The sequence below is a fragment of the Spea bombifrons genome, chromosome 2 (genome assembly GCF_027358695.1).
Source record: "Spea bombifrons isolate aSpeBom1 chromosome 2, aSpeBom1.2.pri, whole genome shotgun sequence".
NCBI classification, from domain to species: domain Eukaryota; kingdom Metazoa; phylum Chordata; class Amphibia; order Anura; family Pelobatidae; genus Spea; species Spea bombifrons.
In genome coordinates this window covers 94982483-95111633 of record NC_071088.1, presented here as the reverse complement: position 1 = coordinate 95111633, position 129151 = coordinate 94982483, and the positions used below count along the sequence as shown (strand labels likewise).

Sequence of the window (129151 nt, the reverse complement as noted above, 5' to 3'; positions counted from 1 at the left end):
ATTTATTTTACAATACGGAAATGAATACACATTCCAGGAGAAATATATTCTTTGTGCCTATTATTCTAAATCTCAGGGGCAGTTGATCCAAAAAATAATTTAATAACGCCTCATTGGGTCCCATCCCTGGAGGGCCATTTGGCCACACACCTTGAGCTCAGAGGATAAATGGAAATGGATATTCCCCCATGCCCTATGTTAGTAAGTCTATCATAATGGAATGAGGCTTAGCTGTCATCAATGAGTAGAAGGGTAGTTGGTGTTGCAGCATGGGGGTAATATTCTCTCTGGTTTTGTCCCGGATCTGTCTAGACCCCACAATAAACAGCTATTATCACAACTGCAAACCTAGATAAACACTACATCTTTACCATAATATTATTAATATACCCCCCAAAACCGAAGCACCACTGGTATTCCTATCCATACAATTACTTGGAAATGTACCTAAGCAAATCTCAGTACATCTCTTTGTTTTTAAAATACTTATGAGGCATACCCAATGGTAGAAATCACTGATGTGTATTGTTTGTGCTATTTCAAATGAAAATGTAATTAAGACATAAAATGCAAAAGGTATAATTCTCCTGAATATACACACGGTATACTATACTGTAATCCTGTTCAACCATACATTTTTGTTTTGTTTTCAAAACATTGACAGAACCCTGCTATTTCTAAATCGCTAATATGCTAACAAAATAATACATAGTTGAAACGGGAGGAATTTGAAGGAATAAATATCAGACCCAATCATGCAGAAACTGGCATCTGAGCAGTCATACAGAAAACCAGTACGATATAAATAATCCGTGTGCCGGTCACTATAGCGTGCATGGGTGGTATTTTGCTGGTTCGGTATATTGGTATTTTTATTGGTATATGTGTATATATATATATATATATATATATATATATATATATATATAGCAACTGTACTAATGTTAATCACTATTCAGTTGCATCTGACAGGGTGTCTTGATTCATCCAAATGCATGCAAAATAATTTGCATAATATTGGATATTTCTTGAAATAATGCCCAATACTATCGTCTCTTCCAAAGAAAAAAAAATGTTTGATGTGGTGTGAAAAAAAAGCAGACATCTGTTCCCCATACACTGGTGTGTGAGCAGCACCGCTTGGATAATATTACCATGCTACCTCAGTTGCCATAGCAATAACAAACCAATGAATGAACCACATCAGATAGGAGTGAGGTGAGTGTGAAATTGATTCAGTTGTACACGGGAATATGAGGGAGTGAATTTTGTCAGGATGCAATTTCTGGTAGGAAATACCATTTCTGTTAATCTTATCCGTATTGTGCATGCTTATTTTCATAAATGCTCACAACATATTCATCCATTTTTATGTGTTTTATCAAACCTTTGCTTGCATTTTAATTGGAATACAAAACTGCAAATCCCTTTTCCGCATCATCAATCCAGATTAGGTTTCTGTTTATCCTACGTGTAAAAATGATGCCAGATTTCTCTGTGTGCAGCCAACATAACAATTTGCACAGATATATAAATCCAACATTTTAAATGTTCTGTTAAATTGATGAGCATGCTATGTATTGTTATATATGTGTTGTAAGCTATTATTGCATTATCTTTTATGTGTTTTAAATTTAAAAATAGAATCATTTTATTTGGTTTTGTGGTTTATTTATGCAGCTTTAACTCCCAAACTCACATTCTGTATTAAATATCGTAGAATTGCTTGTTCTATGGATGGTTGACATATTGTTACACAGAGCAAAGATTCCATTTACTGGTGTGTGCCTTACTATGGTTTTAATTGTATATTTAACCGGGCATATTAATCAGACAATTGGCTTATTTCTTTTTGCAACTCAGTAGCTCAACTCACATGGCAGTTAAGTATAAAACCAATATGCTAGATGATAGTATTGAGTTTTCTGTTGGTTTTCATTTTGTGTGGCTTTGTTAATACATATGTTTATGTTCTTCTCTCGAGGTACAGTATGTGAATGTCAGTAGTCACCTACTGACCACCATGTAAATTCTGGCCACTATTTAATGTCTGATGCAGGCTCTTGATTTGTTTTGTAGTTTGTAGCCGGTATTGAATAGAAACTTGTTCTCATACAGGGAGTCATTCACAAAAAAGCCTGTTTTTTTTTTTGTAAGATATGTGTGTTTGGTTCCCTAGAGTCTTCAAATGCCTTAGGGAAATTATGTTAATATGTAATAAATCATTAGGATTTTTGTATGAAAATATAAGCCCTTAAAAAAATATTATATTGCTTTATACGCCTGGAAAAATAGCTGTTTAATCACATGGGCCTTAAGTGACTAAAATAAAGAAAAAGAGAATGCCTACATTTAAATGGTAAGAGAGCTGTACACTGTGCAATTGGGGAGATGCAGAAGCATTTCACAGAGGATAAAAAGAGTGCAACTGTTACATTGTATTTGTGTTTCAACATACACATCAAAAAAGATTACTAAAACAAAGTGTTCAAATATTTTATTGAAGAAGAGGAGAGGCTTTATAAGAAATATGGATAGTATGACAAGTTTATTCTGTTACCCAAGTTGCCACAGAATATGTGGCTTTGTTATAAATAGTAATAAATAAGATAGATTTCACAAACGTATAAGTCCGTGCCTACAAGGCCCGAACTGGCCATCTGGTACTCCGGACAAATGCCCAGTGGGCTGTTGGTCGACGGTGCTTCATATTCACCTGATCTGCAGCTCCAGTGGCAGATATGGTACAGAAATTTGCTTCCCCCAGCTGGAAATGCCAGGCTGCATGCTATGTGAGCATAAAAACGTCACGTGGCATATTCTGTGTTAATTGTACTGTTAGACCATACTGTTATAAATGCCATAGTGTTCAATGACCTGATAATATCCCTGGGATTATATTTTATTTCTCTGGCTAGTCACGAAAAATTGACAGGCCAACTTAATTCTTCTTGCAGGGGAAGCTCACCTTGCTACACTAAACCCTGTGAGTTCCAAAGAAAAGTAATACATCTTCCTTGATATGCTCATCTCTCAGGACGCTCACAGCAACCTGACAGCTCAGAGCTGGGTCATTTCACATAGCAGTGTCCTTGTGGCCTCTAGAAAAATGTTTCAGGTCAACCAAGTTGAACGCACCCTAAGTTTAAGGTTTTCTGAATACATCGAAATATTTTTTATATATAGATCGATCGATCTGCCTATCTATCTATTCTGTTTTCCATTTTATATTATGGTTTAAGGCATGAGCAGTGTTTCCAAGAAATGCTTAATCTTGGGAATGCACTACTCCTCAGTTGGTGTTCAGACATGTTTGTGTCTTATTGAATGTCCTTAGATGCATGCACACACCATTAAGTGTTGATTGGACTATTATCAGCACCATTAGCTTAATGGCACAGTTTGTAAGTTGCACATATAATACATGCAAAGCCTATTTAAAATTATCCTTCTTAATAGCTGAGTATCTGAAAATAAGGGCTTATGTTCTCAGTATATCTTATGTAACATTTGGGCCATTGATAGTAAAGAGTACAGGTATTAAATGAATGCTAATGGATTTTACTGAATGTAAATACATGCAGGTATTTCGTATTTCAATGGGAGGTAGCAAATGAGACTTTAGTCCTCTTTTCTCCACCTCTGACTGTTTTATATGAAAGTAATTGATTCCAATGTGCTTTAAAATTATATATACATATTGTGATCATGCACCCACACAGGGTACCAAACAGCACGGTCCTCTAGGGTATTAACGCCACATTTCAGTTAGGTAATCAACCACGATTTATTTGTAGTCCACGTATGCAGCTATATACAGAATTTCATAGCACACAAAATTCCCTACAAACAAAAGCCTAGCTCGTCCGAGCGCTTACTAACATATAACTCCCCTCACTACTCAGAGTCTAAAACTAAACAAAATGTAATCCCACTAACCTTTTTGATGGTCTCTCTTGTGCAAAGCAAGCCCTGCTGCTTCCAAACAAACTCTCTCTCTTCCTCTGTCCAACAGGTCAGGTTATATTGCAGCCATTGCAGCTAATTACCTGCAGCTGAACAGTGCATTGGAGTCAGCTTAAACTCCTGGCCTGGATCCTGTGTCAGTCCAGGTGCATGTAAACTGCGGGGCGGAGCACCAGCCTGCCCTATATGTCATATAAAACCCTGCAAAATCGAGGGGGAATGTATACCCCTTCCACAACAACACCCCGCACCTTGTTACAATATATACCGTATTGGCCCGAATATAGGCCGCACTTTTTTCCCCCACTTTAAGACTTTAAAGTGGGGGTGCGGCCTATATTCGGGGTCTAGCGCCCGACGCCCGGGACATGCAGTCCCGGGCGCCGGGCAGGCAGCGGGGTCAGGATACAGATCCCCCGCAGCGGTGCAGGGGACCTGTATCCTACTGTCTGATACGCTCAGACAGCCTCCCCTGCCGGCACTTTCCACGGGGGGAGTACCGGCACGGGAGGTTGTCTAAGCGCATCGCGTGGACGTTCACCGGCAGAGGCGATGCGCCGCTGCCGGTGAACGTCCGCACTATGCATTTTACATCCCCCCCCCCCGACTTACCAGAGCAGACTCCCGGTGTCTTGCAGGGCCGGCGGAAGACATCAATGCACATCGCGTATACAACTTCCGGTGCCGGCACTTCCGCTGAGGGAGTTGTATACACGATGTGCATAGATGTCCCCCTCCAGCCCCGCAAGACACCCGGGAGTCTGCTCTGGTAAGTCGGGGGGGGGGGGACAGAGTGGCAGCATATCTCGGGGGGGGACAGAGTGGCAGCATAGGTTGGGGGGGGACAGAGTGCCAGCATATCTCGGGGGGGGGACAGAGTGGCAGCATATCTCGGGGGGGGGACAGAGTGCCAGCATATCTCGGGGGGGGAGGGACAGAGTGGCAGCATATCTCGGGGGGGACACAGAGTGGCAGCATATCTCGGGGGGAGAGGACAGAGTGGCAGGATGTTTTTTTCTTTAAAAAAGCACCAAACTTTTAGGGTGCGGCCTATATACGGGGGCGGCCTATATCCGAGCCAATACGGTATATATATATATATATATATTTAATTAGTTTGGATTGAAATGTCCCTTTAATGGTTAACATCTAGATTTCATGATGGCAGAGAGTGTAGCACCACACACACACACACACATATATATATATATATATATATATATATATATATATATATACATACATACACACTATATAAACAAACATATTGGGATACCTGACCATTATACCAACAGGGACTTTTATGACATCACATTCTAAATACATAGATATTAGTAGACTTGGGCGCCGGCCAACTCCTCGTGTTCGCGTTCATCTTCACGGGGAAAAAAATCTTCGTGTTCGTTTTTTGCCGTTTTGTTAGAAGGGGTTAATACGGGGTTAACGCGGTACACACTACACAGCAGCTTTGGTGCCAGGATTTTAAATGTCTGTACTTGATTGGTTGATGGCATCCCCTATATCATATGAGTTAATCATGACACCCCTCACACAGAGACTCTAGGTAAAAGTCAGCAAGTTTCTATGTATCTACGTAACTAAAACTTACAAAGGCTATATTCAAGAGAAGAACTAATAATGCTGAAATAACTGCAAGTCAAAGCCTCAGTTTCCCTAGGCCACTGACGTGAGATTCAAAGACTACCAGGGCTTTAGAACTTCTACTGCATGAATTACGAAGCTATGTGTGACTGCTTCCACCCTCAGACAGATTAGGTGAAAATACCATAATGGCAACCGATAACAAATTTAACTTGCGTTTTTCCCAAACTATTATCATTCTGAAGAGGACACTATCTAGTTGCTTGCAATACTAGTAGTCACCAAGTAGGTAGTTAATGCTGAGTAACAGTTATGGATGTGTAGAAGTTTGGTGTTTAGATTACAGAAATGACCCTCTCATTAATATATATATAGTATTTATCCTACCTAAGATACTATATTTATTATCTTACTTACTAAACATTTTTACTAGACAAAGTAAATACAAGTATACAGTATAGATGGAAACTATGTAGATCATCCATTCTTTTTGAAATGCAATTCTCATAGTACACATCAACCAAAAAATAGCTCAGGATAGGGTTGTAAAGCTGGAGATGTAGCATTTGCCTGCTGGAAAAGAGGGCTAATACCATTTAGCCTGAGGTGGGGTCCATCTGAGTGGACCAATAATAAAGCAGCTTAAAAAATATTTTGCAGAAAACGTGTTTAATGTGTGCTATTCTCTTCTATCCCAAACGCATTTACAGAATGTATGGAAGTTCATAGTAGGAGCACACAAAGCATACACTGAGTGAGTAAACGCTGCATAAAGTCCATGTTACTGGTTTATAATCTGTATAGGGAATTGCAAATAAAAAACACCACAAGAGCAGTCAAGGGAGCAATACACACTTTTTTAGCTATCCTCTGCTCTCTTGCCATCTGTACAGTAAAGTCTGGTATTATACATGTTTTATTGAAATTTTATGTGCTAGAGGCTTTATAGGTGATGCCCCAGCGATTCCCAGTGTCGACTGATTGAATGGTCAGCAAGACACCGATTGTCTAATCATGCACAACAATTGCTAATTCCTTAGTGATGGATACAATTCTATATTTGCTCTATATGGGTGTTTTTTTAAAAATAAAATAATATAATATAAAATATATAAAATATAATATAATTTTATTTTGATAGGAGTATTTCGTCTGACCAGCTGAATCACATTATTTCTATCTGTTTACTGTGTTTTGTTATTGAAGCTTATAATTCAAATTTGTTTTGTCTTTATAATAAAGTCATTAAGTGCCCAATTATTTAGCATTTGCCAATACCCAATGAAACAGTTATTTTATGTAGGCTAGAATGAAAGATTAAGTCATGGAATTCATTTTCAAGCAGTGAAATTAATTGTCTGCAGAGACAAGAGTACATGCCCCTTGTTGTGAAGATAACAGAAAGACATTAAAAATGTGTCATTCCACTTTCATAACTTGAGAATTAAATTGATAAAGTGGGATAAGATCCAAATTGAATCATGACTTACATGTCTGTGTTTGACAGATTATCCTTTTCCACATTTACCAGTCTCTTCAATTCCCAAATACATATTTGGATCACTGCTTTCTAATAGAACTTAGTGGAACCTGTTTAAAATGTGATGTCAAATACTCTTTGTTCTGGAACTCAATAGTTTGTATAATTCTTGATATCTTCATTCTGACCACCAAATACATCTTTCACTTACAGATTATATGATGGATGTTTGCATGGATGGGTAGATAGATGTAAGTTTTTGTACTTTGAAACATTGATCATTTGCTTTTTAGCCATCTATCTGTATACAATGTAGCAAAAGTTAAGCAGATGCTGTTTACCTCAACCCAAGGTCATTGGTTATTTCAGTGAATTGAACAGAATCAAGACTTCATATGGTAAGCAGATGACTGTCCACAAAAAGGTTCAGCTGTAAAATGGCAGAATAAGCAGTGGATATTAGGAATGACTGGGAAGACAACTGAAAATTTAGGATGTATCTTCATGAAATAATAAGTAAAAGTCATTATTAATCGACATCATTTAAAAAATACAGTTATAGCTATAGTATGATGCATGGAACACCATAAGTGGTATTACATGGATGAATACATAACATTGAAAAAGAAAATAAGTTTTAAGTCCACTATACATTAATCACTATAAGCATATCTTTATTGTGGAATGAAGATAGCTGCAAAATCATGAATGTTTATGAATGAATGTCCAGTGACTGACTCTTCCACACAGATGTTCAGATGTTCAGATGTTCAGATGTTCAGCTGCGGCAAGAATGTGCTTCCAGCACAGACAGTATTAAGACCGCTGATAAGTATGTGTTGCCACAAGAAGGAGACACAATCTCATAGTTTATGTTAATTTGTTAACACCTTCACATATGTTTAATTAGTGAACTGTAACATGTTTTATTTGGTGAAAGTGACAGATCAGCTTTAATTAAATCAAATTGTAGTTAATCCTGGGGTTTAATTTTAGGGTTTAGGTGATATATGCCAAATATGTTTTTGTGCTGGGGAAACCTAAAATGACAAGATGAAAACTAAGTTGTTACACTGATTTACTGTTCACCGTGTACTTGGGAGTGGGGACGGGTGCATAAAACAGCCGCACTAAGTCAAACTGCATCAAAAAAATGACCACTGCAAAACTCCAACAGGATAAGCAGGTTTTAAAGTTATAGAAATTTAGGCTTGCAACTCCATTATACTCCAACTCCATTATAAATCTCCCAGTTGTATTGCCTAGTCTTTTTGCATGCCAATCTAGGATACTTATATTCTATATTTTAGACCCACCATTGAAGTGCTTTACAATTGTGCTTTAAAAAGGATGCATTTTAGTTTGTTTAGTTTGCTGTGTAAAAGGTGCCGGATTGCTGGCCGCTTTAAAATCATTAAGCAGCCGGTGGAGGGGGACTTAAAACTTGCTGTGCCGGTTTCCTGGTGGGCCAGTCCAGTCCTGCAGTGACACAAAGAAAGGTCCTTAAAGATATGGTTTGACTTGTTTAGTATGGAAGAACTTGCGAGGCCTCTACACAGCCCTGACCTTAACCTAATTGAACACCTTTGGGATAGTGCCTGATCAGTGCCTGGTGTCACAAATGCTACTTTGGCTGAATGGGCACAAATTCCCACAGACACACTCCAAAATCATGTTTAAAGCCTTCCCTGAAGGGTGGAAGCTTTCATAGCCACAAAGTAGGGGCCAACTCCATACTAATACCTATGGTTTTAGAAAGGGATGTCCAACAAACTCATATAAGTGTGATGGTCAGGTGTCATATAGTGTACATTTATATACAAAAGCACATGTGAGGTGTATGTTACAAAGTAGGTTCTTAGACTTCTGTATGTACAACACAAATGAAACCCATAAAAAAACACTTAGCAAAATATTAACAAAAGTCCAATGTTTCTACTTTTTTTCTGGTTTGAGCAAGAGATTTTCACACAGATGCAAGAATGAGAGAGAGGCCCCAATATAAGGTTTCTATTCAAACTGGCCTTATTATCCCATAAAATGGAATTTTCTATTGAAAAGCAAAATAAAAAACTTTCCTTGTATGTCAGAATAGACAATTGTAAATAGGGAAACTTTAGTTATTTAAATATTTAAGCATTCTACCAACTGACCATACCTCTCATCACATTAAGAAATACCCCTCAAGAATAAGCATGAGAGGGGGAGGGGGTATTTGGAAATATTCCACCTAGGAATAAAGATTCCCCTTATTGAGATAGATATAAAATCTCCACAGCCTGTGGAATCAGTATGATGGTGTCAGCCTTTGTCAAGAGAGGAAACATAGGCCACATGCACTCATAGGCCAGGGACAGGGAGGTAAGGAAACAAAAATATAAATCGAGGAATGCTGGGGGAGAGTATGAGTATGAGAGTATGATGTTGGATATAGAGATGGAGAGGGATGATTTTAGTGTAATACAGGGTGTTAATGAAAGGGGATGAAAATCATTGTGGGGAACCGTATGATGATGGTAATGGTGGTGGTGGGAATTATGAACATGGTCGTTGGTGGATCTTGCTTATATGAATTATGATGTGTGATGATGATCAGGGGCAGTTCTACCCAGAATGCAGGGTTTGCAAGTTATGCAGTTGATCCCTGTTTCCATGTGGTTTTCTCATTTGATCTATACCAGCAATGTAGAGTTTGCATGTGTTATTCAGTTGATCTATGTTTCCATATAGTTCATATTTGATCTATACCCACAATGCAGGGTTTTCATGTGTTATTTAGTTGATCTCTGTTTCCATTTGAACTATGCCCGCAATACAGGGGTTGCACATGTTATTCAGTTGATCTCTGTTACCATGTATTTCTCATTTTGACAGCAGCAGCATGTGAGCTAGCGCTGCCCTGCTACTGTGGGGTGCAGGGCACCTTCCTTGATGCTCTCCTGCCAATGCCCATACCTGGGAACTCTCAAGGTTTGACCCTGAGTCTCAAGGTTTTGCCTCCAATCTTAGCAAAGGTGAAGGGGCAAAATCACAGTCAGGAGCTCATACTCTACATTGATCTGATAAAATCTAATACTCCTAATTAGTATTTTTGCTACCAATGAACCCATCTGTACCCATGGTAAGGCTGACCCTACTTCTGAGCCATTTGCTCTGCTTGCCTGCCGGACTCAGAGCAGCTAGCACGCCCTTACTCTCCCTTACATATACACTTATACATACATATTGTACATATTGATGAAATCTGGAGCGGTATACCCCACATTGAATAACAAGATCAGAGCAGCATCCAACTGGTAAGTCAGTACTGCAATGCAAATCAACAGACTGAGGCTCAGCACTTCAAGTTGTGAGGTGTTTTAATGTCCACATGCAAACAGTGGCAACGTTTCAACCCCTGAAACGTTGACACTGTTTGCATATGGACATTAAAACACCTCTCAACTTGAAGTGCTGAGCCTCTGTCTGTTTATTTGTTAAAGGGTCCTGTTGGAGCCTGGCTCGTGCACCTGTTGGTTTTTTGATGCTGCTAACCACTTCTATTATGTCAGTACTGCAATGCAGACCACCCCGTTAAAAAGTTTGACCAATCATGTGTTTTGGTCTGTATAAACCAAATATTTAAAAGTTGTACTGGCCCTTGCTTATCCCCCAGCAATTGATCCTTGCCTCTATTACTGACCTTATCCCAGGTCCCTGCCATGGCACTTGCTGACAAATTTGCATATTTTGACTTAGAAATATTTTTGGACTTTTTACAATGCGGTCTAGAAAAATATTTTAAACATTAAAAGGCTATCAGGACTGTTATAAAATTAATTATTGATTAACAAATGTTTTGCACATGTTAACCTCTTTAGAAAATCTGTTCAGCAAATCACTGTACATTTTTAGCTATTTTTTTTAGGAGAACTACAAGTATATTTGCCTGTTTATTTGCCACAGTGATAGTACATCTTAGATATGATTAATTTGTTCTTCAAATATACTTTAACAACTCATGGTTTGTCCATATTCTGAACAAAAAGAAATGTGGGTTGGGATCACTCGCACATATGCCAAAGAATATGGGGTAGTATTCAGTTATTTCCAGGGCTGGTTTTTATTCCCAGTCGGGCCCTGTAGCTGGTTGTTAGAGGAGGGGGTTATCCAGGTCATTGTTGAATGAGGATGCTGTTAATGGGCCACTCAGATTATTTGGGCCCTTGGTAGCGTCCCCTACTAGGCTTGTTGTACTGACAACCTAGAGCATTACTATAGGGGTTGTTGGGGTTAGTTAACCATGCTTTGACCCGTAACAGAAACTGGTTAATCTGCAACCCCCAGTCCCTGGTGTGTACCTTAAGCCAAAGATCTGTCACTCCAAGGCGCAGATCCTTCTTCTTTGCTCCCATGTGGGAAACTTTTCAGCGATTGACAACATATCCTGGTACTGAGAATGAGTGACCTACCTCAGACTCACATATTCAAACAATATGTTCTATTTAAATTTAAATGTTTTAATATGTTTCCTAAGTATCGGACGTATCATACAAATTTAACAAAAGTATTGAAACGTAACGACACATTCTTTGCTATCCTCTTTGGAATACATATTGCAGGAGATTCCAATTGGAAGCATTAAATCATCAAATATCTGGAACTTACAAATGGTCTGTCGAGCAGCTGATATGCATACCATTGTCACACAACAACTGGTTGTGCCTAAAATAATCCTTAATAACCGCAGCTAGGAATCTAGACACATTTGGTTGAGGGAAGCGATCACTTGTAAAACGTAACACCCCTTTTTATCTGCAACTTCATAGAATCAAGCAACCAATCTTACTTTGCTGCCTTGTGAGCACCATTGGAAAGCTATTAACAAGCAAGACTGTGAGAACCGCAGTGCTGCAGAAGCACCAGCAACAGCAGCAGCATCCAAACACCTCTGATCTGAATGAATCAGGCTGCACGCTATAGTTAAATTTTCCTACCCACAATGATGTAGGATTAAAAGCTCTGCATATAAAATATGCTTCACCAGCACGTGCAGCGGCTATGGTTGAAGACACACAGAGGTCTAGCTGTAACTTCAGCAGGCAGGTGAAAATGAATAGAAAAGCTGTTTGGTATCTTTCTTGGAATATAAGCTTCAATAAATAATGCATTCAGGGGTGAACTGGATACCTGATTGTAGGAGCTAAATAATGCACATCTATACACAAGAGTTCTAACAGCAAAGAATGCAGACAACTGTTCCAAGGCTATTGCAGCAGATTAAAGAATGTCTCACTATCATTTCATCAAATGTTGTAAGTACCAATCCACATTTGTTAGTGCTGTTTTTTTTTATTCAAGGGTTTTTTGGGGGGATAGATGTTCTGTGTTAAAGAGGCTGGCACAGCATGATTGCTGACATGGTCTGTGCAGTATACAACTGGCAACATCATACGGTACATGTCATATACTGTGTGTTCTAATGAATGTAGTGAAACATACACAACGTGCCTTGTGCAACGTGCACAACGTGCCTGGCTATAAGGACACACGTATAAATCAGAATTTATTTAATCAGGCTTGTTGTTCAATAAACTAATCTTCCATGTGATTGCAGGGTACGGTTCTGAATTTTAAAATTATAGTGCATGCCAAATATATGTGTGTGTGTGTATATATATATATATATGTATATATATATATATATATATATATATATATATATATATACACATTTCACTAAATCATTCATGTGTATTGAAAAATGAATAAGAGTTAATGAAAATTAATTGCTCGTGTCCATTGAAAATTTGTGAATAATGTGTGGTCTCTTTTGTCTTGAATATTTGGTTTCAAGGTCATTTATTGCATACTGCAATTCGTACATTTTTTTTATAGCAAATACATCTTGATGATTCAAGACTTGTGTTATGTGGCTTTGGGGATCCATAGGTAGAGTTCATTGATCTTCCAGCTAAAACAGTTCTTCCATAATCCTATTATTATGTCAGCTTTCATGTTATTGAGTGTCTTTCAGGCTTAGTTACATAATTTAAATGCATTTTAATCCTGGGTTAAAATAAGACTCATATTTCTCCTTAAATTATACTACTGAACTGTGAATCTGCTAATAAACCATGTCATTACATATGGTTAAATGTTAAATATTGTGAGCTATGCTAGTGTAGAATGGGATTATGTGAATCTGCTTCATTATTTTATATAGATCGTTTTTTTTTTTTGTATTTCATATTTTTGCAGTCGGAAAATAGAAAAAACACAATATTAGCAGATAAGGACCAAACATGTCTGTGCTGCTCATTTTATCGACCAGAGAACATCTTTCCAATTTATGTTTTGGGCTTTCTAAAAAAAAATAGTTCATCTGAGCCACTTCCACTGAAAGACAATGCCATCTAGTTAGCACTCTATAGAAAAGTAATTTGGAGAATGGCATATTGGCTACATTTCACAAGCTCAAATAAAAAGTATGCTATTAAGTATTTAGAATTAGCCTAAATGGTGTAAGAGTATTTATTCGTTATTTATATATCAACCATTTAGTATAACCCTTACAATGATGAAAACTTACCTTTATTGAACTTACCTGGAGAGTTTTTTTTCCAGTAGAGAGATGAGGCTCATTAAAAATCATGTTTATCACTGTTAGCTGAAAATCTTTTTTTCAACCTGTAATACAAGATCATTTTTTAGAAAACATTTAGGAATTTACTAATCATTGACTATGCGTGTGCCTTCTGGTCCTGGGACAAGCAAAGCTAAGTGGCATCTCTGGCCCACCCATTACTAATAAACATACTCACTCTAAACACACGCACTATATTACATGCACACACTTACATTTTCTGGAGCCTATCATCGTCGTTGCTTGCACACTGTGTGCCATTAGCCCTTGTTCTCCTGTCTCTGCAAGTGAACCCAACCAAATTTGGACATGAGATGCATTTTACTGATGTACCTTTCATCTCACTCACCTGCTTTACGTTGAAATCACATGAATAATAAGAATACTTCTTATGGGCACAAGTGGATATGGCAGACTGGATGCGCCTCCATTGATGTCCCACTCTGATCTCACCTACATAAAATCAAAAATGTCACCACCCCTGTGAGGCTGTCAAGGAGCTGTCTGTAGTATTTGTGTTCAGATGTGCCCACAAAGTATTTGTGTGATATTTGTGTTCAAATATACCCACAAGGAGTTTCCTATAGTGTTTATATTTATAGGTGCCTTGGATATAAGTCTGATCCATCTGGGTCCTTATGGGCTTTCATACATCAGTATGTTAAAGCCCCAAACCATTGTTTCTTTTGTGCATCAGTGTATTTAATAAATCCTTTCACCCTAGAACATTCTGGCCTAGGATTACTAGTGTGTCAAATTACTGATCACCACTGCTCAGTGGACCAATTTTGAGGTCTTAAGTTTCCTTTCTGACCGGCACATTTACACATTGGTAGTCTTTGCTTAGCTGGCACAACCTCTGTAGTGTTCCTTGCCCTGTGTTATGTGTTCTACTGCGTGGAACATCGTATAGTCAGTACAGAAGACTCCGCAAGTGGAGGTCTTGTCTAAGGTAGGTGATTGGACCCTTCCCTAGGTGAGGCCTAGGGAAGCGCCTCACATAACTATACCACTGCTTGGAGATATGCCACACCAATCATACATTACATTTAAAGAATGCCAGTAGATTCTGTAGCACTATTACAACAAGTGAAGAGTAAATATTAACAATAACATAAAAACTGACAATATTTAATATAACATTAAGACCCAACTGGTGCAGAAGAAAGAGAGTTTCTATTTTGTTACAATAATAATGGGCTGTGACCTCGAAAGCATTGTTTTGTCACACTTTGCTTTGAAGATACACTTCCTTTACTTCTAATAACTTGTGTTCTGGTTTAGTGAATAACAGATTACCTTTTCTGGTGGAGCTTTACCCAATGCGTTATTATCCCAACTAACTCATATTCAACAAAGACAAAAATACTGAAAAGGCTTTTTGACAGAATTGACAAAAAAGTGAATTATACATGAATGAGTCATCGTCAATCAAGCATGTTTCTGAGCATTCATTGAAATTTGGTAAATCATCATTATTGTAGGACATTCTGAATATGCAATCAAGTGTTAAGAAAAAAAATATATATTTAGAATTTTGTTGATTCGAGCACGCATTTGGCAAAATCTATTTTTTTTTTGGTAATAAAGCCCCTGAGAATACTTTTCAGGGTTATCTGAAGAGTGATGTTTTATTGTAGAGGAGAGCAATTATATTTCATGATTTATATTCAAGTCATGACAAAACACTTCTGAACAGAAGTGCTGAGCACTGGTTTTATCACACATCTGTCTCTTGTCATGAGCTAGAATCGTGCTGTCATTTTTTTTTAATTTACAAGTGTTGACAAATCTTGTAATAATCTTGTCGTGCATGATTTACATAGTTATATTTTGATAGAAAGTGGTGTTATCAGCAGGTAAAAATGGCACTTTATTTTATCGAAATGTACATAATTTCACAAATGTAAAACAGAATTGCTATGATACTATTACATAACAAGAACCGATTGGGTATTTTTTAAATTGCAACAAAATCCCTCTTGATTAGGGTATAGCATAATACACATAGAATATTCTGTCCCCAGTGATAAATATAATGCACATTTAATTTAACTTTCCCCCGACGATTTGGTGTTTGACTATTATGGCAATTATAAACACACAAGTGTTATATTAGTATAATGCATTTTTTTAATGACAAGACTCCTAATTGAAAGTTGCTAGCTAGAGATCATAAACATGAAAGAATGGTCATATCATTAGAAAATGTCAAGAACCCCTCAAAATAATGTTCCCTGTTAACAAGTCTTCTACATTATCCACTGATAAAGTTAAGGTTAACTGTAAAAGTAGAGAAAGAGGTTCTTTACAGTAAGAGCAATACAAATTTCTAATTTACTACCCACAGACATTTTTATTTTTATCAAAAAGTATTGTGACAGTGTAAACCCCAGGGAGATGCTTATTTTGGCATTTGGGTACAGGTGCTATCCAGAATGTAAATATGGGTCCCTGAGGTGGAGCAATTAGAGAGCAGGGTGGGCCAATGCTCCGTTCCCCCATTCTGTGGAAGTTCCATGCCGGGTTTTCCAGGAGGCTAGAAGTCTGCAGGATCCGGTCCGGGATTCCTATGGGGGCCAGCATCAGGCACAGGTGCTGGGGATTAAAAACCCCTGGTGCCTGATACTCAAGAGAGACTGTTGGGGGAAGAGGAAGTTCCCCTGTGCTCCCAGGGCAAGGAGAGACCCCGAAGAAGACAATCCCTGAGCCAAGTGAGGCAATACCTGCCTGGACCTGTGTGTGCTGTCTGGGGGAGGTTTTCCAGAGCCTGGCGTAGTTGGGTCTGGCTGGGAGGTTGAGGTAGTGGGTGATTAGGCTGGTCAGTCTGGGCCAGCATCGTACAGTTAGAGAGGGCTCCAATTGGGAGCTAGTTTTCTTTTTATGATTTGGGTTTTGGGGTATAAGCAATTAAAAATAAAGCGCTGTTTTGTTACAAGCTGGTGTTCCCGACTCTGATTGCCCTAGAGGACTGTGCTTAGAACCCCTAAATGAGGCATGTATGGCCCTTGTACTACAGGGTTTGTCACAGTATATCCAAGGATATAGGTAATTAGTTAGAAGACTGTTATTAGTTATAGCTTGTTTATCCAGTGAGCAGACTGCTTTTTTGAAGTCAAGAATTATGTTTCCCCTTATTTGGGGCACAATTAGAAGTTATTTGATGTGAATTTTTGAGAGCTTGCAGTCAAGTTGTGTTTCAGTCCCTTGACTTCTATATACACATGAAAAATCTGTAAAGTAATCTGTAAAGTAACAAAACACATGGATTACCTATTAAATTATTTGATCTGACTGCCAAATGGGAGAAAAGGGTTCAATGAGAACATTCCACTGGTTAGTGAATTATCTATAGGTGTCAAAATAGGTGCAAACAAGTGGAAAAATTCACCCTTAAGGCTAATTTTATTTTCTCACACATTAACACACAGTTAAGTCAAATCATCAGATGAAAATGTGAACTCAAAATGCAGAAGCATTTTTGTGTTCTTTAGAATTACAGTATTATATATAGCAATATAGTTTAGCAAACATTGAATACATTTCCTTCCAATAAACCTCTTTTATCTAAAGACCTGGAGGCTGCCATTGTATCAAGTCATGTGATCTTTTGGGTAACTGCTCCAAAAGATCATACTGAGCTGACTGTTCATGACAATGCTGAGGATGTTCTTAGATAACATTATTAGTCAGTGGGTTTTTCTGGGGTCAGCTAGAACAGACACATGACTGGTATGAGGCTCATTAAAAGGTCTTTGTATACCGATTTGTACGAATTTTAAAGACATTTGCCTTCATTAATATGTATGAATGTCCAGAAAAAAAGGAGGGATCCCAATGAAACAAATAAAAACAAAGCACAGTGCTCTGAATTTTGCATTTTGCTGCTTTTTTGCTCCATAAGAACAGCCTCTCCACTATTCCCCCAAGAGGGAGAGAGGGTGTGCATGTAGGCTCCGCACTTTTGGAAGTGCTCCAGGAGTCCTGGTTAACGGAGCTGATACCAGGGAGAAGTGGAAGAAGAAAGACAGAAAAGCAAGAATAGGCAAGAAGAGAAGCAGAACTTCAGAAAAGGAGATGGGGACACGGAAGCAGTCGGTGGAGAAGGTTGGGAGACCGTGAGAGAGAGAGAGTGTGGGACAGTAAATGAGGATGAGTGATAATAAAGTTTGTTTCCAAATGGAAAAAGCCCACTGAATTGCATCCAAACCACAAGGGCAGAAAATGAAACTTAGATTGTCCAAAAATAAATAGACCAAAAACGTAAGAAAAATTAATCTGAATCATTTTAGTCCATTTCCACAAGTCTACTTTAAAAACAAATTATCCACAAACTAGGGTAGTTTCCAAACAGACAAATATGCTTTTGAAAACACATTTTATTGTGTCAAAAACAAATTAGTGGGAGTTTTTTATTAACTCCTTCAGACCTGGGGGACCAAAGCATATTTTGTCATTTTCACCATATGTTGGTTAAACCATGGTTCCCCTTTTCCATATTTGATGAACCTGCACAAATTATACATTATTATAAATTATAAGTAGGGCCTTATGTCGATAAACAGCCTGATATAGCAGCAGAGGGATTCCTAATCTGTACATTCCTAATGGGCTTCTTGTCACAAGTTTTATGGATATACAGGTATAGGGGACTCAACGGGTTAATTAAGAACTTAACACTTTCTTTTATTGAACTGTATAAACGCAAATATGAATATATATATATATATATATATATATATTTATAATCGAGCGTATAATATGTATGTTTATATAACTTTGGCAATCTTTTCAGATTAAATTATATATAAGAAAATAATGTATACTGACACGTAATACTGGTACAAAATCATCATTACTGAGCTGAAATAATTGGCAACTTTTCTTGAAAGCCCTATTTTGCATAATTACTTTGCCACATTTAAAAAGCAATTACTCTCTTTAAAAGCATATGTACAGTAAAAAAAAAAAAAAAAAAGGACAAGTGCCCTTTGGTTTCTGAGCTAAAAGGCTGCACTTAATGTTTGTCAGTAATATACCACAAAGACATCTTCTAATACTGTTAACTATTTTTTTCCTTTTTAAAGAGGCCACAGATCATGGCATTATTCATGCTATCTGCCAAAAAAACTCAATGAAGTTACAACTCAATGCTAGTTGCATTTAGTTGACCATTATATTAAATAAATGTGCCTTAGAAATTAATGTTTGCCTGTCTAGAAGAAGATGTATGGCTTCTACTGCTTCCATAGTCAGCATGACACTTTGGCCTCAATTCAATGACACGTCCAATCCTTAATTGATGTTAATGGTACAGTAAAATGCATGGTTTACAATTCAACTCTTCTACTAAACCCCGAATAGTGATCATGGATTTTAGACTGACCACAATACAAGCTACATACAAATATAAAAACAGGTTCTTCTAAGCGTTTAGATGGGATGCTTATCTAACCTGTGCACATTTTGCACATTTTCCCATGTAAATTTTAGACCATGAAAAACTTAAGACACATCTAAAGAAATTTAACATATTGCATAAAGCTGAAATACCATTCATAGAGAAGGAAAACCACAGTATCCCAGGAACATACGGTATATTTAATTTTATGCAAGGCCTTGTAGTTGAATTAAAGCTCACGTGCCCTCCACCGGAGCAAAATTTAGTAGAAACATTAACCCTCTAGCTATAAATAATTAACAAACAAATAAATAAAAGAACAGGGGTCCCTGAGACGGGGGGGGGTTAAAATGTGTAAAATTACCCTAAGCCTTATTTCATTCCCTTCCTGGTGTGATGGGTGATTCAAAAAAAAAAATGTAATGCCCTTTGGGAAGATCTGTGCCATTCCTGATCACTGGGGTATCTTTCTTGGTAGCAGCAAAGAAAGTGTGATTTAGAGAGTTGTGAATGGAGCTAAAGGATTTAGTTTAAGTGTGACTGGTATGGTTAAAAAAAGAGTTCATCTGACATTCAGTTAACTGCTTCGTTTCTGAAATGTTTCAATAGAAATTTTCTTTGATGCTGAGAGTTAGCATACTATGGGCCACTGTCTGCAGCAACGTATTTACCTTGGGTGCTGCCCTAGACCTGAACCAAGGAAACACAACCAGCCACACACTTTTTTCTGATGCAAGACTTATGTCTTAATCAGTCCTTGATCTTATCTTAGCTTTATGCCTATGAGGTCTTACCTTGGCACTCCATCTGTTAAATCTTGCAGTACCTTGTGCTGCGTCCTATGGATGCTGGACCAAGTGGGAAGATCAGAGATCTCCTTTGTAATCAACTCATTGAGCAGTGCCAAAGTGATGGGGCAGCTCACCCAATAGTTTTTTTTCCTTGTGGTAACAACCTACTCTGTTGTTGATTATTATTTGATCTTATTAGACACACAGTAGTCTAGATTTTATATTAGCTGATTGTCTCTCCATTTTAGCAGTTAGCAATATTTTTGAATTTGTGCCCTGGATGTTGAATTGGTAATTTTTAAGAATTTTTTTAGCAAAAGTATGTATTTTAGACATGTCATTGAATCAAGCGCTTTATTTGTACTGGTCAGTTGACAGATTAGATACTGTTAAATATAATAAAGAATAGGTTGGATTCAGTGTTGGGGATAAATCTATCACAAGTAATTAAGTTTCATCATTTGGCTCAGAATCTGAGAAAACAAAGACAAAGCAGGCGATAAAAGGCCGCAGAGTTGATTGAACACAATGCCAATGTATTTTAAGGGAAACCAACTGCAAAAAAAAATGAAACAGCTTACCGAAATTGTTAGCTTAAACTTGTCTTCTTCTGAGATCTTGATGACTGGATGGAGTGCCTGAGAGTACCAGTAGGAGTAGCACCTTGTTGTGGTCATGGCCTGTTTTATGCAACATTATGCTAACATTTAACCCCTTAAGGACCAATGACGTGCCAGGCACATCACAGAAGAACCGTCACTTAACGACCAATGGCATTAAACAAGCTTAAAAAGCGGTGTTGCTGTAATGCCGATGATGCTGAGTGACAAAATATGACATCATATCCTAGCCGTGAGACAGAGGCTTCACATTCCCAACACAGGACTTTGAGATTAAGAAATGGGGAGGTAGATAGTGAGAAAGGAGAGAGTCCTTCGGATGCAATCTGGATGCCTGGGGTGTGAATCTATGAGATCTATGCCTGTTATGTGGGTCAGTTAATACTGTGCATTTTGCACTTGATCACACTTTGTTTATACCACAACAATTTAATTTATTGATCTGTGATGAATCAGTGTTCATTTTCTTAATTATGCATTGTGATAGGCCATCCTTTTGTAGTTTCTTCTGCATTCAAGGTGTAGTTGGTTCTTTCATATATTTAAATTGGACTTTCATAATGTATAATTATGGAACCTACAACTACTTGGTGTAAAAATTAGGGAAGCTTGTACAATGCCCCAGCTCATATAATTAAAAAGTGATATTAATATAATGATGAGATATTGGGAGTTACATTGTACCACTGTCAATATCTGGCTCAGTATATATTGATGGGAGTTATTCTGTACCACCCTCAGTGTCAAAATGTGAATAAGTCACTGGGTTTAGGGAAATGTGTTTTATTATTATTTTTGTAACTCTCTGCATTTCTATCATCATGAACTCCCTTGTTATTTATCTATTTTCTTCAAAATCCTGTAAAAATATACTGGGGGTCACAATTTTTGTTCTTGCAAATGGAGCTAGCTAAGGCTTTGCCCCTCTGTCTGTGACTTCTTTTAAGTCTGACCACCGGATGTTACTGACACATACTAATGATATTCCATACTCGGTCAAGCAGCCCTTTTCAGTAATGCTGAATCATAGGTTGCTACTAAAACCCTAGAGTCCAAACATTCTTACTCTGAACCTATGATTATACAGTATATTTTAATACCGTATTTTCCGGCGTATAATACGACTGGGCGTATAAGACAACCCCCAACTTTCCCAGTTAAAATATAGAGTTTGGGCTGTACTCACCGTATACCCCTCTACCCAGTATACAACAACCAGCCAATCACGGCAAGCAATGTACCTTACCGGTCATTGGCTGGTTGTTGTATACAAAGCCTGTTTGGATTGGGTGGGTCAGCTCTCCCTAACATATGCCTGTCCACACACACATGTATAGACATACACTGCCCTCACACACCCTTTCCTTTACACACATATACACGTACACACCAGCTTACAAATACACATATACACATACACTTCCCTTACACACACCTGTCCAGGCCCGGACTGGCCATCGGGCGGCCCAGGGCTGGATTGACGTAGGGGCTGATGGAGGTGCAGCTCCAGGCCTTTACCTTAAAATAGGCTCAGTCAGGACCGGACTGACTGGGCCTATGCGGCCGCATTAACGCAGGGCATAAGGGGCACCTGCCCCTTAAGCCCGCAGCAACTGCGACCGGGTCCACCACTCTAGGGGGCCGGGCAGCCCTCACCAGGGCCAGCCTTAGGGGTGTGCGGCCGCACAAGGCTTAAGTTAAAACATCGGGGTATGGCAGTATTTTAAAATAATTGTATTCCTATGACTGTCATGAATCCCTAAGAAGAAGTTCTACATTTGTAGTTTGATTAATGTGTTCCAAAGCTTCAACCGGCAATTTTATGTACTCAAGCAAAATTGGTTTCCTGAATGTTTTGTTGGCTGGGAAGATGAGATATGTTATAGTTAATGAAACTTTGATAAATACCTATACCAATCTTAAATTTTATACTATACAAATGTGTGGCCTCCAATAAAATATTTATTTTGTTCCTAAAATGAATCAGTAATAAATGCAGTGACTTATGACCTAGATAGAGAACTGGTTAATGTCTTGTAGCTTCCATGGGCATTAGAATTTAGGGAACCATTTCATATAATATCTATCTGTCCTATTCAAAAAGTTTTTGTTCTATGTACAGTATCTTTAATACATTTCCTCTACCACTATTAAAATTCTATAACATATGTGACTTGGGCCCGCTGCGAGCCATGTGTATTAAAATAATATGAGGAGGGCTAAAACCAGTACTGCTGAGACACAGCTGGAATTTAATGAAGGATACTGGGGCCACACCACTTTTAGTGCCACACTACTATACTTCCTACATCATTACTTTACGTACTATTTTAAAGCTAATGACTTGTCCCGTGGGGCAGGAATATTGTTTCTTTCACACACACTTTGGGGAATTGACATCATAGGCAATGCCAAGGTGAAGGCCAGAGCCCTATGTTGGCTTTAAAATTTTCAGCAAAAATGTTTCCTATTTTGTTCTTAAGAGAGGAAGGAGACAGAAAAAAGACATGAAAGACAAGTGAAAGGAGAGATGAAACAATATAAAATAAGAGATAAAAAGTGAAAGAAGATGAAAGAGAAAGACGAGAAGAGAGAAAGAAAAGGAGTGAAAAAGAGAAGAGGAGATAAGAGAAGAGATGGAAGAGAGGCAGAAAAGAGGCTAGAGAAGATACAGTATATATATATATATATATATATATATATATATATATACATATATTCAAAATATATACACATACAGGTACATGTGAAAGATCCAGAAGGGCATAGCGGATGACAACAAAGGTTCCAGTGCAGTTCCACCTTTGGTGTGGCCCAGTAGTTACTTTGTTCCTGATCTAACTTATAGGACATTCACAAGTTTATATTTATTTCAAATACACAAACTGTGAGATTTTACCTCTTAGAGATTACTAGAGAGTCATACTGTTACATATATAAGAAATTGTGTCATAGCAAAGTAACTGGTCGAGGTGTGAAAACACAGAGTGATGTACACTAAAACATTTAATTGTCTTTATTATAATTATTACTACAATGCAACTTACACTATGAATAATTTAGGATAATTAATTATATTCCGTATATGCAGGACTGTGAATCGGTTAAGCAAAGAAATATTCTAATAGATTTAATAGACTTTGTGTTTTCTAGATTTGTGGTTTAATTTATTGCTTGGACCATAAGCAAGTTCCTAATGTTTCTATCAAGGGCAAGGACCATTTTTTTGAGATATGTGGATGTGAATTTGCAAATAAATCAAATGATAGCATTTATACCCAACAGTGACACTAATAAATTCTAATTTGGTGACAAATCTTTGACGTATTTATGTCATTTTGTAGTCCTCAGAATACTTTATTTCTAAATACTGTATAATCCTGACACGGAGCAAATCCATCACTGATAAACAGTAGTTGGCAAATTGTTATCTACATTAAATCTCTCCCCCAGCAGGGGCATTTTTCTTTATCTGCTTTTCTGTGTTATTTCTTAAAAGCTCAGATGTCCCTACTTATACAAATTTCATTACAGCAATAAAAGGTAAATAAGCATAATAAAATAGCATGCATGTAATCACGTACATATATCACAATATAATAACAGATCCTTCTATGAAGCTGTAGGACTGTAATGTTGGCATTGCGACAGAATGCTTTTATTACAGCAGAGGGAATCTGCACATTTGGAGGTAAATTATATGGTGATTGGATAGTAGATTTTGTTCATGCAATGTTAATTTATTGAAAGTACATGTTATTTGCAGTAGCAAGTCCTCTATATCATAAATACAACTTGCTGCTTTTATCTTCTCACATAGGGCACGACTGTGTCTTTTATATATTGTTTAAGCATCATAATTTTACACCGATAAATTCTCTTTTAAAAGGTACATAGCCAGCAATTAAAAAGTTTCGGTTGTGAATCAGGCATTTACAAACTGTTTTATGCTGGTTGATTCCCAGTATAAAGCAGAATGACCCATCTCAATGCATTCACCTTGAACGTGATCCTGAAAGTATTATCTTATAATGATATATTATGTTTTAAACTTACACCTTGTAACTAGGTTCTCACTTTAATAATGGTTTTCACGTTTTAAGGCACCTGTTTGTTAAGGATTTCATTCTAAAACACTATTATTTTCTTTTTCATGGCGGATACAATAATAATATACAGAAGCAACATTTTTCAAACTTATTTAAAAAATGAAAAATAAAAAACTTTGTTGTTCTTCTCCCTCTCTCGTTTAAGGCTGTTTCCAGCTTTGTAATGTTTTTCGATCACATGACATGGAAATTGACCAGTGTTTGCTGGAGTCCCTTCCTTTGGGCCAACGCCAGCGACTGGTGAAGCGTATGCGCTGCGATCAGATCAAGGCATACTACGATCGCGAGAAAGCTTTGCAGAAGCAGGATGCATACAAAAAAAGGAGCAGGCAAAGAAAACACCATAAAGTCAATTTTCAGCTTTCCGACAGGATACAAGATGCAATCATCCACCATGATGACAAAGAAGGTAAGACTCTTTATCTGAATGTAGGGTGCAGCTAGGTAAATCTGAGTGAATGATGGATGTACATTAATTGAGTTAATTACCTCTGAAAGCTGGCTAACTTAGATTGATTATTGTCCTACTAAACACATTTTCTGACGTAATTATTTTTGAAATTTTGATATTTATTGAAAACCATTTTGGCAATTATAATGAAAACAGAAAACAAAGCCCCTTTTTTTGCTTCGTTGTCAGGTGAATGTATAATATTGTATAACATTGCAATATGTCGTGTTTACTTTCCAAGGGGAAGTCCCATAGAAACATTCATATTTTTCTCCGGGCCTTAAATACGGTATAGAAAAAAGTAGGTTAGTATTGACAAAAGCCAGGCTTATCTAATTATTTCTTCCAAACAGGCACATCAAAAAATAAAATCCAAAGCCAAACAAAATTGTTGCTCTTCTGAGCACTAACCATGGAGAAATCCTAATCCTTACTGTAGTTGGAGGGCTTGTCTGTCGATATTGGCAAAGTATTCAGGCACAGCTCGGAACAGAGACAATTTTGACAGCTCTTCCCTGTATGTTTCTGACAAAGGGGTCCCCGAACTAGGTCTTGCACCTTTGAACTTTGTCCTCTCGGACAGCCTGCAGCAGACCTGTGTGATTTCTTCTGCCTCGTTCAAGAGCATAAATAACTGTCCTCCCCTATTAATTAGTAGGTGCTGGAGAGCAGTGATATATCCTGACCTGGGCCAACTTGGGCTGCATGTCCAGTAGGGGAGTAAATTATCTGCTGTAAAATCAGGGGGCAGATTTCCTCAGTGTATTGCTGCCCAATGGGCCTTTTTCAGAGGAGATCTCTGATCTCTCCATCTGGCACATTTAAACTATAGAGGCTGTGCCGAGTCGGTGAGTAAAATTAGAGCGTGTTGGAACTCCTGGACTCACTGCTGCTGGTAAGCAAAATTAGTGTTTGTTGGAAAGATAACTTGAAAGCATTTTCCTGGTATTAGAATGTATTATTAATTAGGGTAGCCTGCAGGATGTCTGATAACATTTCACAGATGTTGTTTGGCCCCCATCCAATCCTTATGTTTGCCTTTATTTCTTTCCTTTGCATACATTTCATTGCCATCCTTAAAATCGTCAGAGAGCAAAGAACTAGCTTGGGGTGGATAGACTATCCCAAGATTGGGGAGAAGGGTGCAGGAAGGCATTATCCACCACATTGAAGTAGCATAGTAAATCATATCATGCATAAATTATCAGTATATTAACAAATGTTAGGTTATTGTCATAATATTAACAAGTTATTAAACAACAGGGATGATATTCATTTAAGGCACTTTTAAGATGTGTTGGCATTAGGGCTTTTAAAATATACTGTAGTGGTCGAAAGAGACCCCATACCCTTTGGTTTCAGTATATACCTTGTGGCACATTCTGACTTGGCAGAGCGATCATAGCTGGAAGGGGTAGATGTACATCTCTGTGCTGCCTGTATGATGGGAAGCCAGTAGCATTATATGGTAATAAAATTCGTCTACTCCTGGTTTTCACATAACAGATACAAAAAATAAAATCAGATTTATTAATTTCTAAGACGTATGTATAAACTGATTACAATTCTTATAAATACTGCGTACCGTAATTCTGCATATAGGTATATTTGGAGAGAAGAATTGTGTGGATCATTATACTTGTGGAGAAAGATTATTGCTTACCTGTCAGCGTAAATCTTATGAATGATCATTCAGGTGATGCTATTTAGTGTGATCATATACACACTGTATTGCAGATTATATTTGTCAATTGTAGCCTTGAATTTCCCTTGGAAGCTATATTTTTGATTTATAGTTCATACATTTGTTTCCAGGACATTTGGAGAGGTGGCACAGATGAAATGTGATGAAACATAGAGTATAAACTGGAAACAACCAAGAAGATCTAAGTTGTGTTCTTGCAGAAGAAAACACAGCGTTGGCATAGATGTGGCAAATGTTTAGAATATTTGGCCAGGATGCTTCAAATAAACTATTATTTAGTGACTGAATTTGTTAATGCCAATTTTCTTCATGGGGTGGGGGTTTAGTCAGAGCTGATCTAGCTAAATTATAACAACGCAAAAGCATTAGGAATTATAGCATGTTCAGCATCTATTGTGAAACATTTTTTTGAAATGTTACATACATATCAAGGTTAAACATAGCCATGCAAGGTTAGAATCTTTGTTAATTGTTCAGTGGAGGATAATTTATAATGAGCAGGTAACCAGGGTGAGTAGCTTGTGATTTGCTTGGGGTTACTGATAGGGCTTTGCCAGTTGTTTCAATTATTGTGCACAAAATAAAAATAAAAAAACTGGTACTAAACATTATATGTCTCCATATAGGAACTGTGTATGCCAAAACCTAAAATTTTTGATACTTTTTGGAAATAAAAATATTATTAGTTGTCGATTATTGATATGATCACTTAATGGTACAAAGCACAGGTCTTGATTGTACGTATTTTGACTTTGTTATGTGAAGCATGAAGTTTAAAGTGCAGAGTGTATCATAATAATACACACCAACGAAGTAACCCTTGTTTTTGTTGATTTGTAGTATTACAGTTACTTAAAGATGGAGTTGATCCTCATACACTTGTGAATTCTGGGGGCTGCCTGCTACATCTGGTAGGTACTCTCCAGAGCAAATACTGCTTTAATGCAATTGAATGAATTTGTGCCCTTTTCTTTAAACAATGAACTAGTGTTATACTTTCCTGGTCATTGTCTTAAAGAAATGGCCTTAAAGCTGCCTGATCTAAATACCGTCATAAGGGATATAGAGAGTTATATAGGAGTTTGGACTGTCATTTTTTAGAACGGTATCTCACGCTTAAGATAACATCATAATACTGATTTGAACAGAATGACAAAATGGTTTGGATTTTGTTTTTAGCTGAGCAGACATTGCCTGATCCAAAATGTTGTTCAGGAAATAGAGATTAATATTTGATTTAGCAGACTTAATTACAAAAGTGTTTTCTAATGATCAATTAGTCTTTTAAACTCAAAGTTTTATTATCGAATACAATGTGCCATTGAAATGCAGGAGTGATGGTTGCTCATAAAAGACCTTGGGGCAGATCACTCTATTCAGCCACTCTAAGAGTGAATGTACACAGCTCTAAAAGTCACTATTTAGATAATGCAGATAGGTAAAGCCAAAGTCTTCTTGCCTTGAGGATCATCTAACCAAGGATCAGCCCTAGACCAATCTATGTTAGTTTAGTGGACTGCAGTGAGAAAATAACTTTTAAATCAGTTACACAGATATTCTTTATCCTTGACCATTCCCTGCATCTTTTTCAGTGTGCACGATACGACAATGTTTTTGCTGCGGAAATATTAATTGACAGAGGAGTAAATGTAAACCACCAAGATGAAGAACATTGGACACCAATGCATGTAGCTTGTGCTTGTGACAATCCAGATATTGTCCTTCTCCTTCTTCTCGTAAGTATCAAATTATTTGTTACAAAATCAAATTGAAAATATTTCTCAATGTTATAATGAAGACATGGATACATCTGTTTTCAGAAATAGACTATGGCTGAGAGATGCAGATACATGAAGTAGATACATATACAGTATTTTGATGTGTAAGAGGTGCCAGGAACATATAGGGAAAAGAAAAAGTGTTGGTGCGCTAAGCTAGTCTCAGGCTCAAATAATACAAATGTGTAATAAGAGGCCTACCAAACAGGTGTAAGCATGCTGCAAGAAACAGTGTATTGGCTGTACAATGTATACAAGAAACAAAAACTGTCTGCGCTTCTCACCCTAATAAAGTTGGCAACAAATATATAAACAATATAAATGAGAGGTTTTGGTTATATGAATTGGCCAAAGCATAATTAAGCTCACCCGCCACGTCAAGGCACACTCTCAATAGGGTGAGATCCTACTCTCACCTCCTACATAGTGGGCACACAAAGCAGTTTATACTGCTACCAAAACCTTATTAATGTGTTGGGGAGGTGCAATTAAACCTCCTCCCCATTAACCCCCATTAACCCCTGGACAGCAAGCCTGAGACTAGCTTAGCGCACCGACACTTTTTCTTTTCCCTGTTTGCACATATTTGAGGTTGTTGGCTCCTCATCAGTCTGGTTGCAGCTTGCTGTCCAGGGGTTAATAGGGAGGAGGTTTAATTGCACCTCCCCCAACACATTAATAAGGTTTTGGTAGCAGTATAAACTGCTTTGTGTGCCCACTATGTAGGAGGTGAGAGTAGGTTCTCACCCTATTGAGAGTGTGCCTTGACGTGGCGGGTGAGCTTAATTATGCTTTGGCCAATTCATATAACCAAAACCTCTCATTTATATTATGTTTATATATTTGTTGCCAACTTTATTAGGGTAAGAAGCGCAGAAAGTTTTTGTTTCTTGTGCCAGGAACATATGTTTCTAACTATGAGACCGAACTCTTAGATGGTGTTTCTGGAATGCTACTATGTTAAACAAATGATCCAATAAGAGTAAAAGTATTCAAATATTGCCCATGTATCAAAGGTGCTCTTATTAGACAGAGTATGTCACTGTAAGATATCAGGGTGTGCATGTGTTAGTGTATGGTGTATATGAAAGAGTACATGGTGTTAGCAGGTGTATGTGTGCATTGTAAAGAATAGATAGATGAGGACCCCTTGGGGCAGAATAGGATGATGGCTGCAAGTAGCTGTCAAAGCCAAAATGCTGGAGATAGAGAGCATAGTCAAACATAGCCAGGTCAGAACCAGTAGTACATGACCAAGGCAAATCAGCAGACAGGAGATGGGATCAAGGCAAGCGAGGTCAAAACTGTACCGTATTTGCTCGATTATAAGACGAGGTTTTTTCCAGAGCAAATGCTCTGAAAAATACCCCTCGTCTTATAATCGGGGTCGTCTTCTAATCAGACCCCAAAAAAATGGCTGGGGCCATGCTGCTTACCGGTCGCGAGCAGCGTCTCTTCCGTTAGAAGCAGGAGGACAGGAAGCTTGTAGCTTCCTCACAGAACTCTATCTCCCCCTCCCTCCTCTGGGGGCGGGGCCAGAGAAGTTGCTGGTACAGCCGGTCCCCTGCAGAAGTCTTCGAGTGAGAGATCTGCAGTTCAGGTAAGGGGGTGGGGGAGGGTTTTTGGGTAAGTATGTGTGATTAATGTGTGAAGTATGTGTGATTAATGGAATGAATGAGTATTTAAATGTTTGTGAATGTGTGTTTGTGTGTGATAGCATGGATGTGTAAGGGGGGTGGGGGTTGTAGCATGGCATAGGGAGGCTGTAATCCCACTACTATCATCCCCAGGTTCCAGCATGTACTGGCTGCCTTGGCTTGATAGGAGTGTGATTGCTGTTAGCAGCAATCAAACTCCTATCAAGCCAAGGCAGCCAGTACATGCTGGGTTAAAAGGCATATCATGGGGCTGAGTGGCATATAGGGGGTTAAAATGCATTTCTGGACCTCCAGAAATGCATTTTAACCCCCTATATGCCACTCAGCCCCATGATATGCATATATACCTCCAGAAATGCATTTTAACCCCCTATATGCCACTCAGCCCCATGATATGCCTTTTAACCCCCTATATGCCAGAGTGGCATATAGGGGTATAAGGCATATCATGGGGCAGAGTGGCAAATAGGGGGGGTATAAAGCATTTCTGGGGGCAGAGTGGCATAACTGGGGGGGGCAGGTTGGCAAATAAAAGGAAATTTAAAAAATATATTTACATGAATTAATATTTACTGGTAAAACTTTTTTTCCTATAGGGTCGTCTTATATTCAGGCTTTTTGTTTTTTTCCTAAATTAATATTTTGATTTTGGGGGGTCGTCTTATAATCGGGGTCGTCTTATAATCGAGCAAATACGGTAATTAAAATTACCAAAATAACACAGGGATGCTATAGCAATGTTGCACCAACCAAGGGTGACGTACAAACGCAGGTCCTTGGTTAATATAGTCCATAAAGGCTGAAATTAAGGGGTCATTCTAGAGCATATGACGTCATATGCATGCACCTGGTTTGTCTCGTGGGTGTACGAGCAGACGTGCAGTGTGCATTACAGGGGGTGGAGAAGAAATACTGCACCTATGTGCCACCAACTCAAGGCTCCCCCTGCCATGTAGTAAAAGTACCCTAACTGATATTGTTAAAATGAAAAAGCACGCATGGTTAGTATGGTTAACTTTCTCCTCTATCTTTCCAAGAACCTAGAATCCACAGTAGCCAAATTCTGTTGTCTTGTTAATATCATCTGTCATCAATTGGTTCTGTGTGCTTTGTACAACAAGTGAGTCTATTTAAAATGCATAAAAGCTGTGATTCCTGAAATATGTAATATTTTAGTAATTAGTACATTAAAATGCAGGAAATAAATTCCAAAAATAGTAGAAGTGAGGGTTTTTTCAGGTACACAATATCATCAAAGTTGTTTTTTTTGGTCTTACATTTGATTTGCTTGTGGGGCAGGTCAGTTTGGGATTTATTCATTATGAAGTTCAGGTAGCAGTTCAGGTAGCAGAGAAAATAGGATGAATATTTTTTAAGAAAGCAAACACAAAAACCTTTCTTGTACCAATAAATCTTTCTGTTTAGAAAATTGCTCCTTTTCCCGCATGGTTGTTCTTTCTTCCTATTGTTCCTACGTTTAATTATGTTAATCAATTTCCCAATTATAATTTGTTTGCCGACTGATTCACAGACTAAATTGCTAGAGGTCTGCAAGCTTCTTGTTTGACATACAATGTTAGTAACAATATTGTACATCGGCGCAGGATAGAAAAATACAAATCCTGAAGAATTGTGGCACAATTAAAATGTATTTGAAAACAAATATTGAATCAAAATTGGATTCTGGTGTGGAGTTTGTTTAACGGATGTCTTTGAGTTTGTGTGCTAGCAAACGTGTGTGAGTACGAATGTGTATGTGTAAGTGGTATGAGATGACGTGTGTGTTAGTAAATTCGTACAAGTATGTGTAAGCATGTGTATGTGTTAGCCCCAGTCTGTACATATATGTGCCAATGTGTATGTTGGGGGGGGCAAGAGGCTGATGGGGCCACTTGGCTTTACTTACTCCGGGCCAGAAGGTGTCAGCCCTCCCCTGCCCCCAAATGCATTTCAAATACTTTCAAATATTGGCTATAAAACAACACACTGTAGATGTCAAGTTGCATTTTTTTAGGAAAATGGTCTATGTATTACTTATTTAGGATGAAAGGATTAAAACATGAAGTGATTATTTAATTCTGCAGTAGCGGCGTACCAGACTGCGACATGACTTGAGAGATATCTTTATCATTGTCAAGCCTCTGTGGAATGTGTTTATGTGTTTGGAATTGGTTCTCTCCTCTCTTAACCCAAAGCATTTTTCCCAGTGAGTGCACATCTGATATCAGTAATTGCATAGCCCCAAGGCCACGCTTCTTCATACAGTGTAGCTAATGGGTAGCATTGGATGCCGAATGTTAATGTGGGCTGCTGGCAATGTTTGCTGTAAACTTTTGTAAAAGTTGAAATAGAAACAAAAGGCAAGTCATCCTGAAAGTCATTGACTTGTGAAGTTATTACCAGCTCTAAATTGTATAAAATTATATAATAAAAGCTGCCACTCTTTCATGGGCATAATTTACAGAATTTAAAATAAACAGTAATGTAATGGCAATCTGATCTGTTCATTTGTAAGGTCAAGAATGTGCAATCTAACCTGTAAAGTAACAATTAATATTTCTCTCTCTTTGTATATTTTAATGCAATTTGTAATTTATTCAAATTAGTAGAAACGGAAAAAAAATCAATGACGTATTAAGACGTTGATAAGAACATTGTTACAGGGCCCTTCAATACAGAATTTATATGCTTTTCGGTTTTATTATTATTTACTTCAACATTCAAGGTGGGAAATTGAACCTTTTTATACAAAATTAACATTGGCACTTCAGCAGATCTGATCCCTGCCTATATTACAGGCATTGATCACTGGAACCATGAGATCAGCTGCTAGTTTAGTTAGTTAGTTAAAGAAAAAATGTCGGTGCGCTAAGCTAGTCACAGGCTCAAATAATACAAATGTGTAATACGAGGCCTACCAAACAGGTGTAAGCATGCTGCAAGAAACAGAGGTTGTTGGCTCCTCATCAGTCTGGTTGCAGCTTGCTGTCCAGGGGTTAATAGGGAGGAGGTTTAATTGCACCTCCCCCAACACATTAATAAGGTTTTGGTAGCAGTATAAACTGCTTTGTGTGCCCACTATGTAGGAGGTGAGAGTAGGTTCTCGCCCTATTGAGAGTGTGCCTTGACGTGGCGGGTGAGCTTAATTATGCTTTGGCCAATTCATATAACCAAAACCTCTCATTTATATTATGTTTATATATTTGTTGCCAACTTTATTAGGGTAAGAAGCGCAGACAGTTTTTGTTTTTAGTTAGTTAGTTAGCCAACAAGAGCCATTGTCTGATTGTTTCCAGCATGCAGAAATCGAACATTGTAATGTAACTGTATTTGTAATTGTATAAAAATCTCCTTATATAAATAGTCTAATTAAACCAAATAGGAACCAAATCATCTTTCAGGAGGACATTGTTACATACTATCACATGGTTGTTCTAAACTTCTATCAAACTAAAATCTTTAGTAAACTAACGAATTGGTAGTGCAAATTAAGTTTGGTAACCATGGATTGAGACATTTATTGAGAAATAACCATTTTGATCCGAAACAGCATACGCGGTACATCTAGCATTATTGCAAGTACGTAAAAGACCAATCATTCTTAATAATGCTTTGCCATCGGCAGCAAATTACTTTTTAATCCATTGTAAATATATCTTTGGATAACCAAGATTGTATGTCATTTAATTCACATTACTTAAAAAAAATGCATCTAAAGTGCATATTCTGTAGACATAAAATACAGAAGCTATACAGTCCATCATCATACATTTTCATAACATGCCACATTTTATAACAAGTTTGATTTGGCCTCTTTTGTTAAACAATGCATTGTGCTCACAAATCAGAAAATATAGAAATTTGCATGATTTCAGTGTAGTTAAGCCACTCAAAGAATATATTTTCTGCGCAGAAAGAATTATAATCAGGATCGCAGCCACTTTTGTCCATAGAAAGCACTCTGATGCTAAAAGCCATTTTAAAAGCTGTTGGTCCTCTAAAAATATTTTAGCATGTTAATCAAATAAACCTCGGTAGGTTTTACTTGATTAAAGTCTTAAATTCAGCAAAGCATATAAGACAGCACCCCAGTTCTACTTCCATGTTCAAGTCCACTGCATTTCATTTGTATGCACATTTATGCTATCTGAATGCTGGTGTCCTCACACGCAATCACACATGCAGGGTAATGAATCCCCAAGCTGCTTGCTTTTTTCTATTTGCATCTGCCCAGTTTGCCCACAGTGAAGTGATGTTTTTGCTTGTGCTAGTGTGAAGTCTTAATCTGTGAATGCAAGCTTGCTGCTTACCAGTTTGTACATTATGCAGTGCAGGTCTGGGCACCTTTTTAAAAAAAAAAAAAAAAAAAAATACACTAGAAAGGGCAGAGGCAGGTTGTACAAGTAATAAAGAGAATATAAGAAAGGCTATAGAAGGTGCATTTTATTTACAGTAGAAAAAAGGGGTCATAGCGATAACATTATAGCATACAAGCAAACAAGCATGGTACAATACAAGCAAACTCCCTTTAAACACCTACTCCCTCTACCACCATACTCATACATTCATTCTCCTGCTCCTCCTCTCCCTCTCGCAGGCTCCACTAACCCTATGCTCATTCCTGAAACTCCAACACCATACACTGACACACAAACTCACAATAACAATGACACCCTGACACACATGCTTACATCAAATAATAACACACTCTCTAACACTGCTAACTCTATTCATTTACACAATCTAACACCATACCATAGCAGACACACACATGTTCACAAACATTAGCACTGTGGAGCAACACTTGCTAACACCATACACTCATGCACACGTATGCTAACTCATACACCAATACACACACTCTAACACTACATGTGGATATATACACTCATGCTAATGCCATACAGTAACACACACAAACTGATTCTTAACATATATATAATTATATATAAATATATATATATTGTGTTATGTGTGTGTGTATATATAGTGTTAGAGTCAGTGTGTATATTATATTTAAAATATACACTTAATATACATACTGACTCTAACACATACTTACACACAGACATACTAACATACACACAATAACATACCTACACCGGCAGTAACAAATTTACACACACTACTGTACTTCACACGTATACTTACATAGGCCTGCAGCACCAGCCTATCGGTATGTCTGGAGGGGAGTGTTGGTGGAGCCTCTGAAGGCCTCCTTTACGCCCTGCGGCCAAACAAGGGGGCCTGGCCTCTTGAAGGCGCACCCCTAATGGCGGCCCTAATCCATTAAGACTTTAGAAATGATATTTTCACCCAAAGTAGTGAAAAGGGTTCTGTACAGTAAGAGGCACAATTACACATTGTTTCAATGTACTGTTATTGCCTTCCTCTAGATCAGCAGCAAGGTTGAACTTAATGGACTTGCATCTATGTCACTATGTATTATGAGTCCCCGAATCATAGCTTGCTCAGCTGAAGTTCAAGGTCGATTAGCAAGTCTGAATAAAGAGCAGTGTAGTCTTCAGGGAATGGATCAGTATAGCTGCATTACGTTACATAGCCCAACCAATCTACATGATGGCAAATAAAATAGTTCTGACGATTTTTAAAATATCTTATTTGATAATTATGGGCATTATGGTTACTATATGTTCATTTTTCATACAGGACAGATGGTTTGCTATAAAATGGAGATATTGTTTAAAGAATACAGGTGTTCTTTCTGGGGAGCTTTTTTGTGCTGTGGCACTTGCTAGTTCCTTTTCATCAGATGTAAGGCAGGTGGAAATAGAAATAATTTGACTATCCTTTTGATGTGTGTTTTTAAAATTAGCTATTAATAAGATCACATTGTCCATCCCAAACTAATATCACAGAAATGATTTATGTACCAATCACGGGGAGAACAAAAAAAAGATTTGGGAAACTTTGAAGAATATTTAAGTGAAAGGAAAGTAATCTCCCGGGAACCATAAATTTACTTAAGGTGATGCAATGTCTTCATCCCCCTGCCTTTACATTGTGGGTTACCTACAAGCTGAGAAGGCCAGTTGCCCCAGGAGCTGCACGACGAGGGGCATGCTTCAGCCACCAGGTGGCAGTGCCCTTGTGTCACCTTCTGCTATAAGAAATGGGTATGACATCAGAACAGATTTTAAAGTAAAATTTAAAATAACTATTAAAATACTTTCTATACAATATTTTTTTTTTTTTTTTTTTGCTTTTAGTCAGGGGCCAATGTTCTGCTGCAAGATGTGAATGGAAACATAGCCCTTGACTATGCCACAGAAGGAACAGAATCCAGCTGTATACTTTTAACCTATCTAGAAGAAAATGGTATGTAACGACAATGTATAGTTTTACCTTTTTGCATTGGTTAACTTGACATAAACAAGGATTTGTTAGCATAACATATCCAAGAATCTCCAGTGCACATGTCCTCATTAATGGCTTGTTATAAATTATGTTTGCATCTACTCATTGCTGACATATACATAGAGTCTACACAAGATTATCATGAACCAATTTAATAAATGGCTTCCAAGCCATTACAATTTTAAGGAAAAGGTCATATGCGGAGCTTCATTAATTTAATAATTTAGAACCTACTAATGCCTACCTTTAGACTTGTAGCATTTAGGTTAGTAATTGTATTAACTCACAGTTCGCATTATTCCAGTAGTTTACTTATATTTAACTTTTCTAAATTTAAAGCTTAATACTTTTTGAAACACATTTTAAATTATTCCTTAATCCTTCAGTTTTTTCTTTACAATTTTTTTTCCTAGGAATCGATCTGCCCTCTTTACAGCAGATGAGGACGCAGAGAGCAAAGGTCATGTTATCTGATGTTAAACAGCTGATAGCTTCCAATGGAAGCGTTAATGAAAGAAATGACGAAGGAGTCACTCTTGTGAGTTTTTTAAATTCAATAATATTATTAACATTTATTTTTTGATCTTTCTTACCCATTGAATTATTTTACCACCTGTTTCTTTGCACAGTTCCAACAGCTGCTTTTATATTACTCTTGGCAGTTGTTGGGTGTTACATGACAGTGACAAGTCTCTAACATTATTGTTGTGTTGGATATACAGCTACACATAGCATGTGCGTGTGGCTACAAAGATGTGGTCTATGAACTCTTAGAACACGGTGCTGACCCAGATTCTATTGACAATCTCTACTGGACCCCGCTTCATTTAGCTGCAAAATATGGACAGGTAAACTACTGACTTTTTTCCTTAATTTATTATTTACATATTTTACTTGCTTTGAGCCCATAATATTGAAATACTGAAATGATTACACATATTGCGAGAAAAAAAATTGTTCTTAATTTTTAGATATGAGTAAAGTAGATAAATTAAGCCTACCAAAGACTAGCAAAGTGAAACAGATACTAGTTATCAAACAGCTTTTGTAGTAAAAGGTCTGTGACAGACGGTTCAAACAAATGTATCCTGCCACTTTGCAAATGCTTCTGTAGATTAATTATTTTTCTTCTGTGGAAAATGACAGCAGAGCGTGAGTGTAAAAAGAAAATGTAGGCATCCATTTGTGCAGACCCATTAGGGAATTGTGATAATAGGTAATAATATATTGCTAATGTACCAAATAGCAAAGGTTCAAACTTTTCTAAATTTTCACTGCCTTTTACATGACATTCTTTTTGTATTGCTATTTTATCTTGTAATGACAGTTTGTATATTGTCTCATTTTGATTAGATTGAAATATATAATTTAGCAGAAAGACCTGATTGTCTAGTATTTTTTTTATATTTCGAAGGTTAAAGGTACAATTTAATGTTCATTACAGCCCAAGCAACAAAGAAGGCTACAGACGAAGTATTACTAAGCATTCTATAACAAAAAAAACCTTACCTTCTTAAAACCTTACAGCTCCAGCGCTGTAGAGTACCATCCACGCTGATGTCTGTGATTTGCACCAGTTTTGGCTGGTTGATGACAATCACTGGCAGGGAAATTAAAAATCAATGGGGTACTTTCTGCACACGCAATGTTTCATCACCTTGAAACCTTTGAGTGAGCCTGAGCTGGCTGATGGCAAGTATACTGCGCAAGCACAATGGCAAGCAGTACATGCCTTTGGCCAAACACATCTTCTGCAAGCCAAGGAGCTGGGAAGCAGGCGACTGCATAGGGGGACTTCAGATGAATTTATCTATTCATTATTATACATCTGTAAATAGTATGAATTGTGTGATAATTTTATGTACATTTACAAATGTTTACCTTTTCTATTTCTAAAAGACAAACCTGGTGAAAATGCTCTTGCTTCATCAAGCAAACCCCAACATTCTAAACTGCAATGAGGATAAACCCTCAGGTTGGTAGGATTACATTAATTCCAGTGTCTACGCAGCGTTTTCTTTTTTCTTTTTAACTCCCCACAATGTCCACCTTATCATTCCTTATTGCATTTATCTACATGAAGGAGGGAATTGACAGCTTTAGAAACAACCTCTGTCTACTATAAATTTCTAACACTAAGCTAAGCAATTCATGATACTATTAGCTTATTGAGAAGGGCCCCAGGTTTTGTTCTTGATATTATGTTAGTAAAAGATTAACAAAGACAGCATAGTGATAAATGCCCCATCCCCCTGGCTGCCCTGATTTTAAGATTTTGCAGGGCCACCAGAATTGTTTTTGTTTTGTTTATATGTATTCACTTTCAGTTCTACCATAGCCACCATGCTCTCTAAGAGACAAGGATTTTGTCTACTAGTTTTACTAATGGTTAAACTATGAATGGATACTTTTTCCGGTCACTCATATGTGTGTCTTGGACAGGGCTACATATGGAGGATGTTGTAGGCTGCCTGTGCACAAATAATAATTCTCGAATTCCATTCCACCAAGGGAAACCTTGCCACTTTTTAATAACAAGTTAAGTTTATGTTTATGTGCTTTTAGCTGTTTCAATTTCCCATCTAGTAGAGTGGGAATTTAATGTTTATTTCAGTTAAGGTATTATAAAAGGTAATGTTGGGTATGTCAAGATTTAGGAGATAGCTTTTCCAACTTCTGTTGTTCCCATACGATTCCAAGTTCAACCTTCTTAAGAGTTATAAATGGCTTAGTAAATGAAAGGATACATGGAAATTACTCTAATACATAAACGAAAAGATCTCTTTCTATTTAGAATATTTATCTGTTCACCTTTTATTATAGATATTGCTGCAACAGAAACTATTCAAGACATTTTACTAAAAGCTGAAGCTCTGTCAGAGGAAAGAAAGAAAAGTCTTACATCTTTATCTACTGTGCTCCAAGTGGAACCATATGAAGAGATCTTGCAAGATATTCCACTAGTTGCTAATAAGCTGTAAGTGATCATGTATTACTAAGCAGAATATAATGTATTTATAGTGCATTATATTGCATTTATTTATATAGAACCAGCCGATTCCCTAGCACTGTTACAACAGCGGCAGTAGAATATTTTAAAATCACAAACAATAACAAACTGGTACAGAAAAGAGGGCTCTGCTCTTGCAAGCTTACAGTGTAGTCAGTGGTTGAGGGGGAAGTGAAACAGTAGGAGAGGGCTGCTTGGATGAGGGTGAGTTGGTAGAGTCATGATGATCTGTAGAGGTTGTGGGTCATTCAGATGGCTTGATTATAATGCTGGCTGAAAGTATTAGGAACCAGGCCATCACCATTGTGCACCCTTCCAGAGACAGATTATGATATCCACCTCTAGAGGAGCCGGCTCGGTTGGGAGGATGAAAGATCTCCCTCTAACCGACTTAAATTCAGTCAAGTCTTTTAATGCAAACCTCCGATCCTGCTCCCTTACAATGCATGCCGGCAACTGATGCTGTGCGTCGAGATTTGACATCGTATCCCGGCGCACAACACTAAAGCCGCGCCCACCGCACTGGAAGGACACAGAATAAGAAGAGCCAAAAGGAAGAACGAAGAGGAGTAGGTGGATGAGAAAAAGTGACAGTGATGGAGGAAAGGTAGGGAGACATTCAGAGAAAAAGAGAGAGAGGGAGGGAGAGAGAAAGCATTAGTAATTGTGTGAGAGTGATGGGAGTTATACTGTACTATTGTCAATGTCTTGTTCAGTGTATAGTGGTGGAAATTATGCTGTACTACCATCAGTGCCTGGTGAATATGTGGTGATCATAACTCCCATCACTTTATACTGACCCAGAGATTACATTATATGAATGTATACAGCACCAGCAGATTCCGTAGCCCTGTTACATTTAGCCAGTAAAATAAAAAATCACATAACAAGCCAACACAAAAGGGCTCTTGCGGGCTTACAATCTAGTTGACAGTGGTACAGCATAATGATAGCAGTTAGGAAGAAAGGTTGTATGCTTCCTGAAAAAAGTTAATTAATTAATATGGGCATATCCTTTGTGATACATAAAGGATCACATTGGTCTAAACAGTCTCACTTGCAAACAATAGATTGTACATTAGATGTAAGCTATGAGTGCAGTATGTATATGACATAAAATATTATATATATATATACCCAGACACCGGAGAATCCTCTTGGGAAAAATGGAAGAATTGGGAGGCATGTATATATATATACCGTATTTGCTCGATTATAAGACGAGGTTTTTTCCAGAGCAAATGCTCTGAAAAATACCCCTCGTCTTATAATCGGGGTCGTCTTCTCAGACCCCCCAAAAAATGTCTGCTGGGGCCATGCTGCTTACCGGTCGCGAGCAGCGTCTCTTCTGTTAGAAGCAGGAGGACAGGAAGCTTGCAGCGTCCTCACAGAGCTCTATCTCCCCCTCCCTCCTCTGGGGGCGGGGCCAGAGAAGTTGCTCTACAGCCGGTCCCCTTCAGAAGTCTTCGAGTGAGAGATCTGCAGTTCAGGTAAGGGGGTGGGGGAGGGTTTTTGGGTAAGTATGTGTGATTAATGTGTGTTTAATGTGTGAAGTATGTGTGATTAATGGAATGAATGAGTATTTAAATGTGTTTGTGTGTGATAGCATGGATGTGTAAGGGGGGTGGGGGTTGTAGCATGGCATAGGGAGGCTGTAATCCCACTACTATCATCCCCAGGTTCCAGCATGTACTGGCTGCCTTGGCTTGATAGGAGTGTGATTGCTGTTAGCAGTTTGATATATATATCAAACTGCTAACAGCAATCACACTCCTATCAAGCCAAGGCAGCCAGTACATGCTGGGTTAAAAGGCATATCATGGGGCTGAGTGGCATATAGGGGGTTAAAATGCATTTCTGGACCTCCAGAAATGCATTTTAACCCCCTATATGCCACTCAGCCCCATGATATGCCTATATACCTCCAGAAATGCATTTTAACCCCCTATATGCCACTCAGCCCCATGATATGCCTTTTAACCCCCTATATGCCAGAGTGGCATATAGGGGTATAAGGCATATCATGGGGCAGAGTGGCAAATAGGGGGGTATAAAGCATTTCTGGGGGCAGAGTGGCATAACTGGGGGGGGCAGGTTGGCAAATAAAAGGAAATTTAAAAAATATATTTTTCTCAATCATAGCTTTTATTAAACATGAAAAAATAATTTACATGAATTAATATTTACTGGTAAAACTTTTTTCCTATAGGGTCGTCTTATATTCAGGCTTTTTGTTTTTTTCCTAAATTAATATTTTGATTTTGGGGGGTCGTCTTATAATCGGGGTCGTCTTATAATCGAGCAAATACGGTATATATATATATATATATATATATATATATATATACACACACAAATCCACAAGGCTTGCACTCACTTTTCTGCATCAATTAATTTCACCTGCCCGGGTGCGATGCCTGGCGGCAACATATGTATTCACATTGACAAAACCCTGAAACTAAGTGCCACTTCCACACATCTTAGATATGGTACTATGGTACTATGGTAATAAGGCTTAAGAGCACTGATTTATTTACATATGAAAAACCCCAAAACTAAATCATAAAAATAAGGATCCCACTAGAGCCGTCTCTGTCTATACTTTACTGACTCAAGCTGACCAAGCCTAAAGACTCACTAACCTGAACTTTCCTGCCAGACCCAGGTAAGCCAGCTTATCCTCCCCCAGATACAACACATAGGTCTAGGCAGTAATGCCACACTTGGCTTAGGTCCTCTCCTTATCTTGAGAACACAGGGGGACTTTCTCTCCACTTAATAATCTCCCTGATTGTGAGGCTTCAAGGTTTTAAATATCCATGTCCTGTACTAGTTGGAGGCGTCATGAAAATCCCAGACTTTTCACTCTGAAGAATGGAACATTAGCCCACCATGCACAAAATCATCCACAAGATCAACACAAAATATCTCCCCCTTCACGGAAGCACTGCAATTTTGGTGAACTTCCTCCAAAATCCCAGCAATTTCTGTGACCTCCTCTCCCCCAATTGAATGATCAGGGGAGAGAACATCAGCGGAAGCACCACCATTTTGGAGGAAGTTCGCCCCAGGTTATGTCCACAGAGATGCTGACGAACATAGAAGAGAGAAGATAAAAGAGAGAAAATGAAGAATAAGAAGATGCAGAAGTTGAAGCAGATGCGAAAGTGGTCAGCAGAGAAGGTAGGGATACACGTAGACCAGGGGTATCCTGGGCCACTTCATCAGAATTGTATACGTGTGAGGGCCGCACTCATTTTTCACTGTAATTTTTAGCCTTTATTAAGATATGCTATGTTTCCATACATTATTATTGTATACCTGCAAATACGGGATTTGTATGTCTGATTCTATGCCTCCAGAGTTCACATGTGAACAATAATAATAACAATATATATATATATATATATATATATATATATATATATATATATATCTATATATATATATATATATATATATATATATATATATATATATATATATATAGATATATATATATATATATATATATATATATATATATATATGATCGCTAACAGCAATCACACTCCTATCATGCCAAGTCAGCTAGTACATGCTGGAATCTGGGTATGCCTGGGCATGATAGGAGTGTGATTTCTGTTAACAATCATATATATATATATATATATATATATATATAATATATTAATATTGTTATTGAATTTTTTTGTCCTATTTTGCTGTGTTACTTACTTTAAATAAAAGTGTGAGATTTTTTTATGGTGGGGGGTCATATTTGGTTTCGAACAGGTAAATGCTGGATTTTTAGTCCAGAATTTTCGTTTCTGTGCATCCCTAAGCCAGACAATGAAGTGTACCCCCATCAATGTCTGCCTCAGTATATAGTGATAGGTGTAATGCTGTACCACCGTCAATGTCTGCCTCAGTATATAATGATAACAGTAATGCTGTAGCACCTTCAATGTCTGCGCTAGTATATAACGATAGAAGCTATGCAGTTTTAAAGTGTGTGTGGGGGGGTGCCACATACAGGATCCGCCCCAGGTGCCAAATACTCTAGGTACGCCCCTGCATATATCAATCATTTTAAAATATCCCATTATACCATTATATCAGTAAAAAATATATTTCTGTCTTATATGAATCTAAATAGTAAGGCCTGACTGAGACACCTGACAAGAGATGGATCACTGACTCACCTAGAGGCACTTTAACAAGTGGTTGCGTGCTCCTTTCCTACTTAAATATCATCAAATATGACATCTAATTTCTCACAAGTTTCTCACAATGCCATTCAGGACTGATGAATTTTAAGAACCTGAGACTTAGAGAGAGGAAAGAGGTGGCAGAGAGAGTGAAGGGGGGGGATGTCCAAGACAGGTAAATACATTAGTGCAAAATACTATATATTATTCAGCTATCATTCTTTGGTGGAATCTGACAGATTGTGGCAAGCTTTATGAGGGAAGAAGGAGATGAGGATATTTCAGCATCCTTTTGTAAAATAGATGCTTACTTTTAAACAATACAGTCATGGAAATTGAATCAAATGAGTTAATCAATAGAGTCAGCATCAATTAAAACTGTCTTTAAAATGGAAGATATTCTGTGTGACAGGTAACGTATTTATTTGTGTTGTAGTTCAACACCCTGTGTATATTTTATTTAACTTTAAAACTTCTTGCAACAGAACTTTAAATTAAGTATTGATTTACCTTTCTTGTAAAATCTACTCTCATGAATATTCCGTTTATGTCTGCTTTGCAGGAAGTGGACTGAATTACAATAACTTTTCATTTAAAAAAAGTTAAATCCATCTTCACTAATAATTGCCTCTCTTTCACAGAAACTTTGATTGCTTTCCTCTTCCATTTTGATGTATTTATTCGTATATCTTGTTTTACAGACGTCCTCTGGCTTTACCGATATCAAAGCAGGATAGTTTACTGGAGAAAGACACAATGTTCAAAGATTCAGGAAAAATGTTACACAAGTACTATTCCCAAGAAAATGGATCTGAAAAATTAATTGTTAGTAGCACAACCAAATTAGAACAGGTAATGGAAAGAACATTTTGATGTTACTGAGAACATAATGCTGTTATCTCTGAAGACTATTCCCAGAGTGGCCCTTTCTAGTTTATAAACCACCTCTGTCAACTTCAAATTGACAATATTGAGTCTGACAATATTACATTATTAACTCTTGTAGCTCAATACTGAATATACGTACTAACAGTAGGGATTGTGCTATGTTTTTAGAGTGCCCTAAATGAAAATATCTATGGGCCTATCTCTAACCTAAGTGATGGAATTGAATTAATATTTTTGTGTGTATGCATACAAATACACTATAGTGATTTCAAAAGTAATGTTATAAAAATCTTGCTTACCTCTAATCCATAAACAGATCTTGCTCCCAATGGTAGCCTTAGGTAACTGCTTAAGCTGGCCATAGATTTGTGCCACCTACGAGTAATAGCTTAAATAGATATAATGCCAAAAAAAGTCAAACCATGGCTACTTCTTTGTTCCTTTTGTCATCTTTTAGTGTAAGGATCTGTGCTTCCTTATGTAATCCTATGCATGAATAACATCATGCACAACCATTTTACGTAAACGTCTGAGTGCCAAAGAAAAAGTAACTTGTATTACTAAAAAATCAATACACTTTAGTAAATAATACAATTACCATATCCACTGTCTCATAATTGACGAATGGTGGACTGCTTATTATTTTTTCCCAAATACTTATAGAATGTACAAGGAAGAGCTTGTTTGTGCACCCAGTAATAATTAAACAACTGGTATTTATGCCTTTATAATCATTTAGTAAATATTTTATAGGAGATTAGAACTTTAACTGTAAAATAAATTATAGTATTTTTTAGCTCATTGTAGAACTGAAGCAAGGTTGTTGCTGTCTTGTATTTGCTGACTTGAAAGCACACCCCATCTATTATATTCCCTTTAATGCATATAATAGCTGAGTAGACCCTTTAAATTTCCATGTCATCCCCATATGTATTCTCTCTGTGGGAAATTTTGGTCACCACATTCGGAGAATCGCACTGCAATCCCGAATCTGCAGCTTCTCCTAAGAACAAGTGCTATCATTTTATTTTTTTAACAAGTTAGTAAATACATATTTAAGTAATTACAATGTACTTTAATATGCATTCCTTGTTGGAAGACATGTACTGTTTCTTTAACAGTTAATAACTTAACGACAACAAAACGGTAACAGGGAGTTAAACGATCATTAAACATACAAATCAAAGCTGAAACTATGTGAACTTGATAGAGGTCTCTAACAAATCCTAGTTAAAGCTTTTCTGTAATTAGAGTTTTAAAAACATGTAGTTAGAACAACTGACAAAAGAAATGAGTTTTTCTTAGTGAGACTCCATTAATCAAAAGGCTCCTGCTGCGTAAGAGATTTCAGGCTGTAATTTTGCAGCACTTGGTTGTATTGTCAATCATCTTTCAGTTTGCCCGTGTTTCAGTGAATATTTTCTTCAAAATAATGCAAATACGAATCTCATAATAAAAGCAATTTGGCACTTTTTTTTTCTTATAGCACATAAAATAAAATATGGATGTTCTTTCATTTTCTTTATTTTTTTCCCCTCCAGATCAAATTAATGCCTGCAGCTGCAAATGATGACTTGGCCACACTGAGCGAGCTCACAGACAGCAGCCTGTTGTATGAGATCCAAAAACGTTTTAATAATAATCAAATATACGTAAGTCAATTATATATATTGAAGTGGTCAAAATTAAGGAACCTGTTACTGTCTGAAAATCAGCTTTGGTGTTATGAAAAAAAAAAAGATTAAATGTACCTCTGCCCTATTTATCCTTCCAAATATGCAGATTAAATACTTACCTTTTATACACGGATAAGTACCTAAATATGAATAACTGGCGATAGAGGTTATATTACTAAAACCTGGTGTGGTAGCTATAAACAAGAGAAATTAGAATAGAAATAGGATAGGGTACTTGCTTTCTTTTGTGTATTGCTAAATACTTACCTTCTTACAATTATTTCTATGTAAGCCAATATAAAGTTCCAGTCACAATCCCTGAGTTTGTACCATAGACAGAAAATTAGTTGAAAGTGAGAGAAGGTGAGATAATTAACAAAAATAATAGGACACATCATGAAGATAGTAGTAGGGGACTTAGGGGTACCTTAATAAAATAGTGTTTTTACATGAAGGCCGATAGATTCATGGAGCAGCCAGGTGCTGGAAGGTAATACTGAAGAGGAGAAGTTATCATTAACAAACACACAGCTACTCTGAATAAGGAATAGGAACAAGAATGGTATGCTTTTCAGAAGGTGGATTCGAAGATAAAATGGACCAGTCCTCTGCTGTCAAAATCCAATGTTTCTGTGCTTGTGCATGGTGGTGATAGCGTTTACATGCAATTTGCTTTTATCAAACTTATTATATATATATATATATATATATATATATATAATCCCTTTTTACAGATATGGATTTACGTGTACATTGTGCTACTCAAGTTTTATGGTCAATATTATTGGCACCCTTGAATATTTAGTACATAATGTACAACATCCTCTGAACAAAATGTGCAGTGAAACAGCTTTGGTCTATTTTAATACAGAATTGCATAGGATAACACAATAAAGAACAAAGAAATTGGAGGAAAAGGAATAACAATGAACACATTGCTATGGCATGATTACTTGCATGCCTTTGAAGAACTCAAGTTGGTTTGAAAAGAAGAACTAGAATGTCATTGCTGTGAAATTAGACTTATCAATGCTCGAGGCTTGAAATGAATCAATGATAGTTTAATGCTGAAAAAGACCACTTTTATTTCCTGCTCCCTTTTCGCAATAGTGACGGTAAGAGAGCTGTCGGAGACCACCAGAAACAATATCACTAAACATAAGAATATTAAAGGGTACAAGGTCATCTCTAAAGACTTTGGCATCCCAACAGTTCGCTATGTTATAAAGTAGGTAGCTGGTTATGAGACTTCGTGGGACATAATTGAGGAAAATTGATCAAAAGGTGTCTTCAAAGGGAATCATGAAATTGGAGAATTACCAAGTTATTTTGGAACAAAATGCATTGCCCAGTCTCATATAACTAGGTATGAGTCAAAGATCATGGGTCATCCAGCAGGACAGTGATTCAAAGCACACAATGAGTCCTCACCTCAAACTTACCGAAAACCTTTGGGGGAAAAACTACAATCTTTCACCGGGAAAAGGAATACTGCAATATTCCTAAATAAAATGCAAATGAGGAGTAGAAGAAACTGCCAGCCGACAGGTACAACCTTAAAGACGCCTACAAGAAACATTTTGGAGCTGCCATTATTGCAGCAAATATCAGGGAAGGGTGCCATTAATGCGTTCCAGGTCATATTTTATGTTTTCCAGGTCATATTTTATGTTTCTTCTGTGAAATACATTTGGATCCAATACCTTTGGACATCTCATTAATATATTCTGATGATACATTATTTCTGAAGATATTGGACATGATGCATTAAATATTTGTGGGTCCCAATAACATTGACCATAAATGTATATTTTTATCCAGCTAGATATGCATTAGATTACCTCTGCAAAGGTACGACTCATTTCAGCAGGAAATGGAACGTGTCCTGTAAAAACTGTATAAACAATAAGCATACTATAATATTAGATACAGGATGTAAAGACAAATGAGAAAAACTAATTTAGAACTTTGTAGATAAGGATTGGACAGAGTACAAAGTAATCTATGGAATGTCAGTGTTGAAGCTGTGTTGCCAGCCCCTGAATGTAGACTGTCTGGCTACGCTTCTCGTTTCTCATTCTGTACCGTGCCTCTGGACCTGGCTCTGTACCTACTCCCACTTCTTGTGTGATTTGTGGCTTGTAAGATTGTGTTGTGGAAGGGTGTGTGTTCCCTCCAACTGGACTCCACCATTAGACTGTGTCCTTGTCTGGGAACCTAATAGGTAGTTCAAATTAGCATTTATATTTGTGACTGCATATGTTGATAAATGCCATGTATCAATTTGCACATGTATGTGTCTGCATGTAAGTGTGTAAGAGAACACACAAATGTAATTGTATGCTGAGTGTCAGTTTTCATAATTGTGTCAGTATATGTGTAAGTTTTAGTATGTGTTGAGTGTTTAAATGAATGTAAATGTAAGTAAGCGTAGCCATGCGTACATCTGGCTTTCTTGGGGCAGTCATAGAAAAAGAGAATTTGACAGCAGATAAAAACCATTTGGTCCATCTAGTCTGCCACATGTAGTCATGTCTGATTTTTAAGGCATTGTCCCGCTGTCCTGGGTAGCCATGGGGATTACGGCCCGGATGGAGAGATCCTCTTATCTCTCGCAACCACGGCCAGGGAGGAGAAAAAGGAATGGAGGTCTGTGCTACTCCCAGACAGACCACCATTGAAGCTTCCACTTTGCCTTCTTGCAAAATATGGAATCTTGTTCCTGAAACCCAATAAATATCTGTATTTTGTGTTTTTGAATTATATTATCTTGCTCAGCCTCCTACTTAGTGATTGATGTGCCTGTCAGTTACAATAAAGAAAACAGAACAATAAAGTACGGAATCATTCTGGTTTCATTTCTCCCAGTTGCTAATAAAATCATGCCAGTAACTGTATGAATTTCTTCATTTCTCAAACACAAAAGAACTTGACAGGAAATTAAGAAACATAACACAACTTATGTTGATAAATTTAATTTATAAAGTAACGTAATTATTATACTGGTAATATTTTTTTTGTTAAGATCCGCTCAACATAATTCCCACTATTTAAATATATATGTTTTTAAAGCATTTGGTTGGCTCTGTTAAAATAAACAGAAAGACGGGGCTAGTTGACAACCTTTCTTTACTTAAAGACGAAAACATTTCAGTGAACACAGTAGCGTGCACTCATAGCCCAAAGCAAATCAAAGAACACTGAATATAATCGTATAACACTGGACAAGAGCAAAAGTCACAGAAGAAAAGCAGAGATTTTTACATTTTTGTTATAGTACATTGCCTGAGTGCATTTTATCCAAAGAGCCTCATGAGGCCATTCACAGAACGTCAAGTAAATAACATGGAGGAAACAACACAGAAGCTATTATTGTATCATATTCTTCATACTGATGAGATCATGGCCACATAAGTATTTTTATTAATATTAAATTAGATGCCATACATTTGTACATTTAAAGTTAAGCAAAACCTGGTAAACATTTTGACTAATTAAGTCACATAAGTGTTCTAAAGGTATTCTAAAGTATTAAAAACACTTTTAATCACAAAGCTGTGATTAAAACCCAAGGTCTCTTCTAGTAATGAGTTTCAGAATAATGATTTATTCATGTAATAGTAATAGTAAATGGATATTCATTTTTATTTTAGACTTATATTGGTAACATTTTGCTGCTTGTCAACCCATACAAGGAACTTCCAATCTACTCTTCACTGGTAAGTTTGCCATTTGATACACATGCTAATGTAATGTATTTTGGTGCTTATTGTCATTTTTGTCATTAACAATAACAATTAACTGTAATAAATATATAATTCGTAAGAAGTGCATTTTAAGTGTATTATTGCTTTTCATAGATTGTTTTTAATCTACCCCAATAGTTATGTACTACATTTTGGGTAAGAATGCTTGGTGACTTCATAATCTTTATGCAAGTAGAACAATTCATGGAAATAAACAAAACAAAAATATTGCATGCTATTTTAGATCCGGGTATGTTTCTCCTTTAGAATGGCTGAGTTGGCCATTCAAACTCCTTAGTGAAAAGTACAACATGAGAAAAGTCATCTAAAGCTTATTTATGACTCAGTGTTAATTAGACTTGGGTGCTGACGAGGTCTTTGTTTTTGGGAAAAACAAAATCTTTGTATTCTACAAATATTCGTCCATTCCTGTGTTTGTTTCGGGCGAATATTCGTATACGTTCTTCATATTCATTTTTCTCTTCGTTTCGGTTTTCTAGCCTATCTTAACTCTTCTGTAATATAGTAGGGATTAATACAGGAATCCTCAAGTGAGAAAAAAGCTAGTAGTGTGAGAAAAACAGATCTCTAGTACTCTAACCCGAATTGGCGTCTGAATTTAGAGGGCCATTAGAGCGAGTCTATTGGTCGCCAGTCACGCTGTCTGGTTCATACTCTCTCTCAATGTCTCCCTACCTTCTGAGGGTGGAGCCTCAGCGCACAACACAGGGACAGCCTCTCCCCCATTCCTCCAAATTGGGGTAGAGGGTGTGCGTCGTGGCTCCTCTTTGTTGCGGAACTGCTACACCAGGCCAGGACAATGCTGTAGAGAGCCAGGACAAGCAGGTCAATGGAGAAGACATAAGAAAAAGAGAACAAGAAGTGGAGTGAAGGTGTGAGAGACAGCATGTGAGAGGATAAGAGTGAAAAGCAACCCAATAATATGCAGACAAAGATTCTGAGCTCTCTCTGTTTATTTTTTGTTGGAGCCCCTCCTCATTTTCGGACATTTGAAATCTGAATGCATAAGTCTACTGTAGACAATCCGCCTCAAACTTAATTTCCTATAAGATTGATACATTTTATTTTGCTAACATAGAAAATGATATAAGATCACCTAAGTCAATGTTGTGCTTATTCCATACATATCATAGACATACCTAATTTATCTTTTTTTTATCAATATTAGAGGGTTCAAACGTTAGCATTACCCAAATGAAAGGGTAAATCCAACTGGTGAAACTGGACATAGCTAGCATATACTAAAAATCTGTGAGCTGCAGTTACGTTCATGGATACTGGGAGCTTAGTTTAACTTGATTTTGCATGCCCTCGGTTATAACTAACATTTAGGTACACATAATACATTAAAACACATTGTAATCTTGCTTGTGGTTTTTCCAGGTCACTCAATTATATCAAAACCTCTCTGGACGCCTGTGCTCTTCACTTCCCCCACACATTTTCGCTTGCGCTGAGAGAGCTTACCATATGGTTTTTCGAGAGAAACTACCTCAGTGCTTTATCTTAAGGTACAGATTCTTGGCTATTAACATATTTCATTTCCCTCTGCTCCAGACAAAATTGTCTCCAGAATTACCAGTCAAAATAATGAACTAATTTTAAAAGTTATTAGATAAGAAAGGATTAACAATGAATAATGTTCTGTTTGTAGACGTTTTTTTTTTTTTACATGTGATACGAATAATTCATCTGAGAGACCATTGCACTTACATATTAAATAACGCTAACCCATTTCTATAACGTCACAATGGTTGTTTGCTAAGCGCATCAAAAGACTCACTAACATTGAACCCATTAGTATGGTGGCGAGGAGATCATGTACTATATTATGAATTTCAGTATGTATAGAGTAAAAAAAAGGTTTACAGTTTTGAAGCTGTTACCAGCTGAATCGTTAGTCTCGAAACTGTTCTCCTCATCTCTCTACTGATGATTTATATTTCACTGTTTTAAGAATTTAATAGGAATGGATAAACTACTTCAGAAGGTTCCATGTCATCAGCATTAGCCTAAACCTTTTATTGAATGGCCGGTTAAATAACCATAGCAATTTATATTTCGACATTTTTGTGTGTCACAATGTACACAATGTATTCATCATAAACCCGATATGGCACATCACAATCATTTGCATGATGAATGTATTCACAATGGAGGGACTTCTTTAATGTTTCCAGATATAAATGCTTCCAGCTTCCACATGGAAATCCTATGTAGTGCTTGGATTTATTACTCATATCCTTCATAGAAACTAGCAAAAATAAAGGTCACATTGATAATTCCATGAGCATGTAGAATTCATTAGCTGCACTATGATCCATTAAAAAACTAATTGAGACATTTAATCACAAACCACAGTGCAATTATCGCCTTATAGTTTCTTTTAAAGAGAGATAAAACTCGGCTTCATATTTTTTGGTTGAAAAAAAAATTATATTTGTATGAAGAGATAATATGAAACCGAGAGTGAAAACTAAAAAAAAATATGGTATATATTTTATTAGTTTTCACTCTCGGTTTCATATTAACTCTTCACAGAAATGTGATTTTTCTTTTAGAGAAGTTTTGTTTGCTTGATATACAGTGCTTTGAAGTTCATGGTATCCAACAAACTTTTCAGACATTGATATATAACTGTAGAACCTGCAGGCATATTGTAACAATATTGTAACAATGATATGTTGGTTTATTGAACCAAATTTGTTTTTATTATTATTATTTACTGATTTTTTTAACACCATCATATTCTGCAGCACGGCAGAACAAATAGTGCAAAACATAACAATTTGGTGGGGAGTTCACAAAAATCTACAACCTTAGCCCTATGTGAATTTTTTATACTAAAGAAGCATCAGAAATACATTTATTGCATATATAAGGGGAGAAAACACTTTATCAATTGTGATGACAGATAGTATGGGTGTCATGAAGAAGCAAAGAACATTGACAATTGCTATGTATCGCCACCTAGTGTTCAATGTTCAACATGCAGTTATGATACAAAACAATAATAAAAAAAACTATTATTTATTGTTTTATATAGTGCCATCATATTCTGTAGCAATGTACAATGGGTAAACAGGACATCATATTTGTTAAGCTGTTATAATGTCTTAGCTTGCTTTGTTCCCTTTTAAATTAACTAGCACCTTTATTTGACTGCTGTTTTACTTTACTTAAGATGTGTATTTCATCTTAATACCATAACTTTAAACCTATTTTTCTCTAGTGGTGAAAGTGGCTCTGGAAAGACTGAAGCCTGCAAGCATATAATTAAACATTTGGCCTTAAGATGTGCATCCAGTAAAATCTCACTTTATTCAAAGATTAAACATGTAAGTTCAACTACTCTGAAAAAAGGTCAGTAGGATTAGTGAAGGACTGAACTTGGCGATTTCACAAATGACATATTACTGTTATTATGTGGGAGTGGTGTAATGATAAAACAGCATCATTGAGTAACATAATAATAAAAATAATAAAATGTTTCTTTTCCTCAGAAGCCAAAAAGACATGATCTGCTGTTTCTATTACCAGTATTACTTGCATTGACAATTTTTAGTGTATTCCTAGAATCAAGTTACATTTGTTTGGTTTAAATATGTACAATTGGCACTTTTGATGTAATAGCTAAACTAACTTGCAATATTTTTTTCACCTCCGTTATGTTACAGGTAACCAACATTTTAGAAGCTTTCGGGCATGCCAAAACAACACTTAATCATTCCTCTAGTCGATTCATACAGTTTCTTGAGCTGCAGTTTTGTGAAAGAAAAGCATCTTTATCAGGAGGTAGGAACTTGAATGGCCATAATATATATATATATATATATATATATATATATATATATAAATGTATTATAAAGAGGGATAGGCAATTTCCAAAATGATGCAGGAGATATCCAGAAAGAAATCAGAGCAAGTATGAATACATGGTCAAATGGATTAATGTCCATCAGTCACCCTGCGGTCAAATGCTATTTTCTATCGGTCGCTTTTCCTTGCTCACAAGAGAACTTGTCTTGCCTGTCAAGACTGACAACGTAAGCTGCCTGTAAAGTATGATATAATAATGTATACATTCCAGCCTGACATTTTTCATATGGACAGCCATCCTTTACAAAGGTTTGATAGAAAGACTTAAAGCAAAATGTATTAACCCTTTCCTGTAAGCTATGTAGTATGCACCTGATTTATAAGTTTCATCATGCTAATATAACTTCTCATATGTAGCTCTAGGAATATAATAACAATTGGTTCATAATTATGTCACTGAAATTAAATTCAAGTATGAATGGTCTTAATATGCAGATGCCCTCTGGGGTGCATTACTACACCATTCAATGTAATATCCATTAGCAAACAATGATTTATGAATCCCCTTGGTGTTTGAAGGGTTAATGAATAAATGGAGACTGACACAGAAATCTAGAAAACAAATGACATGTCTAATCAGTGCATGGTGTTGTGCCACTGGCAGCTCTTTATTTCTAGTACACCACCAAGGCAGGTTTGTTTCATATAGAGACTTGTATAAACTACAAGAAATAATTCATGATGAGCTTCCTTGGAGTTGAATACCCTCTGTTTGCCACTTGAGGGCAGAGTAACACAAATAAAGGTGGATAGCATTTTTTTTAAATTCTACAACCTTAAAATACATGTTTAATATATCCAAACCAAGTATATGCCTCAAAATACAAATATATATGTATATTTGTAAAATAATTGTCAGTAGAATATTTGAAATTCTAAATGCCTAAAAAATGGTTTATTTGCATTCAAAAACTATAAAACATTTTTACACTTATTTCCTATTATTATTGTCTTGTGGTACTTGCTTGATCATTTAAGAAGTACAACAAGAAATGTTAATATTTTGAGCACAATGAATATATCCTTTATAAGAAATGAGAAAATATGGAATAGTATGGAATATGGAAGTTATGGAATAATAAAAAAAGGGTATATAGTATGCACTAGACTTGTGCATTTGTATTTGTATGAATTGCAAAGTTAATGACATTTATACGAATCTCCAAAACGAGGCTAGACCCCCACAAAACGGATGAAAACGAAGCAAAAAAAGTGTATTTTCATCTAATTCGCAGACTTACTATCAAACTCTCTGAACGTATCACTACTTTCTCTGCTGATCACTTCCTCTTCCGTGTCTCGCAGCTTTGCTTCTGTGTCTTGCATCTTGTTCATCATCTTGTTCTTCTCTCTCCTTTTTCTGGCCACGTCTCTGCGGACATAACCTCCCAGCGAACTTCCACCAAAATTAGAGGACCGAGGTAGAGGACGTAGCCAGAAGCTTCGCCATTTGGCCCTAAGATACCCCTGTGTAAACGTCCGCCAAAATAGAGGAGCTTCTGGTGACATCCCCTCCCCGGATTGGAGAATCGGGGGAGAGAACATCACCGGATGCACTGCCATTTTGCGCTACGATAACCTTGTGTGAACTTCTGACAAAATGCTGGAGCTTTTGATGATGTCCTTTCTCCTGATTAGAGAATCGGAGAGAGGACATCACAGGAAGCACTGCCATTTTGCGCTACGATAATCTTGTGTGAACTTCCTCCAAAATGGCAGAGCATCTGGTGACTTCTCGACTGATAGGAGGATTGGGGTGAGGACATCACCGGATGCACTGCCATTTTGCGCTACGATAACCTTGTGTGAACTTCCACCAAAATGCTGGAGCTTCTGATGACGTCCTCTCTCCTGATTGGAGAATTGGGAGATGCTGTCACAGGAAGCTCTGTCATTTTGCGCTACGATAATCTTGTGTGAACTTCCTCCAAAATGGCAGAGCATCTGGTGACTTCTCGACTGATAGGAGGATTGGAGAGGAGAGGAGAGAACAGAAAGTGACCAAAATGCAGATGGTTACTCACTGTTCCTTCAGTGATCTTTATTTTATCCTATATTATCAGAAGGGGTCCTCTTCTGATATGCCTGAAAAAGCATCTCTCACTGCATTGCTATCTATGCGCATCTGCCTGTGATCCGCATTTGGTAGCAACAGACAATGTGGGGAATCTCAAAAATCTACATTATGAGGCAAACGTAATGTAAATAATAATGGTTCTTTAATATACAACAATGTCCTTCCTTAACTACTACCTACCTGCTATTGTCTGGACAGTGTCAACATATGTGTATGCAAATAAAAAACTTTATAATTATATTGGTTTGGCAAAATGGAAAATATTTTAAAGTTAATATAGGGCGGAGGGAATGGATCCATTTCATAAGGTATGATTTTCAGGAACAAAAAAAAACCAATATATTCATACCAGGGAGTCCTAACCCTTTAATAGTCCATCAAAAAGATTCTATGTAGTGGCTTGCAAGTGATGATAACTAAATCGTTCTAATAATGGACCTTATGAAACCATAACCATATAGATTTTTTTAATAAATGTATTCCTTTCATGTACAATTAACTTGCAAATAAGAATATTTGGGTTTTTAATGGCTCCTAATTTTTAAATTGTCTTCAAATGAAAAAAGGAACAAATACTAAATATCTATTTCCATTTCAGCCAGATTTTATACCTATATGCTGGAAAAATCCCGTCTCCTTAGTCACGCTCCAGGACAGAGCAACTTCCTTGTGTTTTACTACATGATGGATGGTCTATCTTCAGAAGAAAAGTATAACTTATTCCTCAGGACCACTTCTCAACACAGGTAAAACAGATAATTACATTATACTACCTGCCTTCCAATAAATATGTAAACATATTAAATTATTTTAATGCATGTTTCCCCTTTTTTGTTTATTAAGAAAGGTTTGAAAATAAATTAAAACATTAAAATAACAGAATACTGAAAATCTCATACATTTTGATGGTGTCTGCATTATTACCTACATACAGAGGGTCCTAATATTTCTTCACGGTATTACATATATATACAACATACCCTTACATAAGATGTTATTGTTCTTTTAACTTTCATTGAAAATTTACATAAAGGGAAGAAAAACAAAAAAATTATGTATTACAAGTCAGTTATATCCTCGGAAGCTTTTATCTTTATCAGGGGTGTCCAAGTTTTTTCTGCAGTGGGCCACTTCATCAGAAATGTATGTGTTCGTGGGCCGCACTCATTTTTCACTGAGAGAAAATATGGCCTTTAAGCTTTATAATGCATATTAATACAGAGTTAATTTGGCGATAATGAAAAAAGCGGTGGAAAAGTTTTTTGATCGAGTTTTATATGTCATTCTATCAATACTAAATTACTTAAACAGTAACACAAAGTCTATAAACCATTTAAAACAAGTTTAGCCAAATAAAACTGCACAAGGCTGGAGGACACTGTGGGTACAAGATGGATTTAAGATGGCTGACGCACACTGGAGGCAGGGCTGGATTAAGAGCATCATGGGCCTGGAGTTGTTGATTTTGGTGGCCATTTTATGGTAATAAATATAATAGACAGAATCTTAACTCCTCGACATCAGTGTGTACTGGATAAAGATGACATCAGTGCTCGGCAGATATAATCTTTGTGATGGGATTGGGAGTAATCAGTACACTTAAAAAAAGTAATCATACACGGGACACCTGAAGTCGCAATTTAGTACCACTGATCCTTTTTGACAAAATATGCAGATTGAAATAGAGTAAATAACACAAAACCTTTACTTTTCAATTTATTCCTACAGTAAGTAAAGTGCCAGGAAATAGACAACCAAATACACACACACCATTTTTTCCCGAAGTTCAAAGCAGCCGTCGTACAGCTGTAAGACCGCCTCCGGCCGCTTTGAATGTGGTCTGCCAGCCCACAGACTGGCTCACACGGGCCACACCTCGAAGTCCAGAGGGCTGTATTTGGCCCGCGGGCCGCGCGTTGGACGCCCCTGATCTATATCATAATGGAGTAGGTTCTTTTAACTGGAATTGCACTCCCTTTGATATGTAAAATTTTAATTTTAAGTAATAAAAACTCCTACATTATACTTCATCACATATTCATTAACTTTTTAGTAAGCATTTTGTGATTTTCAGGTTCTTTTTCAAAATACTGGAAAAATAACTTACATTTCATTTTATGGGCCATCATTTTATAGCAGAGATTTTTCATTTCCCAGTAGCTCAAGCCCTAGAATTACTTTGCTGTGCCAAATCGATTGAGTATAATATGACACAATACTATTTTATCATAAGTGAGTTTCCGGTGAGTTCTAGTGAAGTAGAATATTTCATCAATGAATTAGCTTTACACTATAGGACCCATTCCAGAGAATTTATTTAAAAAAATGGGCCATGTGACCCTTTCATGATGCATAGGTATCAGCAACAAGAAGAAATTCAGTCCATCTCATCTCATTTATTAAATGAGTAAAGCTATATGTGACCGTATTCTGGCATAACAGATGCAACAAATATTTCTCAGAAATAATGATTTATTCATGTGACACCAAAGCAGACATTGACAGACAGGGTAGTACTGGGTATGGCTAGGAGGCAAGGGCATTTTAAGGCCATTGGCCACCAATGTGTTTTATACTTGTGCCGCTTGCAGCCACAAATACCCAGACAGATGGCTGGACTATGTATTCTTCAACCAACCAAACAGTGGCATAAAAATGCTTCTGACTTACATACATATTTGTTAAATAATGCATTTGCAATGCTGTTTGGCAAGCTCGCTTTCGGACTGATTAGTAACATTATTTTGAGATACAATTGAATACTACAAGTTAATACTATAAAATGACCTGTAATGTAAATGAAACTATTTTATTTCTGATGAAAGATGAAAAATGATACATTCGTCTGTGAACTTTGTGCTTATATTAACGACAAGTGGTTTGTTTTGTCTGTGCCCAGTTTCTGTTTTCATATCAAACATTTCTAGCTACAAGGTAATGCAAGGTAATACTGTAATACTAAGTATATTGTTCATCTGACCTTGCAATTGTTCCACCGTAAAAAAATGACAAATGTTGTTGCTAGAACGCTGTGTTTTTTTATTATTATTTTTTAACCAAGTAACAAGCAAATTGATCTAAATCCGCTGTACTCACTGGCTGATGGGATTTATGCTCAGATAAGCATAAACAATACATGTCACATGGACAGCTCTGCGTTTAGTGAACAATCCCTTATATCTCTGCAGAAAGAATAAGTCATATCATAATAACAATAATCTAATAACAAAACATGGTGTTCCTTTATCATATATATGTATAAGCAATAATTAAAATGCTGATTACCAAAATGAAGCCTCACCAGCATTAAACAAGCGGGGTTGACCATCACTCAATGACCATCACTAATGAAAGAATATTGGATATAGAACTTGGGGACATATTGAATGCCTGAATGGAGAATGTTCAAACTTCCGTTCAGGCATTCTCTGACAGTATTATGAGTGCTGGCGATGTCAGAAACAACAGTCTTAGTAAAATAGTTCCTAAAATGTCTATCCAGACCCTGTTGGCTCCTGATGAGCCTCCCCACTGCAGGCTGATGTAGTACTGTGATCAGTGTAATATTTGCATATGGATGTTGGCATATACCATATCTGTTTTAGTTGAAGCAGTTGGAGTTTGGTAGTCTCTATGTGAGCATTAGTTACTTACACATCTTTGTTTTGTTGTTTTTTTAAAAAAATGTATAAATGATTAAACAGACCCCAGTGATGCTGTCTTGTTCAAAGAGAATTCCCTCAGGTCCATAAGGAATCTAAAGGGATCTACTGTATTCGATTCTAAGACGACCCTGATTATAAGACGACCCCCCAAATCTGAATATTAATTTAGGAAAAAAGAAAAAGCCTGAATATAAGACGACCCTATAGGAAAAAAGTTTTACCAGTAAATGTTAATTCATGTAAACTATTTTTTTTTAATAAAAGCTATGATTGAGAAAAATATTTTGGTTTTATTTCCTTCTATTTTCCAACCTGCCCCCCCAGTTACGCACATCTGCCCCAGAAATGCCTTATACCCCCTATATGCCACTGTGCCCCATGATATGCCTTTTGACCCCCTATGTGCCACTCTTTCCCATCAGTAGCATCTCTTGCAAGAAGTCCTAAGTAAAATTACACCAAAAAAATATCTAAACCTTTTTTGACATAGTATTCAATTCATACTATCTGTCCTTGAAATTAATAATGTTAGTTGTGTGGTACAATAATAAAAAAGGGGAATTGTGATTAAACAAATGTATAGTAAACATGTGTATCATGTCATATATACAGTAAACGCCAGGCATTCTATATGGTATTATTTTTATACACAGGCAAGCTATATGCTGTAATGTCATATTTCATATTTGTTAAAGCTTACTATTAGTAGATCTGTTATGTCATGTTTGTTTTTGCAAATTGCCATTACTGTCTCTATGACTAGTAAAACATTGACTGTTCATATTTCATCCACAATATTCACTTCTATGACAGGCCGTTAAACAGCTAGTGTGTGCATTCTTTTAAAAAATTGCTGTTTAGATTTTTGAGATTTCGCCTTGTATCTTTTTTGTAACAATATGTTGGCAGCTGCTTTGTTAACGTATTTCTAAGAAATAATGTGAGTAATGTATTCTCCCGAAAAAGCCAGTAAGCTGTTTACTGTGTGCTGTTAAAACCATAAAGAGCATTACTCCTTTGTTTACTGTACTACACCTTAGTCTAGAACAAATGTTGACATTATAACATTTGGGCAGATGGTCACAAATTTAGTGGAAAATAGTTAATAATTAGTACCACAATGACTGGGGAATCCAAGAGAATAAACTGATATTGCCAAGTGCAAATTAAACATTTTTCATTCATTAGTATCGCTGCAAAATTCCAGCATTTAGGTGTGTGGTTTTGCCAGAATAAATGAGACTGAACATTAATTTCATTATTTCCCTTCTAGGTCACAAAAATACAAAATATTATATATGTTTTATAGTATAGTAAATAGGTCTACTGTATATGGACCTGAGGGTCATAGCATGTTGACCAAACAGTTCTTTTTAGGGACAGAATGACAAAAGATTCAAAATGCTTGTATTCAGGGAGTTTTGGTGTGTTATGCTGATTTTGGATTAAGTAGGTTTTTAGGTTAAAATGCACAATATGACCAAAAGTATATGGACACCTGACTATCACACCTATGTGAGCTTGTTGGGCATCCCAATCCAAAACTATGAGCATTAATATAGCTTTGACATCCTTTGTGCAGCTATAACAGCCTCCAGTAAGGCTGTCCACAAGATTTTAAACAACATCCCAAAGGTGTTCAGTGTGGGGTTAAGGTCAGGGCTCTGTGCAGGCCACTGGAGTCTCTCCACACTAAATTTATCAAACCATGTCTTTACAGCACACAGTGATGCTGGAACAGAAAAGGACCTTCCTCAAACTGGGGTCACAAAGTTGGAAGCACACAATTGTGTAAAATGCTTTGTATGCTGTAGCATTAACATTATCCTTCACTAGAACTAAGAGGCCTAGCCCAAATCCTCAAAAAAAACGTAGATTATTGTCCCTCCTCCTCCAAACCTTACAGTAGTATTCTGATGAGTAGCATTCTCCTGGCATCCACCAAACCCAGATTTGTCCACCAGATAGCAAAGCGTGACACATCAATCCAGAGAACATGTTCTAGTGGTGATGTGCTATACACAACTTCAACTGATTCTTAGCATTGCACGTAGTGACATCTGGCTTGTGTGGCTTAGGGTGACAAGAATGCATTGCAGGACTTAAAGTTCCCTTGCGGGACTGTCCCGGGCAATCCAGGACATGTGGTCACCCTAGTGCCTAGTGCAGCTGCTCAGCCATGGAAGCCCATTTCATGAAGTTCCCAATGAATGACGTTTGTTCTGATGTTGCTTCCAGATGCAGTTTAGAACGTCGTTGTGAGTGATGCTACAGAGGACAGGAGCTTTTTACACACTACATTATTCAGCAGTTCTAGACCCACTCTGTGAGTGTGCGTGGTCTATCGATTCATGGCTGAGCTGCTTTTTGTTATTTGCTTTTCACTGGCCTTGTTTACTTGTTGCTCCTACCTCCCTTTGAAGGCTTTATTTGTTCCCATTTGTTTAGAGGATCAAGATGAATGGGAAGGGCGTGGCCACATATTCCTTGGGGGAGTGTGGAGTGTGGTCCCAGAAAAAGAAGGTTAAGGATCTGGTGATCTATTGTGGCTTTTCTTGAGTTTTCACTTTGGTTTATCGTACTCTGTGGGTATAACATTTTAAAAATGTACTTTACTGATGTAGAATAAGCAGCCTTGTAGTCATGGGCGTAGGAACCCCTAAAAATCTGGGGGGACAGCATTTTCCCCTATCTGATCCCCACTTTCTCCCCATCTCTCATACTATCTAAGCCCTCTCACACTATCTACCCCCTCTCCCCCTTCTCACACTTTCTTACTATCTACCCCCTTCTCACACTTTCTTACTATCTACCCCTTCTCACACTATCTACCCCCTCCCTACCCTCCCTTCTAACACTATCGACCCTCTCCCTTAAGGATCTGGTGATCTATTGTGGCTTTTCTTGAGTTTTCACTTTGGTTTATCGTACTCTGTGGGTATAACATTTTAAAAATGTACTTTACTGATGTAGAATAAGCAGCCTTGTAGTCATGGGCGTAGGAACCCCTAAAAATCTGGGGGGGACAGCATTTTCCCCTATCTGATCCCCACTTTCTCCCCATCTCTCACACTATCTAAGCCCTCTCACACTATCTACCCCCTCTCCCCCTTCTCACACTTTCTTACTATCTACCCCTTCTCACACTTTCTTACTATCTACCCCTTCTCACACTATCTACCCCCTCCCTTCTCACACTATCTACCCCCTCCCTACCCTCCCTTCTAACACTATCGACCCTCTCCCTTAAGGATCTGGTGATCTATTGTGGCTTTTCTTGAGTTTTCACTTTGGTTTATCGTACTCTGTGGGTATAACATTTTAAAAATGTACTTTACTGATGTAGAATAAGCAGCCTTGTAGTCATGGGCGTAGGAACCCCTAAAAATCTGGGGGGACAGCATTTTCCCCTATCTGATCCCCACTTTCTCCCCATCTCTCACACTATCTAAGCCCTCTCACACTATCTACCCCCTCTCCCCTTCTCACACTTTCTTACTATCTACCCCCTTCTCACACTTTCTTACTATCTACCCCTTCTCACACTATCTACCCCCTCCCTTCTCACACTATCTACCCCCTCCCTACCCTCCCTTCTAACACTATCGACCCTCTCCCTTAAGGATCTGGTGATCTATTGTGGCTTTTCTTGAGTTTTCACTTTGATTTATCGTACTCTGTGGGTATAACATTTTAAAAATGTACTTTACTGATGTAGAATAAGCAGCCTTGTAGTCATGGGCGTAGGAACCCCTAAAAATCTGGGGGGACAGCATTTTCCCCTATCTGATCCCCACTTTCTCCATCATCTCTCACACTATCTAAGCCCTCTCACACTATCTACCCCCTCTCCCCTTCTCACACTTTCTTACTATCTACCCCTTCTCACACTTTCTTACTATCTACCCCTTCTCACACTATCTACCCCCTCCCTTCTCACACTATCTACCCCCTCCCTACCCTCCCTTCTAACACTATCGACCCTCTCCCTACTCCCCTTCTCACTAGCTACCCTCTCCCTACGGCCCCTTCTCACTAGCTACCCTCTCCCTACCCCCCTTCTCACTAGCTACCCTCCCCCTACCACCCCTTATAGTTCACTTACCCTACAGTCCTGTGGTGGGAGCACGAGGCCTCTGCCTCACTGCTCTGCCGCGACACACGCGGCTTCACTGCTGATCGCCGGCATATGACATCATATGCCGCCTCACGCTCCCACCACTGTAGTCAGGGCAGCGTTGAGGCAAGGGGCGGCGACGATGACAGAGGAGACAGAAGGACGCCGAGCAGTGGCTGAAAACGACCGCTCGGCACCCCTCTCTCTCCTACTGTGGCGTTTCTGTGGTCCCCCCTGCATGAGTTACTGGGGGGATCTGTCCCCCCGTCCCCCCCGGTTCCTACGCCCATGCTTGTAGCTGCCCTCCTGACAATTTAGTCATTCTTTTTAATAATAAACTTCTCTGTTTTATTTGAACTCTTGTTTCAAAATAGGTTTACTATGTATGTGTAGTATATACTTAGGCCTGTCTCTATATTAGAAATTAATCAGTTTCCAGAGTATTACTGTCAACATAATGCAACAGCCTACTGTATATCCCCATGACAGCTTGGCATGCATCCCTAAATTCCCTAATGCTTTGTAATATTGGCCTGATTGGGAACATTACTAACCACCCAAACCCCTTTATTGTTATTGATCTATTGACATTCTCTTCTCTTCTGTCATTTCTAATATATAATACAATTGCATTCTACCTGCAAAGATGCTGTCAAAAACACAAAGGATTTTCAATTAAAACACATAAACACATTGACATTCAAAAGCATGAAGAGTCTACCATATAAATATGTATTATACCAGCTATGTTGCTCATATTTTTAAGTTAGATAACAGGATTTATTTGAGAAGAACAAAAATTTTGAAGAATAGTAAGGAATACTATACTTTATATTTCAGTATGAGATCAGGTTCCAGTATAGATTAGTGCAGCGAAAAAATATGACCTTAAAGGTGAATGAAAAATAATTACTTGTTTAAATAGGACATTCTCTCTTTGGGACCCACAGCTTTCTGTCCCTCTTTCCTCAGATGATGTCCATATTTCTAGGAGCTCAGAATGTATGGAGGTTAAGAATGCATCACAGTGTTGTGCAGCACCGAAAAAGTCTTTGAAATCATTTTTATTAATAGGGTCAAGCAAGGAACATCTGGTTCAGAAAGTGCAAAGGAAAATTGCTTTTCCAGCACTTAGGTCAACTTTCAAGCATTTGTTGTAAGTTATGTACAAAAGAAGCTAAAGCTTCTTCATCATATCACTACAATACCATCGGACAAATCAATATGAACCCTCTGAATTTTAGCTATAAATAAAATATTATTGGCTCCTCCATTTTTTTTTACATTCAGCGCAGTAGAGACTAATGCATATTGCACTCTCTAAGTGCTAATGTTCTAACAATTCCGAAGGAACAATGTGTTCATATTTTAATGCCTTTTACTTTAGGTTATGAGACCACATGTGACTACAAAATCTTGATAATATGCCAGGTTTTAATAGCTATTTGCGTTTCTGTTTATACAGGTACCTGAACCAGACTATACCAGAGGAGACATCTATAACGCCGAGTACACAGAACAGAGAGAAGTTAGCTAACCTGAAACAAGCCCTAAGTGCACTGGGATTTAACAACCAAGTGAGTTATGTAAACACAGAACACAAAGGAAACAACAGTCTTTTAATATGTAACTTAAATTAGAGACATCAAGTCAAGTTTTTGACAGTAATGTACTCAGTGGAGACCTGCAATGTTCTTAAATAGGCTCTTATAAATACCTAAATTAGGAATAACTTGATGTAATAGAGAAACCAAAGCCCATAAATGATCGTTTAGGTGTAATAACTTATAGTATGTCTGTCCGAAGGCTGCATTTCTGAATTTTCAATAGATTTGTACATTTCATATGAAGGAAAAAAAAACTGTTATTCAACCACATGGCAATTATAGCGAAAACAATTACCAGCAGATGTCTTAGGTTTTCATTATTTTAAACCGTGTACCAAGATTAATTTTAATTTCTTGAACAAGACCTGTGACTGAAATGCAATAATCACTAATAAAACTGTCTATTGGTTGTGTGTGTTACCATATTTTTGACATTCCATATTACATTTTTGAAAACTCTCTTTTGTTTTGGACATTTGGGGCATTTATTGAAGTCATCAGTCAGCCAGGAGAGGGAGTACAATTTCCCATTGGGATAGGCCATCAAAATGGGACGAAGTAAATCTAAGTGCAAATCACTTTTCTTAATAAATACAGGTTGTTCTGAATAGCCTAATTAAAAAATTATTTGAGGTGATAGGTCCACTTTAAGATTTTGAAGCAAGAGCTTGTGTTAATAAATCATGAGACATACACCCAGTTGTTATACATAACAGAAGGTTCACTTTGATGAGATTGAGCACTCATATCTTGGTTAATGTTTTATAACCAAAACATGTCAGTGCATTGTTTCAGTTGATTTCTCAAAAAAAGTAGTTTGCGCAGCCAGGATGGCTCCAGTTATGATAGATTTGACAAATAAGGCTCTTAGGAACACCTAAGACATGAAATAAAAGTCAACAGACTGCACAGAAATCAAAGCAAAGCATGATGGTTCTTTGAAACTTAGCACTGATTTGTAAACTGAACCTAGACAGCAAACTGGAGTTTATGATATACAGATAACCAATGCCAAATGACATTGAACGTGATTAAGGCAGAACAAATAAGTATTGGCATAAAGATGAAAGTATGGTCGTTTAGGTCAATTTGAAAATGGGTAAAGTAGATTGCCGACTGGTTCTTAATCATACTAAGTAATGATTTTCTAAGAAAAGGTACAACCTTCCACTTATGTCCATTCAGTTCAGATGTTTGGTTAGAGTTATTTTTCATATTCAAATAACACAACATGACAAGTTACAACTAGGTTCTTCTGAAAATGCCACTATGACAAACATACAAAAGCATTTTATGTCAATAGTGCAGTACACGTTTAACGGTGAGTTATTGAAGTACCTACTGTGGTACGGAATGAGCTTTGATGTCACCAATAACCTCAGCATGCATGAGATTGTTTTAATCTGTATTTTTATTTGATACTTTCTTTGTAAATGCAAAGACTTGATAAGATAACTATGTTTCTTGTTACGTCATTAGATTTCATTTACTCCCAACCCTGGAAGTTGCCATTGTAGGTAGTCATTTGATATTTAAATACCCCACCAAAAAAGACATACTGATAGGTGTGTATGCTATGTGGCAGAGTTTATGATATCATTGTAATTAAACACATGAAGTCAGACAAGCTTACTGGGAGATTAAAGCTTGTCTATTATGGGAGTAGAAAAGTGATATTAGTTCTACAAGCCAACATTGTAACAGCTCCGCTTTGTAGAGTTACCCTGCAAACCCAAAGAAGTTAACCTTAGAGGAAACATGGTGTCATGCTTACTTTAATATTTCACACATATGAGACCCAGGTATAATTTTAAATTGAATCTCAGAAAAATAACTTTGTCTATTGTTTTAGGCAATTGAGAATCTCTTCATGATCCTCTCAGCCATTCTGCACATTGGGGACGTACGATTTACTGCCCTGACCGATGCTGAGACTGCCTTTGTGTCTGACCTGCAGCTTCTAGAGCAAGGTTAGTCCCATATGAAACAGTGACTGGACTGCGGATTCAGTTACACTTCTCACCAATAGGGGGAGACTTTGCACTAATATTGATAATAAATATTGCCATTGTATATTTTTCTGAAATATTTATTAGGATTAAATAACTTTCAGCTGTTAAGAATCATTACATATTACACCTTTTTGGACTAATACACCTATAAAACACATAAGCACAGACGCGCATCTTGGTTTTTTTAATAAAATCTAACAATTTAGAATGGAAAATATTTTCTGACGTATGTTCTAAAAATGCAGTCTTTGGTAAATTTCCTTAAAAACACCTACACTTGTATAATTACAACTTGACCTTGCCCTAACAAAAATAACCTTCACAACTTTCCAAATAGTAACATTGTTACCTAACAATTTTAGCATGTTACTGTATGAAACTGTCAAAAATGCAGCGTATAAATATAGTATTGACACCTCAGTTTACAATGTAAACAATTGTAACAATAGAAAAATAATATTTGAAACAGTTAATTTCTTTAGATAATCTAATCTTTTTCATGTGTATATTCATAAATCAAATTAACAATTTTTAAATTAAGAATATTCCTACAAAAGATACTAACCACCAGGGGCGCAACAAGAACTCACAGGGCCCTGGTGTGAAAATTGCCCCCAACAGCTGGTCTGTGCCATCATTGCCCCAAAACAACTTGTCTGTGTCCAGGAGAGGGCTGGCAGCCTACGGCCTGGTGGGCAAGTCTAGTCAAGTGGCCCATTGCGCCACCGAATCAGCCCACCATCCATGCCCATCTTTTCCTGATTTTCTAACACATGATGTAATGTGATGGGATTGGGATTTCAGAACACACATCATACACGGGATGCCTGAAGCCACCATTTAACACGACTAATCCTTTTTAATAAGCTAAGCTACAACAATAATAATAAAAAAAGTATTTTCAACACTGCTTTGTCGTTGACCCCCCTTTTAGTGTTTTTGCCCCCTTTTGTGTAATGGCCCCAGTTGCTACCCTCACGCTTGTGTATTGCCCCCAGCTAGCCCCACATTGTATATTTATGCCACTGCGCCCCCCCCCCCTTAGTATTGATTTATGTGAAATCCCTGATGGAATACAGGTGACATAGTTCAAAGTATTGTTACTCCTGATTAACTGTTAGGGGGTTAATCATTAAAGAGACTCACGGTAAGCTCATTTAAAAAGTTACCATGTACTCTTATCAGTTTCCACCTTAGCAGACGATTGACCATAAGAAATCATTCTGTTGAGCAGTAGCTTGGTGGAAAAATAAGAGTAGTAACACACAACTGGTTAGCCACTTCCTCTCTTAATACGTTTTGGCTTCTGTTGTTTGTTATCCAAGATTGCAAAGCCCTTACAAGAAATATATCTATGGCACAATAATAATAATATGCATTTTACTCGAAAGCATACAATCAAGCATATACTACACATGTGTAGAATGCCAGAGAGCAGAGAACAACATCCATATCATTTATAAATTTTCATATGTAAAATATATATCCATATATATATCCATCTCTTTACGTCTTATTCCAGTTGCTGGAATGTTGCAAGTATCAGCAGATGAGCTATCCATGGCATTAATGTCAGATGTTCAGTACTTTAAAGGTATGTATTAAGATGCTACACATAATCCAGCACTGGAAAGATATCTGTCATTGAGAGGTGTCTACAATCTTTGTATTACACTATAGTCAGACATCAAGAAACACTCACAATGTTTATAAGGTACTAGATGTTGAGAATCACCCATAATCTCAATAAGGCACAAGCACCCACAAGTATTATTTATTATTATTATTATATTTTATTTATATAGCGCCAACAATTTACGCAGTAAAATTAATACAATACATATATTCAAGGGGTCTGACAAGACGAGAATTGACAGACTAAGACAAACCGATACACTAGGTGGAGAGAGCCCTACTCGCAAGTTTACAATCTAGAGGGAATGGGGTGACAAACATAAGCCACAGAGAAAGGGTGAGAGGTAATGTGGTGGTTGTATCAATGACAAGGAGCTTCTAGCAGCTAAGATGGTGCGGCTTCTCTGAAGAAGTGGGTTTTGAGATATTTCTTGGATGTTGGGAGGGAGGGTGAATGCTGAAGGTTCAGTAGAAGTAGATTCCAGAGATATGGGGCAGCTCGAGTGAAATCTTGTAGACGGGAAAAGGAACAATATTTTTTATAAGGTACCAGATGCTAAAAAGCTCCAAGAATCTTTATAAGGTAGCCAGTGTTAAGAAGCACCTACAATGTTTGTAAGATACTAGATGTTGAGAAGCATCTACAACCTATATAAGATACTAGAAGTTGAGAAGCATCCTTAATCTTTGTAAGATGTAGAGCAGCACCCACTCTTTATAAGAGTTTCCTTCCCCACAAAGTAAGTAAATAAAACTGCTGTATGTCTATAGCATGAGCAAAACAAACATGTGAAAAAATACTGAATTTTGAATAATCCCTTGAATATATTATGACGATTAATATTCTCCATGTTATTATCTAGGGGATATGATTACTCGCAGGCATTCTGTGGAGACAGCGGAATTTTACCGAGATCTTCTAGCAAAGTCACTGTACAGCCGTTTATTTAGTTTTCTAGTAAACAATGCCAATTTCTACCTCCAGAATCAAACTGATCAAAGCAGGTAATATAATTATTGTTAATTATTTTAACAGGTTAATAAGAGATACGTTGAAAGTTGTACCGTAAATTAGCCTCTTAAATGTTTCTGTTGTTTCTAGAAAATGAAACATTTTAGGAGTGAATAAAAGGAGAGCTCTATTTAAATGCATTTACTGAAGAATGATGTTTCACCTATTCTGCTAACGTGACTAAACATGACATCACCAGTACTGTTGAATTCTTAAACTTTTACCAGTAATAATTCTGTAATATTGTACAATTTTGTATTACTTTACAATTTTGGCTGGGAAAACGTAATTGTCATGTGACACAAAAGCAGGCACTGATAGGTTGTTACCATACGAACCAAAAATGATTTCAGTGTTGACAGCTCTGCTGAGTTACATTTGTTTAGCAGAAAATACTAGCCACGTTTGTCTAGTGAAACAGCACCTTTAAGGTATTTAATGTTAACATAAAAAAACACCTTATGGGCTATAATGCTAGAACCCACTTGTATAACCTGCATAAGCCCAGTCTCCCCCAAGCCCACCAAAACACATCTCACTTGAATGACGCTATCAACTAGTAAATATAGAAAATTAAAAATATTATTTCAAATATGAGTGTGACTAAAGCAATATGATGTGCATTTTCCGAAAATCTAATTATTGACAATTGTGGAACATCAGTTCAGTTAATTATTTATGCAATTCTGATTTTAATACAATACATAATAAGAATTATAATGATACACATCAGTCTTTATTTCCTGAAGGATAATTTGTTACATTCCCAATTATGCACTTTCCACAGTATCGTTTTTTAGGACTCCAGCCACTGTGATGTATAAATGGCTTGATCAAGGTCATGCACACAATTATCTATGTAACTAGTCCACATTAATCTTATTTCTTTGTGTCTCCCAGATACAGTACTTTCCTTCTAGAAAGCTATTGTGCGTCCAAATGAAGCCCAACTCCACATGTCTATATAAAGTCATAATAATAAAGACAGTAATCCAATCTTCATATAAGTCAATAATTCAGAATTTCAGATGGTTAAACATTGATCTTTTTCACTTTCCTCATTTGAAGTAGAATTCCAACATACAACTTAGGAAAACTGCACATTGCAATATGTTTTGTATCAGAGCATTGCATGTGTTCCTTTTTTATAGGTGTAAAAAAAAATGAGACTTATGCATTATTTACCTGCTTCTCATATACTTTTATACACGGCTCACACATATGCTGTAGCGGTTATATATATTGTATGAGAGCTGAGCTCCCACTGATGCTGGCTGAGGAGGATAGAAAGTGGAAAGAGAATAGGTTTCCCCAATTGTTTTTTTTTGCTTATATATGTTGTTGGATTTAACATTTGAACATAACTCAAAATCATATATATATATATATATATATATATATATATATATATATATATATATATATATTATATTTCTAGTGGAATAACGCCAAATGCTGCTCCTCAACATTTTGACATAAGATACGCTGGTCAGCATATAAATACATGAGTCATTTTAAATTTAATTTACTACAACCATATGCCGCAACATTATATTCTACATTTAAACTGCCCCTTAATAGTGCACACTTTTTATAAACTGCAAATCTGATTGTTATGCTAAACTATGCTAATATATGCCACACAATTCTACATAATTAGAAATATTTTAACCAAATTAGTCCGAAGTATTTTTTCTTCATTATTATTTTATAAGGTGAAATGGTATTCTTACATACCTTTTTTTACCTTTTTTTATAGGTGTAAAAAAATGAGACTTATGCATTATTTACCTGCTTCTCATATACTTTTATACACGGCTCACACATATGCTGTAGCGGTTATATATATTGTATGAGTGCTGAGCTCCCGCTGAAGCTGGCTGAGGAGGATAGAAAGTGGAAAGAGAATAGGTTTCCCTAAGTAAGGTGTAACCTGATGATATGGCTTGACCTACCTCTATTTAAAAAAAAAAAAAGATCCAATTTTTTTTTTTTTTGCTAATATATGTTGTTGGATTTAACATTTGAATATTTACTATGGTTCTCAATGGGGCATAACTCGAAATCATATATATATATATATATATATATATATATATATATATATATATATATATATATATATATATATATATAGTATTTCTAGTGGAATAACACCAAATGCTGCTCCTCAACATTTTGACATTAGATATACTGGTCAGCATATAAATACATGAGTCATTTTAAATTTAATTTACTACAACCATATGCCGCAACATTATATTCTACATTTAAACTGCCCCTTAATAGTGCACACTTTTTATAAACTGCAAATCTGATTGTTATGCTAAACTATGCTAATATATGCCACACAATTCTACGTAATTAGAAATATTTTAACCAAATTAGTCCTAAGTATTTTTTCTTCATTATTATTTTATAAGGTGAAATGGTATTTACCATAATCATATAATCATATGCAGTTGTATATTTCATACCTTCTTACATACCTTTTTTACCTTTGTATAAATTATAGAAATGGATCATGGAGTCCATTAAATTTTAATTCATGAGAGGCGCTAGAATATGTTATAGACCTTTTTGTAGGGTGGGTGAATGTCATTGACTAGCTAACACTCTCCTAAGACATATGTATATAGACATAAATTATGTATTTTGTTTTTATTACGTATCACTGAAAACTTGAATTTTGTAGGAAACACGTTTTTTATTTAAGAAAAAAAGGTTTGAGATTTGATGGAAGAAAACTAGTGCTTTCATAAAAGATTATACTTATTACATGTGAAATGTCCCTGTTGGTTTAGATGAGGAAAGCACTTCCATTAGGAAACACAATGTGATTTACAGATAAGAATTCTTTCTGATGGATAGCAGTCTACTTGCATTATTTCCATTATTTTGAGTGATTCGACTCAAAATTCAAGTCACATTTTTCCAAACTGAAATATGGGTAATCTTCAAAATATATTTTCATTTAGTAATAGAGAACCACCGTAAATTTCTGACCTAATATGACTTTGTATTGAATATTCTACCATTTATGTTTTGAATATTTTTTTTCGAATGAAGTTATCAGATAATCTCTGTTGGTGAATTCATTGTGAGATAGCAAAAGACATCTACGAATTGACATACACACATTTACAAATGAAAATGTCACTCATATATTTAATAGGCAAATACACCATCATTCTTTCTTTATTTTAACCACTATATATTTTTATTGCTTTATTTCTCATTTAAACATGTGCCTATGTGCTGTATTCTGCATATTTAAAAATATTGTCATCTTCTAAAATCTATCAAGGGATAATTGATTAAATGTTATGTGTTGGATAAAGTGAGCATCCAGAAACTTGGAATGATTTATCAGATTTGCAGACCTCTACTTTCCAAAAACTCTTTATTTCTGTAATGAAAAGGTACTACTTTAGGAATGTGAATAAAAAAGAAATCAATGCGTTATGAATGGCCAACCCCATTGAGCTTCTGTCGCAAGAAGGGCTACGCATTAACTATGTATTATGGAGTTCCAGTCCTTCCTAAAGGTGAAACTTGCTGGGGCTGGCACTTCATAGCGCATAGTTATATTAGAAAGTTGAAACTTCACGTTGAAACACATATGTGAAAGACTGCCTTTTTTCTAGAATGTAGAATACTTTATTTTTTGTCCTGATGAGAAATATTAGGTCATGACCTGAAGATTGTAAAAAGTGAAATCAAGATAGTGGTACGCTACAATTACAGAGATACAACAACCTTATTTGTATTAGAGTGCTAGAAAAGGTTGAATATCTTATTAGTTCCCAGAAACAGGGAGTGATGATAGAATGACCTTTGGGGTTACATGTTTTTTTTTTAAATATTTTCTTGAGCGGTATGGTTTTTTATAGGTCAGAAGGGCAGAAGGGGACTCTAGCAAGTGACAGAAGAAAAAAGACTGAGGGGTGAAAATAAAAATTGAATTGAAGTGATAAAAAAGTGAATTAGAATGAAAACAAAAAGCTAGAGCATTACTTAGAGGGACATGGTTTACATAATATTGTCTTTTTTTACTAGATCAAAAAATAACCTATTTAAGATACATGTAGTTACCGGTAAGTCCACTGCATGTGACCAAGAAAAAAGGTTATTAGTAAACCCCTGACGACTCATCAATGTAAATTATTAAATTGACACTTGACTTCAGAAGTTCACTTTCTTTTGGGGAGGTTTTCTGATTAAAACTGAAATCCAAACTTACATCCACCAATCTGTTGATTTGTACTTTCCGTTTCTTTTGATATTGTAGCTGCTCGCCTCTTACAATAGGCATATTAGATATTTTTGGATTTGAAGATTTTCAGAAAAATTCTTTTGAACAGGTATGTTTCTGACATAAAGCTGGAACAGTTATTGTCATTTTACCTTTACCTTTACTTTAATGTCTGCATACGGACTCAACATACACAAGAGTTGGGGATCTTGTATATATTTAGGTGGACATTGCTCATGTTAAAAGGTCTCATGTGAAATAACAATGACATATAGTCAATACAGACATTGTTTCACACAAAATAACAAAAGAAAGGATAGGCTTTATGAATATTTCCAGACATGTAGACAATCATCCCTGGTGTCTCTCAAGAGGTTCTTGCTATATAGCTCAGAAGCTAAAATTTGGCATTTAGTGAATCAACATATATAACACTTACTAGCTCAATGAGCTTTATATATTTGTCTGTGCTTTTGATTTTAGTGTTACTTTGGCAGATGTTTAACAGATATTTAGATGAAATGTTTATATGACAACAAAATAGTTAAACCATAGTGAATGCATTATTTTTGCATAACTGACTTTTTCTGTACCTATAATTACATAAAAATATTTTTATCAACAGCTATGTATTAATTTGACCAATGAAAAGATCCACCAGTATATCAATGAAGTGTTATTTCTACAAGAGCAGACAGAATGTGCACAAGAAGGAGTTTCCATGGAAACCATCTATTGCCCTGGCAACCACACAACAGTGCTGGATTTCTTTTTCCAGGTACTTTCAATTCATAATATACAATTTTAAATTGGGTGTAGTTTATATAGCATAGTATTTTACTGTTATTACAAATAGTGTATATATATATTTTTAGTTATTATACTGCATAACAGTGTAGATTGCTTCACGTATTACATTATTCACTGAAATTCAAATCTCAAAAATGTTCATATTTACATAAAAAATAGAAAATCTAAATAGAACGAACATAGCAATCAAATGCATTTAAGGATGAACATTTCTAGGTAAAGGAAAATAAACAAGGAATAGATTAAACAGCCCCTTGATGAAATGAATCCATTAATGTCAATATGTTATTTCCTAAACTGAATGTTAATATTCCCAGAGGCATTTGGCTTTAGCTTTGGTACAACTCTAATAATAGTCTTAGCTGTGAATATAAAATAGGGCCTCTGGCTGTGTATTGGCTTCGTGCCATAAGATCTCACTATCGTACATAATGGAAACTCAGTCTTATCTCTCTCTAAACTGTTTGTATTGATACCAGGTTTCATCCAAAATGTTTGGTAAGGCCTCGAATGCTTGGGCCTAAAGCATCCATACAGATATCAGTAGACTACAGATATCAGTATACCTTTACTGTTTACTGTTTACACCAGACACAAATATGTGGACGAGGGCTTGGCCACAGCTTTTTTGAACACATATCCACCCCTAGGGCAATTTTAGCACATCAGGCAGTTACACCCAACAAATACACCAAGAGATCCAAACTAGTATGCCATAGGGCCCTACTTGCTCAGTCTCTCCCAATTTTCACAGTTGTGAATACCATATAGTGCTCTTAGGCGCTGGCAAGGTGACCAAAAACTGCAGCTGTTACTAAACAGGATATCAATCTGTATTCTTCACAAGAAATTGAGTAACCACTGCCAGCTGATGGCGAAGTTAGCACTTCAAGCAGGTACACCCATCATATTCACCAAGTTGCATTGGCCACCACTGGCTTATTCTCTCCCAATTTCTGCTCTTGCGGATACCAATTTATCTGCTTACCAATCCATTCAGGGCAGGAAGGTGAGAAAGTTCAAGATCTTCTCCCAGCTTGATCCTGTTTGAAAATGGAGTATGGAAGTGCCACCTAAGCTTATATACCTGCTTAATACTAAGTTGTTAACATGAACAATGAAAGAGAAGCATACAAAGCACTTCTGCATTGGCCAGCAGTCATATCCCCATTCCCAATTGGTTCAGGGGTCTCTATTCTATTTTTTGGGAAATTGTCCTTGTGGCATACTATTTACTTATTATTTCCTATTGCTGAGTCACGGAAGGTGATCACCTCTATCAAAAAATTGTTACCTGATGCCACTGTTACTGTTGATTTACCAGCAGGCTCGACCGCTTAAAAATGAATAACATGTAGAGTCTAACATTTGCTAGATAGGCCTACACCAGCATCTTAATCAAAGTCCAATGTGCCTCTTTTTTCAGAAATTTCCAGAGTATGTTTGTGGAGATATGAGTTTTAAAATACATTTTCAATGTTTATTTTTGTCAATTATAGATTATTTTATTATATTTGTAATATTAATTGTATTTTTATTGTTCAGAAACCGCAAGGTTTTATGTCTGTCCTCAATGAGGAAAGCCAGTCCATCCATCCAATGGAACATAATCTTTCTAAACGGCTTCAATCACTTCTGGATACATCAAATACGAATACTGTATACATGTCTGCAAAAGATGGAAATGGCAATGTCCAACCAAAGGAACTAGGTCCTGTCTTCACAGTTATGCATTATGCGGGAAGGGTAAGCTGGAATTATTGAGCTCTTGGCGAGATGTGTAAAACCACATGGAATTTTTATACAATTTGTTAACATTTGCTAATGGTGTGATAACACTGTATAATTATTACTGGAATTTCTCTTTCCCATTAATGTTTTCCATTACATTGTTGGAGAAAATTGACATGTATATTTAGATGTGGCTAGTTCGTGAAAAAACTACATATAAATACACATAATTGTTTTTTCCATAGAGAATAACCAAATTAACTTATCAGTGCAGGTTTATGTTTTACTTTGATTTAATTTGTGCATGGTTGGTCACACAGGTAGGAATCTGTAATGCTATAAATTATAGCACAGAACAGGTCTTAAGATTTCCCGCAATTAGTTAATAATTTACATAAAGCATGACAGAAATTCCACAAACTCAGGAGAATTCTCTTCTATGTAGCTTGCATTTTAAGTGATTTAAGTAAGTTAGTTACTAGAAACCAACATGAAAGCCATTAGGCACAAGTAAGGAAATTCTAAAAAAAAATTCATGTGAGATAGATTTAATAAATGCAATAATATATATATAAAAGTTGTAGTGTAATCATAAAATTACAATTTTTTAAACATCTATCATTAACATCATATAACAAATATATACCATTCAAGTCATATTATGCAAAGCAAAAAAAAATCTACAAATATTGTTAGATTAAAATTGACTTACTTATATAACATGTAGAAGGTTGACATTAGCCATTTTAGTAAGGAAAATTGACAATTTATCCTGTCGGAAAACAACACACTTAATTTCTTCCAAGATTATAGGTATATTTGCAACATACAGGTGATTTGACAGTGTAGACTGTTTATAACATAGGGATTTTAATCTTAAAACATAAATGGGCAAGTAGCTATAACTATTGTTGCTGTAAGAGATTCTATAAATAAAATGCCATTCCAAGTAACTTACATAATTAAGTCAGGCTAATGCAAAGCAACTGGGAACGTCACATGTTCTTAGAACTTGTGTAAGGTTCTGTTACTTAATACTTCCCACTTGTGAAGGTAAATTCCATTCATGTAACCTTATACTGATCCTTGTAATTGCCTTTGCCTCCAGGTTAAGCAAAATTGCTTAAGTAATTTTAAATGTCTCTTGGAATAAATTTAAGAAGTTCTTTAACAACGTATGCCTTAATTCCTTGTAGCATTCTTCTATAATTAAATCAATGGCATGAGTCCTGTGCTGGAGGTGAATTGAAAGTGATATCAGAAGAATATGGTGTGGAGCTAGCAACTAATGAGCATTGCTGTTAATTGTGTTGATAATGCGGGAAACAACAATGCATCTCTAACTCAAGATTTATGTTTATTGTAACACAATCAAATGTGTTGTAACAAAAGAGAGAATGATGGAGATAAATGTCCCTCTTTAAGATATTCACCTACATCACTCACAGAGAATATTATGTCAAATCTATTTTGAAGATATTGATTCTGTGTTTTGTATCTTTCAATATGTTATAATTTATTCCCTTCTTATGCTTAAAGAAGCATCCTATTTAAATTTTTCTGGTGGCTTCTTTCAGTGATTCCAATGTGTTGATTCTAATCTGATGGCTCAGCATTGACCAATCTACTGAACATGCTGGCATGCAAGATAAGGGGCAAGCTTAGAGTTCTAACATATTTGTGTATGTGGAAGCAATGACAAGTGCTGTTGCATCATGATACACAAGGCAGCATTGTCACCAATGTTTTTATGCATTTTATAAATTGACATTAATTCACATGTGCTCAGACTTTTTATATCCTCTGTCTCATATAGACAGGGCTTAGGGCTTAGCACATGATTGGTCCCCCATGCACCTTCCACCAGCTCTGCCCTTCACTCCGCCTTAAGATCCTCCTATAAGCAAACCTAGGGTTAGTGGGGTGCAATATTTCTTCAAGGCACCCTATAACAAAGCATGCATACATACTAACACACAAACTTGCTTTAACACGTGGAGCTTCCCTGCGGCCAAGCAGAGGGGCACGGTACGCTAGTCTCTCCTTGAGAGAGTAGGACTGTTGGGCCTGGTACATTAGTACTGCTTGTACCCCCCCTGATGGCAGCCCTCCATATAGAGACATGTACTATATTAGCATACAGTTGATCATAGCTTTCTCTATCACTGTCCCCTTTTCCAACATATATATTATGGAGGTTTATTCACTAAAGAGGAAAATTGCAGGAAAGTATCTTCATCACACTGCCTCCACTTTGCATCGTGAATGTCCAGCCCAAAATGAGCTATTACTCCAAGAAGAGTTTGGATGGTCTTGTATAAATCAGTGAGATTTCTTGAACGTCCCCATTCTTGCTGATATATATTGTCATGGGTTACCATTTACAACACTGAGTGAAACCACAACTCTGTTGCAAAATGTTTGTGAATACATCCAGCGATATATTTACCTTTGGTGCTTCCCTAGGCCTGACCCAGAGCAGTGACCCAGCTGCACCCTCTGCAGCCACTGTCCCTACTCCTGATCAGGAGTATTTGGCACCCGGGGCGCCAAATTAATGTTGGCAAGAATATTTATTTCACAAATATTTAACTGTATGTCAAGTGAAAATAGAAATCTGGAAAAATAAATAAATTATTGATTTAAATAAATAAAATGTATTTAGTAACAGATATGGTACAGCGTAATTCCCACCACTATACACTGAGCCAGACATTGACTTACTGCAGCATAACCCCTATTACTATATACTAAGCCAGACGTTGATGTAGTAGGCCTCTGCCCCTAAAACAGCCTGCCTGTGGCACCGCTACCCCTTTAGCAGTCCGCCCTTGTCACTGCTGCCCCTTTTTTGCAGCCTAACTGTGCCACCTCTGCCTATTTAGCAGCCTAACCGTGCCACCACTGCCCCTGAAGCAGTCTGCCTGTGCCACCACTGGCCCTGAAGCAGCCTGCATGTGCCATCTCTGCCTATTTAGCAGTCTAACCATGCCACCGCTGTCCCTGGAGCAGTCTGTGCCACTGCTGCCCCTGAAGCAGCCTGCGGGTGCCATCACTGCCCCTGAAGCTGCCTGCCTGTGCCAAGTCTGCCCCTGAAACAGCCTGCCTGTGCCAAGTCTGCCCCTGAAACAGTCTGTCTGTGTCAACTTTGCCCCTGAAACAGCCTGTCTGTGCCAACTTTGCACCTGAAGCGGCCTGCCTGTGCCAACTCTGCCCACTTAGCAATCTGCATGAGCCTCCCCTGCCTCTTTAGCAGCCTGTCTGTGCCACTTTTGCCCCCCCTGTTACTGTGACTTTGCCACTTCTGCCACCCCTAATCAGCCTGCCTGTGCCACTTCTGAACCCTAATCAGCTTGCCTGTGCCACCTCTGCCCCCCTAATTAGCCTGCCGATGCCACCTCTGCCCTCTAATCACCCTGCCTGTGCCACGTCTTCCCCCCCTAAACAGCCTGCCTGTGCCATTTCTGCCCCTAAACAATAACATACTCAGTACTAACTTCATTCATTCAATCACCCACTCAACCATTCACTGTCACGCAACCCCCTTACCTCTCTTGCAGATTTCACTGGTCCGGGGGGGGGGGGGGCGGCCGAGCCTAACGGTGGCCCGCAGCTTACTGCTGTGGCTCCCATATATTGTATGAGCAAAAACTACATCCCCACCAATATCCCACTATATCCCATTCCTTCCCCCCTGCGCGGGAAAAGAGTTTCCTCATATAGTGCACAGTAAGCTGCGGGCCAGCGTTAGGTGACCGTCAGGCCCCCGGGCGCCCCCTTGATGAGTGGCACCCAGGGCAGACCGCCCCCCTTTAGGTAGGCTACTGCTTCTGATGTAATATTCCAGCACTTTATTAAGGCCTTTTGCACCTGGGAACAGCAGGCTATGCCATAGTGTAAATGGGACGATTGGGGAGATTAGAGTTCTCCCTTGTAACAGGCCCATTGAGCAGCTGAGCACCAGGGATAATGATATCCCACCAGGAAAGTCTGCCTCGTTTAAGCAGCTAACACCCCCATTCCACAATAAAACACTGAATATAACCACAAAAATTGGATCGCAACCCAACCATACTGTTTTTCAAGTGCTCATGAAAATTACTTGTGTGCATACATATGTTTTACCATTTTTGTCTTTTTTCTTCCAGGTAACTTATGACATTTCTGGGGCTATTGAAAAAAATAAAGATGCACTATCCCAGAATCTTCTGTTTGTCATGAAAAGTAAGCTTTTCATAAATCAGTAATTTCAGTCAATGATTATAACAGGAAAATAATGTTGTTCATTACTAGACACCTCAGTGTAACATAATGTGCTATTATTGAATTGTTGACTCATAAATCTGAGCCAATCAATAGTTATTAATATTTTCATATATTTTAGTCATGTTTTATTAAACATCAATTTGTATTGCAGTGTATAAAAAAAATATATCATATTACTTCCTTTCTTATGTTTATGCAAATACGAGTGTTTATTAAACAGGGTTTCTGGGTTTCATGAGAAACAAAGATCATTATCAGTTAAGATCCCATTAATCAATATGAACCATTGTATCCAAAGTGAATATTATTATTTATAGCACCATCAAATTCCATAGCGCTGACATTGGGTATATAAATAAGAATAGATATTTGCAAACGGTAACAGAGACTGTATTTATTAAAAAATAATAGTGTAAGATACAACTTGGGGTAAAATCAACAAAGCTTAAGGAATGATTTGTTTTGCATTGTATCATATAACGTTTAGCAGCCGAAAATAATTTCTTTAAATTGGAGTAATATGGAGAGAAGATGATGTTGGAGGTGGGTGGTGATGAGGGGGGCATGTATGTGGCAGTAATAAGCTGACATGTGGTGTGGAGGGAGGTGACAAAAGTTATGGGAAAGAGGTTTAGCACTGGGGGGATACCTATTTTTTGTAGGTTACATTTAGTGATGAGGGGTTTTTGGATAGTGTGGTAAGCCGAGGGTGTGTTGGATAGTGTTTTATACATATAGGGGAGGCATTTTGAGGTAAGAGGCTGTGGGCAGTGTTGTGTGGGGGATGTGCTTCAGAGTGAGGAGCTGCCAGATAGTGTTGTGTATGTGGAGAAAAGTAAAATATAAAACAAAGGACAGAGAGAAAACAAAAGTGAGAAATAAAAAAGACAGGCGGTAATACACCATTAAATATTACTATATCATAACATCCTTGCATTGTTTGTTGAGGATAGTGACATCATAAATAACCAATTACCCCATCCAGTCTGGATTTCTTTAATCACTCTTTACCTATTACATCTTAAATATAGTTTCATGTGTATCCCACACTTTATTGAATTCCTTTAACATGCTTATAACTTTCGCAGCAAGTGAAAATCTAGTGATCAGCCAGATGTTTCAGTCTAAACTGACTCAAACAGGATCCCTTATTCCTCCATACCCTCCATTCAGACTCAGAGGACCCAAAGCAGCCTTACTTTTTAAAAAGACTTCATCAACTCCAAATGGTGAAACCAAAAAAATACTGGAACTCAGTAAGGTAAGGCATAAAACTATATGAAAACTATACATAACACTGTGTATTAGAAAGAAAATATTTTCAATCATACCTAATTTCTCTCAGGTAAAGATGTGCTATTTTCAAATAAAAAGAATAAAAAAGGTGCTTCTTATAAGTCTTTTAACCAGCAGTTTTGGGTATGCTTTCATTCTTTTGAATACTTATTACCTACCTCACTCCCAATTATTGCACAATCCTGGGTTTATTCACTAAAAGTTGAGTGAATACAAGTTGGCAAGACTTGGGCAGAAATGTATAGAGGATTAGTATTATGAAGGGCTTTATATTTTAGTAGAAGGATATTAATTTGATGTATGGGTTTGGGAACCAGTAGAGAATAGATTGGAAAGACAGAGGAATACCAACCAGAAGAGTGGTGCAACAGTCTGTGGGATGTGCTGGATCCATGTCTGACCCATGGAGGCCCCACTTCCCAATTTACAGAATTAAAGGATCTGCTGCTAACATCTTGGTGTTAGATACCACAGAACACCTTTAGAGGTCTAGTGGAGTCCATTCCTCAACAGGTCAAGGCTGTTTTGGCGGCAAAGGGGGTACCAACACAATATTATGCAGGTGGTCATAATGTTATGGCTAATCAGTGTATTCCCAGAATCAAATTCTGGTCTAGGCCTAGGGCAGCAGACTTAGGGGGTTAGGGGTGGTAGTCCCTTTGCCACAAAACTGACAGACCATCTGAACTGGATGATCAGGTTCTCCGGGGCACTACTCCTCAAAAAGCCAGTCTCGGTAATTCAACTGCCCTATTTACACTATTGATGTCCGTGCCTAACTGGAACAACCTCTATAGCACGCGGCATCCGGCGCTGGCCATCATTTCAAGGTTGAGTGCCATACGTATACGTTTTGATATGAGGGAGAGTATAGTGGTGGCAGAAGTGAGCCTTGGGGGTGGCTGTGGGTGCTGTACCCAACTTAAGTATATACTTATATACACAACTCTGTACTGTATTTCTACAGTGATATCTAATTGTTTTCAGGTAATGTTTCTCGTCATCTGAATTTTTGCAGCCAGAATTATATCCAATTACTTTTAATTTTGGTTGTTGCATTGTAGATTTTGATTCAATTTTCTTCTGCAACTCAAATATCCCTAGGGATATGTTTTCATTTATGAATTGGACTAATCACAAGACATAGCATATCCTTCCTGTGACTGAAAGAAACAATATCTGTTCACAGTACATGAAAAAATTGTGTTTGGCCACAGCACAAAGACAACTGTTAGGAATTTAAACATTTTAATGTTTTTTTTTTTACAGTTATTAAAAAAGAAAGGATCTTCTTCATTTCTTCAGAAGCTAGAACGAGGCAGCCCCACCACTGTGTCTATGCAACTCAGGGTTAGTCTATTTCTTGTTTTTAAATGATTTTGAATTGAAATTGTTCACACTGCCTAAATACATTGAATGGATTTTTCTTTTCAGACAACCTAGTAAGAATATTTTTGTGTTTTATCTGCAGAAATCACTCACTGAGCTCACAGGAAAGATTCAGAACAGTACACCGCATCTGATGCATTGTATCAAACCAAACAATTGTAAGCTTGCAGAAACTTTTGATAATTTCTACGTGTCTGCACAGTTACAGTACATTGGAGTACTTGAAATGGTGAAAATAATACGAGATGGATATCCTGTGCGCCTTACTTTTCCTGACTTCTTGACGAGGTACACTTCATGTTTATTATAATTTTGCTATTTTAATTCCTGAAAAGTGTAGCAATTAGTGTCCTACAATATCTAGCCCATAGCACCTAGTTATACTAATTATTGTTATAGTTGCGTATCAGTTTAGTTACCTCTTGTCATGATTACTGGTTCGGTACACTATATTTTATTTTCTTCGCAAAGTATTTTATTAGTTAAAATTATATTATATTTGTTAATAGTGTGTTTAGTAAGAAGCAGCCATTTTATATACGCTTCATCAAAGGCCACACGTAAATTGTACATATTATTTATCTGGTTTTAAAAGTTAAATGGCTGCATTGTAAACATATCCAATATGCAATACATTAACATTTGTTTTATGTTGTTGAGATATATAAACTAGTATATTTAGGAAATTATTACTATTATGATAATTTAATTGAGTGTTGGTGAGGTCTAACCAGAGATCTGTAATGTGTCAGAACCACCTCAATCTATCTGCTAATAATGCCTCTGGATATTCAGCTCACCACCCTGCTTGCTGTTTCCATTGCTTTATCACATTGATTGCTAACCTTTAAGTCCCCAGAAATAATAAATTCCCCATTTTGTTGTCATTTAATATTAGTATATAACTTACTGAAATGAAAAAATAACTTTTGGTAGGTACCTTTCAAAAGATCATTTTTTATAGACTGTATATCAAAGGTAAGAGATGTGTTTAATGCATCTCAGGTGGTACTTACTTTACATTACATTTGTTTATATAGCACCAGCAGATTCAGTAGTGCTGTAAAAGTGAATATTGAAAATATTTAATAAAGACAATTTAAAATGACAATAACATAAGCAGTAGCATCTCTAAGGGGGAGCAGGTGGGGCAGTTCGCCCCGGCTGCCACTTGTCAGGGGGTGCCCAGGGGACCGGGAGCTGCCCGAGCAGATGTCTACAAGAGAGTGAATAGGAGAATGCATGAATGAATGAATGAGTGAGTGTTTAGGGGCAGAAATGGGACAGACAGGCTGTTTGAGGGGCAGAGGTGGCACAGGCAGACGGTTAATGGGGCAGAGGTGGCACAGGCCGGTTGCTAAAGGGGCAGAGGTGACACAGGCAGGCTGTTTCAGGGGCAGAGGTGGCACAGGTAGGATTCTAAAGGAGCAGCGGTGGCAAAGGCAGGCTGCTTTAGGTGCAGGGGCCTACCACATCAATGTCTGGCTCAGTGTATAGTGATAGGAGTTATGCTGTGCCATAACTGTCCAGTAAATGTTTTACACTTATTTAATATATATAATCATTTGTTTATGAGTGTTTAGGGGCAGAAATGGGACAGTCAAGCTGCTCAAGGGGCAGAGGTGGCACAGGCAGGCTGTTTTAGGGGCAGATGCCTACCAGGTCAATGTCTGGCTTAGTGTACAGTGAAGTAAGTAAACTCCAGCGCAGAGTCCACTGAACACATACAATAGTGAGATAGAAAAATTGTCAGAAAATAGCAAAATGAAGCAGGATCTGTATCTAGAGCATGTTATAAAGAGCAATAATAAATACTAATAAACAATAACTATAATTTATTACTGATGTGCTAATGTTATATTATAAATTATGTGGTGTATAATATAAACACTACAGATAGACTAAGTTCAAGTAATAAAGTGCAATCACTACAATAATGTACACACTGTGGGTAGACTTAAAAATACATTAACATTATAAAGTGCAAAATTTGCAATACTATATGTGCAAACTATGATTTGATATGTGTGCAAAACAACAGGGTATGTGTGTTAAAAAGTGCAGTAGTGAATAAAAATAAACCCACTGAATAAATGAATAAATGGATAAAAATGCAGTCACAAATAGTTTTCCTGAACAAGCATAATCATCAGTCTAGGAACAGCTGTTCATAGGTGGTAAGAGCAGCGGAACCCACACACACATACAGGACAGACAGTTGTTGGCCACCATAAAAGAGTAACTTTGTGTCTATGTAGTAAATGTTGCTCCACAAGCTTCGATTGCAAGTAGCCCAAGAAGAGCTGCAGTGTACAGTGATTTGGGTTATGGTGCATTACCGTCAATGTCTAGCTCAGTGTATAGTGATGAGAGTTACACTGTACCACCATCAATGTCTGGCTCAGTATATAGTGATAGGAATTATGATGTACCATATCTGTTCAGTAAATGTTATTTATTTAAACTTATTTAATTAATAAGTTAATAATTTATTTTTTTCAGATCTATTTCTATTTTTTTTCCAGTTGAACAACAGTTTACAAATTTGTGAAATAAATATTATTGGCAACATTGTTTATTTTGTGTGAGGTTGTGCCACATCCGCCCCGTGTACCAAATATTCTATGTACGCCCATACCAACATAAGTTAAAACATGCTAGCACAAAAGGAGAAGAGGATTCTTCTCTTCGGTAGTTTTCAATCAGTTAGCCATAAACACATACTCATAATTGTTCAAAGAAAAAACATTTTTCCTGGAAAGACTGGGAAAATTCTAAAGAACTCAATAGTTGTTAAAGTGTATTACACACAGGTGGATTGTCCAGTTAAGATTTAACCATAAAAAAGTATTTTGTAAATTATCTAAAATATGTTTTATGTAATAAGACTCCAATCTGTGTTATTTCTCAAAATGCCCTTAGGTCAAGATAGATCAGGGTCAAAGGTTGTGCAGCCTAATTTCCCTGACATTTCCTGGAAACCATAATTTTTGGTTACATACCCAAATCAGGTCCTGTACTCACGCAACCTTGGAGCCTAGTGAGTTTATACACTAATTATGACTTCTCCTCATGTTTCAGTGGGGAGAAACATAAAGCCGCATCTTGCCAATGCACTCCATAAGGGATACCTGGTTAAGTTTAGTGATGTTATGAATAGACCCTATAATGAATGGACTCCATTGTTTTTACCTTTTGATACTCAACGTGAGTTTTGATAGTTTGCATATGACTAGTTCTAATGTGCTTGTTTTTATTTTACCTCCATGGCTGTGTAAATGTACCAGAACCTGGCAGCTTCTCAAATAAAAAAACACTCAAATGCGGTCTATGTTCCAAATAAATACTTAACTGTATTAAACATTCCAGTGCTATAACTTTGCTTTGCCACACTAAGAATATTACACAGTAATTACTCTTTCAGTATTTATTTTACAAAAATACACAGTGTTTATGTGTGAATCACAGCACCATTTGGTGTTCCTAGTCTGTGATCTATAGGTAATGGCTCTATAGTTAAATTTTAGAAAATAAATAAGCCTCACTGTAGTTTATTATGCTCTAAGCATATGATCATATTTATAATTTCAATATTTCCACAAGACAAGGTCAGCAGGGATCACTTTTCACAAGACCTTGTACAGAACCAGTTACTAAAGCCCACAGATGACACAGCCAACGTTTTCTGTGTTACTTTCCTGGGTTTTGAGAAATTATGGCAGGAATGCATATTTGGGTGCCAGCCATATAAGTTCAATTAAGGTCAGTAGACATTTACGGCACATTAAAATGTTTGATACTATCAGTAAAAAATATATGAAATACATGGTATACAGAGTCATTTGTCTAGAAGTAAATGCTATTTTTATTAGCCAAATGTCTTCTGCATAAAACACTAGAAATGAAAAACACAAGTACAGAGAGACCATGACAGTTATTGTGAAATATAACGCAGCCTGCCAAAGTAGGATTTTTTTGCAGTTTGTTTCAGGGATAGAAGTGATGCATACAATCATTTGAAGACATTTGAGGATACTGTGCAATTCTTGTATTAATTTAATAAATGCATTTATTGTGAGTATCATTAGAACCCTGGCCCACTTAACCTTAGTTTGCTGTCCACAACTATGATGTAAGTGCTGCTTTGCATGAGTGCAGTCTGTAAGACATGTTATGTTCTACAACCACAACCCAAAGGTCAGAATTTATATAACCTGTAGTCTGGGGTGATAGGTAGTAAGCAGACACTGGGATCATGGTGCTTATATGTTAAAACGAGGATGTTCAACACACGTAATAGGAAGGCTTAGCAGTCAAGAACAATTAAATAAATTGAACACTGAAGCCATGCTCCACAAAATTAAAGAATGGGTAGTAGAATCTCTGATGCCATATGAAAGTTTAATGGGACTTTATGAGTTTCAGTGAAAAATCAACATTTCAGTCTCTCACATGGGACTTTTATTAAGACAGAGAACGCACAGTGAATATAAAATATAGAGGAATACCTACTCACCCAGAAGTGGGTGTTATATATCAATATGTATAAAATCACAATTGTATGGCTACTGTGACCATTTCTATATTTTTTAAGTATCCTGTGCTTCTCTTTTCTCTGTGTTCCCATACTTTATCCAATTACTTTTTTTTAACTGCCTCCTTATGTTTATCTGACCTTTCAAGTACCTGGTACCCATACCACCATCTAAGCGGGGCTCCATAAAATGAACAGGCAAACCATATTTTACATCTCAATCAAAAGAGTTCTTTGAAGAAGAATGCTTTTAGTTGTTTAAACTGTTGCCAAATAGAATATGCACCTCATACCTGTAAGTTTATATGACTGTTGTTTTATGTGTTTTCCCTCTCAATAAATTAGTATTTATTTTAGATTAGTAGTGTGTGAACTGGCACTACCCTTCCATCTGCAAGGGCCTTTGTACAGTAAATCAACAAAATACTTGATTTTAAAATATGCAAGGTAGATGTGTATAATTACATCTCACTAGTATGGGGTCTTTCATTCAGGGTCTTTTGAATAGACCACTTTTGCTCGCTATGGCTCTGAAATCAGTGAATAGCAAGAACATTAAAATCATCTATAAATTGTAGAGGTTATAATGAAAAACTTTCTTTTTCTGTGTGTGGCCTGTGAACACAGGTATGATGCACTTATTGCCGTCTTGCAGTACATTCTGGGAACAATCACATTCAGGTTTGATGATGGCCATATTGACAGAAGTCTTAAGTAAAAACATCAATCATCTATAAATCCACTATTGATTTTGATGGCACTATGTTTTTTATGACCTTTCTAATTATACAAAATTGTGCTTTAGTCAATACTTTCAGAGCACAGAATGATTTTGATGTAATTATGGATATAACAAAACACTAAAACCAGAACTGTTGGCAGCCGTGTAAGGATGAGTAAGGGGCCTCAGTACAAGATTGTGAGATTGCAAAAAGCAAGTTTTAATGGATTAAATAAAGTAAATGAAAGTCTGGTTTGGGACAGAAAACTAGCAGACCAATAGAAGTTATAAAATATTTAAATGCACCCCATTTGCAGCATCACATTTTCTTGCCCTTGGAAAACACGTGTAATTTTTATTCTGATTTAAGGTACAAGCATTTGACTGAAATTGTAACATGGAAAAAACAAAAAGTGTCCCCTGAAGAGAAATGTCGTCGTGTTCTAGAGCAGTGCAAGCAGCAAGGATGGCAGGTTTGTGAATATCAATGTCCATACATATAAAAGAAAAAGATATTCTGCATTTACACTAAAACATACAAACGTTAAATATAATGGCAGATAAGGTACGTTTGGCCTGTCTAGCCTGCCCGTTATTCCTGCGGTAAAGAATCAATCCTTATTGTTTCCTTGGTCTTGTCTTATACTCAGGAGAACCTTCTGACTATCCCATGAATATTTAAATTCCCTCCCTGTATTAAACACAACCACTTTTGCATGGCTCTTGTTCCACCTATCTATCACCCTCTCTGTAGAGAAAACCTTCCTTACTTCCTTATGTTTAGAAATATCTCACAGTTCATCTCCTATGATCTTTGTGTTTAACTTTACAAGCTTGAACTGAGGGGCCCAAGGGCAGTATGCCTCAACCCTATTTTTTGTGATTTTTACATAAAAAAACCTCTTTACATCTCTTTGCACGTGTATCTCCCCAGCCTCCTCTTTTTGAACCACCCTTACATTTACTCTCTGGGCAAAGACTCTTTTATGGTGGTTAAGTGAAGGTAGTGGAAATCATTCACATCTCCATCACACAAACCTACATTTTTTTTGTAGTTATTACGAGGAAGTAAATCATAGATTTGGGTTGAAAGTAATACTGACCTGAATTCTTAAGACAACAATTTGGTATTGAAAAAAGCCATCAAACAATATGACAAACCACGAAGCCAACCCATAAATAAACAACTTTTACTTGTGGTGTTTACTACAGATAGGAGCTCGAAAAGTGTTTTTGAGGTACTGGCAAGCTGATCAACTCAATGACACATGTCTTCATCTTCAGAGGAAAATCATACTGTGCCAGAAAGGTAACAAACTTGTATTGAGTAAAGCTACTTGTAATTCATGTACTGAACATGGTAGTAATGGTTACTTAGCCACTACTATAAAGTACTTATGGATGGAAACCTGGCTTGTAATGGTAATATTTATAAAGGACAGATTTGGTGCAAACATCTACATGAAGAACATTTCAATGGTTTACAAGATGTTTACCCCACATTCAACGCTATTTTGGCAATACAAATCAATATAATTATGGACAGGGGCATAACTAGAAGCCTCAGGGCCCCGGTGCAAGAATAGGTTAAGGCCCCCCTGCCCCCAACCCAATCTACCCCCTCTCCCTCCCTTCTCACTATCTACTCTCTCCCTACCCCCCTTCTCACTATCTACCCTCTCCCTACCCTCCCATTCTCACTATCTACCCTCTCCCTACCCTCCCATTCTCACTATCTACCCTCTCCCTACCCCCTTCCCACTATCTACCCTCTCCCTACCCCCCTTATCACTATCTACCCTTTCCATACCCTCCCATTCTTACTATCTACCCTCTCCGGGCTCTCCCCCTTCTCACTATCTACCCTCTCCCTACCCCCTTCCCACTATCTACCCTCTCCCTACCCCCCTTCCCACTATCTACCCTCTCCCTACCCCCTTCTCACTATCTACCCTCTTCCTACCCCCTTCTCACTATCTACCCTCTCCCTACCCCCCTTCTCACTATCTACCTTCTCCCTACCCCCCTTCTCACTATATACCCTCTCCCTACCCCCTTCTCACTATCTACCCTCTCCCTACCCCCCTTCTCACTATCTACCCTCTCCCTACCCCCCTTCTCACTATCTACCCTCTCCCTACCCCCCTTTGTAGGTCACTTACCGTGCACACAAGCTGAGGATCACTATGTGCAATGCCAAGCATCGGCTGAAGGGGTGGAAACGTTCTCTGGAGTGATAAATCATGTATTTTGAACTAATCTCGGTTTGCCAGGGAAACACTGCCTACCATAATGCATAATGTCTACTGTAAAGTTTGATGAAGGAGGAATAATGGCCTAACACTTGAAAATCTGTTGGCCATTGTTACCACTCATTTTTGATTCCAGTATTATCAGAAGGAACTTCATACTATTTCATCTTATTGTCAAGAAACACAAAATCCAGTGTATTTTTTGCATTTACACATTTACTGATCATTTCCTCTCATGTTTTCTTCTGTTTCCTAATTTTTGCTAATCTAATAGTCATAAGGAGATTTTTAGCACGCAAGCACTTGCACCAGAAGATAAATATGAAACAGAATGAGATTACCTATGTGAAAGAATTTCTTGAAAGTATAGAAACTATGGGACAAAAGGCATACCACTCTTTGGCTATCCAGAATGCATCTGATGTTGCTCGAGAGAAAGACGGAACACAAAGCGAGGGAGAGTCTCCATTCAATACCATAGACTCATCATCTAAGAAAGAAAATGCTGTCAAAAGGTAACTAGAATCCTACACATCTCATTGTTTGCTACCTTAGTCTGTTGTGTATTTTGCTAGCACTACTTAAATAATATTATACTCATCAGGTGTATAAGTGTAGTCATAGAATCTCAAATTTAGATACATATGTGATGATGTGCAAATAATAAAATATGCTTACCCTTATTATTAAAAATTAGTGCAAGGGACTCTTAGTTTTATGGTCCCCTATGTAAGCTGTAACTTGCTCTGTTGGGGGTAGCAATGAAATATCTGTCTTTATTGTGTGACAAGGGCTGAGGTGTAGACAAGATGAAGAGCAGCTGATATCTTCAAAACCTTCCAGCTATATTCACAGAGAAAATAGTACTGAAAGTGGACACGTCATCCAAAAAAGTGTGGATGGCATATGTTAGTGAAATCGCCAGCAAATATTTCTGTAATAATGTATATGTACATTGTACCCAAGTTCTTGGGTATTTCCAATATGGCTGCCTGGGAGCTGTGTTCTGTTTGATTCCACACTATGTTTTTATGCTAACAAAGCATGAGGCTGCGGGTATCCATCTGGCAGCCACAGGCTGCTGAAACTGATCTGCCCCTGGAGTAACGGTATCACTAAGTATGTGGGCCTACCATCCGCCGGCACATTGGGCATCTGCACGGTATTCCAGATAGCCAGTCCAGGCGTTCATCTACCAGAACTGAAATAGTCATATTTCTCTTGTTAATTATATGAATGTGGAGCCTTCTTAAAAATCAACCCAACAAATCACAAAAATAGGGTATATTTCTAAAAATAACAACAAGGCTATTTTTTTTATCTATATTAATTTAATCGCACCACAACCATATTGATTTTAAAATTTAAGCTGCAAAGCCAGTCTGCTATATTTCAAAGAATGCCAAGATTTCTTAGAAAAAAGGATTTATAATTCGAGCACAGATTTTGCAGTTTAACATACATGGCCCCAGACTGTCACATACCTGGCCCGGCAGCTGCCGAGAAGAAGGGGGAGACCTTCCACCGTGCCGCGGCAACCGCAGCCACCACGGAGAAGAGGGAGACCCCCCACCGTACCGCAGCAGCTGCAACCGCCGCGGAAAAGAGGGAGACCTCCCGCCTCTACACGGCAGCCGCCGCGGAAGAGGGGGAGACCTCCCGCCTTGCCGCAGGAGCCGCAACCGCCGCGGAGAAGAGGGAGACCTCCCGCCTCTCCGAGACAGCCTCAGCCGCCGCGAGGGAGGGGAAGACCTCGCGGCTCCACGCGTCGGTCGTCCTGTGTTGGAGCCAGGTCCGGTCCTGCTGCGTGCACGCGGTCCGCTGCACGCCACCTAGTGGCGCCAGCCGGTACTACGGCTCCTTTTAGAGTTTTACGTTCTGCCAATCCCAAGATGGCCGCGAACCGGAAGTGACGTAACGGCACTTTGAATTTTTGGCGGGAATTCTGTAATTGATGCCTGGACTTCCTCTGCCTATTTAAGAGCCTCAGAAACACTCAGCCTTGCCTTCTGATGGTTGTACCTATCTTGTATAGTGTCATCCCAGTACGCGTTCCTGTTATTGATTCCTGGCATCTGACTCCGGCTTACATTACGACTATTCTGACTTCTGGCTTCCTGACCTAGGCTTACCCTGCAACGATCCTGACTTCTGGCTTCCTGACCTCGGCTTACCCTGCAACGATCCTGACTTCTGGCTTCCTGACCCTGGCTTGCTCATTGGCTATTCTATACTGGACTCTGGTGTTCTGTCTTTGGGACTTGCACACGCTGTTCTACCTGATTACAGGTTCTACCTTACGCTGTGCGTGACAGAATCAGAAGGCCACCATGAGACCTGCATCGGTAGGACAGCAGAGCTCCACGGAGGATCGTTTGGATGGGATGGATCACCGTCTGGATCAGTTTGCCCAAGCTCTCCAGACGTTATTGCAACGCACCGACCCAGCGCTACAAGGTCCTCCGTCAATTGCGGTCCATCCACCTCCGCCTGCAACTGTTCATTCTGTACCTGCTCATCTACCTCCTCCTCAACGTTACGGTGGTGAGCCTGCAGCATGCCGAGGATTCCTGAATCAATGTGAGATTCATTTTGAACTTTCGCCTTACGCCTTTCCTACTGAACGGGCTAAGGTGGGCTATGTGATTTCCTTGCTCACCGACAAGGCTCTGGCATGGGCCTCTCCACTATGGGAGAGAAATGCTCCTCCAGTTCGGTCCTACTCGGAGTTTGTCTCGACACTGCGCGCAGTATTTGACGTTCCTGGGAGGAGGAGTACGGCATCCGCATCACTGTTCTCCATCCGTCAAGGTTCTCGTTCTCTCCAGGAGTATTCCATTGAATGCCGTACCCTGATGGCAGAGGTCGACTGGACTAACGAGGCACTAGTCGCCGCATTCCTTAATGGACTATCCGAATCCCTGAAGGATGAGATTGCGGCTAGAGACCTTCCTACGGACCTGGACGCAGTGATTCAGTACGTCTCCCAGGTGGATTTGCGTCTTCGCGAAAGACAAACTCAACGAGAAAGACTAAGACGACAGGAGAGGGGAGCGAGGGACACCGTGCGTCAATTTTTTCAAGTTCCGTCCCCATCCACTATGCCTGACTCCGCGGAGGAACCCATGCAGCTGGGGGCAGCTAGACTCACCGAAAAGGAGAAGAGCAGGAGAAGAAGGGAGGGGCTATGCCTGTATTGTGGCCTTTCGGGACATTTCCTGAAGAACTGTTCAAAGAGGCCGGGAAACGCTCGCACCTAGGTAGGCTGAGGGGACCTACTGTAGGTGTGATTCGACCATCCCCTGAGACCAAAATCACCCGTATGACTGTTCCAGTTCGAATAGTCTGGGCTAGGGGCTCCGTGGATACCGTGGCTTTTCTGGATTCCGGCGCCGCCGGCAACTTTATTGACTCTGAATTTTGTAAACGGTTCCTGGTTCCCACCCTTCCCTTACCCAACCCGTTATCTGTGGAGGCTATCGACGGGAGACCGCTCCTTCAGGAGCACATCACTCTTCACACATCACCTCTTACCCTCTTGGTGGGAGTGGTTCACAGCGAATCAGTACAGTTATTGGTCATCAGCTCTCCCTCTGTGCCGATCATTTTGGGGTATCCATGGTTGCGCAATCACAACCCTACGATTGATTGGTTTACGAACCAGATTACGGCTTGGAGTAGCACTTGTATGGACCACTGCCTCTCACCTGTAAAGACTGTTCCTGTGACACTAAGCTCCATTGAAACCTCAATGTTGCCAGATCAGTATCGTTGTTTTGCGGATGTGTTCAACAAGAAGGAGGCGGAGAAATTACCCCCACACCGACCATATGACTGTCCCATTGACCTGCTCCCTGGTACCATGCCACCCAGGGGTCGGACCTATCCACTTTCGGTCCCAGAGACTAAAGCCATGGAGGAGTATATTGAGGAGAATCTTCGTCGAGGATTTATTCGCCGCTCCACGTCACCCGCTGGAGCAGGGTTTTTCTTTGTTAAAAAGAAGGATGGGGGACTTCGTCCTTGCATTGATTACAGAGGATTAAACAGAATCACCAGACGCAACACGTACCCCATTCCGTTAATTTCCGAGCTCTTTCACAGACTGCGCGGAGCTACAATCTATACTAAGCTGGATCTGCGGGGTGCTTATAACCTTGTTCGAATTCGCGAGGACGATGAATGGAAGACGGCATTTAACACACGTTCGGGACATTACGAGTATACGGTTATGCCGTTCGGGCTATGCAATGCTCCAGCTGTCTTCCAGGAGTTCATTAACGATTGCCTCAGGGATTTTCTGCAACAGTTCGTCGTAGTCTATCTCGATGACATCTTGATTTACTCCTCAGACCTCTCCACCCATCGCACACAGGTCACTCAAGTATTAGACCGTTTACGGCAACACGGGCTCTACGCCAAGCTGGAGAAGTGCGAGTTCGAGGTTCGCCAGGTGCTATTCTTAGGATACGTCATTACCCCGGAGGGGTTTGAGATGGACCCTGCTAAAGTACGTGCTATCAGGGATTGGCCGCAACCTGTGGGTCTGAAACCACTACAACGTTTTTTGGGGTTTGCTAACTACTACAGATGTTTTATCAGAGACTATTCTAAGATCGCGGCGCCCCTAACGGCTCTCACTAAGAAGGGGGCCGACACGATGGTATGGCCGCTGGCTGCTGTTTCCGCGTTCAATCAGTTGAGGGAGAGGTTTACCACAGCTCCGGTGCTCCGACATCCGGATCCCCGACTACCTTTCGTCCTGGAGGTAGATGCATCAGAGACTGGGGTAGGGGCTATTCTCTCTCAACGAGCCTCTTACAGTGGGCCACTACACCCGTGTGGTTACTTTTCTAGAAGATTTTCTCCTGCGGAGAGAAACTATGATATCGGCAACAAGGAACTTTTGGCTGTCATTTTGGCCTTAGAGGAATGGCGACATCTTCTGGAGGGTGTACAGGTTCCAACCTTGATCCTGACGGACCATAAGAACTTACAATATATAGAGTCCGCAAAATGTCTGAACCCTCGACAGGCCAGGTGGTCTCTGTTCCTGTCCCGGTTTCCCTTCATTTTGACCTACCGTCCGGGCTCCAAGAATGCCAAAGCCGACGCTCTCTCGCGGATGCACACCTGTCCTGATGAGGAGAATCACGAACCCGAGAATATCGTACCAGCAACCAAGGTCTTAGCTGCCACCCACCTTACCTGTCTTACTCCTCTCATGGATCATATTGCCAGATTGCAGTCACAAGCTCCGGGATCTCTACCTACGGGCAAGCTGTTCGTGCCGGTTCGTTTCAGGTCTCGAGTTCTCCGTTTATCCCATGGCTCCAGAACGGCAGGACACCCGGGGGTTGCACGCACAAGGGATCTCGTTTCCAGAACTTTTTGGTGGCCAGGTTGGGCCAAAGACGTTGTTTCGTTTGTCCGATCCTGTACCAAGTGCGCAGCTAACAAGTCCTCCAGGAGAGCGCCTGCCGGGATGCTCCATTCTCTGCCACTCCCCTCAGCACCATGGACACACATTGCGATGGATTTCATTGTCGACTTACCGAACTCCAGAGGGCATACAGTCATACTCATGGTGGTGGATCGTTTTTCCAAGATGGCTCACATGATTCCATTGAAGAAATTACCTTCTGCTGCTACATTGGCTGATGTCTTTATACGCGAGATCGTCCGGCTCCATGGACTACCTACCGAGATTGTTTCCGACCGAGGCTCACAGTTCATAGCACGCTTCTGGCGTGAATTCACCAAAGCCTTGGGCATTACTCTGGCCTTCTCGTCCGCGTATCATCCCCAATCTAACGGGGCAGCTGAAAGGGCTAACCAGCATCTGGAGCAGTATCTACGCCTGTTCATTAACAATCACCAGGACAACTGGGTGGATCTACTACCCTTTGCTGAATTTGCCCGTAACAATTCCGTACAAGAATCTACAGGGGTATCCTCGTTCTACTGCCTATACGGTTTACATCCTCAGCCTTTCCCTGGGGCATTTCCCGTCTCTACGGTTCCGGCCTTACAAGAAAGGCTGGTTGCCATCCGGGCTACTTGGTCGTCTGTACAGGAGACACTACGACTCGCGGGCAGGCGACAAGAACGTCAAGCAAATAAGAAACGTTCTCACGCCCCTGCTTATTTGCCTGGAGAGAGGGTTTGGTTATCTACCAGATATCTCAAGCTAAGGGTACCATCCATGAAGTTGGCTCCACGTTTCATTGGTCCCTTTCCTGTAATTCGCCGGGTCAATCCGGTAGCGTATGAACTTTTGTTACCTCGAACCCTTCGGATTCCTCGAGTTTTCCACGTCTCCCTTCTGAAACCTCTGGTATGCAATCGCTTTACTACCATAAGACCACCACCGGCGGGCACCTCTGCAACAGATTCCCTTCGGCGTTGTCCTCAGATGATTCTGGCTACTCGCAGGCAGCAGGGGAGTGTGCAGTATTTGATTCACTGGAGAGGTCTTGGTCCAGAGAGTCGTTCCTGGGTACCCGCGGCTCGTCTCAACGCTCCTCGTCTGGTACGGGTCTTCCTCGCCAGGAGACGGGTTGGCCTTGCCAAGGGTCGTCCGGTGGCCGCCCCTTCGAGGGGGGGTACTGTCACATACCTGGCCCGGCAGCTGCCGAGAAGAAGGGGGAGACCTTCCACCGTGCCGCGGCAACCGCAGCCACCACGGAGAAGAGGGAGACCCCCCACCGTACCGCAGCAGCTGCAACCGCCGCGGAAAAGAGGGAGACCTCCCGCCTCTACACGGCAGGCGCCGCGGAAGAGGGGGAGACCTCCCGCCTTGCCGCAGGAGCCGCAACCGCCGCGGAGAAGAGGGAGACCTCCCGCCTCTCCGAGACAGCCTCAGCCGCCGCGAGGGAGGGGAAGACCTCGCGGCTCCACGCGTCGGTCGTCCTGTGTTGGAGCCAGGTCCGGTCCTGCTGCGTGCACGCGGTCCGCAGCCGGTACTACGGCTCCTTTTAGAGTTTTACGTTCTGCCAATCCCAAGATGGCCGCGAACCGGAAGTGACGTAACGGCACTTTGAATTTTTGGCGGGAATTCTGTAATTGATGCCTGGACTTCCTCTGCCTATTTAAGAGCCTCAGAAACACTCAGCCTTGCCTTCTGATGGTTGTACCTATCTTGTATAGTGTCATCCCAGTACGCGTTCCTGTTATTGATTCCTGGCATCTGACTCCGGCTTACATTACGATTATTCTGACTTCTGGCTTCCTGACCTCGGCTTACCCTGCAACGATCCTGACTTCTGGCTTCCTGACCTCGGCTTACCCTGCAACGATCCTGACTTCTGGCTTCCTGACCCTGGCTTGCTCATTGGCTATTCTATACTGGACTCTGGTGTTCTGTCTTTGGGACTTGCACACGCTGTTCTACCTGATTACAGGTTCTACCTTACGCTGTGCGTGACACAGACATAATTAATTTAGACCATCCTTTCCACTATGACTTTAATAGTTTTAGTTGTTTTTTTTTCAGTATAGGATGAATACAGTATGAAACAATTCTTCTTTGCTATGAGAGCTCTCCTAAGTTACCCTCGGAAAATAATTAGTAAAGAAAAAATCTAATGCATTTCATTCAATTTAAAGTAAATCCAATTAAAGCTTTTCTACAAAAAGAATCCACTTTCACAGCTTCCTTGTAAAGCGCTTTATGCTGAAGGATCTTGTTTTAGTTTTAAATGGTGGGTTACTAAGGCAGCATGGTCATTTCTTTATATTTCAAACAAGGTTTAAACGTCTTAGAATAACCTTAGATGTCCTTTGTGTAACTGTAAGTCAATGCTATACAAAATTGGAAGTAGTCTGTAACTTTTTCTGACTGTATATGATTAAACTCCAGTTTACACATTTATTTTATTTTTTTAAATCATAAGTATCGTCTGGTTGCTAACATTTTAGCAGTAAACTAAGCACAGAAAGATATAGGTGTTCAATGCAAAATGTGTGAATGTATGTTTGTGTTTAGATTACATTATTATATTCATATTATTTTATACATATTTATATGACAATTACACTTTCACTTGGTCATATCTTCTCTTGTTTCAAGAAATTAATTGTAATCTAACAAAATGGCCACCCTTTTTATTGTGTGACAAAGGGTATAATAGCAAACTTTGCAATCTTTGAAGATGAAAAAAAAAATCTGAAAATATATACTTCACAACAGTAGACAATTTTTGTGAGTTGTCAGGGAATTTCAAATTTATGAAATAATCAACTGTTCGATCGCTAATATAGTTTATCGGTTCAGGCACATAAAATGTTGAATACAATATTCTTGATAAAGTACCAGGCAGATGGTGGAATTATATACATTTATTGTTTTATTTTTTGTGTAATTTATTGGTAAATGGGAACGAAGAGGGAGCTGTACTTCACACGTAACCATGAGAAATTTGCCTGTATTTTTTCATTTAGAAACAAGCCTATGGCATAAATACAGAATACATTGTTATACTGTATAATTCATACGGTTGAATTATTATTCACAATGTATCCATTATTAATGTATTTGTTTATGTTTATTAAGCATGTTTGATATATGTCTCCTTGCCACTTATACTGATTTATACCATGAGTGTAATCATCACTGCATTCATATAAATATTTTATAACCACATAAGCATATATCATCACTACACCTTACCGAACTTGATTATTTTAAGTCTATATTATTAAAAAATATTTACTTATTTACATTTCAAAAAGCAGCAAAAATTGCCTTGATAAAGCACTAACCAGTTCCCCACCCTCATCAACAAAAACAAAAGTGTCCCTCTTAGGTCATTTGAAATGTTAAGCGGTATTGTCTTTTTTTCCCTTATATTTAATATTCAAATCTGTTGATGATGAAAGCAATTTCTAAAGGGTCAATAAGTCTACAGAGGGGGTTTGTAGCTGCTGAGTAATTCTCTTTTCGGCACTCTTTCTCTTACTGGTGGGCATCTGTTGGTATTTAAACATTTGTAGAAGTGAGCATATTGCGGAACGTGTCAAGCCCTATTTTTATTGTTTAAGTCAGCATGCGCTTGCAGTTACATGTACTGAAGAACTGCTGATATATTTTGCATGTTGGTGTTGGCAGATTGTTGTATGGAGCACTAATTTGTATTTGTGAGTGCTTTTTCAATACAAAGGTTTTGACTAATTTTCAATTTGTGTGTTGGTACTGTACAGTTCTAGTTCTAGAAGCCTGAAAAGGTGTGCATTTGGAGATACTCTGATATTGTCTACCATTAGCCCTGTGTCACCCCGAGTAATTGAACTTCTCAGCTGTAAATATTTATCCACTGTCAGCTAACTTGTACCAAGAGCCAAGATTCAATCTACTTGATATAATGGTTTCTGTTTTCATTTGCAAAGCCTGAGGAGAAATCTAATCTTACAAAATGCAATCACCGATAATCTAACTTGTTATATCATAATACCATTTGTTAAAAAAAGTGATCTAAGTATACACTAATAAGTTGTCCCTTAACAAATCATTTTTCATGTCTTTCATGTCCTGGCAATATGTTATTTTCTAAGCATGCACTGTTCATGCTTTAGTAAACACCAACTAGATGTGGTCCAATCAATGGCATTTCCATTAAAAGCAAATGTGTAGACAAAAAATGGAAAAAACAAATACAGTTTTGTTCTATGGATTATTACATTAGAAGGGAATGTATTTCATGCATGAAAACATTTATGTACTTTGCTTCAAATGTAACATTTTTGTTTTAGTTTAATCGTTTTAGATTATGACCTCCTGTTCTAACATGTCTCCTCCTTTGAAATACACTTCTCTTCTGTACTTTATTAAACTCCTTTAACAGTAGGATAATGTCAGTATCATTTGCATTTGATTTAAATCAGAATTTCATTTATAATTTGGGTTCATTCACGTACCATGCAATCTTTAATTGTCATTCTGTCTATTAATTTTTCAAAAGGCGGCATACAGTGTTTGGTATCTAAATGTTATCAGTATTCACTGCAGGTACTAGCATCACTTATCCATAGGTAACCAAGATCCAATAACTTATAACTAATCACTCATTCAAAACTATAGAACTTACACTGTTGTGGAAAATCTTCATTTTACAGCAAGGCCATGTTCAAATGAGATCTTTCGTCAAGTGGTATTTTCTGCATATGGTTCATAATCATTGTATAACTGTTATGGGTTTTATTCTCTGTCTTTCAGAACTGAAGAAATATGTCCAAAATCCTCTGAAAAATGTCTTGTGGCCAGCCGGTCAACCGGTCACTTTTTTTCTAGTTCAGTTCCGGTTCCCTTAAGTACTTGTAGCTCCGTACATTCTATAGAAGCTTCATCCATTAGATCCCTGTCTTTGCACTCAGTATTGAGTATGGAGGAAAGCTGTAACCTTCAGTCACCTCGGAAACAACCTCCACCAAAACCAAAACGAAATCCAACCACAAGATTGAGTGCTTCATATGAAGCTGTCAGTGCTTGCCTTGTAGCGGCATCCACGGATGTGGATAATGAAGGTTAGTCTCATAAATGGCAACTTTGTGGCAAATTTGCACTTATTTTTGATAAAAAAAAACATAGAACAGTTAATTCAAATATCGTTACCAAACATCTTTAACACTTCTCTTCCTGCCTTATAGGTAACAAGAGCAATATACGTTAAAAAATGGATCATATTGTGTCTAACAATATGTTTATTCTATGTGCAGGCTGATTATTGTCTTAAGCTCCGGATTTTCAGGGCTTCTATGGGAGTAGAATATGGTTTTTACAGGTCCAGAATTATATTCTAAGTTTCCCTATTCTCCAGAATCCCCCAAATGCATGTGTCCCTTCCCCCGTCTCTAGCTATTTTCTGTCCAGGAGAAATGTTTGGCCAAACACATCTCCTCTAACGTGACATACTTACCGCCAGTCAGCTCCAGCTCAGCAAACTCTGCAGGTGGGGTCAGTTCATACACCTGCTTGTGAATGTGTGTAAGTCCTCCCATTAATTTTTTGAAGAATGCATATTAAACAACTCACAGAGTACTTGAATATGCATTATTCTTTAGTGGGGCTGTCAGGGATAGCGAACTCTCCCGTAAATTATGTTTTTTAGATTTAATAAAATTAAACTTATTTTCACGCTATAGGTTTCCATGTTATTCACAAGTAGGCCATTAATCGCATAGAGATTATTCAGTTCTAGGTTTTGGGTTCAGGTACTAACAGTACTTTTCATACATTTTCATACAGGGTGATGTGTCAAGCTGTTACAGGTTTATATATAAAAATGAATTAATCATATCAGTGCTAATAAATGTATAAATCATGTTCCTGCCAAAATATGGCACAACCACAATAAAATAAGGTCATAGGTTAAAGTGAAATATGTCAAGTTGAAACTTCCATAAAACATAAAACAAACAGTCATTGACTAATTGCATGAAACTTAATAAGTACTTCCTCTACTACTCTCTAATGCCACAACCAATTGCAAATCCTATATAGATTGACAACATAAATGAAACAAATACTCCTTTTCTCAGTCAACACTTGGGACTGAAATAGGAGATGTTTAAGGTCTTTGGGATAACAGTGGTGCCTTTAGTTTCCTATAAAAATGAAGGCAACAATTTGTCCTTCAAAGACATTGTTTAGAACGTTGCAAAAATATTATTTTTATTCGTCAACACCAGTTGAACCACCTATTGCAATTTGTTGTAATATATTTTTCATTTTTTAAGCTTTATCAAGACCAAGACCCCATAGTGATGATTACAGCACAATGAAAAAAATCCCACCACCAAAGCCAAAACGTAGTCCTAACACTAAGTTGAGTGGTTCCTACGAAGAGATACCTGCACAAAAATCAGGAGACATAAGGACCGTCATTAAAAAAGGATATCGGGATATTGTAACCATAAAAAGGGCTGCCTCGGCAGATGGACCTCACCACGGGATTTTAACTTTGTGCATGTACCACAAAAGTGAAAATGAGCCAGTATACATAGAAATGGTTGGCGATGCAAAGAGGAGCTGTTCTACTGAACTTCAAAGCCCAGAACAAGGAGAAGCTGTTTATGAAGAAATGAAATATTGTAATCCTGATCAAACTACTAGTAATCCCATATTGTCAGGAGCCTCACTGCATAACATGAATTTAGTAAAAGCTGAGGACAATGATGTAAGAAAAAAGGTGGAAGTAAATCACAAAGACACTTATGACATACCAGCTCCATTTCCAAATCTCCTTACCCATCGACCACCTCTGTTGGTTTTTCCTCCAACCTCAGTCACCTGCTCGCCTGCCTCTGATGAATCCCCCTTAACCCCCCTTGAAGTAATAAAACTCCCTGTTCTCGAAACAAATATAAATTACTCTATGCAACCAGAATCGTCAACTCCAATATCACCTTCATGTTCCAAACATAAAGGAGAACATGATAGACCATCTTCACCAGCACTAACTGTGTTTAGCGTGTCAAGCAAAATGTCACCTCCTTGTACGCCACCTGTCCCACCTTCTTCAGCTACATATCAGTTTGCCACAAATTTTAACTTTCCGACAGAGAACACATATGCGTTGTTAGCTAATACTGGCAAAAAGACAACTAACCTGGATTCATTAAAAGGACTGTCAAAACCAAAGCCAAGTGCAACTGAAGAATCTGCTAGTGCATTGCCCAAACAGCCTTTGTCTTCTCCAGTGAAAATTGCGAGGGCAGTACAGATTAAATCCCATTTAATTTCCCCCTCTTTGTTAACAAACAGTTTTGCCAATTCTAGCCAATTGACAAGTCCTCTAGATGAACTGACAACATTATTCAATTCGGGAAAGAGTCTTCTCCGAAAATCTGCAGCGGGAAGAAGAATTAGGGAACTAGAGGGTAATGTATACCTTTTACTATTTTTACATTGGATAATTGTTACTTTTACTTTGCAGCTCTTATTTGGAATGTGCTATATTAAGCTCATTGGTTACAGTTTAAATTTAGAATTAGTGTGGCTTTGCATTTCAACTCTATCAATGAACTATGCATTAAAAAAGGCTGGTCCCAAAAGCATCTTCTGTTGTGCTGGATAATGGATAGTCAAATCAGCAATAATGAATTGTATTATTAGCTTCTCTCACAAAACAAGGTGACGTGTATTCTAGGTTGTATCCAGGAAAGCTAATCACAATTATATAATATTCTTTTTAATTACCTTTACTAGTTTTAGATTGCAGTTAATTTCTGCATTATCACCTGGAAATTCTAACATTAGTGAATAAACTCTTTTGTATAGTATATTTTCATAATTTTGCCTTAATAATTAAAAATCAAGTAACAAAACCTTTTTTACCCCTAGGTATTGAAATAAATATGAACCTGAGTAGCGTGGATGATTCTGCAACATCAGATACTCAAGATAATAATGCAAACAATCAGGAAAACCCATCATCTAATTCTCTGTCCACTTGTGCTGCATTTGAGAATGGAAATTCTGTAACTGGTAGGTCCTCGCTTGAAATAAAATACGGTAGATTATACATTACCTGGTACTTGCTCTAAATAATTTATTATATTTACAAACAGTTACAAACAGTGTCTGAAACAAAGTTAAAATACATGTTTATTTTTTAATTATAGCAATGCGTTCAAACAAGTGAGAACAAATGGCCTTTCTTGCATTCAGGGATGCCCTGGCACTTTAAGGCCAGCGGCTGCCTATTGGCACAAGTGCAGCTTATGTCTGGATATGACAGGCTGTATGTTACTTCTTTATGCTCACGTAGCATGCAGCTGGGCATATCCATCGTGCGGCTGCACACTGCACCACCTTATCCTCCTCTTACATAAAAGAATGGGTGAGCATGGGGTATGTTGGCCCAGCATGCCAGATGGCCTGCTTGCATTGCATTTTGTACAAATCACAATTGTCAGTTAAATTAACCGTATGATTTCTAGTAGTTAGGACACATTTTAACTTATAGGAGGCGCAGCTAATTTCCATAGTTTCATAGTGACAACCGTATAAACATCTTACATTTTAGGGAAAAGAAAAAATGTTGGTGCGCTAACCTAGTCTCAAATAATACAAATGTGTAATATGAGGCCTACCAAACAGTGTGAGCATGCTGCAAATACAGTGTATTGGCTGTACAGTATATACAAAAAAACAAAAACTGTCTGCGCTTCTCACCCTAATAAAGTTGGCAACAAATATATAAACATAATATAAATGAGAGGTTTTGGTTATATGAATTGGACAAAGCATAATTAAGATCACCCGCCACGTCAAGGCACACTCTCAATAGGGTGAGAACCTACTCTCACCTCCTACATAGTGGGCACACTATAACCAAAACCTCTCATTTATATTATGTTTATATATTTGTTGCCAACTTTGTTAGCGTGAGAAGCGCAGACAGTTTTTGTTTTTTGTATACACTGTACAGCCAACACATTGTTTTTGCAGCATGCTCACACTGTTTGGTAGGCCTGATTGGGACCATGAGGCATTTGGGGGTAATACCAAGTATAGCAGAAGCCATATATAGGCATACCGCGCTTTAAGGACATTCACTTTAAAGACACTGGTGAGTAAGGACATAGTTGCAGTACAACCATTCCTGTTTACATGCGCTCGATTTGTGAGAACAGATATCTAACACCATGATGGCAGCACGTCACTTTGTTTTTCCAGTGCTTTTTGTGTCGTTTAAGTGTCTTTTGCGCATTTCTCCTTTTGTGGTGGAAATTACCTGATGATTGCAGTGCATGGATTGATAAGTGAAAAAAGGTAGGGCTATTACACAGGCAGTTAATATGAACACACATAAGACATGCCATCAATAGAAGGAAAAAAGGGCCATGGTATCTTGAGATTACAATCTATTAGGGGGTTGAGGGGGAATGGGACAGAATGTGAGGATTGACTGATTATAGCAAAAGTAACATGCACTTGTAATTGGTCTAGAGATCTGGAGAGACAGATAGTTTCTTATTGCAGTGGGGTTAATGGAAGAAGAGGGGAGGAGGAGTGAGAGAAGGAGAAAAGGAAGGGGAAAAAAAGGAACGTGACCAGATTAGTTTGGCAGTTCACCCACACAACAAACCTTGGTGCATCAGGCAACAAAGGGTCGATATATGCCTGCATCAGGATGTTGCAGTGGGGGAGGGGGCATTTTTCTCAGGAAATATATATATATGATATTAAACAGTTGTTCTTTAATATTTCAACGCATTTATGATCCCACTCATATTTTATTTATATCTTATCTTGCTTCTTTATTTAACTTAGTGATCTATGCGCACGCCATAATGTTTTGTTATTTTTGTATCTTTATACATAATCCATGTTCTTTGGGTGGAAATGTCATTGTAAAACACAACCTGCCATTTAGCCATTCTTACACATCATATGTAATGATGTAGATGTCCCAGAACACGAGCAGTCACATAGATCAAAGACTGGGGTGATTGCTGTATCAATATTTAAAGAACAAACTATTTATCCTGATATAAATGTCAAAAACATTCCTGGATGAAAGAAGGAAAAGGACAATTGTAGGTTATGTTATATTTGACAATTCACACTATTGACATGAAAATTAGTAATGTCGCAGATGATATTTCATTGGCTTTTGATTACGTGAAAGTTTTAACATACGTGGTTGTGATATCACATTGTTTACACAAGTGCATTCAAAGGAAACTTTTTTCTGAATTTAATCGCCAATTTAATTTATGTTTCCAAACGGCACTGGCTGTTTCTTGGTTATTTATCTCTGTTGACGTACTTCAATGAACTTTTGAGCACATGGAAACTTTCTTCTTTGATAAGGCATCTTATCTACTTGCCCTTAATAGAAAGAGGCAGATGAATCACCGATGCCATGGCCCCAGATCAAGGCTTTTCATTGATATGAGCCCTTGCATTGTAATCACTGCAAATGTTATTATGAACTCTTAGGATATTCCAATGCCAGGTTGTATAACATAGTGATGTGTTTAGTATATTTTATGATTTTTTTAAAAAAATCTTCTTTATCCAGTTCAATGTCATGCCACATATTGAAAAACACAAACCATTCATATTTAGTTTATTTGATTTTCATCAAATGCAGGAACTGAAGAGTTAAACAAGGTTCATAACCAAGCAGGAATTCTAATAAAAAGGAACATTAGAAAAAAATATAGTATTGTGCCATGAATTGTTTTATCAAATTACAAGCATTTGTTTGCACATTATACAAGTTGTTGTATAGGTACTGTGTAATTAAACTAATTCAAAGTAGCTTTTATATCTTAGAGAATTTAAAAAATAAAATATGTTATTTGAGCCTATTTATTTTTCAGGATGATGTGTACCAGTAGTTGACATTGATTGCCACAGCTGAAATTACCATACCTTGCCCTGTATATTTACTTTGCATTTCCATCTCACAAAATTCTTACATACACCAGTGAAGGTCATATGCCTGCACTCAGGGGTATTGAGGTACAGAAATATTTTCTTGGAACTGTGTTTGGATGTCTTGGAAATCTATAATTATCAGACTGTCTGCAGACGTAAGAAGACACATATATCCAACAATATAGATTATGTATACGAATACCTGGAACTTTATTTTTACCCTGTGATTGATGAGTGATTGGTATTTAGTTACTAATGAATATAAAAATAACTTCATCAGAACCCTTAAAGGGAGACAGTTGCCTCCACGGCTTTTAGCATTACAAAATGTATTAAAACAACAGGTATAATATACTTTTTGTTTATTAGTCAGTGTTTTGGGTTAGCTTGGAGATTTTAAGACAGCTGCTCCTATGGAATGACAATCTTCGGAGGGGCACTGACAGACTTAAGGCTGGCAGAAAACTTGTACAACACACACACACATACACATATACAGTATCTCACAAAAGTGAGTACACCCCTGACATTTTTGTAAATATTTTATTATATCTTTTCACGTGACAACACTGAAGAGATGACACTCTGCTACAATGTAAAGTAGTGAGTGTACAGTGTAAATGTGCTGTTCCCTTGTCATTTTTAGTTTTTTTAAAGTTACTATTTTTAAGATCCAACCAATCTTTCCGTTATCAAAAAAGTTAAAAAGCAATAAAAAGAGTATGAGGTCCTTGCTCTGTTGCTCCACCTGGGTCTACGCATGCCCTGTATACACAAATGGTGAATTTGTAATATATATATATATATATATATATATATATATATATATATATATATATATATATATATATATATGGACCATTCCCAACCCCATTTAAAAAATTCTGAAGCTGCTAAGGGGTCTGATGTAATGAAATAGAATGCAGCCATCCGCTGTACTCCTAAACCTAGTTGTGCCAACTAATTTAAAACTGTAGTGTTCAGCCATATGTCAAGCATGTGTGTGCTGTTGGGTTTAAAATGGCAGGGCTCATGTTTTGTCCCAGTCAGGTCATGACTACAGCTTATCTTTGGCATTTAGGTGGCTGAGGAAATATTTATTGATTAGCCACATTTTGATAAAGCTTGCGCCGTATAACAATAAAAGCTCTGAAAGCTGATGAAAACCGGTCAGATTTGTCAGCTTCCCATATATATCTATTATTAATGACTCTACTGGCATACTAATGCACACAAAGGCATATCATTGTACTAAAATTAACACATTTTACTTTATAATCATTTAATCTTTCGGTGTATGGTGTTCAGAAAAGCTATACAATTCACAGCACATTAAATGAATGGAAGGTTGTGTATGTCATGTCTACCATAAACCAGAGCACTCACCGCGGAAGTTCTTCTCCTGGAGGAGTGCGCTGAGAAGCAACCCCCAGGTATTCGATGATCCCAACAGTGAGGAGGCCCCGGAGTAGGTAGCTATGGAGAGGTAGATAGTCTCTGGGTATAGCTGGAGAGATCCACACAAAATAGGGAAAGCGGAGATAATTGGTCAGAGCACAATTCGCTAAATGAGGCGGTACAAAAGTGCAGGGAATGGCGGAGAGCAAAACCAAAACGCAGAAGGTGGGTCAAATTCAAAGCGGGTAGTCAGACGATCCAGATCATACACGTGGAGGAATGAACACAGCCAAAACACAGATCAGAGGGTAGTCAGGACAAGCCAAAGGTCAGATTCACCATAGAACGCTACTGAACAGGTTAACAGCAAAAGACCACACCAGGGTACAGGTAACAGGGCTTCTGGATTTTTAAATTTGGCGCCGGTAGCCACCACGCCCCCAACGCTGACGTCACGCGCGCCCCCTACCTGCCAAAACAAGGCAGCTGCTGCTAAAACTAGCTGCAGTAGCCATGCCGAGCACTCGGCCGACGCTTCCTCCTGACCTCGCCACGAGGTAAGTGTAGCGGCGAACCGCGAGCCGGATGGACGGACACAGGACGACGGGGGACAGCGGATCTGCAGGAGCGGGTGACAGTGTAGATGTAAATAAATATTTCACTAATGGTAGAAATTTATTTCGGCCCAAATGTCCAATTTGCATTAGTGAATCAGCTTAAACCTACAGTTAGATAGATAAATACAATATATTAAAATAAACTTGTTATTTTGGTCAACGGAAGCTAATTCTGAGGTTGTTTTGAGGATACAAGTCAATGTATTCTGTAAAACAAATACGCTTTGGTGATTTGAAGAGATCAGTTTTTCTTGACAGTAGACTCCTAGTACAGATGAAATAGAAAATACCTGGAATATGCAGAGCCATCAAACTGTAATAACAAGGCAAATTGAGTGTTATTAATAAAAGTGTTACCTTTGATTTCATCTTCTTCTAGATGTAACTGTTGAAGACATGAACAGCCGATTCCTTAGCAGCAACTCAGCCAGCTCTTCAACGTCAAGGAACAAGGAAAGCCATAGCAGCCAGGTAAATATGGTATTTAAGTGAAAATTGTATTGCCTCATACAATGAATGTACGCTCAAGAAATACTTTCTTCTTATTATTTATGGTAGAAACTAGTGACCAAAAAAAGTGCATTCAACATATTTTTTCGCTAACTGAAACCTTAACAACGTTATCTACAAAACAATACTGTTTTATACATTGTGAATCTATTGAACACACAGTGGCCAGTACAGTCTCATTGTTTTAGAACATTGTTTTTTAGAGATAGAACTGGGAAATGTATGACTGTTACTTTCAAATACACCAGGTGAATTCTCTACACAAAGCCACTTGTAAAGACTGAGTTATTAAGAACTAGAACTCTACATTAACATAGTGGTATTAAACATGCCAAATCAGTTTACTGAAAGTGAGTAGCTGTTCACAATTCCAATTAACACCTATGGTCCTGGTATATAGCAGTGGTGTGATAGCTTCAAACTATCCACAGGATACAGCTGACTGTATAATAGCCTTTATGAAAATAAAAGAATATTATATTAATAAAAAGTAGACTTGGGCACCAGGGGGCTCTTCGTGTTCGTCTTCGAGCTCGTCTTCGGGAAAAAAAAATCTTTGTATTCCGCGAATATTCGCCTGGTCCTGTCTTCTCTTCGGGCAGATATTCGTGGACATTTTCGTGTTCGTTTTTTCTTTGTTTTTTCTGGTTAAGGGGTTAATACGGTGTTAACGCGTACCGCAGCAGCTCTGGCACCAGGAGTTTAAATGTCCGTATGAGCAACTCTATTGGTCGTCAGCAGGGGGCTCGTCTGCCAATGGTTGATGGCAGACGAGCCCCCTGCTGGCGACCAATAGGGTCGCTCGTACAGACTGTTAAACTCCTGGTGCCGTAACTTATCCGGCAGATACCATTGGTCTCTGTTGGTCGCTCGTACAGACTTTTAGGCTCCGGTTGCCGTAACTTGTCCGGCAGATGCCATTGGTCTCCCTGTTCTATCAGTTAAATGTCCGTACGAACGACCAATAAAGTCGCTTGTACGGACATTTCGCTGATAGAACAGGGAGACCAGTGGGATCTGCAGGGTAAGTTGCAGCATTGGGGTTTTAAAAGTCTGTACGAGGGACTCTGTTGGTCGCTCGTACAGACTGTTAAACTCCTGGTGCCGTAACTTGTCCGGCAGATACCATTGGTCTCCCTGTTCTATCATTTATTAACTGATAGAACAGGGAGACCAGTGGGATCTCCCGGGTAAGTTGCAGCATTGGGGTTTTAAAAGTCTGCACGAGCGACCAACAGAACCTATTGGTCGCCAGCAGGGGGCTCGTCTGCCATCAACCATTGGCAGACGAGCCCCCTGCTGACGACCAATAGAGTTGGTCATACGTACATTTAAACTCCTGGCGCCAGAGCTGCTGCGGTACGCGTTAACCCCGTATTAACCCCTTAACCGGAAAAAAACGAAGAAAAACCGAACAAGAAGAATGTCCACGAATATCTGCCCGAAGAGAAGACAGGAACAGGCGAATATTCGCGGAATACAAAGATTTTTTTTCACGAAGACGAGCACGAAGACAAACATGAAGAGCCCCCTGGTGCCCAAGTCTAATAAAAAGTATATTAACTTTAAAACTGTGTTTCTATACTTCTGTGTTCATAAAGACATATAAGCAAAAAATATTCCTGTCTAAATCTAAACTGATTTAGTCAACTGAAAAAAAGAGTACTTTATATAAAATAATACCTTTTTATTGGACTAACATTCCGGTTGAAGTTTTTGAAAGTATCAGCTTCCTTGTATGAAGTCAAAAGCAATACTCTATTCAGTTTAGCAATGACTATCATCTATTGCTTGTGTTATATTTTTATTTCTTGTTATTTTGGATATATTCCATACCTGCCTCCAACATGATTCATCGGTGAAGTTTGCTTTGTAAAGATTCCTCTTACGCAGCAGTTATTGTATGTCTGAACATACATCTCTACAGCTTGTAGCCATGCTGTTCATCAAGTATATAAAGTCAAGGCAGAAATAATATAGATAACCCCTTAAAATATTCACGGTAATATTCCCAGTGACATATGAGGAATGCATGTGTGTGCATTTACAAATAGTCACTTTACATTACATGACATTTATTTATAAAGCGCCGGCAGATTCCGCAGCGCTGTTACAGTCAGTAGAACAATTTCACATACAAAATCACATACAATAACAAACTGGTGCAAAGGAGAAGAGGGCTCTGCTCTTGGGAGCTTACAATCTTGTCAGTGGTTGAGGGGGAAGTGAGACAATAGGAGAGGACTGCTTGGATGGGGATGAGTTGATCTGGTTCTGATGGTGTTGTAGCCACTTGACACTTACATACATAACTTCACTCGTTTACTCTATTTATTTTATTTTGTTATATATTTTAATTGGTATCACAAAGTTTTTAAAACCCCTGTTCCACTGGCCTGTTCCTTTAGATAAATTATTAAGAATGTTATCTCTTTATGATTTCAAATTAGTATATATGTGTGCAAACTTGGGTACAATAACGTAGTAAATGATTTTATCCTGAATATCTGCATTTCTCCTTATACTTATATTATAGTAGATCGTCTAACTCTAAATGATGCAGGCTAGACTCCTAATTTTAATACATTTTGTGAAATACATTAATAAGTCCTTGTACTGGAAAAAAGGAGGGAGCCACAACAAAACAAATGAAAACAAAGGAGAGAGCTCAGAATTTTCATTCAAACCCTACCTTCTCCAATAACCTCTTCCGTGTCTCCCCTTCTATGTCTTGGCCTCAGTGTCTGTCTCCGCTTCCCTGCAGCCAACATTTTTTTTTCTAATTAGACTTATTATGGATATACTCCTCTTTTATTCGACCAAATACAAAGTATATTTTCTGTTCCTGCAGTATCATTTTTTAAAATCACTTTAAAAACCTGGTAAGCTTATTGTAATTTGGTATTATCAACAGACACAGTACAATGTGCAATTTCACTGAATATGTTTAAACATTTTATTGTGAACCGAGTCTAGCTTTTAAATTACAGCTAGGTGATTATGCATATTTTTTTTAAAAAAAAATTCTAGATTTCTCCTAAATACATAGATAATCCTTGTGATTTTAAGTATGATAAAGTATATTTAGAGATGATGTGCTGTTAAGTAAAGCTATTGACAAGTGTATGTTTCTGCCCTGCAAAAAAGCCGGGTACAACTAATTTATAACATTAATGATGGAGACAGGAGAGGGGGAGATTACCAATATATATTGTCAGGCACCTGTTTTATAGCTCCAAATAACTCTCCATGGAGTAATTTGTCTGATATTAAATTTATACCTGCTTAATTAAGGAAGCAGAATGTACTATAATTATGTTGTCTTAGCAAGATTGGGAACATATGGTTTGTTTAATTCGAACATTAAACATTATGAATGTCTTTCACTGTGTGTTCTTTTTTTCAGCATGTTAACTCTCAGATGTTTCAACTTAAATGTCAAAATGGGACTGAATGATTAACGGAAAAGGCTGTTTTTCACCTTTTGAATACCAGAATAGGTTGATTGTATATCATCATAACTGATTACCAGGCCTGGAGCTCAGTGTTTTTTATCTCTGGGTGAGGAGTAGAAGTTGGCCCTCCTGACTACCCATCTAGATCTTAGCAACTGCAGATTTGTTGAGGCTATTTCACTCCTATTCGTGGCTAGCCTCACCTCCTTAATGTAGCCATGTCCTCTTGCTTCTAGGAATTTCCCTGGCCTTTTTTAAATTGTTCTGTTGAAATCTACTCAATTTTTCTTCATTTATGACATATTCATATTCTTTATGATTCGTTATGGTTTTGTGTAACCTCCCAACACAGAGGCTGCCATAACAGCTGAGGTGGAGAAATGCCTAGCAATAGTATGCCATGGTAAACATCAGGTTCTAACTTAATATATGTAATAGTTAAAAGATAAAGTGTAGTTATTCAGCAATCTTTATCTATAGTTTTGCTTTGTTCTGTTAAAAACACATCCCATGCACTCTCTAAGGAGGAAGCTGATCCAACAAAGATGTGAAAAGGGCAATGGAAAATGATTCTCCCAACAAAAACAAAACATGCAATTCTAAATATCCCCTGCTTAGTGAATGCCCTCTCTCTCAATTTAAAATATATATATATTTTCTAAGCTCTCCTTCTATGAGCTGACTTGTTGGGCAGGTGAAGGTTGCTCATCCCTATGTCTCTTGAGAAAGGTGAGAGAGGTTGTAACTCTTCCTTCTCCCTGAGAACTGGGATATGGCATCATTGATAGATACAGTTGAGGCCAAAAGTTTACATACACCAATGTTCACATCAGAGGTTGTAAGAAATCCTTTTCATGCTTTCACTCTTTCCTATATATAGATATATATATATATATATATATATATATATATATATATATATATATATATATATGTACAGTATTTGCTCGATTATGAGATGACGCTGATTATAAGACGGCCCCCAAAAATGTAATATTAATTTAGGAAAAAAGCCTGAATAGAAGACTACCATATAGGAAAAAAGTTTTACTAGTAAATATTAATTCACATGTAAACTATTTTTTCATATTTAATAAAAACTATGATTGAGAAAAATGCATTTCTTGTTTTTATTTCCTTTTATTTGCCAACCTGCCCCCAGTTATGCCCATCTAACCCCAGTTATGCACATCTGCCCCCTAGATATGCCACTCTGCCCCCCCCCCAGACTTGTCAATGCATCCCCAGACTTGCCCCCATGCCCCAGACTCCTCGCACTTCTGCCGGGACTTCTATAACGGAACGCTGGAAAGGTCATGTCAGGTCATGAAGAATTCCACCGGCTGCCAGAGAGGAGGATCCAGGTCCCCTCCAGTGCTGCGGGGGATCTGGATCTTAGTCTTATAGGCAGACTTTTATTTGAGGTCTGATTATTCTGAAAAAACCTTGTCTTATATTCGAACAAATACTGTATATATATATATATATATATATATATATATATATATATATATATATATATATACACACACACACACATTAGGCCTGAATAAAACATGAGGTAACTGTAAGGGTCCTTTTTGGAATGCCACTATATCATATGAATGGTCAAACAGGACTAGTGATGTTCATATATTGCCAATATATGGTAGAACCTATACCCTAACTATTAATGTTAGTGTAGGGGTATAATGCTTAAAAGGGCAAGGTCTCTTTCTTCTCCATCTTTTCAAAAATACAGAGCCTACAGAACCCAAGCGCCATCATCTCACTACCATCTTCTTCAATTAGTGCTGTATGTGTACTACTTTGGCATAACAAATAAACCTATTTAGGTTAGTTGTGGTTTCGATTGCTCTTTGGTCACAGAAATGTTTAGATATTTACACAAAACAAATATCTATCAGCTGATTACAGACAGAATTATTTCAACTTTAATTTGCTATACCAGAATTTCAATCGGTCGAAATTTTACATACACTAAGTTGTTTTTATAGAAGATTCCAGAAAGTTGTGAAAACTTAAACTTTTTAATACACGTAGGTGTATATAAACTTTTGGCCTCAACAGTAAGTGGAACAGTCTACCAGCAGAAGTTATAGAGGCTCATATAGTGAGGGAATTTAACCATGCATGGGGTAGGCATATGGCTAAGACAAGAACAAGGACAGATAAATGTTTGAGTATTTACATCAGGAAAATGGTTCTCGTTTGCCGTCAAATTCTATGTTTATATGTCTATATCATAACCCAGCCTTTGTACCATTTTCTTCCTTCCTTTGAGGAAAAAAACTGGTTTATTAAAAAAAAGAACAATAAATTACTATGTATCGTACATCTGCAGGTTATTCATCATCTAAGGTTATCAGAAAATGAAAGTGCTGCATTACAAGAACTAATGGATTGGAGGCGGAAACTTTGTGAAGAGAGTCAAGATGAATGGCAGAATGGCTTAACCCAAACTGAGCACAAAAACACAGCTCCCACTCATACCTCATAGGATGAAACTGCCAGCTTCTAATACAACACATAATATCTTCTCTTCTAATGAAGACTTTGTAAATTTGTCAATATGGACATTACCAATACAAGAGAAGCTGCTCTATATGTCATGAAACGATTTTCTTCTTCCAATTTTTTTACATACCATAATGTAGGAAAAGAGAAGGCATGAGTACTAGTTTATTGTCTCTGTGACAACATGTGTGTGATTTATGTTTTTAAAGATGTTGATAGACTCTATCTATTCAATTTCACATTTCTAAGCTATCTGTTTCAAATATTCCAATGCTGTCAATCATTCCTGAGATGCTATCATTCACTCCTGAGAAAAAAAAGACATGGTTATTCAGAACGGTAGCGATTTAACCTATATCAGAGGAAGGATGTTTGTGTATACAGCAAGTTATATAGTCGTCACTAAATATCCATGCTGTACAGATTTCAATAATGTAGGATATATATATATATATATATATATATATGTATATATATATATGCACCATGCATGTGTGTCTTTGCATTCTTTATAATTTTAGTATATGTCTGTGGAAATGCAAAAAAATCCATGTTTACTGCCACAATTTTATAACTATTCAAGTGGTGCTGTTTTCCTTCTTAAGATTCAGGTAATAAATAATGTACTACAAGTTGTCTCTTGTTTGGTGTGTTCACATAGTCTTCACTCTGCTGCAGTCTCAATCCCCAAAATAATCAATCCCCACTTTGGTGCTGGCTGACCATAGTTTGTACATAGTGCGTCCTTAAAAGTGTGATAGGGGCAATAGATATCCTGATCTTTATATGATGCATTATTAGAGAACATGGTGAATGTCCATTCCATCGTTATTGAGATCTTATTGAGGTTTCCCTAAAATGCAATAGACGCATGGTAATAAAGCCAATAGGAACTGCAGAACTGACTGTAAATCAATGACACAAAGATTCAACACAACAATCAGTGCAACCTGATTTATGGAAAAATATAGACATAGCCATCTTTAGACATAAAGCAGCCGCGGGCAAGTAGTGTAACCGTAGTGTGCATGTCTACACTAAGTACAGAGCAGGTGGCATCTGACAAACTAAAATAATTGAGGGATCATTCAAAAGCCCTAGTTGATGATCTGTGCCAGTACAGAAGTACCACCATATAATCTTTCAAGGTAATCTTTATGCAGGTTGTGACAGTAAGGCTAGATATGGGTGTTGTAAAAAGATGGTAGCTATGAACCTGTAGTTCATCAAATAACATTCTAAGGTATCGAGCTTACATAGGCATCTCTTTTAAGGTATGCTCATGAAGCTCATCTGCAGGAGAGGTCCTAACCTGTGGACAGACCAACAATCAAGTGAGTGAAAGCTTCCTGTTAAATATCGAAAATGTCGGATACAAGAAACACACATATTTGAGTCTATAATAGTTTTATTTGACCAAGAAGTAATCTCCAACTTCCCAGTTTCCCTGCAAAACCACAGGCGTCACAACCACGCCTTTTAAAATATGGTATTTTTGAATCCTGGGTTAAATTAGGTACAAAATGTGTCACTATGCCTCTCCAAAATAAGGCAAGTGTAAGTGGAGCTTCATCACGTAATTCACAATGACAAGGCAATCTGATACATTTAGAGCGAGGATTTCAGAGCGGTATCTGGCTTCTTGGCAAGTAGCTGAAAAAGCACAGCAGCCATATTAATTGGTCCATCTCCTGAAAGTCTTCTAACAAGATCCTAACGTTAACAGCCAGCAGTTATTGGGTAATGCCGTGTGTAAGTAGTCATATTCCATACCGAAACACACCCAAATGTAGGGTTTAGTGCATTAACACTGTATACACATTATTAAACTCATTTATCTGTTCTCATTTGTGCCAAATACTGCCTTGTCTATATATTGTGAATTAGCATCAACAACAACTACGGTATTCAAAACAGCATTAGTTTGCAGAAACATGTTATTTTATTTATTGTTACATTAATTCAGTCTCCACTGACTGAAAAATCAATAACTTTCCTGGAAGGAATGTGTACTTTTTAATGGTATTTGATAAAAGATTATAACCCTGTAATAAATATTGATTGGTCTATTAAATGTGAAGTGTTTACAAGCAATATTATTTTTAGGAGTGAGAACATTTGAAATGCTTTTTGTCTCCTATTTACTATAATCACTGCCTGGAGGAATAATTAATTATAAGTAATCAGAATCTTGGTTTCCTGTGAAGGTCACATTGCCAGTTATTCTACACACAATGGGGCTTGATTTAATGGACTAAAAAAACATGCTGAAAGAAATGCGTTGGACTAAACAGAATGTAGAGAGTCCTCTGGCTTTTGGGTAAGTTGCAGATGTTCCCTGTAACCATGTCTAATGTTCTAAAGGTAATGAATCCTATTTTCTCATGGGTTGGATATTGTTCCTCTTCAATGGAGAGTGACCAAATTTCCCATTCAACTGGGGATACAACAACTGTGCTGAATTAAAGTCAATGCTGCCAATGCTGAATTAAAGTCACTTCTTCTCTTTATTTTACTCTCACATACTATTAGATTGAGAACTATCTAATGTTTAATTAAAAATGTATTAAGAAAATGTATTGTTTTTTGGTTTCTAGATAAGACTAGGTGCCTCTGATGATATATACTGTACATGGAAGGCTGTTTAGCAGAAGAATAGGCCACCACTGGGTCATCAGATATGAGGACCAACCTCCCATGGAAACAAAAGAAAATACATGAGGGGGTTCTAAAAGGTTGAATATGGGGTTTGTGTGTGTCAGTTTGGCTGAGAGTAAATTGTGTCAATGAGGGTGGATCAAAAGTGAATCTTTGACACCAATGTTTCTTGTGGCGCCAATGCCAAGGAGAATGCCTGAATGGATGCTGGTAATCCTGGCTGCTGCTGATGGTCAGACTCCAGGCTGTCATTAGACAGAAATCTATGGAAAAACCTCAGGAAGTATTATTACGTCCTAGTGATTGGTGCAGCAACATCAGGACTTAATAGTATGTCTTAAGGCCATGAAGAAAATAACGTATATCAATTCAGGGTTGCTAAAGGTAAGCAGCCACCAAAAATGTCAAAACAGGAAAGGGCAATCCAGGCAGCAATCAAACATAAACAATAAGGCAGTACAGGGTCACTCCAGGCGGTGATCAGGCATAAATTATGACCAGGTGCAATCAATAGAATTGTCCATGATCAAGAAACTAAGCAGACAGGTCAAAATACAGATCAAGTCACAGCAAGAAGCACAGGATACCCCCCCCCTGACAGTCAGGAAGGGTGGCCCTTGTGGTCAATAGTTCATGGTGTCCTGCTATAGGAAGTTGGGGCAACATTGTTGTAAGGAGTGAAAGGGGAGGACTGAAAGGGTCTTACCTTGTGAGAGGGCTTAAGTCATTGCTCGCACTCTTGATAAGCAGCCCACCCAACCCCCTATGTATCTTGTTCATGTGATATACCTTCCTTTGCTGGGAAGTCGTGGCCAGTCCTTTTTCATTGGAATACCCGGTGTCCAGAGAAGGCTTGGGGAGTTCTGTGGAGGCTGATGGTACCCAGAACGAGAGCTCTTGGTAATGTGTTGAGGTATCTGCCTGTCGGTAAACCCGACAGCTGTCAGGATGTTTATGGCTATGGTCGACCCCACAATGTTGTGTTGTGTATTTTTGGGGGGTGGTTAAGCGCAGGGCTAGGTTTTTAGGTTCTGATGGCTATGGGCCTAAGCAGTCACGTTTCACAAGGGATATTAACCACACATTTAGATCCACGATGGAAAATGCCAGGATTGATGTGGTTAGATGACGTTGCAGTCATACAGCATAGCGTCGTGTGTCCTGCAATGCCTGCACAGTGAGTTGTGACTCACTTCCCCATGGTATACACATGCGGTGGGTTTTCAGTACATACCAAGAAAGACAATATCTATATAAAAATAAATGGAAAAAGCAAAATGAAACATCTACCAATGTTATCAGTTACTGAAAAGACATTAATAGGCATGTGTCACAGCGCATAATGGAGTACTTGAGAAAACATGTTAACAGCTCTTATCAGACAAAGATGAAATAACATTTTATTAAAGTAATGTATATACCAGATTAAAAGCAGTGAATGTTCTGTATAACCCTAGATAATTCCCTTATATAGACTCCTTGGAGTAGCAGCTGTACTCTTGTAAATCATTGATACTTAATGAGACGAGGGTGTTTAAGGGCAACTGTGCTGTAAGTATAGCAGAGAGGAAAAATGTTCGTAACATAGAAAACATATATTATACAATAGAAAAGCATAATTTTTTTAATTTTCCAATAAGACACTCTTATCTGTGTAACTAATTTTCTTATTTTTATTAAACTCGGTTTTTATTGGGACAATAACATATGATTACATAAATTAGTATTGCTTTGTATCTACAAGACAATAAATTTGGGTATAGATATTCTCTTGGGTCTTTACATTTTATGTGAAAATTGGGGAAGGGGGACCTCTAGGAACAGAGAGGGCAACGAAAAAAAGGGATGATAGAAATGAACAATGGCTAAATGAAAAGAGACCAAAGGACCTAGGGCTCCCAGTATGGCTTATGTTTTAATCTGCTCACCCCAATTTAAGACAGTTCACTCAATCAGAGCTCTTCCAAAGCTTCAGTATCTTTGACGATACATCACTTGCACTGAGAGAGCAGAGTGAGACTTGCGTTAATCGTTGACCGATCTTAATAGTTTTACCTCTTGAACTAGACTCTGTCTGCTTACACGTTTACGCTATTGTCATATAGCCTTTTTGACAAACTATTATCACCTCTTGGTGATGACAGTGATACTGCAGTGTGATCAGATGGGTCTTCATCCTTTGTTAGTCCTAATGGATTAGGAAGTGTGACCATGCAGTATCCTGGTAAACATACGTTTTGCCTGTTTGCACATCATCAGTGATTTTCCATCATCTGCCTCACAGCCCTCAGGCTGATAGGATTGAGGTTATTTCAGACTGAAATTTCTTTATTCAAGCAAGCTATAAGGCAAATATTCAGAAAATGATAATGGGCCCCTTTGAAACACAATTGACTGTTTCTATTATCATAGCTATTATGAGAGTACACTTTTTGTCTGCAGCACTATAATGAACCTAGGTACACCTACAAGAACTGCTGAAACTTTAAACACTCAGTTATCCCTCTCAAAATGCTTAATCATTTAATAGTTCTAATGGTTTCTCTAGATAAGTAGATAGTTGACAAATGATTGCAACCAAGAACTCAACTTTAGTTTGCAGGATTTGTACCTGAGCCATCGATGGCTCTATCTTGGAAGGAACACTATTATGTTGATTTAGGAGGTTTGCCTGGCCTCCTTTTAATTCTGATAGCATTGCCCCCATCGAAGCATGTCCACAAGGCCTACTTTCAGCAAAGAATGTAAATCACTTTAATCTCTCCCTTGGTGGCAGGTGCTGCTTCAGCCCTCCATTCCAAAGTACCACTTAAGCTGCTAGTTTTGGTGTGTTTGCTAAAATCTTCATCCAGCAAGTCATGGGAATGTGAGGATCCGCGCACATATGGTGTGGAAATGTGCATCACTGAGGCCTGAGAAGTAAGTATTAATATCTGTTATATTCTAAAAGGTTAGCTTGATGATCTTCTTGTGCTTAGTCCCTATCCTCTGAAGACATATTTGGGTTTCTTTCATAAACAGCACAAGGTTGTTCCAAATAAAACCTTAAAAAGTAATTTTCTGTTATCTGGGGCCATTAAAAAAACGTATTTATTATTCAAAACAATTTATCTATGCAACAATACAGACACAACTTTCAGTGCTTCCAATAGTGACTCAAATACGTCCTTGTGTCTGATGTGCTGCCTCTACATGAATTCGACAAAATATGACTCCAAATGATGACATATTGTTCCTCGGGTGTTGTTTGTTGCTCCATCAATCCAATCCCCACATTTGCTCGAAGCTCTGTGTGTGGACATCAGCCTTATCCAATTCCTCAGTCTTCTAGGCACGCCAACTATCTGAGTAAATGATAGAGTCCGCTTCGATATTTTCCAAAATTGTTGTCATTAAGGTTGCTGCACTGCGGTCGGTAACACCAACAAAGAAGCACTTGCGGGTCTCCCGACAAATTCCACCCAATACCCACTGCTGAGGAAACACTCGGCCGGCATTGTTCTTACGATTAGTAAACAAGCTCTCATCCATTTCGAAAATTAATCTTCTGCTTTGTTAGTTAGATGAGGTAGTTAGCGCAGGCTTCTCATAAGTAGTTGTGAGACAGTTGTGTTCCTATTCATACCCAGTTCATCCTCGCACCACTTGATCAACGTCAATTCTTTGGCCCAGCAATAGAAGAAATAAACGGCTGTCACAAAGAGTAGATGTGAACCAATGCATACTCCGAACACTAGAGGCTACTGGTGCATGGCATGCTCCTTCACAGTCAGCGAACATTTTACAATCTGCTACCACCAAGAGGGAACCCCTATAGGGTAAGTTTATTTATTGTAACCCCCTCATCCCTCTTAACAAGAAATCAGGTGAGGGGGGTATACTTGAGCACTTTTTTCCATAGTAACATGCACCCCTGTTTCATTTATTTAAATGTTATTTATGGATTGTAATTTAATGATTTAATTATCTATTTCTTCTTCTTGTACACAACTTTGCTTGGACCAACTAGAACAGACACAAAGGTTGCTTAATGGCAGATGCACATGTTTATTATAATTGCTTTTCTTCTCCGGTGATCCTTAACCCATGGGCATAGGAACCCCTAAAACCCTTAATCCTGAACCTGAGTCTTACACATACACTGCCTTTACACACCCCTGTCTTTGCACACACATATGCACATACACATAAGCTTACATCAGCGTACACACAACTACCTACACTGCTCTTACACACACCTGCCCATACACACACACAAGCTTACAAACACACACATATATTTATATATACACATACACTGGCCTTACACCCCTTTCTCCCCATATCTTACCTTTCCCATCCTCCATCCTGTTGTGGGAGCATGGGGTCTGTCATTTTAGACCTCTGCTTTAGTGCTCTTGATGCAGAGCGTGGGGTATGACATCATATCCCCACACTCGGCATCAATTCCTGGTGTGTAGTGACTAGGGATCACGGAAGCCAAAGTCTGAGGTGACAGACATTGCGCTCCCTAATGTTGGGGGGATTAGAGGGGGTTTTTGATGTCCCCAACCAGTCCTGCATGCTGCAGCTACTGATCGGGCGCCTATGCGTGCCCTCGCAGCTGTGCCCGAGGTGAGTGCCTCTCTCACTTCGCCCTTCCTACAGCCCTGCTAATTTATCTGGGGGGGATTTCTCGATTATCCGTCACCCCCCTCATGATTTCCTGGGGGATTCGTCTCCCCCCGTCCCCCCCGGTCCCTTTGCCCATGCTTTAACCACTGGAAAAAGGATAAATTAATTAACATTGCGATATAAAGTTTTCAACTTTCCTCTAAAAACTACTATCACTAGGTGAATTTATAAATAGATACTGTAATGCACACTATCACTGCAGTTGCTCACAAAACTATATAGAATGAAACATGCATGCATTTTTTCTGAATGATCATAGTTACTCTTTTGCTATAATGTTATATTTTGGATTGTATTATAACAGATGTTTTCAAGAAGTGCAATTTAGCCCCTATATTATTAGCAAGAAAAAAATGAAGACAAGCACTTAGTCCAAATCAGTTACAGAGTACTTAAAAAAAATATGTAGTCTATTTGTGTTCCTGGAAACCTAAGAATTGAACAAAAAAAATATTGACGTTGTTTACCATATTAGAAATATAGAATAGATCTGTTCTATATATTTAAGTGTTATATTATAATTTTATATTATATTATATTTAAGTAAACAACAATCTTCTACCTTCTTCATCTACTTTTTTCACATGATTGATAAAAGTAATTTAGCATTAGTTGTTCTACAGAATGAAAGTGGAAATTCAGTGTACCAAAAATTTGAACTTAATCCATTGCGCAATGTAGAATTACAAATATCCACAAATTCAAAAGGCTTTATTCAAAATCTAAAATACAAACAACCAAATTAAATGTGTTTCTTGTTTGCCAAAATCTTCAGTTCTATTTCATTTGCTTTAGCATTAAACAAATATGTAGCTACAACCTCTTCTTTTATTCATCATTTATTTTTTTTATTTTTTAGTACAGAGAAACTTATCTCTCTCTTACTCCACTGTTGTCTTTTCTGCTAATCCCTTTGTTTGTTTTTTATTATATCCTACATATAAGTGAAATAGACATATGTGCTTCTCACTAATCTGATTTCTTTCTCATTTGCCTAATTTTACTTACCTCCCCCATACACGACCCACACCATCAGTTATTCCTTATTTTCAACCTAGGGTTGAGGAATATTGAGTGATAAAAAAAGCATTATCTGCTAATTTACATATGTTTTATCCTATTAGTGTGTTTTTCACTATGGCAATTAAATCACCAAACTCCTGTCTCACTGTATTGGGTTACCACGCTAAATGTTTGCTGGATGTCATAATATATTTTGAACACCCAATACAGTGACACGGCTTCAGTTATGCAAAATAACTTCTAGTGAAAAACATTCTTTTTTTTTTAAATTGGAAAAAAAAAAGAAAAAAAAATACGCAATGTAGACAAACATTACTTGCAATCTTACATTCTGTTCTTTGTCTTAGAAGAAAATAGAAACATAAAGTACTGCTTTGTCAGTCCTTGCTATAAATATCTTAGAAAATTTCCATTCATATGAGTACAAGAAAATATTTTGTTCCCAGTAATAACTAAAGTGTTTAGATGTTTATGTGATATTGGGCTTCACAAAATTTTCCAAACGAGCATGCAAAAAGTTCAAAACTTTCCGTCTCTTCTGAGAACAGTCTGTATTATATTACAATACCAAGAAATATATAGATTTTTTGAGCATTCCTGCTTAATAGAATGTGATTAAATTTAGAGCTGAAACATGATTATGTCTTTTTATTCTTCCGCATTCTTACGAAAATTATTTCAGACCTGAAAACTGAAGAACTGCAAATGTAATATTATCTTATATTAAGGCTCTTGTTGCTCAGTTGCATTGTATAGGTCTCCTACGTATAAGTACCCTGACCAGTCCTGGTTACAAATTAAACTGGCAAACTACTGCCACCCCATATGCATTTATATTGATATATAACATATTACAGTCAAGTATTTATATAAACCAACCAACCCAGTAAAATTAATTTGTGACATAAGATTGCATATTGAAATAATAATTTTAAAAATCTGTAGATAAAATGTCTGTTTTCATTTACTATATTAACTAAAACAGCATGTGTTACATTTTCTTTTATCTGTTTAATATGGCTCTTCCCTGCCATGGGATATATACAGTAATTTATTAGAAGAGCTGTAAACCCCCTGTTTTCCCGGAATGCTCATTCGGGGATTCCCTAATGTAGGAGACTACATTAGGGATATCAAGCATTATCATAAATGAATATGTATAGGACATTTTAGTTTCTTGTTAAGTGTTTCATATTTGAATATATGCTGTGCTATATATATACAGTGCTGTGAAAAAGTATTTGCCCTGATTCTTAATTTTTTCTTTTTTTTTGCATATTTGACACACTTAAATGTTTCAGAATTTTGATATCAGACAGAGATAAATGCAACTTTTAAATGATGATTTCATGTAAAGACAGAAAAAAGCTATCCACTCCTACCTGACCCTGACGCAAAAGTAATTGCCCCTTAGTTATTAAATCAACCAATTAAACATATTTATTGAAAAGCGCACCCTGGCATGATTATGGTCAACCCTGTTGAATCTAAACATCAATTAAATATCTTGCAAAGTGAAGTATGCTAAAATGTCTCAAAAAGCAGTGCGTGATGTGGTCATCTAAAGAATTTCAAGATCACATGAGAAACAAAGTCATTGGTATTTATCAGTCCGGAAAAGGTTACAATGATATTTCTGAAGATCTGGGACTCCAGCAAACCACAGTGAGGGCCATTATCTATAAATGGAGAACACTTGTACAGTGCTTAACGTACCCAGGAGTAGCTGCCCTACCAAAGTTCCTTCAAGAGTACACAGACAACTCACCCAGGAGGTCACAAAAGAACCCAGACTAACATGTAAAGAACTGAAGGCCTCGTTTACCTCAGTCTTAGATCAGTGTTCAGAATTCCACAATGAAAGGCAGATAATGCAAAAAAATGCCGCCATGGGAAAGGCTTGTCTCAAATTTGCCAAGAAAACATCATTATGACCCCCAAGGCGTTTGGGATAATATTCTGTGGGCTGATGAGTCAAAAGTAGAACGTTTTTGGGTCCTATTACATCTGGTGTAAAGCTTACACAACATTCCACAATAAGAACATAGCGTCAAATACAGTGGTAGTGTAATGGCCTGGACCTGCTGCTTCAGGACCTGGGTGACTTGCTATATTCAAAAGAATTCTGATTTCTACCAGAAAAACCTGAAGGAGTATGTCTAGCCATTAGTTTGTGACTTAAAGCTGTAGCGGGACAATGATCCGAAGCACACAAGCAAGTCCACCTCTGAATGGCTTGAAAGAAACAAAATGAAGGTTTTGGAGTAGCTTTGAATCCGATTGAGAATCAGCACGACCTAAAAAAGGCAGAAGCTCACTAGCCTTTTTTAATGCACAATGAACTTGGTACTTTAAAACTGCATCTCACAGCAGTACAGCATGTTCAATGTTTTGGTACTATTTATTGGTACAATTCCTTCTGGAATTCTATTTTGTTTGTTAACTTGTCTAGCAAAAAGAAGTATATTCCTGGAACCATTCATATATTCATGGAAGTCACTTATCACTTAGGTCCTTGTTATCAAAGCCATCTTTAGGTATGCCTAAGAGCTATATTTAACTAGAGCAAGTTTCCTTTGTCAGCTAATGTTCATGCTTTTAAAATCTAGAGAAAATTAATCTGGTAATTGGCCAGAATTTTTTTTCTGTTAGGATTAATTTAAATGGTTGATGATGCCAGAAGAATGATAAATGCCTGTTAAGTATTTAGATGATAATCAAATAAATCCGGTGCTCACTAAAATAATAGCATTTCTTTTGTGTTGATATTAATTAACTGTACCTAATATTAAGCTAATAATATATACTTTGTTGGGTTATTAACTACCATTAGGAAATTTAATTAATCAAATACATAATTATAAATATAAAATATTTTGCTCCAGCACAGTTAAGTAAATTAATTAACCTTATATTTCTTAATATAAAAATCAGACATTATAAACAAAAAATATCCCATGTGTAGTGTATTTGTTTTGTTATGTAGGCTGGCTAAGTGATATTTAAAAGCCCACTTACCGTATTGGCTCGAATATAGGCCGCACTTTTTCCCCCCACTTTAAATCTTTAAAGTGGGGGTGCGGCCTATATTCGGGGTCTAGCGCCCGACGCCCGGGACATGCAGTTCCGGGCGCCTGGCAGGTAGCAGGATTAGGATACAGATCCCCCGCAGCGGTGCAGGGAATCTGCATCCTACTCCCCGATACGCTCAGACAGCCTCCCCTTCCGGCACTTCCCACGGGGGGAGTGCTGGCACGGGAAGTTGTCTAAGCGCATCGTGCAGACGTTTACCGGGCTGCGACGATGAGCGTGAACGACCTCCGCTGCTAGCACCTCTGCTCGGTGTGCTTTAACAATCTCCCTTGCCGGGAATTCCCACGGGGAGAGTCCCGGCAAGGGAGATTGGTAAAGCACATCGTGCAGACGTGCCGGCAGCGGAGGTCGTTTACGCGCATCGCCACAGCCGGTTAACGTCTACACGATGCGCTTAGACAATCTCCCATGCTGGTGGAAGTGCCGGCACCGGAAGTTGTCTACGCGTATTACGTAGAGTGGCAGCGTATCTCAGGGGGGGAGGGCAGAGTGGCAGCGTATCTCGGAGGGGGCAGAGTGGCAGTATATATATCGGGTGGAGGGCAGAGTGGCAGCATATCTCGGGGGCAGAGTGGCAGCAGATCTATTCTACGTTTTTTTTTAACTAAGAAAAATTTTTCCTTAGAAAAGCACCTAACTCTTAGGGTGCGGCCTATATTCGGGTGCGGCCTATATCCGAGCCAATACGGTATATAACTCATAAACCCAGTACCGTGTTCATCTTCGTCACCACCCTAGGCTCGTAGTAGGGGGGTGCTACCAGTCACCTCTTCCTCTATGGCATCAAAATAAAAGTTGCTGTGCATCTTTAGGAAACCTCTTGTGTTCCAGCACAGAGTCAGACATCTGTTCAACACTCTTGACTAGTGTTCAGGCGTATCCCCTGGAGGTATGATTGTGTTAGGTAAAAGTAATGGCTTATATTTAAATTGCTAATGTAAATATTTTTTTTTTAATACATTTTAATGTATACACCTATTGTTTGCTGTTTTATCTACATTATAGGATATCAGGAAAGGGAAGACAGACAGAAAATAGTGTGATCCCAAAGAAGGACTTGTGAGGCATACTGTGAAACAGTGGATGGTCCTGTTAACATGGGATTATTTTGGTTATATGCCTGATATTTTTGGTTAGCATACCAAAGTCAACTACCTTTCCCCTGCTAAAATGGTTATATAAACCATGTCCGGTCCCAATAAAGTGTTCTCTTGCATCCTGACTGGTGGAATGGTTCCTTGGAAGACACCTTTTCACCGGAGAAGCACCTTTGTTTTGAGAACCAGAGTGGCTACCCATTATGCAGCCAGCTTTCGCTACAATGAAGGTGGCAGTGATGGCTAGGGATGTCCCGCTAGCCCCTGGTTCCAGTTACATACCGACATATCTCTATATGACAGATTTGTTATGGTTAAAGGTAGGTAAAGTCTTGGTTATCAGAAGGGTAAGAAATGTCTACATGA

General features: G+C 37.9%; 1 protein-coding gene across 1 annotated transcript; it reads left to right on the top strand.

Moving 5' to 3' along the window:
* The first annotated feature begins 11894 nt into the window (after positions 1-11894).
* MYO16 (myosin XVI) lies at positions 11895-116872 on the top strand. The gene is made up of 35 exons (XM_053455266.1): positions 11895-12342; positions 24740-25003; positions 27591-27661; positions 28343-28486; positions 36417-36525; positions 36978-37102; positions 37287-37412; positions 38464-38539; positions 39388-39541; positions 44466-44616; positions 46194-46304; positions 49982-50047; positions 51479-51606; positions 53328-53433; positions 53773-53890; positions 56650-56797; positions 65299-65410; positions 67293-67410; positions 68975-69046; positions 69951-70092; positions 74391-74463; positions 74980-75132; positions 76710-76910; positions 81044-81119; positions 82250-82422; positions 83727-83807; positions 83929-84134; positions 89472-89574; positions 90314-90410; positions 91628-91868; positions 101567-101874; positions 103087-104229; positions 104693-104836; positions 110138-110229; positions 116068-116872. Exons 1-35 carry the CDS (start codon positions 12315-12317, stop codon positions 116221-116223), a joined length of 5616 nt encoding a protein of 1871 aa, XP_053311241.1. The 5' UTR covers positions 11895-12314; the 3' UTR covers positions 116224-116872.
* Positions 116873-129151: the final 12279 nt, after the last annotated feature.

Coding starts and splice junctions, on each gene's coding strand:
- MYO16 (XM_053455266.1), top strand. CDS start 12,315: ATGTCTCACTATCATTTCATCAAATGTT. Junction 27,662..28,342: donor GGGGCTGCCTGCTACATCTG/GTAGGTACTCTC, acceptor CATCTTTTTCAG/TGTGCACGATACGACAATGT. Junction 89,575..90,313: donor GCAAGCAGCAAGGATGGCAG/GTTTGTGAATAT, acceptor TGTTTACTACAG/ATAGGAGCTCGAAAAGTGTT.